Consider the following 143,670-nt stretch of genomic DNA (forward strand, 5'->3'; position numbering starts at 1 on the left):
TCTTGCTCTCATTGCTCCCAGCTGAGAGTTCAGATTTCTGGAATTCAGACCCATGTTGCCTTTCTGTTATTGAGGTATTCAAGGAGCAGTCATTTCCTGCCTTGTTATATTTTTATTCTTCAGTTCTGTTTATTTGTCTCTAGGCTGAAGAGGCTCTCAGAACAAGTTAGTGGCCGCTGGATTGCAATAATATTAGCTTATCTTCTTATATGTTTGATTTCCTTCTCATTTTAGTTGTACATATGCGGTGGCTTATTGACATGTTCAGAAAACCTAAGTAAAGTTCCTCGACCAATTCCTTGATGTGATTAATGGAGAAAAACCAAAGGAAGTAATCACCAGTGTTTCATTTTTCAAATGGTTTTAAATTACTCTTTGAGTTGAGGCAGCAGGTGCCCTGTTCCACTTTGCCCCTACTGTGCTCACTATCGGGCAATGATTTGGGTTGTGGAAAGGCTGTGTAGTGACTCAGGAAGTATTTTAAAGAGGAACTTCCATTATGCCAACTCCAGCTCTACCATTGCCACAAGCTGCCAGAACATGGCAGAGCCTCTGGCTGCAGTAATATATGAAAAGATCACATAGGTGTTCTTATCTCCAACACATCAGTACTCCACCATTGTGCCTGTGGTTGTAACTGAGAGCTGTTTGAGTGGATGGCAGGGCATATTTAATTACTACCAGCAAAGAATGACTAATGGCACTAAATCTCAGAGTAAGACTGTCCATTAGCGCTGTTGCAGCCAGCTTTGTTTTCAAAGACTAAAAATTTCCAGGGGTCCAATGTGTTTGGGATAAGGGATAACAAGTCGGGAAAACAGAGAGTATGATCACAGCAATCTTTCCTTAGGAAACTAGGCTATAGAATGAAAGACATGACTAGCGGCCAGATCTTGATGACTACTTTAATCAATGAGCTTTGATGGAAAGTTCAAAATTACAGAAGGGAGGCCTCAGTATGTGTGTTCCCCTACAAAAGCTAACGGGGGCTGCATGTGTGGCTTAACAGTGTTCAGGTGGCTTGTCTCTTGTTACTAGTAAAAGATTCAGCTGGATAAGTTCTGGTCATCCGCTGGGTATTCACACAGCCTTCAGCTCTCACTGGAGATGGCAGAGGCTGCATATGTTTCTCCAGTGTCCTCCATGCTTACCGATCCTGAATGGCAATGTTTCCTGCTATTTCAGCCCTGTTCTCCCTCCCACCCTGAGAAGGTATCCCAGGTGTAAGCTGCAATTAATCTCTCCATGCCACTTGCTTTCCTGAAATGTCTCTGGCCTCAGTTCTGCAGGCTGGCTTTTCTGATGTGTGTGGGGAAGTGCAATGCCTAGCTCTGTTGAGATTCAGTGAACTAGTTGGTCATTTGAACTAGTCATCCTTTGATTGTGATTTTGCAGAGTGGCAGATTTTTGCCTTTGAGGTCTGCTTTACCCAAGCCAAGCCCTTTTACCAAATACACCCCAGAAGCACAAAAGGAAGTTCAGAAAACTGTCAGGAGTCTGAGTCAAGTCCTCTCACTTGTAAGTAAATGTTCAGCACAAAACAGATAGGTATGCTCAGAGGCTAGTAACCCTACATATGTGAAACATACCTCTGTTGCTGGAAGGTCTTACAAAGTAGGTATATGCAGTGCTAAAACTTCTCTACGGTCCAGACTGTAGTACCTACAGCACTTCAAGCAAGAAAAGGCAATCCTGGCCTTGCTGACAGGTGGAAGAGCACTCTCTTCACTGCTGGGAATGCGGCTAGGGATGCTTGCATGGATTTTTCCTCATTGTGCACAGCACGAGCCTTTCTTTCTTCACAAACTATTTGCATCAGGCTTTTCCTCTGTCTTCTGGAATGGACTTGTCTGGGTGAAAATGTTCTTACTTTCACCTTTGAGGTTCTTGAAGGGAACTTCTCCTGAGGGGCTTCCTGTGGCAAACCACCCGGCCACATAGTAGCACTGAGCTCCTCATCAGCCTCAGGGTTATCTTGAGTCTTCTTCTCTGTAGTCTTCTGTTGTTTTCTCATTTCTGTGACTTCAGACGTGATCTTAGTGAAGATGAACTCCCCTTCTCCATATACATCCAAAGGGAATTTTATCTTAACAGGGTAATTCAGGGTTACTGCAGTTTTGTGGATGGTGCATTCATCTCACCATTAGGGGCTATGCTGTAGTGGCTAACTTTGAATCTTCAATCCTGGCATACACACTGAACTGCCAGTCATGGATATTAGCGAATGGGCATTCACAGGTACCAAAAGTAATCAAGAGTAAGAATAAGAGCATAACATGTAGCAGCCCTAATCCAAAAATGAGAATGCCACTGTGCTATGTATGGTAGAAATACCTCACAAAAATAATATATTTGCACAAAAAAAGTTTCCAGGAGAATGGGATTCTGCCCCTCTGCTCTCATGAGACACCACCTAGAGTACTGCACCCAGCTCTGGGGTTCCTAACATAAGAAGGACATGGACCTGTTGGAGCGAGTCCAGAGGAGGGTCATGAAGATGACCAGAGGGCTGGAGAACCTCTCCTATGAGGACAGGCTGAGAGAGCTGGGGTTGTTCAGCCTGGAGAAGGCTCCGGGGAGATGTTATAGCGGCCTTTCAGTACTTAAAGGGGGCCTACAGGAGAGATGGGGAGGGATTCTTTATCAGAGTCAAGCGATAGTACGAGGGAGAATGGTTTAAAACTGAGAGGTTAGATTTAGATTAGATATAGGGAAGAAATTCTTTACTGTGAGGGTGGTGAGACACTGGAAAAGGTTGCCCAGAGAAGCTGCGAATGCCCCATCCCTGGAGGTGTTCAAGGCCAGGCTGGATGGGGCTTTGAGCAACCTGGTCTCATGGGAGGTCTCCCTGCCCATGGCAGGGGGGGTGGAACACGATGATCTTTAAGGTCCCTTCCAACCCAAACCATTCTATGATGCTATGATTCTATGAATAACGGGTGGGGAAATTTCATTCCATATACCATAGGTGGCAGACAAAAAAAAAAAACAACAGGGTAGAAACCTCAGAGGAGCTTCAGGACTGTCCAGGTTTGGCCGCCATGGAGCCAAATCATTTTAAGCATCAATTTCCCTCTCAGCACACACGTGCTGTTAATGGCACCCGCTGGCCTTAAATCCAGGCTGCACACTTGTGCAGGTGACAGAGTGGCTCCAGCCCCGTCCTTTCTTTCCCATAGATATGGTGGAAGCAATATAAGATCCGAGCAACTAGGCCGCATCCGGGAGACCGGGGGCACGTGCTCCCCAGCAAACATTTCTCCTCAGGAAAGCCAGTGGGGTGGATGAAGTCATTCAACAGGCCGGCCTGGTACCAGCCTACCGGTTTTGTATGCTCATCAAACGCCCGTTATTTCAAAGAGCTTTTGCGATACGTGTGGGTGCGGGTGTGGGTGTGTAGAACCTAGAAGCACCCTGTGGCTTCGTAACGGGTCACCTGGCCGCAGCAGCCATGTCAGGGAAGGTGCCGAGTGCGCCGGCCGCACCGCTTCACCAGCGTTACTTCAACAAGCGATCAGCCATGGCTGGAAAGAGGCGGGAAACAGCTCTCTAAGCCCGGCCGCTCTCCGCGGGCGGCGACTCCTTTTCGGCCTAACACCCCAGGGCAGCACGGAAGGCGGAACCTAGCGTCCCGGGTCGCGTTGCCGCGGCGGAGGGGGCCGCTGTAGCGGGCGGACCGGGGCCCAGCCGGAAGCGGGGAGGCCGGGGCGGAGGCGGGGGTGGTGCCGGCCGCGGCCTGTGGGGAGGGAGGGGGATGGAGCGGCTCCGCAAGCTGTGGAGGGGCCGCACGATGACCTTCGGGGTCCCCCTGTTGGTGAGCAGCGCGGGGAGGGGGGGGGACGACGACGACGACGACACCGGCAGATGGATTCATGCTGGCAGGGAGGAGGGAGTGGGGGGGTTGTGTGAGGTGGTATCTCTGTGGGGGACTCTGGTGTGTGGCCGGAGGGGACACAGCTGAGGGGAGGGGAGGGGAGGTGAGGTGAGGTAAAGGAGGGAGCAGCCTCCCAGGGTCAGCGGCGGCCTCTGCAGGACAGGGAGAGGGTTGTGAAGCATATTCTTTAAGATATTCCTTACTAAGATCTGAGGAAAATGCGTCTCAGTGGTTTTTTTTTTCTTTGTTTAAAGCACCGCTTATGTGTTTTTCAGATTTTCTTCAGCTTTTCAGTGGATTTTAAACCGCAACGGCGGTGTTGGTCTGAGAATTTGTACACCTAAATAAGCGGAATTTGAGTTTAATGAGGTGATAGGTTATAGTTATGGTTGTGCTCGAAGTGATAGGTGAGACATAGCTATTTAGAGTGGTCAAGTTTAGAAATAACTCAATAAACTCAAAGGAGTAAAACACAATTATAGGACAGACGGCATAACAGGTTGCACTTGCCCAGCCTAAGGACCTGTGCGCATTAGAGGAAAAATTAAACAACTCAGATGTGCTTATGGATAAAAACTAAGGAAGGAAGACAAAAGCAGCAGCCAGAACAGTGTGATTTCTATTTATGCAATTCACATCTTATTTTCCATGTTTACATTTGGGTTTAAGTAAGATAAGCAAGTTTGTAGGTGGATAAACAGTAGGGCAAAGGATAATTCCAACATTTTTACAAAGCTGCTAGAGAAATTAGTGTCATCCTCCTCATATCTTCAGCATCGTGCCTCAAAAACATGGAGTGGTCCAAAGGACAGTGACATTTGTTAAGAGTTAAAAAAGTTTAAGGCCATGTATTTTAAAGTGACAATACAGAGGACTCTTAAGTGCAAATATTCATGCAGTTGAATACACTGAAGTATCTTTTATCAAAATATTGATGAAGACATTTGTAAGAAATGAAAACAGGTTTTTTTAAAAAACAAACAAACCAACAAACTAGTGTGATAATACCACGACTGTATGCATCACTGTCTTGAGTTGAGCGACACAGGACTAACTTCTAATGCTTGGGAAAACTGCACTCTTAGAAGACTCTAGTGTCTGAATTCATGAAAATATTTACTTTATAGCCAGCTAGGCTACATGGGTTTCAAGATCTCAGTGTTTTTGAGCCTTGCCAGGTGCAGGGATGAGGAGGAGTGAGGCCTGGGCACTTGACCCAGGCTGGCCAACAGGATTAGTTCTTACCATGAACGTCACATTCATTATAAATTAGAAAGTTTGCTGTATAGTTCTCTCTTTCCCTTGATGGCAGTGGTCGGTAGAACTCCTTGCCCAATGCCGGACCCCTGAGGCCTTCCCTTCCTGCCAAAGCCATAGCGCTCACAGTTTCTAACATTTGCTGTCCCCTACTGGGAGTGCACAGCTTCCTGCTGAGAGAATGGACTGTGTGTAATTCTTGTATATTTTATATTGACATTGGGATCGATACTGATTCTTTAGTATTATTGTTAATTATTTAGTCTTATCCTATTAAATCTATTTACATTTCAACGTTAGTGTTTCCTTGCTTTCCCCAGGTGGGGAGGGGTCCTTGGGTGATAGAATAGTTGTCTAAACAATGCTAAATTGTTATGGGTTTTCTCAGACCGTAACAGTCATTCACATCAGCAGCTCTGCTCCCTGATATCACAGATGATCTCCTCATGTAACACTTTTCATAAAGTGATCAAGCACAGCATTAGAGCTGTTTACATATCCTGTTGCGTGCATGTGTACCTAAAAGGCTGTCCAGAATTTTGCTGCTCTCATGCTTAAGCTGAATTTATTTTGCTTTCTAATTTTTTGTGTCATTTTTTTGAGTGCTCTGACATTATTCTTTAGCTTAATAACACTTCTTTTAGATTTTTAAGGTTGGATGTAGTTTTAGGTCACAGTCCTATTATTTATGTAATTATGTGAGGTTTGCAACTTCTCTTTCAAAATGAGGGGGACCCAGGAAGTTTAGTAGTCTCCAGCTCAATTTTAACTCCATAAAAAGTTTGGGGAAAATGTTATGTGATTACAGATACTTGTGGCTGGATGTCAGGTGGCTGGATGCCAGGTGCCCACCAAAGCCACTCTATCACTCCCCTCCTCAGCTGGACAGGGGAGAGAAAAAATAACAAAGGGCTTGTGAGTTAAGGAAGGGCGATCACTCAGCAATTACTGTCATGGACAAAACAGACTTGATTTGGGGAAAATTAATTTAATTTATTACCAGTCAAATCAGAGGAGGATAATGAGAAATCCAAATTTTAAAACACTTTTTCCCTACCCCTCCCTCTTCCAGGGCTCAACTTCACTCCCAGTTTTTCTCTACCTCCTCCCCCCGAGCGATGCAGGAGGATGGGGAATGGGGGTTGTGGTCAGTTCATAACATGTTGTTTATGCCGCTCCTTCCTCCTCAGGGGCAGGATTCCTCACACTCTTCCCCTGCTCCAGTGTGGGGCCCCTCCCACAGGAGAAAATTCTCCAGAAACTTCTCCAACGTGAATCCCTCTTGTGGGCCCCTTCGCTAACTGCTCCAGTATGGGTCCCTTCCACAGGCTGCAGTCCTTCAGGAACAGACTGCTCCAGCATGGGTCCTTCATGGGGCCACAGGTTCTGCCAGGAACCTGCTCCAGCATGGGCTTCCCACAGGGTCACAGCCTCCTTTGGCCATCCATCTGCTCCCATGTGAGGTCCTCCACAGGCTGCAGGTGGACATCTGCTCCACGGTTAACCTCCATGGGCTGCAGGGAGACAGCCTGCCTCACCATGGTCTTCACCATGGGCTGCACGGGAATCTCTGCTCTGGCACCTGGAGCACCTCCTCCCCCTCCTTCACTGACCTCGGTGTCTGCAGGGTTATTTCTCTCACATATTCTCTCTCCTCTCTCTGGCTGCAATTGCTGTTGCACAGTAACTCTTCCCCTTTCTTAAATATGCTAACCCAGAGGCGTCACCACCATCACTGATGGGCTTGACCTTGGCTAACTGTGGGTCCCCTCTTGGAGCCGGCTGGCATTGGCTCTGTTGGACATGGGGGAAGCTTCTAGCAGCTTCTTACAGAAGCCACCCGTGTAGTTTCTCCACTACCAAAATCTGGCCACACTAAGCCAATACAGTACTTAGAGGTGGTGACCTGGGGGAGAAAAAAGTCACCATAGCTTTTAAGTAATAAATATGTCAGATTTGATAGGCTAACTGGTATAGTAGGTAAGGAGATGCAACTGATACACAAGATCTTGAGTTTGATAAAGCTTTGTACATTACCTTCCCTGTGAGAGTTGCACAGTAGAGAAAGTATGGCAAAGATATGCTTCTTATCATTTGTGTTCTCAGGTTTGAAAAAATACTATAAAATGTAATTATCAGATGCAGTCCATATTGAAAGATATCTGAGGTGGTCTGGGTCCTGCAGAAATAATGTAGGGTATAATATTGTGAAAAAAGCAGAAATGTTATTTTAAGACACAGAAACTGGTCAAAAGTAAAGTAAAACATGGAAGAGGACTCTTGCAGTCTATTCAAAGTCCTCAGCTGGAGTAATTCCATAGCCTTGTGGTGCCATTGTAGAGATGATGAAGACAAACTGTAAAGCCTAGAGGAGAGTAACATAAAAGGTACAGCAGACATTCCACTGTTAAGGAACGCTTAAAGGAATTGACGTAGTTTATTTTTGAAAAGTCTGAGAAGTTTTGTACATCATATATTGAGAGTGGTGATTGCTTTTCATAACTTGGGAAAGAAGTACAAAAATAAATGAGCCTTAGATCAGCTGTTAGGAAAATGCTACCTTTTGTTAGGATAGGGCACTCCTGAGATATACTTACCATTTTTAAGGAGAGGTTAAACAACCATCTGGCAGCAATGGTGTAGATTTTCTCAGTTCTGCTTCAGTGCTGGAGGTAGGACTTCAGCTTCCCAGGCCAAAGTAGAGCTGTGATTGTCCTTTTGGCCCTCCTAGTGTTTTTCATGATTTGTCATAGCAGAAATTTCTGAGATGGGTTTCTCTGACTTTGTATTGCTTAATTTCATTCCATTTCTGTTAACTGCAGAGCTCTTTCCTCTAGAGACAATATTATATAGAGGAATATTCTATTATATTTCTTTCCAGGGTTTCATGTATCCCTGCCTTAAAATTATGCTCCCCTGTGAGTACTTCAGAATGTTTCTGTGTTGCTGCCCAAAGGCTTCCCAAGGAGTAACAAAAAAGAAAATTCATGCAATTCTTGTCAGTTCCCCAGCTGTCTGTTGAACTCTGAAGGCATCTCTGAAGCTGAACAGAATTGTGCTAAAAGATCAATTACAGCAAAAAGACACTGAATCTGTGGACAGAATCAGAAGGAGCATGCCTTTGTAACCCTTTAAATTCTGCTGAATTTGTTTATAATACTGAAACCAAAGGTTTCTATTAGATTCATGCATCCTGTACATTTTTTCTTTAGACAAGTACAGGTCTGGACTTTTTTCATCTGTACCATATTTGCTTTTTTTTTATAAAAAAAAAAATCAAATGGCTTTCATATCTTCCCTTCTTATACTGCATATTTGAATGAAAAATCCCCGTGCCCCTTTTTTTAAAGGCTCCAAGGTTAAGGAGATCATAATTCAAAGACAGGTGATTGTCTCATTATGCACATGCATGCACACATATATATAAAAAAATATTTCTTACTTTCCAGTGTAAATTATCTTGATCTTCTTTTCTTTGTTCTTTTGGGTTTGGGGCTGTTAGAACATTTCAGTGCAGAAGGAATTTTCTTGGTTGATCTTTAAACCTCAAACTGACAACAGCTTTCAGAGTAAGATGCGTAAATCACAGTTTTCAGTCATGCTTTCTCAGAAGATAAGAGTGTTTCTTTGTGAGTACCAACATGAGTGTAGGGGGTAGGAATTAAACCTTCCTGCAGGGAACCTTGATTTGTGAATTGTCCTTTAACTCTGTAAACTTCACAGATTAAGATTCCTCTGCATGGCATAAAAGAGCAAGCGTGCAGGAGAGAGTGATGTAACCTGGCATGGAATGTCTTAGCAGCTTGAGTGCCACAGGGTGAGTAGTCCTAAAGCACTGGTGAAGATGGTAACATCTGTGTTGATGTTGGGATGAACTCCGGTGAACTTAGAGATGTATCTGTAAAATCTGCTGTTACGATGAAGGGCTGTGCCACCTCTGTGGTAACTTAAACATCTTTGTCAGCTATATTGACATCTCCTTTTCCTATCATGATAATGGGAACTCTTTCCTTATCACATGAAGCTTAACTTCCAACTCTTCAGGATACTTGGTTCTATTTATTATAGAAGAAGAGTTTCAGTCACTACTGCTTTATATTCCACAATCAACTCTACCTGACCAAAAGGGATGTGTCTGTCAATGTCCTGTTGCTGCTGCGATGCTTCTGTAAGATCTTGAGAGAACAAGGCTCTTGGGTATTACAGCTTGTGCATCCAGTGTCGTTCCTTTCTTATCAAGCACTGAACATGTAAGGCTACTTCGCTAGTGCTGTTAGAATGTTTGAAGTTTGCTGGAAGCTGTTTTTTCAGACAAGTTTAAATGGTGATTCTAGATCATTGAGGAAACATGTTTGGATTTCAAAATTGCAAAGCAGTAGCAGTTTTAAAACATGTTAAGACAACATTATTTCATATGCTCACACCACTTTCCTAAACTTGTGTTTGTGGTTTTGTCTCTGTCCCATTCTAGACAAGGATCCTTCATACTGTCTAAGTTGCAAAATGAATGTTTAGATGCAGTTCCAGTTCTGCTGTCAACATGTTACAAGGGAAAAATGAAATTCTGAGGATCTGAAGTGGCATCTTAGCAGACAGAAACTGTAGTCTGTGGCTCATTTGGTGATTTTTACTGCACACGTATATTGCACTATATATGTAGTGCTGCAAGTTTCAAATTTGCAGTATGTTGAAACACTCTCCGTATCTATAGCTGTATATTTTGACTTTTCATTTTCCTGGTTTTTTTCCCTCATCCTGTAATGAATGTACTTTTACAAGTACTTTGCTTCTGCTTCTGGATGTTGTCTTTGGTGTTTTATGTGCTGTGCCTCATGTTGCCAAAAGAGAAGATGGGGTAACTTGGAACAGTGAAAGATTTTTCTGTGAATAAACGTGCTTCTAAAAATCTATTTCCGTCAGTGTTTATGCACACAGACTGTGCTACAATGCCATCTACATCACTGCCTCGAACAGTGCAAGTTTACTTTGATTAACACTTCATCAAGAGACGCCAAGAATGGATGTCATGTACAGGACAAGAAAAATGGTCAGATTAGAGAGAGTCCCCGACAGTGCTGCAGCAGTGTGGTCAGTGCTTCCAGGCACCTTTAGAGAAGGTCAGTGGCATCTCAGGCCCTTGTTAATGAACCAGTTGTCTCTTGAGCTTTTTGACAAAGCAAAACAAAAAAACCTTTCCCAGACATCAGGACATGAAATTTGATGTCCGTGGATTAGTTTTGTTCACTGGTGAAGTCAGGATCATCTAGAAGCTGTGACTGATGCTCAGAAATGTTTCGAAAATATTATGAAATGGTGTTTTATTGTGCTGTGAAAGTGAAAGCTTCACAGGGTTATCCTTTACATTTATTTAAATTTAAGTTTCCAAATATTTCTTGAAATTCAACATTTCTAATTATTTTCATAAAAAGCTGCTGCATTCTGTGTCCTGGGCTGTGCTGAATACAAGGCACATTTTTTCCCATGGATTCTGGAGGATCTGCCCATAAAAGATTATATGAACACTGAGAAATATAGAAAATTCTTCTTGGGAGTGGAGCAATCACGTTTCTGAGATCTATTGTTGCCATCAGTAACATGTAGAAACTGTTATTACATTATCTTCTGATATTTGAAAAACGATTTCTACAATCAGCATTTTTAACTTTTAGATATGTCGGTTTTATTGTTAACATCATTCACATTATTGCCTTGAACAATTCATAATATTGAATTGCAGGACTTTTATTAATATCTATTACTTCATCTAACCTTACAATAAAATTTGACATATGCAGAACAGTTGATTTAAATGTTAATATGCTTTTGAGATATGAATAGAAGTTAACATTTACCCATGAGAAGAGAGTTCTGACTTCTAATATTTGTAGATAAATTGTGATTGTCTGTAAAAGTCACAAGTATTACATGGTAGCCTAGAAAAGCAATAAATGCATAACTATTTCTAGAATTTTAAAATGGTTGCTCCCAATCAGCGAATCGGAGAGTGTTGCTTTTATGCTTCAATGACTTGTATTATAAATATTGGGTCTCTAAGCTTACGATGAGATACGTCTTCGACTTCCCCTGCGCTTCTGCTTTGCATCTCCTGTTCATCTGTGTGTGTTTGAATCCACAGCAGAGCGTGGAGCTGTTCCAGACAAAACTACCCCCTGGAACTGTTTGTGCCAGAGTGGAAGCCAGCATGTTCAAGCTGAATGGGCTTCTGTGGACTCCAGTTTGTGCAACCCGAATTAGCTGACTTCCACCTTTCAGTTGACTGTCAAGCCTTAATATTTCTGAGCTCATCTTTTGAATCAACACCTTAAACTTTTCTTTTGATTCTTAATCTTTGAGTACTATTTTCCAGATAAATGTTAGATGAACAAAGAGGCACTCTTTATTACTCCAGATTTCCCTTCTGTTTCTTTTTAAAACTGAAAGGATGTATTTGCACTGTTTAATGCTGTTCGAAGGGACTAACTTGGCATTCAGGGGAACAGGTTCTGTGTTGAGCCTCAGAACGGGAACCTAAGTACAGACTTGCCTGTTTTCACTTTGTGTGTTTAGTCCTGCTCTGAAGTCTCCACCTTCTTTGAGGGGAGGTAAGGGTAAAGATGTAAGATTAATATTTACTCTATAGTACATTTCATCTTCATCCGCTGTCCAGCATTACCAATAGGGAAGTATTACTTGACTAGTAGTGGTTTCTTTTTATGTTCTTTACTGCAAGTTTCAGTTTTTTGCTGTTTTGAGCTAGGCCTAACACATCACAGCAATACCAGCCTGCCATGAAGTATTAATAATTTTTTTGTTGTAGTGTACCTTGGCTAGATTTGAACCTGTGAGTAATGGAAATGATCATTTGAATAAGGAATCGAAATTCTGGCTTTTAGAAGCTTCCGAGGAAAGAGAAGGTGGTGTTCAGCAAGTACAGCTTGAGCACCATGGCAGACTTGGTTTTCAAACAGCTGCAGCTGCTGAGGGAAATTCCCTTGTCATCTGAGCAGCCCAAGCAATGTGTGTAATGCAAAATGACAAAGCTGTGGCTGAAAATGCCCTTTTTTGATAATGCTCATGCTGAGGAACATACGGGTTTCTGTCTCTTCTCTGTTGTTCTTAGATTGGTTTCTATTAAATTGCATTTTCTGTGCTTTCCAACCTGTTATGAAATGGGCATTTTAAGAAACAAAGGTTTTGTTTTCTTCCTATGACATAGAATAGTAGCATTGAAAGGATATGAACAGTTTTTGTTGTACTTTGGCTGTAGCCACTCGTATTTGCAATCTCCAAAATCACTGCTTTGAACTTACTCTATATGGAGCCAATTGCCTGATACCTTGGGTCAAGTTTAACACTCTGCAGGGAGTTCTACATGTTGTGCAAACTGCACTCCTCTGCTTTACCAGTCAGTTATGATTGGCTCCAGTTTATACCAGCTGCTGTCCCGGGCTGCCAGCATGGTATCCATGTGGTTGTCTACTGGCATATTTCACCCATTTTTGAATGTAATGCAGTTCAGCCTTTCTGCAATTTGTGAATTCTAGTATATGTATTAAGTCAATGCATTCTCCTGCTTTGTCATGCTTTTGAATGAAATAACTACTAAGGGATGTATAGCTTTGTTGGTTTTTTTTCCCCCCAAAGGAGGCCTCTGATCTGAACTAAGAATGATTTCCCTTTGTTGCGGACAAGAAGAAAAGGTAGACCCTCTTCCACTCCTGTCGAGGGCGGGGAGAGGATTTAGTAAGTTTCTGAAAAGCCTTTGCACTGGTTTTCCTCTTCTCAGTGTTACAGTCAAGTGCTGGAATGGCTGTAGGAAATAAAATCTTGAGAGTCAGAGCTGGCAGAGGGGGGCGCTTCAGGTTAAGATGACTTGCCTGGGTCTTTTCTGGGACTGGCAGTTTGCCCTGCTAATTTATTTAGGGAACAAAAAAGAGACTTCAGTCTTCTGGGCTGTCAAATTGCCATCTTTCACCAGTCTTGCACTGCACATACGACAGTTCTTTAAAAAGGAAACCCCAAAACCCTTTTTACTGTGATCACTGCAAACTAAAATAAAATAATTCACATGACAGTTCTAGTTTTGAAGCTCCTGATGAATAGCTGGAGGGTTTTGCAGCAGGAGTCTTGAAGAAGAGGTTAGAAAATCGCCATGTTCCTTCTCTAGTGATATGTATCATAACATTTTCCACCCCTGCGTAATCTATGTGGCCAGCACTAAATATTGTGATTTGGTTAATTCAGGGATTTATGACAAATGTAATTTTGTAGTCTGGCTTTCACAATTGGTACTAGAGCAGGAATGGCTTTCTCTAGCAACAGGGGCGCCTGTAATATGGCAAATTGCTGGTGCTGCCAGAGAAATGGTTTCTTGTTATTTTGTTAACCCAAGGAACTGAAGATAGCTCCTTTAGATTATGCAGGAAACTAAAAAAGTAGGGATATGTTGCAAATGCCAATTTCTTCTGCTGTTACGAGTCCTCGGTGACCATCTCGCTGTAGTTGGTGACAAATACAAGTATCTTAAGATGCGATTCAAGGGATCAATCTGATGCCATCCATAACTGATTGCGTAACATGCTTCCCAATGGAGAAGTGAACAAATAGAATTTTTAAAAGAATGTTATTAAAGAGAATTTTATGTCATTTTTTTGCATAAAACATTTATTGAGGTTGCTGAGTGTATGTGACAGATGGTGCTCTTATGTCACATCCTATCTTTCATTTTGTTTTGGAACATGCAAGTCTTCCATGCATGCCTAATTGCATTACAACATTGTAGGGGTTTTTTTTGTGTACTCAGTGAAACATAAAGGAAGAATCCAATATGAGGTCTTTAATGGGGGGTTGTGCTAGCAGCGCTGTTAAGTGGTTCGCTTTGGTGTTAAGTGCTGGCTGACTAGTATGTATTGCGATTTTTGCCTTCTTAAGGTAAACTTGAGGTGTAAAGAAAAAAGTGAGAAGTTGTTATTTCATCAATCTGCTGAATGCATTCAGGTAACTAGACAGATGATGTTCACTACATAATGTTTTTTGCTCCACATTCTGAAGCATATAAAATTAATAGTTCCCTCACAATGAAAGAATGCAGGTATATTTGAACTTCCCGGCTTGACTACTCTTCACATGCCAATGCCTTAACGTTTTATGATGTAAGTTAAGTGTCTGTATGATTCTAAAATTGGAATGAAGAAAAATATATCTTAATTTTTATTATATGTGGCATTACTTTTCCCCTTTCGGTTAACTGGAGAGTGAACTTGAGCCTGACTTGGTTGGAATGTTGCCAACCTAACTTTTATTTATATGGAATCCTGAATAGCTTCTGCTGTCTCTTTTATGTCTGGACTAGTGGATGGAACATACTGGACTTTGCTGTTGCCCTTGGCTTACATTGAGCAAATTTGTCCGTTGTAGTGCTTTTTTAACTGAAGAGCATTTTGCAAGGAATGTAGAGATTATCTCTGTTTTACGAATTAGGAACTAGAAATGTATGTGAGACATACAGAATATGCAATGCCATAAAGCTGATAATGTTTGAGTCTTATCCCACTTTTAATTATTTGACTTGATGCTTTGTTGTTGCTTGTATGGATCCATTCTTGTCTTTAAATACAGTGAACGTAAATGAAGGTAGTAAGGACAGCTTCCCTCAGAATGCACAAAAGAGAAAGGAAACACTTAAACCAAGACTAGTATTTCCACTCAATGCATTGTCAGTCACTGAGTCCTTTACTACCTTTAATGCTATTATAGTTGCATAAGTTCATTTATACCTTCTTTTCTTGGCTTTTGAACACAGTTTTCAAAAATCTAATTGACTGAATAGCTGTCCATTGCTGCTCTGGCTTGTGTAGTTCAAGGCAATTCCTGCTCAGGGCTGTCAGCTGACTGCATTGACGTGCTGTTGGTTGATTAAATAAGTGCTGAACGTGGCTAATTCTGGTCTGGTTTTGCAATGAGTGATGTCTTAGACATCATGTTTAGTTTTTTAGAACATTGGTCAAGTAAGCTTGTAAATATATTATTTATATTTTTGTGTGTATTCTGTGCGTTTGAAAATTATTTTATCTTAATCCTAACCTTCCAGCATTACACTGTGTAGTATTTCAGTGGCATTTTTAATTTCTTACACTGTGTAGTATTTCAGTGGCATTTTTAATTTCACAGAATCACAGAATCTTAGTGGTTGGAAGGGACCTTTGAGATCATCGAGTCCAACCACATTAAAAAAAAAAAAACCAAAAACACACAAACAAACAAAAAAACCACAACACAAAACCAAACAAACAACAACCCCCCCCAAAAAAAAAAAAAAAAAAAAAAAAAAAAAAAAAGCAGCATCCATCAACTAAACCCCACACACAACACCCCACCACAAACCAACAATCCCGGGCACTAGAGCATGCCCTGAAGAGCCACGTCTACACGTTTCTTAAATACCTCCAGGGATGGTGACTCCACCACCTCCCTGGGCAGGCTGTTCCAGTGCTTGACCACTCTCTCAGTAAAGTAATTCTTCCTAATATCTAATCTAAACCTCCCTTGCTGCAGCTTCATACCATTTCCTCTGGTCCTGTCGTTATTCCCTTGGGAGAAGAGGCCAACCCCCGCCTCTCTACAGTTTCCTTTCAGGTAGTTGTAGAGGGCAATGAGGTCTCCCCTCAGCCTCCTCTTCTCCAAACTAAACATGCCCAGTTCCCTCAGCCTCTCCTCATAGGACTTGTTCTCCAGACCCCTCACCAGCTTGGTGGCTCTCCTCTGGACACGCTCCAGCACTTCAATGTCTTTCCTGTAGTGAGGGGCCCAAAACTGAACACAGTACTCGAGATGAGGCCTCACCAGTGCCGAGTACAGAGGCACGATGACTTCCCTGCTCCTGCTGGCCACGCTATTCCTGATACAGGCCAGGATGCCGTTGGCCTTCTTGGCCGCCTGGGCACACTGCTGGCTCATGTTAAGCCGGCTGTCCACTAACACTCCCAGGTCCTTTTCTGCCAGGCAGCTTTCCAGCCACTCTTCCCCAAGCCTGTAGCGTTGCTTGGGGTTGTTGTGACCGAAATGCAGAACCCGGCACTTGGCCTTATTAAACCTCATCCCATTGGCCTTGGCCCACTGGTCCAACCTGTCCAGGTCCCTCTGTAGAGCCTGCCGACCCTCAAGCAGATCAACACTCCCACCTAGCTTGGTGTCATCCGCAAACTTACTGAGGGTGCACTCAATCCCCTTATCTAGATCATCAGTGAAGATATTGAACAAGACTGGCCCCAAAACTGAGCCCTGAGGGACACCACTGATGACCGGCCGCCAACCAGATTTTGCTCCATTAATCACAACTCGCTGAGCACGGCCATCCAGCCAGTTTTTTATCCAGCGGAGGGTACACTTATCTATGCCATGATTCTCCAGTTTCTCCAGGAGAATGCCGTGAGGGACGGTGTCAAAGGCCTTACCAAAGTCCAGGTAGACAACATCCACAGCCTTCCCCTCATCGAGAAAGCGGGTCACATGGTCATAGAAAGAGATCAAGTTGGTCAGGCAGGACCTCCCTCTCATAAACCCATGCTGGCTGGCCCTGATCCCTTGGCTGCCCTGCACATGCCTTGAGAGCTCACTCAGGATGATCCTCTCCATGATCTTTCCCGATTTCTTACACTGTGTAGTATTTCAGTGGCATTTTTAATTTCTTACAGCATCGATGTACTTTGACTCAGACGCAGCCTGACTGATGTTTTATTGTAAGATAAATCAGCCATTGTGGTACTAGAAGTGTAAAGGCCAACTGTACTGGTAATGCCTGATAAGCAAATTGTGCCAACTTGCCAGGCTAGTACGCTGCTTAGGCTGTATGAAGAGCAAAAGTTCATCAGAAACCAAGTGGGTTTTTTTTTCCTGTAGAAGTATAAAGGTAATGTGAGTAAAATTACAGTCTCAGGCCAAAACCTGTCTAAAGGAACTGAGAGGTGTGTTTGTATCAACTTCTTTATCGTGTGTATCGCTGCGAATGTAAAATGCACTGTATGGTTGCTCTCAAACAAGCGATAGGATGTGATCAGACAAAACAAGTAACACATGACTTATTTCATGCAGCAACCTTCTACTTGATTTCCTGTAGTTACGGTGTGCGTTATATAGTTTTACATGATGAAAGCTAAAGAATGTAGTATTTCTCTTTTAGCTTAGAGCATGGCTTTGTAAGCCACGGTGTACCTTTTCATTACGTTGAGTCATAGTTGGGTTATGGGGCACAGGCCAGCTAAAGGTCTTCCACTTGCTCATATTGCATCTCATAATGGTATATAATTCATGCAAGTTTGTTGTTGGGCAAACTAATTTTACTTGATGTCACAAGTAATTGCCACTTTTTGCCTGGTTTAACAACTGTGTACTGAACTGTATCTACTGCAGTTGCTTTTGTCCCGCTATGAGCACTCTTTGACGACATACTAATATACACAAAGGCCATAAGTTCTGGTTTGTAACAGCCATAAACTTCTCTATAGCACTTGTGATTTCTGCTCATTAGGACTCAAAGTTTCTTGAATTAACTCATGGGATATTAATTAACAATTCTTGTTAGGAGTTAAAGAAGATCAGCTAATGAAAATTTATGCTAAGGTGTCAACCATGCAATTATAGCCTGATCCTTGAGACTTTCAACATTATGTGTTGCCGTATTTTCAGCTAACAAATCTGCTTTGATTAAATAAATTTTGAATAATGTTCAGTTTCTTTTTAACCATTTTGAATACTTTATTTTCTGTTTCTTGTAATTCTTTCATACCAAAATACATGAGGGAGACCTTTTTTTTCAAATACCCTTTTTTCTATTATGTATTTTGATGATTCAGTATTTTCAAGAGCATCGTTAATTACTTGAACAGTTATGATACAACTATGGTGACATCCAGTTTCTTGGTGGGTCAAATTTCCAGTCATTAAAAGTTAACTTGCTACCACGTGATGATTTTCTGATTGGCTTTCTGGAGTGAGAGTTCCGTGGCCTGGCAGCTGGATGTTCCTATCGCAGATTTTGGTCTACTTGTTCCTAATTGACAGATAGATTCTTAGTCTTATCAAAAGGGCCAGGGCAGAAAGAGAATGTGGAGCCTGTAACTCGTGGCTATTGGTGAAGGGTTCCCTGTTCTGTGAACAGAGTGTATTATTTATAGTATATATTATATATAGTGTATATATATGCTATATATTATGAAATGGGTACCAGTCTGTAACTGACCAGCATCTAAGTGTGTGTAGGGAGTGTGTTCACATGATTGTGAGTAGTTTTACCTGCTTGATGTGAAGTCACATACTCCTGCAACTTTAGCAGGAATAATGTAGAAGGCGCTTTTTTTTTTTTTTTTAAACTTGAAATTGAGTGAGTATGGCTGTGTGGCCTCGGTGACCTGAACTTTGCATAGCATGCTTTTTGGAAAGAACATACGTTTTTGACTACCCGTGCAGCAGAATTATTACAATTCTTGGACATGGGCCGTTGCTGCAAACCTAATACGTGGCGAGAAATCAGCCAGTGTTGTGTAGAAAACAGTTACTGTGCAGCAACAGCCTGTAATGAAGGGCTGTAACAGCAATGTGGTGTGATAAAATAGGGTGGTGTTGGGCTTTGGTTTTTTTTTTTTCACTCAGGTCCTTAGAACTTCTTCATGCTTCCACCTTCCTTAGATATGCATCTTTAGATGTGAAGCCTTTTGGCCTCCTGTGCATCTGCCTTAACAGAGAACAGCAGATGGAGTTTGTCAGGTCAGAGCAGGAGCAATAGGCCTGATTCTTCCAGAGAGTAGCTAGATTTCTAAGCTAATTTTCAAGTCCTTAATGGCGTTTGTTAACAATACTTGATCTTTTGGTTGGTCTGTCCTTTTCTAATGGTAAAAATACATAGACAATTTTATGATATCCCTCTGTCTTAAGAAAGAATAATTTAACAATTTTTTTTATGTGGATATGAAGGTTTTCCCCCCCATTTCTCCCTTTACTGTTCTTATTCATAAGCTTCACAGGTGTGGAGGGAACTGCGAGACAGCTAAGAAAGCGATGATAAAAGTGCAGATGTGCTGGATTTGATTTTTTAGCCAATGTGACAATGTATCATTGAACCACAGCTCCAGTTGGCTGGTCCGTTCAAAAGCTTAATTAGATCTCTTACCCACAGACATCAGAATAAGTCAATGTGGCATTGTTACTTCCCCATAGAGCTTGGAAATTACGAGAGTAAATCCTGTGGTGGTGAGGTAAAGGTTCCTTTACTGCAGTTATGTCAGGAAGCCACATGGGGAGGGAAAAGAAGGGGTAAGAGGAGAGGAAGTCCCTAGAAAATGTGGCTCGTTAAAGCAGCTGTCTTTGTATGAAGGAGGAAATTTGTGAAAACCAGGCCCAGAGAGGGGAAGAAGATTTTGACTTTACGTACACTCCTTCTTCTCCTATACATATCTTCTAGTTGATTATTTTCTTCAGTTCCTGGTGTTTCTGTTGGAAGAAAAGTAGGGTCCCTTGGTAAATGAATTGCATCAGTATGCAAAGTGTTCTTTTCCTAACACGTCTGATTTCATTTTGTTGTTTTTCAGCTGTATCTTGTTGGAGGATCTTTTGGACTCCGTGAATTTGCTCAAATAAGATACGATGTCCACAAACTACATGGCAAGGTAGTTGAAATGGTTTTCTTTACTTTTCCTTTCCATCTCCTTTGGTGTATGTACTGTCTTCTAAAGGATTGCTAGGACAAGCAAACTATGGGTATTGGGGATTTGCCTCTTGCCACTGGGCCCTGGGGTACAGCTGATGCTCTTCGGCAGTGAGTACTGTAGGTAACAATAAAAGGCCTGACTGATGATGCATCCTTTTACTGACTGTGAAACGGATCAACGTAAATAATAGAAAAAATTTTGTTCCTTTGGTTGATTATAAGTGGCAATTCTGAATCCTGAGAAAGAAGTGTAGCACATCTAAGAAGGAGGTTATTACAAAGGTATTGTATCTGATTTAGACTAAGAAAATAGGTATTTTAACAGGTTCTGTTTTCAAACGGTACTTGGCATTGAGTATATAATGTTAGATGGTTTTTGGAACTTGGCTTTACGTTGACTAATACAACCAGATACCTTTAACATTGTGTTACATCTTGTTTTTTAAGCTCTGTGAAAGAAACAGCAGCTAGTCTTTACTCAGTATGTCAGAATGTACTATATGGAAGAAGCCTTTCTTTAAACAAACTGGAAACCTTCTGAATGAGGGAAATAGCTTGCTTACTGGCACTACTTAACCTCCAACTGTAACACTAGTTCCAGTTGTATATGAAGTTATCTGAAAGGAGCATGTCAGTTCAGCAGAAAGTAATACTGGCTTGCTTTTTCCTAACTTTGTAATGTGCAGGTCTGCCATTGCAGCGCAGAGAGACTTTCTGGTCTCAGTGCTGCTCACTTGCAGGTGGCATGAAGCTTTTTTAAAGACTATATTGCACTTTATATAAAGAATTTTGTGTAAGACTCTGGACAATGGGGCTTTCTACTGTGGTCTTTCTACTTGTTTTGTCTTAGACTCTTACTGTGAGCCATCTAAATTATTTTAATCCTTCCTTATTGTTCCTTGTGTTGCATAGCTGGCTGTGGCTGTTGAAGCACCATGTTGCCCATTCCTGCTCAGTTCCGTATTTGACATAGCCCATAGACAGGGGAGAGTAATCTTACAAATCTTTCTCCAGTGCTGTCTTCTGGGTAGTTATTTTCAATCAGTGCTGGGCTTTTAGGTCCAGTTGGAGCCTGTAAGTCTTTCTCCAACCAAATGGGGATCACAACAGGGGCAAGAATTTGCCTGTTGTGTTTCTGTCAGTTTTTTGGTCAGATTCATACTTAGTGAATTACATTTGAGCTGCATGAACTGCACTGTGACCGCAGCCCAGGAAAAAAAGTCAGTTATAGTTGTGCTCATTCAGATCTATGAGGCTCCTTGTCCCAGCGTTTATAATCAAGGGAAGCATCATTGAATTAGACAGTAGTACATGAAAGCTCTGAGGGGAAGCTACTACATCCTGGAGTTCTTAAGCTCTGAAAAGCTAAAAGAGGACATCTGGATTCTGCTCTAACCAGTATACTACTTAAGGCTGAAGCATCTATTTTGTGTTTTCTTTTCATTACAATTTTATTTAGGAATAGATGAAATTTAAATGAAGAACAATGCAGTATTGGCTGAGAACTAGCACACCAACTTTGGGCTCATTAGTAGACAGACAAATCAAAGTAATTTGTTCCAATAACTTCTGGTTTTATGTCCATAAAAATAGAGTTAAGAACTACTTTAATTCATTATATAAGACAGTAGAAGAGACTAGAATGTATTTTAACTGATAAAGCAAAACAAATCTAGTTTAAAATGGACATGAAACTCAGGAAAAGAACATTAAATAATTTAAAAACGCTATTAAAGATCCTGATGGTCATAACATCTGTTTAATTTGTCACTGGTTAAAATGTTTTTGTGTTGGAGTAGAATATGCTTTTCTTGTATAACACACTTGGACTTGCATAAGTCCTTATCAGAACAGGGATGAGCGCTCCTTTTGGGAGGTTGGGCAGTTATATGCGAATTGCAATAAGCAATAAAATAAATAGGATTATTTTGTTACAGTTGCTCCTTTGGAATAATAGCACTGTTTAATTAAATAACACTTTTCATACAAGGAGCTCAAAAGACTTTCACAGAATTTAAATGAATTAAGCTTCATAGCCTTACTGTCAGAAAGGGCAGGATTATTATTTCCATTTTACTGCTGAAAGTAAAGCAACCCATCCAAAAGTAGGCTGGGATTTGTAATACCTGAGTGCCTGTCTTTTTTGATCATGTTTTAAGGATGTGCAAACTATAATGTGCCCCCTTTTGTAAGCATGACTCCTAAACTTGTTTTCTCACTAATTCAGCTGCTAGATAGACAGAACTTCAGCAATTCTTTTGTGGTATATCTCTACTAAATTTCAAATGCTAAACTATGATCCCTTCCCTTCAAATGTATTTGTCCTTTTCCTTTTTCGGTCTAACCATTCTCATTGTGCTGAGAGGGAAACCACATTAATAGGCAAGTTCTCAATTGACAGGGATATTTCAAAGGAAGTGTAATAGTATAACTAGTTTCTGTGTTTCGGTGACTTAAGGGGTTAACTGCCACTTCCTCTCTGTGTTCTTGTGGCTTAATGAGCAAAAGTTGCATTAGTGATAATGCCTATGATATTAATGTCAAACTAACTTTTGAAGAAAGTTTCTTGACAAAGGAATTAAAATTCAAGAGAAAATGGTGGTTTGGACTTTTGAGGGAGTATGGTTAAGTGGTGATGCGTTGTGCTGGGGCAAGGATTAGGGGGGGGCAAGAGACAGAGCCTAGAGCTGGAGCCAGAGTGGGGCTGGGAAGCGACTGCAAAAGGAATTTTGTCTTGTTCATTTGGGCTGTGGCTTGGGACCTTGGGCTGAGGCTCAGCTGATGTGTGGGACTGAGAGACAGAGCGTAGAGCTGCAATTAAAGAGAGGCTAGTAGCATCTCAACAACAGATATTTAATCCATTTAGTATAGCATCTTTGAACATCAGGGCTTTGTATATGCCCGTCTCTTGCAAAAGCAAAAAAACATTTGGGGTGCACCTTAATTTACTCAGGATACCTAGCTCAGTCATATACCCTCAGCACACTGAATGTTCTGCATTTAAAGTGAACTTACGCTGAGACTCTTACTGATGTAAATGCCTGTTGATGCTAGTTAGAATTCTCCTGAAACTAATCAAGGATCTCTCCATTATCTATTGTTGCCAAAATGTCCATTAATGGAGAAATCATGAGGTTATGTAATTGTTTCTTTTCTGGGAAGAATTTATGCAAATCAAAATTGGTTCTAAAAAACCAGGTATGCTTACGGGAAAATCATGTGGAATTAATGGAGAAGAAACGAGTAGGTTTGTATAGGCAATGCTCCAAATGCCTTTATTCTCAAATGGAAAACTAAGCCCTTTCTTTGTCTTGCTTCTTGTTGTGTGTGTAATTGAATAGAGATGCTTATTCAAGGAGTTTTTTTACAGAAAATGTGACTTCTATTAACTATACAGAAAATGTTTCCTTTCAACTCCATAATAATAAATTATTTTTATTTGCTATAAGCCCATTGTTGTCATTCAAGCCATGGTAGAGACTTGCTGACTCAGATCTAATTTTGTATATAAGAATCTCAAACATTTGGAATGGTCTGTGCTATTGGCCGATAATTACTGTAGAGGGTTGAAGAGAAGCAGTATATTAACTACCTGGGAAAGTCTAGGCTTTCAGCCCATCAGCAAACCATTTAGACTAGTAAAATAGAGTTTGTAAGCTCCAAAACTGCTTTGTTGAAGAAGTATTATTGTGAGGCAGGTTCTCAGAGTATGGGGGGGGATAGGACTGAGCAAGTCCCTCCAGGGTAACATGCAGCAGAAGCACTTCTAGGAAAGCTAGAATCTCTAGGTCATTTTGTCAGGAGACAGAACATCAGTTAGCCTTTGAAGTCTGCAAATAGTCCCTGCTGTGGATTATGTATGACAGTGTTACTATGCTGACCTCTCTGCTGGTTGCAAACTATGTAGATCCTGTTCACTTTTCCTTTGTCCTTTGCAAAGTGAGTGCACCCCAGAAGTAGAATGCTAAGAAATTAGAATAATAATGTTTTCTGTCTTACTGAAGCACAAAGTAGAGGCAGTGGGGTCAAAATGACAGAAGTTCAATCTTTTCTCCTAGATGAGTTTCACCCTTGAATCAGCTGTTGTGCATTAAAATATGCATGACCATTGCATGGTATTCCAGGAGTTAAAATTCAAGTGAAAACGGAAATACCTGTCCTGTTCTTTCAGAGCACCATCTTCTATGAGCAATAAACTGTAAACCCAGAAAGAGTATCAAAGGAGGGATGGTGGTGGTGTGAAGCATACTCACTAGTAAGTGTGCTAGGAGCATCAAGGTTGCTTTATGCAGACTGAGTAGATTGTCTTTAAAATTTCTATAAAGAGAATAGCAGTGTTTTGAGCTCCTTAGCTAATCTTTGTGACCAAATGACTCACGTGTAATCATGTCTCACCCATGAGACATTGCTTATAGACACCTGCAAGGTGTTAGTATTGACATTGTCAATATTCATTTATTGCATTTACTTGATGTCTTGAAGTCCTCACTCATGAAATGATACACCTGTGAGGATCTCAGCTTTCATTTTATAACATAGACCTCGAAGTTGGGAAGAGGAGCACATATGGTGCATAGAGGATTATCCTGGAAGCCTTGCTTTCATTTGAAGAAGAAAAGAATGAGGAGTGGAAGAGAAAAGAAGGCTAATACAATCACTTATGACACTGACATTTTACTAGTTTACAGCTGTTCTCGTAATTAGGCTTGATAGTGATTTAAGTGTGTTGACTGTTCGGTTATACTCAGTATTACAGTCTTAGAATATTGTTAGTGGGTCCCTAGTGTTGTCCTTTAACGTTGCATCTTGAAGCTCATGAGTGGGTGTCAGGGGACCCACAGCAGCATGTGATTTACATAACTTACACTGATCTCATTGGAAATTTTATTTCCACCTTGTTCAGGTTCTTGCTTCAGTTCCCTCCTCTACCACAGAGTTCCTCTCTGTCTCTGAGCAAGACACTGAATTTTAGTGTGTCTCACTTTCTCAGTCTGTAAAAGGCAGATAATTAAAGCTGCTCTACTTTACGTAGGGAACAGGAAAGTTAATTAATTCAAATGGAAGGAATTATTTAAATTCAAATGAGTATTTAAAAAATATTTCCTCAGGTGATATCCATTAATTCAAGTGGTTTGGGGCACAGTGAAATAGTTCAGGAGGCAACAGGAGCAGAGAACTGACCAGTTTCCATGAGGCCTTTATATCTGAGGAGAACGTAACTGGTGTTTGTCTCAGGACGGTCCAGGAAATCAGTCCAGCATTTTCCCATTATTATAAGAGGATAGTTGAGAAGTAAGTGGTATCTGTCTATTACAATGCGTTTGTGTTGCAGTTGAAACATTACTCTAGTTCACAGACATACTGTGTTTTTTTTCAAACTGTTGAGATGGTGACAACTGCAGCAGCACAGTGCTTAAATGAGGTTGCAACATCCACCCAAAAAGGGTGTAAATTTGTGAGTGACTGGACAAGACTGTGCTGTGTTGCTGGCTGGCACATTCCTATTGCTGTCGTTATGTAAACTAGCTCAGGTGTGTCTACAGGAGTCACACACATCGACATACCCTGGATTATTACAACTAAAATTGTCTCTTGGTTATTGCTTCTATTTTACCTGCCTATGAACTCCAGCTGGATAGGATTTCTGTGCCCCAGCAGAAGTTGGGTTTGGTTTTTTTGGTTTGTTGTGGTTTTTTTTTTCCCAAAAAAGAAGCATTACAGAATTAAGCATTACGTTACAGCCTACCAATATCTGAAGGGAGCCTACAGGAGAGCCGGAGAGGGACTCTTTGTCAGGAAATGTAGTGACAGGACAAGGGGTAATGGTTTTAAATTAGAAGAGGGGAGATTTAGATTAGATATTAGGAAGAAATTCTTTACTGTGAGGGTGGTGAGGCACTGGAACAGGTTGCCCAGGGAGGCTGTGGATGCCCCATCCCTGGAAGTGTTTAAAGCCAGGCTGGATGGGGCTTTGAGGAACCTGCTCTAGTCGAGGTGTCCCTGCCCATGGCAGGGGGGTTGGAACTCTATGATCTTTAAGGTCCCTTCCAACTCTAACCATTCTCTGATTCTATAAATGTAATTTAAATGATTATTGTAAAGTTAGTATGGTTTCTGAACAATTTTTCATGTTTCTAAATGTCACATCAATTTCTTCCTTTAAATAATATATTTCATATGAGGTGAAGATTTGAAAAGAAAGTCACCTAAACATCTGATATGTCTGTACCATTTAAAATTACACAAATAATGCTGTTTTTTACTTATAATTGTGGAATGTCAGCAGATTGCCCCCATTGTTAAACATATTGTGAGCTACTAGTGCTAGATAGAGCTGCTTTACTGCAAACTGTCTTGTTTATCTTATTTGAGGACCTGCATCTGTGTTAGTTTTGCAAATAGAGCAAATACTGTTTTCTAACACAGATACTAAGATATTTCACTGAGATAGCAGACAGTATTGTAGCAGGATGCGAAAGTGTGTTTTTCCTTTTCTTCCCCCAAATTGCTCAATTGACTGAAAATTGCAAGGTGTTTCTATTGCAGTTCTTAATGGTTAAGCATCCATGCTTGAAATCCTATTACACCTTGGTGTTCCCAAAGATCGTAAGTCTGACCAAAACTTGACTGACTTCACCATTTTGAGGAGTAATTTGTATAGGCCCAGTCTTTGTGGTTGGACTGGACCGGCAAAGTCCATGGTGGTGTAGTTTGTTCTCATGACAACTAATGGACTTAATGCTATTGCTGCCAGCTCAGGTCGTTCCATGCACTTAGTTATCTTCTGTGTACGGCAGCCTTTCTGCTTGATTTTGTTCCAGATGGATTTAGACTCATCCTCTAGACTTCCCAGTGTGCCAACAGCCCCTACAAATGCTAAGGTCAAGTTAAATTAACAGTTAGTACTCAAAATGCTCTAAATGGTTTATTTGTATTATTAGAGTTAGGGAAGTGAAATTTAAACACTCGGTATCTGCTCAGCTAAATCTAAACATGTGTTTGTGGTGCTGTGCACTAACTCAGGGATTTGTCTTGGTCATGTTTCCATTTTCTTAAATGAAATGCCTAGTTTGAGATAACTATCCAGGCAACCCATAGAGATGGTTTGAGGGAGAAATGCCCCCATAATATGCTTCATTCAATTTTAAAAAAGATGCTTGAGAAATACGTTGTTCTCCTTTGACTGAAAAGTAGAGAGATTGAGCTCAACACTTTATTATTACCACGTTTCAGCAAGCTGTGTACTATCCTTAGTGTACAAATACATTTATATTTAATTTGACTAGTGAGTGGAGGGTGGGATAAACCTCTGCCTAACTCCAGGTGCAGACGAGTTAGGTTTTTGGACACATGTCTTAAAGTGGGATTTATTTTCTCTAGAAATGCCCATCTCTATTCAGGTGACTGCAGGAGGAGCCTAAGTAGGGACTTTATGCTTCAAGTCAAAAGTTTAGATGGATGAAATTAGGTGATCTGAAGCCCACCCTAAATATTCTTTCCCTGGAGCTTCATTGGCAAACTAGCAGATGGCTTGAAGGTAAAGGAACTCTTATTTAACCTGTTGTTTGTGTCTGAGATGTTCTGTGATTCTGGAGAGTTTCCTCCATGATTTCATAGGAGGTTGTATTAAAAACATCCTGTTTGATTTGAGTGTGAACGAAATTAGAGTATCTTTAATTGGTGTCTGGTGTAATTTTTTGGATGGGAAAGATATCCTTTCTAAACTTGTCAGCAAGGGAACGTGGAATCATTTTAGCATTTGTCACTGAACTTCGAAGAATAATTAAGTCTTCTCAGCTAGCATTTTAGCACTTATTTATTTATAAATGCATCTTCATACATTTAATTGGTTTCAGTAAGCTAATTACACAATCACAATGTGGCAAGGGATTGATGGTGGTGATTATTGTTTCCTTTTTTTATTTTTCCTTAAGCAGGTCAGGTTGGACTGAGTCTCAAGTCTAATGAAGACAAATTTTAGCTAATTTCCTTGTATAAGTAGATTTAGTTGATTTTCAAAGACTGAATTCATTAATGAGCTTGGCCTTAGGTCATGCAAAAGTTAAGAAAATAATACACTGAAATGTGTGGTGCTTTAGACAATGTACGAGGCATAGGTTTATGATTGCTTATAGGAGAAAAAGACAAATACTGACAAAGATCTTTTTTATGTAATGAAGTGCATTTTACTAAATGAAAGTGGGCCTTGCTTCCAGGCATGGCCTGCTTAGTGGAGGGTTTTAGAATGGGATGTTAAGAGAGGCAGCCTGGCTCCTGATTGATGGCTACGCAGGTGCCCTTACACTGTCTTTGTTTCTGTTGGCAAGGGGAATTTGGAACTTGTTACATCTTTTGACCATGGTTCAGAATCATCCAAGGTAGTAATTTCAGTCCTGCAATATGGCACAGAAATGAAAGGGTAGCAGAGCTTTCAAAACTCTGTATTGTGGTGGTACCAGATGTTCAGACGTCAGTTTTCTTTCTTGTTTCAGTTCAGTCCAGAGGGATTATATGGAAATGAGCTCTTTATCCATGCTATTCTTGAAGATTTTGAGGTTCAGCTGCTACTGTCGGGTTCATGTTTTTGCATTGATTTCAGCAAAAAACAATCCATTTTACTTGAACTCAGATGACTTCCCCACTTAGTCTCTAGACAGCTGCTTACTGAATTTGTTATGATACCAGAGGTATATGTTTTCATATTTCAGACATCTTTTCAGTTTAGCGTATTAAACACTGTTTTTCTGTAAAAGGCAAATGTGGAGTCAGTCTGGGATTCAGTAAGACTTTTTTTTTTTTTTTTCCCCATTCTGAGGCTGACACTGTGTGTATGCTTTTGAATGGTTTCCAGTGACTGCATCCACTACTTATTGTCACCACAAACAGCTTAAAGCACTGCAGGACAACCTGGAGATAAAGTATAGCCTGTACCTGCCCTTTCATACCATCTTGTATCAAGCTGAAAAAATGAGACCAAGGCCATCTATAGCCTGTTCTGATGAAGCCAGGACACCTGTCAATACCAGAAGACTTCTGTTAAAAACGTGAAACAGGTATGGTTGTTAAAAGTTGGGACGGTCTTATTAAATCTGGATGTCATTATGTTAATAATAATAATACAGAGATTATTTTGATAATACGTGTGTTCACTGATGAAAAATTAAAGCTGTACTAATTTTTAACTTTGAAATATCTGGTTTTTTAAGTGAATATTTAGTTTCAATCTTGTAATATTGTCCCAGCATAATTTTTTGGCAAGGAATGTGAAAATGTATCATTAATGATACTGAGTTTGGCCAGAGACCGTAAATAAATATTCAGAGTTTCCATGGTAAAGTGTTTCACTGAATCCTTGTCAAGCTTTCTTAGTAAGTTTTTTTTAATGCAGAAAAGCCCTTACCTATCAGTTTCCATGTATGCAGCGGTTACTACTACTCTAGAAATCACAGGGGTTTTCTGCTATTTATGCTAGGATGTCATGCTATATCCTGTGTGTAAGGGTATATTAATAAACATCATTGAATCAAAAATGGCATGACTCTGAGAGGCAGAGAAGTCCTGTGCCTTTTATAAAGTTTGGAAAAATTGGCTTAAAGTTTCAGGGACTTAATACCTGTCTGGATCTAAAGTTTTGATTCTTAAAACTTCCATTCTGTGGCTTCCTGGATGTGTATCGCTTTTGGACTGAAGATCCTGGATGTACCTAAAATTCTGCTTTTGGCCAAACTCTCTGGTACCATAGTTTTCATGGTGCTGCATAGCTTGGCATCTATTAAATATATAGAAAATCTGTTAGGCTCCATTAAATAGATGTTCCTCAATCTGTGTTAGCTGAGATGTGTGCGCTGCTGTTGAGTACAACTTGTGAGGCTTCACACAAAACAGAATTAGGGATGCGGCTCCCTGTGACCTACTGGTTCAGCCAGAGGGCAGGTACCCGGGATGTGAAGGAGAGTTCCAAGGCACATCTCCTTTCTCTGGGAAACATGCAGTAACCATTAACTTGTAGATTGCCTGGAGCTGCAGACATTAGCAGGTTTCCTTTTTAAAACTCATCTCTGTATGGAATAGTTAAGAAATCAGAAGAATGAGGGAGAAAATGAGATTGTGGCCTAGTGGTTATATTAAGCATCTAGATGCTGCCCCCCCCTTCCCCCCCTTTTGTCAGGGCATTGTTCTTTCTCTGAAATGAGGGATTTGTTCTTTTTCTTTAAAACAAACAAAGAAAACCTGGTCCACCTCACTCTCAGATGGCTAAAGACTATGAATCCTAACTGGAAAGAGGTGTCGTCTCGAATCTCAGGATAAGTTGGCTAGTACTTACAAACTCTCTTCAGCCTTTCCTCCTGTCAGTCTGTAGTTACTGCTGCTCTAATTGCTGCCCAGTGTGTATCCCCTTTCTAAGCATCTACTTTTCTTTTTTTTTTTTTAATTAAAGAAGCCTAATTCAGGCTGTGGATTTTGCTACACCACCAGGTGCTAGGTCCCTACAAATCTAATTGTGAATCTTCAGATGTATGTACTAACACATATGTGCCCATTGCTATTTACCTCTCTTGAACTAGTAAATCACCTTGGTGACCCTGTGTGTTGTTCCAGCTTTCTCATATGTGTATGCAAGTTGTGGATGCATTTAGAAGATTGCATTAGAGCGAGGGCTCTCATATTTATGTCCAGGAAATTCAGGACAGAATTTGGATCCTGTCTGGCATGTCTTACTTGGGAGTACTCAGTATAGGGATCATGCTAGGTGCTAGGTATGTTCTGCACACAAGGTGGCTCTTTGTTTGGATGCACAAAAGTCCTAGTTGAGTGTACACTGTCCAGGATTTCAAGCATCAAGCAGCCACATTGGAGCTACCACCTGACTGTGCTGCCCAGGATCTGGAAATTCCAGGCAAATGGCCAAACTTGTCTTTTTTTTTTTTTTTTTTTTTTTTTTGCCAGGACAGAATTTCTATGTGGAAAAAAGGGGCTGTGTCTGGAGAAGCCTGGACATCTGGCAGCTTTACCTCAGATTATTGAGCTTCTCTGTGACGAAATACAAAATAGAATGCAAGTATTAAGAGTTCCTTGTTCTAAACAGAAGCCATTTTTCCATTTCATAATTCTTGATGGTTTGATGGTGTTTCTGTTGTCAAGATTAGATTCAGATGAAGAGAAGGTTATTAACTGGAGGAACTTGTTCTGAGGCCATGGCAAGTGGAACTAATTTCAGTACATAAAGTGTTGACAGCTTTCAGATTTTTACATTTTATATACTACCAAGAATTCTGTTTGGTTGCTTTAAATCCTGTCACATTGCCACAATTAATTACTAGCATTTTTGCCTTGCAATTGAAGTGATTACAAGTGTATAATTTAGCTTCAGGCAGCTTTTAGCCAAAACATAATTTAATATCCAGCTGTTTTTCCCCTCACCTCTCTCAAGTGCCAGAAAACATCTAGCTTTCCAGGCTCATCTTGTGAAGCCAATAGCCATGGTGTCAGCAGATTGAAGCTCAAACAGAAGTACGGGGGTTCCAGTCCCAGATCAGGATTTTTTTCACTGCTGAACATGTAGATCACTACAGTTTTTACCAAGGAAGTGTTGAAAACCCTTTGCCCAGGAATGTTTCCATTTTGAGTGCAATCTCTGTCTAAATGGACTTTCCGTTTCTTCTCCTTTGTGTTTTGAGTCTAGAAAGACTCAAGTCAGTCGGTTCTGTTGCAAACCACAGCTATGCAGCAGTCTGAAAAAGCAGATCCCAAACTCTGATCTGGAGTACAATCACTAATGAGCGGGGAAAATGCATAATCTGTCTCTCTTCAAATATCTGTCACTGCAGAAAGCATTTATAGGTTTGCTTGTGATTCAGTAGGTGATACATTTTCCCCAGAGTCAGCTCTGAACAACCTCCTGTATGTTGTGTCAGGCAGTGCTTAACTGCCTTTTTTTGATGAGGCATAAAAATGAGACTTTGCCTTTAGAACCTTAATGAGTGCTGAAGTTAATGTTGTAGCTGGTACACCATTACGTCTTGCTTCCCTGGAGCGCAGCTCAAGGAGGGCAGAAGGGATCTGGGACTGTATGTTGTCCCTGGGTGAGTAGGACAGGCAGCTTGTGAGACCAAGAACTCAAAAGCTCTCCCTACCAGTCTCTCCACTTCTGCCCTCTCAAAGACTGTGTGTGCTGTTAATAAAGCCTACCAAGTGTAAGGGCTGGGATGATTCAGAGCAGGAGACTAATTTAGGTGTTCCCAGAGGAACATCTCTTTCTTCGTTGATTACAGAGAGAATGTAGGAATACAGGCTTTCTGGATACTGCACAGAGAAGAGAGATGACTTGTCTTATAAGTATCTAAAATGTATGAATTAAAGCATCTTGCATTCATAATTCCCACTGAATTTAGTAGAATTGTTTTGTCAGTGTTGCGTGTTTAGCCCTTATAAGTACATCTGGCATAATAGGAAAACAGTAACTTTGCTACTCATGTTTTAAATTTAATTACACTGGATCTTACCGTTATAACTGTCTCTAATGTACCCATCAGAATGTCTGAGCCTTTGGCAGGTAAATGTGTTACTTATTAAAAATAGTGGCAAAATATCTTTCAAAAGAAAATAGTGCATGATGTACAAATCCGTTGCAAATTCTAGTAATCTAAAATATAGGTAATTTGGAAGATGAAAAGCTTTATGTAGGTGCAAAGTATTAGAATAGGCTTTTTCTTCTTACTTTAAAACTTCACTAGATGTCAGTGTGGAAAGTATTTTTACTTAAATGCTATGTGGACTCTAGAGTGAGAAGTGTTAATTTCTTTAACACATGCAGATTTAGGATGGCAGTTACTAGAATTTGGTAGTTGGGGGTTTTCTCAATACGTAACTTATTTGTAGAAATGCCATTTCAGAACAAGGAAAGCAATTTAGATAAGTTCACACTGAATTCTGAAAAATGTTTCTGTTCAAATAGACAAAGTCAAAATTTGTTTCAGTACTTACAGAAAGTTTTGAGATTTGTATTATAAATCAAAATGACATTTTAAAACATATTTAAAAACAATTTCTATGGTTAAAAGAGGCAGACTTTTTGGGTTTGTTTTATATTGTTGATTATTTTGACTCAGCAAAAATTTTAATGTGTATTTTCTTGCTGTTGGTTTGTGAAAACTGGACTTGTTTGTATGAAGGTAGCAGGTATATTTTCACATGGCTCAAGACAGGCTTAGACATCAACCTGCACATTTAGAAAAGAAAAAAATGTATATATATATTTATATATGTTTAAATTTGATTAAGGAAAGCATTCCTAAGCAGTAAATTCGCTTCTGCATTCTTTTAACTGTATTGTGTGTTTATATGACATATGAAGAATCAGACTATTTCAGTTCCTACATGAGAAGGTTTGAGGTTTTGGGGCATTTTTTGTTGGTTTATTGAAGCTTCAGTGCTTTTATTGAAGCTTTAAGGATTGGACTCCTGTGAGATAGTTAGACTTTTCCCTTTAAATGAATTCTTTTGTCTTTCTGAATTGATAGACCAAGCTGATACCACCTGATACCACCAGAAGATAGTGGTTTAGATATTGTATGGTGCCTTCGGTTTTGCTATATTGTTAAAGCCACTACCAGGACTAGTTTACCAGGAGGAGCCTAACTGAACAGTCCGTGAACACCTGAATACAGGTATTTTTGCTGAAGTGCAGAACTAAAGAGGACACCCTCTCCAGTCCTGTTCTGTATGGTGAGAGGAACACGGACTGCTTGTGTGCTGGCTTCAACTGCCAACTCACAATTTCTCTCTTGAGGTTACTTGCTTGTAACAGAAACTTAAGTGACCTTTCTGTTTTTTGGAGTTACCACAAAGAGGTTGATTCTGTCCAGAATTAGGAGCAATAACGAAAAGCTTGAACTGTATTTGCACTAATTTTCCAGCTTTAACTTGCATAGTAGGTACATAGTCACTAGAACACAATCTTTTTAAAATATGATAAAAAATGTTGACTCTGCAGGAGTTGCATCCAAATATTGTATTTCATCTTTATTATTTCTAGCTATTAACTGTCTTCCATTTAGAGGCAAAAGGGTATTTTTTGCCTAAATACTGGTGTCACAAACTCGCACTTTATGTGAGTCCTTATATATACCTTAGGTGTGTTTTCCGTAGCATATCCATTACTTTCAGAAAGTTGGTGCAGATGAACCAATTAATCCTATAATTTGGATACAGCAAATCCTTCCTTAGCAAATATTCAAGAACTCTTATTAAAGTTCCTTTTGTATTTGTGCAACTTTTATTCAAAGTGAAAGCTTTTGCTTTTTCCAATAAAGATCACATGATTCTGAACACGGTTCAACATTTTTCATATTAGACTTTCCTTTTAAATACACTGGTTAATGCTGTATTAATAGTAACTAAATAACATGGTTATGGGTTCACTGAAATATGCAGAAAATGCATTTGAAAATGTAAATGACATTAACAACGGGTGCATTATAAGGAATTTTGAGAGGTTTGCTAAAACATTGCAAAGAGCTTGCATGCAAGTTAAGATACAATGAAACCAATATTTAAGAACTTAAAATCTTTTGGTTGATTTTATTAGTTTTTCATAAATAATTACCACATATTGAGGTGAAGGATTTTTTTTTTAATACAGACTTAGGTAACATTTCCTTTTTTTTGAATGAATACCTTAAGGGTGTTTAGTTTATGTCCTGTACTTCATGATGATTAAGTGGCTGTAGCAGGACAGGTATAGCATACTGAAGAGACTTTACAAAGGCATCTTGAAAACTAGTCTGTTCGTGTTTTTAAAAATAGGTGACTTACTCCTCTTACTGTTTTCTCTGTCAATGTTTTGTGATGGCTGACTCAGCAAATTCTGCAACTCTTGGTCTAGGCTAAGAATCTTTTTTTGTGACCAGTGGTCCACAATTTGGCCCGCAGAAAAGAACGTGCTATTGCCTTACTTGTCACCCCTTTCTGTGATGATAAATAAATGCATTAAATCCTCTGGTAGTAAATCAGGCTGAACTGCTCTTGCCTTTCTTGCATAGTTTACACCATGGATCTTCAGCATGTTCTATCCATTTCACCTGGGCGGTCTTATACTTTTGTTTCTTGTTTGGAAAAAAGTAAAAGGGAAATTTAGGAAAAACTGCACAGAATACTTAGCAAGTCCCTCCTTTTGTACTGTTGGATTGCAGAGAAACCAAGATATGTAGCAAAGGCCAAGAATTCCAGCTTTGAGATTCTGTACTGGAGAGCTCTGCCATTCTGACTTTAAGGTGAGAGGTGTGATTTGGTCTTACTTAGAACTGGTTCATCTTTATGTATGCAGCAAAATTTGCTTTTCCTTGCAGAGACCTTTCAAAACCACAAAGGGTCTTGCTGTTAGTTCTGGACTTGTGGGGTTTTTCTGCTATTGGAATATTTTATTTTATACTGGAAGGAACAGTTTTTGCACTGAAATTTACTGAGAAATGAAATTTATTCTTGCATATGCTTGCCAAGGTTTAAGGCACTAATTTATGTTTTATAAATCAAATAAATAAATGTCCTCCTGCAATCAAGCTGGATGCAAAAGCATACAAATCATTGATTAAAAACTTGAGTACTTTCTTCTTGGAACTGAAAGCTATAGAACCCTTGTTAGTTTTGATGACCTTATATACGAGAAATCTAGTTATGCTTAAGTGCTTGCTGAAGTATGGGATGGTTTCGTCAGCATATTAGCCTTTAACTTAATTTCATTTCCCATGGCATTATCATGTGAAAATGTATGGTCCAGAGATTGGGATTGTAGGTCTGGTTTTGATCCATCTGGAAGCAAGTAGATTTGGATTTTGAGAGATCGCTGGTGCACCTTGTACTGTAACTCTGGGAACTGCTGCTGTAATAAGATTTTATATGGCTTCTTTGGAAATGTCTGCATTGATTTCTGTCAGAGGCTGGATGAATTACTTTTTCGTTTAACTGTCTGTATTCTATGCAGATCTTAGGAAAGAGTGAAAGGACACAAAGCCAGGTTTTGCATCTAGTCTTAGCTGTCTCCCCAGTGTTCAGAAGTATTCCTATCCAAGTATATGCAGTAGCCTTACCTAAGTGTTTTTCATGTATTAAATATTACAAATAATGTAGTTAAAGGATGTTGTGAACCAAGTTGCACAAAATGTTGTTTTGCCTTGCCCTTTTCTGTTACCAAAGACTATGTGCCAAAGAGTTTGGCGTAAATACAACCTTTATTGTACTTTACAACCTTTACAAGCTTTGTTCCTTTAATTCCTTAAGTAGAACGGCACTCGGCTTGGCCACAGTTTACGCTGCGCTTCCTGGGATTTATCCTCTCTTGTCTACAGCTTCTCACTCTGCTCATAAACCACAATTTGGAATATTTATGACACAGACTTTTGTAACAATTTATGGGAGTCTTTTATTCTCCAGGAAGATTAAAGTTGACTGATCCATGCAGGATTGCTGATTTTCCATGTAGAATAGTTAAGCATATGATAAGTGTTTTCAAAAAAGAAATTTTATTGGGAGAGCCAGATCTGGTGGTTCTGGTTTACTCTAAGTTTAAAAAATGGGTGGGGAGAACAAAATGAAGAACTTCATACGCACAGTCATTTTGTGGCCTCTGTGTTGTGGATACTGCAGGAGAGTTGTGTCCTATCTATTTATGCTGGTGTGAGCAGAAAAAATCAAAAAAACCCAACTTAATTCATGTTCATTACATTCGAGCCATCGTCCTTCCCCATTTCCAAAGTAAAAGCTGAAATCTTTCTCAGTGGGATATTATTTTGTGGAGGATAAGGTAGGAAAGGATACTCATGTTTTAGTAAAAATAACTATCTAGTTTTAGGTTAGAAACATCTGCTGCTGCCTTCTGGAAATGCTTGCTAAAGGGAAAGTTTTGTAAGACTTCAGCATACAAATATTTGGGCAGTGCGTGCCAGTCTCTAGACCCGAGTATACAACTCACTGCACTGATTTATGTGAGAGGAGACTGTTAAAAGCACAGTCCTCTCCTCACAGCATGGTTGTCTCCTGACAGTTTCCGTGTGTAGTAATTGAACCCTTAATTTTAGAAGATGTAATATATTCAAGACTTGGTTTGCGCTAAAACCCATGGCCACAAATAGTAAGTGGACAAGTAAATAATAATGGTTATAGCTGAGAGAGAGACAGCTTGTGAAAGTAGGCTATTTTAAATACAGATCTGGGCATGTGTGTATTGTGGATGACTGGGATGCTGGGATGCCCTGAAAATTAGAACGTGAATCAACTTGCTCCTTCTCTCTCAGTACTGAACAAGAGTGACACTGTTAATCTGCTTTGTATTCCTGTGTTTCATAGAATCATAGAATGGTTTGGGTTGGAAGGGACCTTTAAAGGTCATCTAGTCCCCCTGCAATGACCAGGGTCATCTTCAACCACATCAGGTTGTTCAGAGCCCTGTCCAACCTGACCTTGAATGTTTCCCTAGATGGGGCATCTACCATCTCTCTGAGCAACCTGTTCCAGTGTTTCACCACACTTTTTATAAAATTTTCCTCCTTATATTTAGTCTAAATCTACCCTCTTGCAGTTTAAAGCCATTAGGCCTTGTCCTATGCCAACAGGCCCTGTTAAAAAGTTTGTCCCCATCTCTCCTGTAGCCCCCTTTAGGTACTGGAAGGCTGCTATAAGGTCTCCCTGGAGCCTTCTTTTTTCCAGGCTGAACAACCCCAGCTCTCTCAGCCTGTCTTCGCTGGAGAGGTCTTCCATCCCTCTGAACATCAAAAGGGGATAGTGATGGTGTTCTTTGGGTTCCTTTGTGGAAGAGCTGTCCTTTCCGTATCCTGGAGGTAAACTTAGTGACATTGACACATTTCACAGTTGCTTTCTGTCTATTATTTGCTCCTGGACCGAAGTGAACTTTGGTCACTGAGGATCAGTGCAAAATCATTAGGTAGAGACTTGGTTTTTTTAGTAGCGGCACATTTAGGTTTATAACCGTACCAGAAATACTTGTGTCACAAACAAAAATTTCCCTTTACTGCAAAGAGTGTGGAGAGGCCGGCAGTTTATCGCAGTGCGCTGCGGGAGCCCCTGGTTTGGTAGAGGCTGCAAGCAGCAGGTACTCCTGCTTTGCTCTGAAGTGGTGCCCCTTGTCTGCACCCCGAGGTGCACCTTTTTTTTGCACCCAGAAATTCTCTCCAGGTTCTAATTGAAAAACTGAAATGTCAACCTTGAAAAGAAAAGTGGCGGCCTGATTTTAAAAGGATTTTAGGTACTTACAGCCTCAGATAGCTACCTACGAAGATGTCTAAGAATAATTTTCTGCTTAACCCCTTTTACTTTTAGCCACCTAAGAATAGTTTCTAAGTCTTTATCTTTGGGAACCTTTTGAAGTTTAGTAAGGGTAAATCTGAAGGAACGGTGGAGTGTGAAACGGGACAAAATTCTGATTTGAAAACTTTGCTTTTAAAGCTTTTTTGAGGTTTGTCTATATACGTCCCCTTGCACTTTGAATTCATGTAATATGCAATAAGCCTGTATAGTGCAAAATACTCTGAGAATGATTCATTCATTTTTGCTGCAAGTACTACATAGGAAAAAAAAAAAAACGACACCCAGAATAAAAAATAGTAAAGCCTTGAAAAATTATATTTACAGTATTGGTTTTGAAGCCTTGTAGACAGCTTCTCATGAAAGCTGTCTGGATACTCGCATCAAATATTTCAATAGTTTTTCAGTAAGAATTTAATGTGAAGTTATGCTGTAATTAGAAGTCCACACATCTTTGAATGCCATGTTTAGAGACAAAGCTTGAATTTAAATGGAGCTTAAATCTGAGATTTTGCCTGACAAGAAGGAGTCCTCTAGTGTAAAGGAATATTGTCTTCTCTTCCTTCCTGCCTCCTAAATAATGGTGCAGAGGACACTGCCAAGCTGTTACAACGTTTGGGCTTTGTCTGCTTCCCCCATCATATTTACTAATAGGGATTTGTATTCATAATTTAGCTGATGATTCATTTGCCAGTACAGAGCTGAATACTTTTAGCTCATTTGGCAGTATGTGTGTTGGCATCACAGTCATCGTGGAAGCGAAATGTATGTGTTTGTATTTGGATCTTGTGGCAGATGTGTAATATAAAGGAACTTTGGCAAGGCCACTTTCCTGGCTCTGCCCGCATTTTGAGTGTTCCCTGGTTATGATCTGTGATTGTGGCTCACACCGATGTTTATCTGCCTTTTCAGAATGAAAGTAGCATGTTCTGGTTTTGGGGGTTTTTTTTGTTCTTGTGATGTTGCAAAGATAGTGCAGCATGGTACAAACGCTGTGGAAACAGAACTTTACAATATACTTTCTTCTCAACTGCCATATTGGTTCTGAAAACAATTTGTAACCTGTCTGTTTCCATTTGGCAACTGAAAAAGCACAGGTTTGCGATGGAAGGTTTTAGAAAGTGCAGATGTATTCTGTGTGTAGTCAAGTATGTTTAAATTATTCTACGTGGGTTAGTGTGTAGGGAACAAAAAAAGGAAAGAGATGATGAAATACAAACTTGCTCCCTTTTTTGTGTGTGTAACTTTGAGCAAAATAATGCGCTCAGCAGAGTGGACTTAAGTCTTTTGTGTACCTGTATGTTAAATATTAAGAGCTTGCCAGGAGGTGTGTATAGTTTGCTCTCAAAACAGGGTTTAAGTGGTCTTTTTTGGTTAAGTTAATTTGCTGAATAAAATTCCTGCCTATAAAGAAGGGGGAGTTTATATTGGTTTTGCATGGCAGGGTTTCAGTAGCTGAGAAAATGCAGGGATGGCTTCTGTGAGAAGCTGCTAGAAGCTTCCCCCATGTCCAACAGAGCCAATGCCAGCCGGCTCCAAGAGGGACCCACCAGTGGCCAAGGCCAAGCTCATCAGTGATGGTGGTAGCACCTCTGTGAGAACATATTTAAGAAGAAGGGAAAGTTGCCACGCCACAGCAATTGCAGTGGAAGAGAGGAGTGAGAATATGTGAGAGAAACAACTCTGCAGACAGAAACATCAGTGAAGAAGGAGGGGCAGGAGGTGCTCCGGGTGTTGGAGCAGAGATTCCTCTGCAGCCCATGGTGAAGACCATGGTGAGGCAGGCTGTCCCCCTGCAGCCATCGAGGTTAATGGAGGAGAAGGTATCCACCCGCAGCCCGTGGAGGACCCCATCCTGGAGCAGGTGGATGCCCAAAGGAGGCTGTTGACCCCATGGGAAGCCCGCACCGGAGCAGGCTTCTGGCAGGACCCATGGCCCCATGGAGAGAGAGCCCACGCTGGAGCAGGTTTGCTGGCAGGACTTGTGACCCCATGGAAGGGACCCATGCTGGAAGAGAATGAATACACGAGGAAGTCTGAAGACAGAAGGACCTGAAAGTGGGGAGAAGAAGCAGTAACTTCACTGCTTGTTTCCCTTTACCTTACACAATTGTGGCCATGCAAACACCACACATTAAAAAGAACACACGGAAAATTGCTAAAATAAAACTTGGTACTGGGGATATTGAGCTGTCTTTGTAAGTTAAATTCTGGCTGTGTTAACTAAGTAAGAATGCTGCTCCAACCATGTTATCCTGGGTCCCTTCTTACTAAATGAAGGGAAGCATAGGAGGAAATAAAACTTTCTTGCTTCTTTACTTGCTGGAGCATTTATTTCCCCTTGTCCATACATGTATTGCAAGAACGCCAAGCGTAACAAATAATGTTTGTGTTTAGTTCTGAATATAGTGAGGTCCGTGATCACTCTTATCTCTGTGAAAGCGAGCTCCAAAGCCTGTCTGGCTGCCCAAAGAGTTTGCATTTCTGCACGTGTGATGGATGGGTTTGTTGTTCTAATGAAGCATGGCTGGTTTTGGAGGTCATGGTCACAGAAGGAGAGAGGCAATCCATCTTTAATGAGGGGCAGTCCTATGGAGGCCTTGAATGCCAAGGCAGAGATGTAGCATTTCATTTATTATTTGATGTAGAGGGCCAGTGCAGAGACAGTACCTTGTTTTACAAGGGTTTTTTTCATTAAAAAAAAGGTGGGAGCTGTATCCTGTACAAACTTTAAGCATTTAGATATTTTGGCTCAGTTCCCAAGTGTAATGAGTCTGGAGGTCGCAAATGTATGAATTTCTACGGCCAGACCTGTAATCAGATAGGGAAATCTGGCCATGCACAGATGGTGTTAGACTTGCCTGTCTGAGCATACTCAGGAACTGAGGTCTCACTGGTTGCATACTGACTAGCAGGCAGTGCCTGTAATCAAAGGGAACGCTATGGCCTAGGGAAATTCTTCAGAGCAATTCCCATCAATACAGATAGTAGGTGTGTATTTTAAGTCCCTCTGAGACTCGGGAGCTTGTGTTGGGGCAGAGTCTGATGGTGGATCTTCTCATCGACCAGGCAAATTCTATAATGAGTGTTCCCTCCTTTTTCTTTTCTAGAGTGCTTATAGACATTTGAGGTTGGTTGTGACGAGGGTAACCGATCCCTTTTCATTCAGATCAAGAAGCAGAAAATTAAAAATAAGAACTTTTCTTCACTGAACTAGTCATATTTGGACTAGTGTACCATGGATGTAGAACTAAACACATCACCAGTCTCCTTATGCGTCTTTTTAACGCTGGTTGTATTTAAGATCTAAAAATGAGAATGTTTTCTCATGGTAGATTTATTTGAGATTTTAATTGTTTAGCCTAAAGACTGTGTCTGAATACTGCATATGTGGCTGATGTCTTTTTGAGGAGAACATAAAACACTTTCTCTAAGCATGAAGAATGCTAATTACCTTTTTCCCCTTTGCTTCTACTTAGGCCTGTGGGAGACAGATGCAAAGGGAGGGATGAACATAACTTCTTCTGGGCTCAGAAGTTAAAACGTGCAATGCATCTGCTGTTGTTCATGGACATTTCTGTTCTTAGAATTGTTCTTGGAACAAATGTCTCTGAAAGGTGGCAGAAGTCACTAGCATTGTCAGTACAGAATCAAAACTAGGAAGGAGCTGTGTTCACCAGAAAATTGAAAGTTTGACTTGCCCTTAGACTTTGAAAACCAGAATATATTGTATACCTATTCACTGAACCCAACATTCAGCAATGAAATATGCAATGTGATCTCAAAAACTTCTCTTTCTTGGTCTTTCTTGTTTCATTTGTTTAAAGCTTTGTTTAGTTTGACAGTTTCAAACTAAACTGTTACAGATTTAAATATCTAAGGCAATGCAAGTGCAGGGGTAGTTACAAATGTGCTTCCTTTTTGATTTGAAAAGTTTGGCTGTTACCTGTCTCTTTTCAGCCCAATTCTTGTATTGTGTTCATCATCCTGGTATCTGAACAAACAGCATATAAACTCATTTAGAGGAGAGGAGGGTTTGCGTGTACCAATATTTAGTCTATGTGAGGTTAAGATTTCTTTAAAAAAAAAATTCTTAAAAGTAAACATTTTTGCTGTATTTTTGTTTCTCTTACAGGTTGATCCAGCTTTGAAAGAAAAGTTAAAACAGAACACTGTGACACTGGAATCTGAATATGAGGTAAAGTAAATTTGTTGCTTGGGGCTCATAACCTTGGCTACCCTGGGTTACCCTGGCCGCTGGTGGGTTGTATCTGTCCCTAACTGAAATTAGACCAGCCATCTGCCTTTGACTCGTTGATGTCCAATAAAAACAAGGTTTTATGTAAAAATAGGGTTTTGAACATAGAGTGCTTCTTTCTGAACACAGCTTTACTTTGATGTCCAGGTGCCAAGTACAGCGGTATGAGTAAATTCTGCTGTTTCTGTGGTTAACCGAGTCTATAAATGTAGAGCTGATGTTGGCCTTAAACAGAATGTGTCTATGTATCTGTCAACGCTTCTACTGTGTGAGTTTTGATGATCTTTAGACCAAAGTACAGAACAATGTGCTTGACGTGCTTTCTGTTATTTCTTGCTTCTGAAACTGAGGTGTATCTTTCAAACAACTGCTGTTTCCTTTTTGCTATTTCAGAAAATTTTATAGGGGAAATATTTCACTCTTTCCTCAACAATGCATTTTCTTCAAACATTACTGAGCTCCAAAATGGCTATTCTGGCCAGTTTAATATTCAGAGTTTCGTAAATCTTCAGTCTTGCAAAAAGCCACGTTAGGAAAGCTGAAAAAAGCCTTCCTGTATCCAGAAACAAACGATAAAGCTATTTAAGAGAATTTTCAGTGTTTTAAAATTACTTGGATCAAAGGTCCAGCTAACACTTTATCCACCTCTATGGTCTTTATGCTGAACACAGGTTTTCTTTCTCGTCCCATACCATGTTCCTGTCACAACAAGCCTTTGAGGAGCTTGAATTGTACCCATAGCTCAGATACTTAGGTGTTCAAATGGCAGTACATGGTCTTGCTAATAAAAACTTTCTGTTATAGTACTCTTTTGTGATTTGTCTGAAATAAAAATAAAACTTACCTTTGGCATTTTTACATGCCTAATTTCGCAGAACATCTGCCTACCTGCCAGGTTTTGTGGTAGTGTTGTACCATTATTGCAAACAGTTTTGAGCCGTCCTCCTTCTACAAAGAACTGTGTTTTTTGGTGTAAGGCATGAAAAGATTTGATCCCTGAGTACATATGGAAAGCTCCAATGGAAACTCAAAACATGCAAATCCATTAAGTTCTGATTGCCTCTGGGATTATTGTGTCTCTCACTTTCCACAGAATATACTGTAAGGCTGCTCTGATTTATTTATGTGGAAGAGCCACAAGCAGTACAAGGAACCACATCTCTCTGTTTGCCTCACTACCTAACCGCAAAATTGACTGATCTGTATTCAGATATGCCTTGCTTTCTCTCCAGAAGATAAGTAAATAGTTGAAGGATAATATTTAAATGGCCATATTTGCATTAGCTTTATGGATAAATCAATGGTAATAAAATACAACTGGCAAAACAACGTATTACAAGTCTACTTGGGTAATGAGGCTTCTTCCTGATGGACAGAAATGACAGAAGCAATCTTATTTTTTTCTTAATCTAAATTGCAGAGAGTTCCCAGGCCAAAATTCTTCCAAATTAGTGTTTGGGTGTTATAGAGGGCAGACCAGTTCAACAAAACAAATGGATATGCATTTCCACGTAATGAGAATAGATTCAGATTATTGTTTCGAACTCTGATCTCAATGTATACTTTACTGCGGGCACCAACTTGTAAGCACTGGGCGTATTCATTTCTTGCTTCAGTGAAACTTGTGGGACTGCCAGCAGGCCTGCATATACTTCACAGGCTCCACACTGAGTGTGTGACAATTTTAGTCAATGCTACCCCTATATCCTGGTGGACAAAATCTAACCAGTGAGTTACAGCTAACATTTAGGACAGTAGTTTTCTGTGGGCCCTGTGTGTTCCAGGCTGGGAGATTTTGGGAGGTTTTTTTCCCTCTTTCTTTATTTTTTCACTTGTCCAAAATACAGCTCTTAATACCATCTTTATATGTAGGTCACATTGGAGGAATACACTGGTGGCTGTTACTAAATATGATAAGAGATCAAGGGCAGTTAAAAAAAAAAGTTGCTGTTTTGATATGTAAAGCCTTATTTTACAATATTATTAGCATTATATCTGCAGCTGTTCCTGAGAATACCAAGCCAGCTCTTTTGAAGCATGGTTGCCTGATGCATGCAAATGTCATTGACCCTCCCTAAGACTTTTAAAAATACCTTATTGTCCTTACAGAAATGTACGTATTGAATACATACTGAATTCTTTTAAAATGTTGTAATTTCTGCTATAAGCATACATCTTTATAGGCATATTGCAAACAGTAAAGACATATTTGATATTTCAGACGTGTTGAAGTGTGCATTTTGTCTCCAATGTTGTGATGGTGATGATAAAAGTTGTCATCATGGGTTTAATCTATTTACTGTGAGGAAATGAACATAAAGACATTTTCTCACCTTATAATTTACTAAATTAGATCTTCTCAAACTATACAAAATTTACTTTATTTTGTACAGGAGTATTTCTGGCCAGGATACTATTTTGAGGAAGAAAGAATTTGCATGTGTAATTCGTACTGCATTTCTTATGTCTCAGATCTGTTAATAATGCCATTTATCTTGTGCTTTGGGATGTGGCAGAGGAGCAAGCTACCTTTGCGTGCGTTCACCGTTGTTTATGCATTCCTCTCACACACTGATGTGTCCTCATATGGCCAATTAGTCCTTGCTGCTCCCCTTTGCCTAATACATCATTGCTCTGTCCACTAGTGACACTGGTACTAATGTGAATGTAGTTCTGCTGCTGAGCTGGGCCTTGTAGAACACACTGTAAAAAATGTCAAGTGTTTGACCTGTGACAAAAGCCTGGAGTATTTTATTTGAAAGCACAGAAATATTGCTTGAAAGAGGGGGATAAAAAACTGATTAATGTGATGAGTGAAAAACATTCTCGTGGCTGTTTAACAATCAGAGTACATTCCTTTTCAGTGGTTTAAATGCAACCTCAAAATAACATTCCTTATTCTAGCACTTGGTTTCTGTACTTCTGTGAAATTAATGATCTAGTACACACTAAAAAATCTGGCCTCAGTCAGTTACATTAGACTCCACAATAAAGAATTGTTGTTTAGGGTTTTTCAAGCAAATAAAAATATCTTTAAGAAGAATTTATTAACATTTTACAATGAAAAAATAGTTAAATTTGAGTCAAATAAGTTATATCCATGGGAGCCATTGGCATTTGAAGGCAGAGGAAAAACATATCACAATAAATAAAAAATGTGAAGGATTGCTATGGAAACTGTAAATGAGAAGTTATAAAGCAGAGAAGATTGATAAAATGCTAAGGACATCAGAGAGTTGTCGGATAAGTAAGCTGACAAGGATGTGGGTAAGAGGATGGTGTTGCAGCAAACTAAGAATAAAGTAATGAGCACATAAAATCACAACTAACTGCATTGGCAAAGTAGCAACATTCAAAAAATATATTTTTATTTCTTTTAGAGAAAAAAGTCCCTTGTATTCAAATCAGAAGAGACAAGGGATGTACTTCTAAACCTCTTAATAACCAAGCAAGATCTAACTTAACGTCTATTAGGCTCTGATGATTTATAGCCAAGTTCCAAGAAAAAGCTTGGAAGACTTCAATGGCTGCTGAAAATCTCGATCTGGGAATGATGGTTCTCTGGGAATCATCACTGGGCAGGAAGGTGATATTTTCAGGTGTCCTGTGAGACTTGGGACATCTCAAAGTCTTGTGTGCCATAGCTCAAAATGTGAACAGAGAAACAAGAAGGTGGGATTTGGTGATGGGTATGGCACAGGAAGAGTTCTGGTGGAAAAGCCTTCTTGCAGTGAGAAAGGCACTTAGCCTCCAGAGGAAAGTCCAGAGACTCACTTTTTACTGGTCTTATTTCTGGGATTCGTCTCGATTAAATAGTCCTATAAATTCTTTCCTGGTTACGTTTATAACATATCTCTTTGCCCAGGATTTTCCTTAGCTGTGAGGTGTTTCTTTCATGTATGCGCATTTGCACTTTTCGTATCCCATAAGAAGACACTGCTTTCTCATAGATGGAAAAGGAAGTGAGACAGACAACAGTGCAGTCAGACAGCAAACATGGTCAGGACATACAAATGCCTGTTATAAATAATCTCTTCTCCTCACCCTTTCTCCTCTCTTCAAAAGAGAATCCTTAGTACCTGCTTGTGCTCCCTGTACACACTTTTTTTCAATTCCCAGAGGAACTGATCAACTCTTACCACATTAGGGCCAACACTGTTGTGTTGTGTCACCAAAAAAAAGTTTGAGCAGGGAAAGTGGCATCCATACAAGGTGGCTGAATTTTTCTTTTATTGTCCTAAAGGATGCTGCTGCCAGGCAGTACTGGGAACATTTCCTTATGCAGCTGACTTAGTGGAAATGTTAAGCACTTCTGTCATACTAATGAGCGCCCAGTGGGGAATTGCTAGATCTTTGGTATGAAATATCTCTGAAGTAACTTTAGTATAGTGTATGGGAATTCAGCTACACAGCTGAGGCTGTGTACCTTCCTTTCATTGACTACCTCTGAAGAGGATACAGCAAAACAGATAGTTTTGAAAGAGGCTCTTGTCTCAGCAACCAGGCAAATTGGCTTTTTGCAAGAATATCCTCCTGTTTATTTTGCTTAGCTTTTTTCCTTTTTTTTGGCCAATTTCGTAGACACTATGTGGAATATTTTGTGACTGGCAGTGTACTTTCAGATGGATGCCCACATAGACACTCAGACGAAATTTGAAATACTTTCAGGTATTGTTGTACAATTCTCGCATGTTCTTTGATTCTCAAATTATTGTTTCCCATCTATATTTGATGCTGAAACTATACTGTACAAATGTACTCTGCAGTAGAAAGTTACTGTCAGAGAGTGGGTCACTGCCTGTAGATTTATTCGCAAGTTATTTGTTTACTGTACATTCAGCAGCATTGCTGAGAAGTTACTGTCATTGGCAATATAGCGGTGGACTAACACCCATACTACCATCCTCATCAAATAGATGGGGTGTGAGCCACAGAGAAGAAACAGGAAGATTTTTTTTCTTTCCCTATGAGAAATTTGCCCAGCAGTACAAATCAAACAGTAGCCATGGATGTCACCGAGAAAACTATTTATAGCTGAAGTGATTGAAGTTGCTCTGCTAACATTTAGCCAAAATGATAATTTCTACACGGGGAAAAGCATTCTGTTCAGCATATAAATTGACAAGCAGGGTCTGGAAGAGAGATGAGTGGAAAATCAGCAGGGAAGTGTAGATAAGAAGTGAAAGTCCTTAACTACACTAACTCTGTGTGAATGTTACCTGAACTAACTGAGGCCAGGATAGAGACAGTAGCATGTGACAGGCAGAAGATTTAACTCACCAATTCAGAAGAATCAACTACTTAATAAGGTAGACTGCTGATTTGAAGGGGAATGGTTACTTTAAGGTAGTTATTTAATGGCCTGGATTTGGGTTTAATTTTACATTATTGTTATAATTTTCTTACTACACACTTCTGTTAGTAGTTTCAAGGTGGCAACCGATAATTTCTTGTTGTAATCTCGTAGCCCTTCACAGTGATATTCATCACAGGTTTTTCCTCTCATAAGAAACCTGTAAAAGCATATTTTTCAGATCTCTTCAGAGGAAAAACATCACGTGTGAGTCCTAGGTCTATTATATTTTGATCCTCATACACGGCTTTTTAATTTTTTTATTAGAGTATATTTTTATTATTATTAGAAGGACATATTGTGCCAAATTTAATATACACAAAGTGAAAAAGTTGTCCAGCTTCCAAGTATTCACAGTCCCAGCAAGGTGTCTGAAATAAACCTTCTCTGTGGTGTCAGCAGGCTTTTGTGGGCTCCAGACAGGAACACACTGTGGAAATCCATATGCTTTTCCTGCTAGCCACAAAACTCATTTTTTGCTCTTACTACCCTCCTGCATTGTAATATATCACATATCCCCTTCAGCTGAGTTCACTTTTATATAGTTGAAAAAGAGCCAGCAAACATCCCAAAAGTCTGTCTCTGGCTGCTCCTCTTTTAGAGGGTTCTGCTGTAGTAACTAGTAACCTTTACAAAGTTTAATGTGATACAAAATTGGCAAGATAAGCACTCAGAATTGGGCAATTCCTTGGTCCTGTTAACTTGGCTGTATCTCCCAATCTGTAAATTCAGAGATAAACCCTAATAAGCAGCACATTAACCATAGTTTGATGAAACTTCCATATACAAGGGAAATGAGAACCATCCTTAATGTACGTCATTGCTTAATTAAAAGTGAAACTTGCTGAATTTTGGGTGTTTGATCTTGAAGGTGCACTACTGCAGTCATGCTATTCTTTATATGTTGGCTTTTTCAGAGTTTCTTTTTTGCTCAAGAAAAGAAGATAAGCTGAAAGCAAATGACCCATGCATGAGTTCTCTTGACTTTACCCACAAAGCTTGTGAATCCTTTGGAATGAGAAGTCCATCCTGAGTGATCTGCAGGTATCACGCGTAAATGGCACTCTGAGATTTAATCCAGTTTTTAAGACATTCTTCATTTTAAGAACGGGTGCTGCTTGTCAGTTAGGAGGAAGTCATGGCAAACCCTAATTCCTAGATGAAAATCTATCTGCCTAATGTTATTTTCTGTTACTTTAAAAATTCAAGGCATTGTAACCATGTAGCCTTAACTGAGAGCTATAGTGGTTTTATTTACTGAGTAATTTGTATCACTGTAGCATCTTCACACAAAACAGTGAGAGCACTCTGCAAACATTAATTGAACTCTCTGGCACCTCTGAGATGGAGGCAAGTCTTGTTCTCATTCTTCAAATTGGGAAAATTGGTGGTGCAGTTCCTTAATACACGTCTTTTATAACGTGGCCACCTAAAGATGTCTCTGTTCTCTCTCTGCATGATGATTCCTTCAGCTGTGCCAGTTCAAGTGTTTGCATAGTCTTATCATAGAATCATAGGATGGTTTGGGTTGGAAGGGACCCTAAAGACCATTGAGTTCCACCCCCCCTGCCATGGGCAGGGACACCTCCCACTAGAGCAGGTTGCTCAAAGCCCCATCCAGCCTGGCCTTGAGCACCTTCAGGGATGGGGCACCCACAGCTTCTCTGGGCAGCCTGTTCCAGTCTCGCACCACCCTCACAGTAAAGAATTTCTTTCTAGTATTTAATCTAAATCTCCCCTCTTTCAATTTAAAACCATTATCCCTTGTCCTATCGCTACACTCCCTGATAAAGACCCCCTCCCCATCTCTCCTGTAGCCCCCTTCAGGTGCTGGAAGGCTTTATGCTGAAAGTAGTTATGCTGAAATAGAATTCATTCATAAACAGTATGTATTTATTTTCCATCTATTTCATTTTTCTGATTGGGGGTCAGCCCCACAGTGTGATGAGTTGGCATGATTAAAGGAAAAATAACCTATGGGGAAAGAGTCTCTTAAACCAGTTTAGCATAGGTTAATTATTGTGCCACAGATGGAAGGTATTGGGTCCCACTGAAGTAGGCAACAAACCCTCTGTTGGTTACATCATTGGCAAAAAACCAAAAAACATGCAGTCTTCAGCAAAGCCCAAAAGAGAAGCAGATCTCTGGATGCTTACATGCAAAAAAAAACCCTATTTCTTCCCTTAATGAACAAAAAACCTTATTCTGGCCATAGCATGCTGCTCGCTGACATGTTTGTGTACTAATAACATAAAACCTAAACATTCTCTAGTTGGAAAAAGTACTTCTTTTTAATCTGAGGATTTAATCACTGATCACAGGCTGTTAAATTATGCATTGTTAAATAACTAATCACAGATATTAAATTATGTCACATCCTAAACAAAGTAAGTAACACTAAGTTTATATTAAGAAAATGAGATGTCAAAAAGGTGGCTGTGGGAAGGAGTTGTAAAAAACCCAATATGGCCAAATCAGTGTGATGATAAAGTTAAGATTTTCAGTCATGCACAAGGCAGCAGATTCAGTGTTAGCCTTAATTCTGTACCTCTGCATCTATACGTCGTCATAGAGTTCCTTAGTAAATCTTTTACGGTCTTCAAGCTGTTTTGACACCCTTGCAAAACCAGACTGGTTTAATGCATTTCTTTCACTGCATCTTTCAGCCATGAGGATATTTTTCTCTGGGTCATCTTTTATCTGCAGATGCGTTTGCTTACTATAATGACAGAAAATAATTATTTCTCTGAATTAGAGTGATTTCTTTCTGTGGTGCTCATCAAAGAAAGAAATTCAAAAAGTAAAGTAAATGTAAATAAGGAAGTAAATAAAAATAAACAAATTAGTGTAAAGTAAGTAAATAAATAAAGTAAGTAAATTTACTTTAAATCAAACTGTAAAGTAAATAGGATTTTCTTATCCCTCCTTTCACATGTGGGAAACAGAGACTAAAGCCAAACCTTTTTTTGCAAGTGACCACCTTGAATTAACTCGGCCAGAGCACCGGTAGCTCTAAATGAATTTCTGCAGATTTCAGTTTGTTTATTGTGGCATAAAGACTGTCCTGCAGGGGTAGGCTAACAGAGCATTATGGCTTTTACTTAATATCAAGCCAGGCATTTGAACCAGCAATTAAGAAGTAAAAGTCTCTCTACATCCTTATTGATACCTTTGTGCCAGGCAAACTGTGTAACAGAAGTCTTAAAAGTCAAGTGTATGGCAAACAGTTGAACTTTTTTTTTTCCTGTTTGCTTTGCCTCTCTGCATAGCTGCATTTTTTTCTTGAATTTACAGCTTCTGTCAGTCCCATACTTTTAAGAGGCAGTTTAGCTGATTTAGGAAGTGAATCAGTAGGTTTAATGGACTACACTGATCTTACTTTAAACAGCTAATTTTCAATATCCTTTGGGCTATTTGAGACAAGCAGGAATAGTGGTGCTGGTCTGATCTGATTACATTTCATTCTAGTCTCCAATGACTGACTATTTAGTACATTTAAATTGGGAGAAAAAGCATTTTGGTTTTTAGACTGCCGGTTCATATGGATTTCAATTTAGTAAAAGCTGGAAGTAGTTACCATCTTTATGTGGTATCTCTGTGAAGTTAGGTGGGCAGAGTCAAGGTAGCCAAAAAGAAAAAAAAAGAAATAAAATAAGAAATTAAAAAGACACAGTCCATTAGAAAGAAAGAAGTTGACTTCATCCGAGGGCAGAACTAGCTGCTTGCCTGAATTCTCGCTGTACAGCCCAGGCAACCTGAAGGAGCTGCGTAACTTGTGCTGCCCCTCATCGGTAGAAGAACTGTCAGTTTGGTCTTATTCTGAGCACTAAGATTAATTTAAAATGTAGCACTAAGATTAATTTAAAAAATAATTTAAAATTAAATTAAAATGTACCTGTCTTTGGCCTAGTCTAATCTTTGGCCTACATCTAATGTAGCCATCTATTCTGGGGTGATACTGTTGTAAGAACTGCCATGTCAGTGAAGAAGCAAAAGGGCTAGGTTTTGTTTAGTTATATGTAAGGTGGTGTCATGGTTTAACCCCAGCCAGCAACTAAGCACTGCGCAGCCACTCGCTCACTCTTCCCGGTAGGATGGGGGACAGAATCAGAAGGGTAAGAGTGAGAAAACTTGTGGGTTGAGATAAAGATGGTTTAATTAGTAAAGCAAAAGCTGCACATGCAAGCAAAGCAAAAAAGTGAATTAATTCACTGCTTCCCATGGGCAGGCAGGTGTTCAGCCATCTCCAGGAAAGCAGGGCTTCATCACATTTAACAGTTACTTGGGAAGACAAACACCATCACTCCAAACATCTTCCCCTTCCTCGTTCTTCCTCCAGCTTTATATTGCTGAGCATGACATCACATGGCATGGAATATCCCTGTGGTCAGCTGTCCCGGCTGTGTCCCCTCACAACTTCTTGTGTACCCCCATCCTGCTCGCTGGCGGGGGGGGTGTGAGGAGCAGAAAAGGCCTTGACTCTGTGTAAGCAATAACGAAAACACCCTGTATTATCAACACTGTTCTCAGCACAAAGCCAAAACACAGCCCCATACTAGCTACTGTGAAGAAAATTTACTCTCCCCCAGCCAAAACCAGCACAGGCAGATCCATGTGAAAATAACTACACAGTAGGAAGGCATCACAGAGCAGATTTTCAGGTCCCCTTTCACCAGTGATACTACTTCTTATGCTTATCCACATGCAACAGGGATCCTCTATTCTTCCAAAACTTGACAGCATCAGTTTAAAAAATTGGATTGCAAAATGATGCTGCCTTCCTGTCCCATAAACTACTAATTTTTGCGGATACTGTCATGTGCCCTAAGGAAGGTGCGTCCTTCTTGAATTGCAGCAGGATATTGAACTCAATCTGTATACGTGATACAAAATATGAATAATATCTATAAATATAATGAGAATAAAAAATAAAAATACAGTCTATCTCTCTGTATTCATTAGAATCTTTAATTCTTTATATTTTAATTGACAAAAATTAACTCTGTCAATAGATCTCATCTGTTCTGTAGTTTGAGGCAATGCTGTTTACTGTACATAATCCGTGATTGTTTTATTCTGTCAGTAGATCACAATGTGTTTTCCAGGTACCTTTATGCTTTCCATTGGAAACTGACAACATACTTTCTTGTCCTTTGTTTAGATTGTATAGTTTTGAAATATTTCCTGTTTTGGACAAACATCCTCTCTGAAAAGCCTTTGTGAAATTTCAGGAGCAGATGAATATGAACTTTTGGTAAAGATGTGCAGTGTGCATGTCTCTCTTGATAGACTTCTTTATATAGCCTATCTTTAGACACTACAAGTTTTGTTGTATATATTTTAAATATTGATTCTTGTTCAGACTTCAGGAGCTGAGCAGCTTTGGGAAGAGTTTAGATCCTCACAGCTGTGTCGTAACAAAAGCTGTGTTTGTGTTTAACAAAATCAGCATGCTTCTTTTCTGTTAAAGCACAAGGTTATTTTCAATGTAGTTTCCTTGAAGCTTCCGTTAGAATCAGATGTTAGATTCTGAATTTGCAGTCAGAGTGGATAGTCGCTGCAGGATGATGGGTACCTTCCGTCCTTGTCCTTCCTTCCACGTCAGCTCAGATCCCTTCCAGTTGAAATGACGTACCAGCTGATCATAAGATGTATTAAGTACTGAAGACAATTCTTCAGAAAGACCTATGCCAATGCCACTGTATAAAAAATTCAGTTGCTTCTACCTTGTGAAAGTCTGCTGTGTTTGTGCATGTGTTCTCATATATCTTCTGTTGAATGTTGTCTAATTTCTTTTGATATCTGACTAACCTCATTGCAATTTCCTCCATTGTGGAAGTGGCAGAAAACTTTTACATAACATGAGCTAATAGCAGCAGGTCTGTTCTGTTCTCACTGTTGAATTATTCTGCGACTATTATTCAGGTCCCTCAGTATTTGCCATTTATTTGGATGATTGATGACAGGCAAATTAGACCACAGGCTCAGGGCAGGGTTAAGTATTTTCTAGTGTATTTTTACAGCATTTGCTGAGATGAGGTCCTGATCACAAATCAGAGTTTTATATCCCACAGCGGTACGTATCATTAATGGTATGCAGTATTGCCCTCTGCAGTAGCATGTAGGATCACCCCTCCTCGGTCTCCTGCTGGCAAAGCCCCTTCATGTCTGATGTACTGTTCCAGACTAGTATGTGGGACTTGAGGTCTGGTTCTGGTGGGAGCAGACTTATATGTCTCTGCCAGTTGGACTGTGAAGATGCAGTATATGTTTGTCTTCAACTGCAGCACTTCATAGATGAGGTGAGGAGGGCGCCTGTTCTTCATTTCTGTGCACCTCTAAGGCTCAATAAATACTGCAGTCATTGGCATTTCTGAGTGGGGATGATAGGAATAGGCAAGGAGGTAATTACATTCTAGATAGTTTTAACGTATCTGACAGTTCAGCCTGTTAGCATATCTCATGTATGACTTAGTGAGAGACCTGTCTGTGACATCTGGGTGCCATGAGAAACTAGGCAGCAGAAGGATCGCATACCTCTCTCAAGTTAAAAACCCATGGATTGAAGGGGATTGCACTGTTGCTGTCTCTCTCTGTGTGCTAGATATCTTTTCCAGTATGCTTCGTATCTGTGCTGACAGGATACTTCAGGTCACTAATTACTAATCTTCTGTTTGAGCTCTAACAATGCTTATCACTCCTACTACTTCAGTACTTGGCAGACTTGCAGTTGAAGAACATCTGGAAAACAAGGTGAGAGAAGAAAGAAAAAGTGAATACAAGATATCTTCAGTCATGTTGAGATGCTATTGTGCTTCCTGTCCTTACGTGTTATTTATCTGTTGCTAAGCAGATTTAGTAATGCCCACCCTAGTCATTTATGTAGCTATATGGGTAACTCCCAAATATTTTTTTCCTTGTTGAAATTCTCTTGAGGGTAGATTAAAGTTATCAACCCAGTAGTGATACGGAGTTTCCTGTGTTAAAAGAAAAAAACTAAGACTAATACATACTTTAAATCATGGGGCTGCCAAGGTGACACTGTGATTTTTGCTGTTTATCTGCAGAAGCTGGAGAAGTCTGACTTGGATAACTGGGAGAACATCAGAGGACCCCGCCTGTGGGAAGATTCCAGGACTGTTCAGAAGCAGCAGCGGGAGGCTCTCCGTCTCAAGACAGAGTGATTGAGCAAGCCTACTTCAGTGCCTCTGAAAAAAAAAAAGTCTCAGGCTGGATTGTCTTATTTTTTAATCCGGTGTCAGGAACAGACATGGGAGGGGGAGGTTGCACTGAGCGATTCTTGCCAATGTATATATAAGTAACTGTGAGATCAATCCAAAAGGCACTGTATTTTATAAAGTTCTTTGTTTGTATTCATTTGCACAGAGTTCCACAGGCTGTATATATGAATTCTCAATTAAAAAAAAATAGCTGATTATTCTACCAAGAATATCCCTATCATTCAAAAGTGAGGTGCTTCTGCAAAGAATAACGTTTTAAGAGTCACTTGTCAGTACCAGAAGTTGTCATCCTAATGAGAACAACAGTGCTGTCATCTGGATGTGTGTGACCAGATAAATGCTGCTTCAGGGAGCCCCTGCCTGACTTCAGGCTCTTAAGCTTGGAAGGCATTGCACAGGCATATGAGCTGTTCAGAACAATGAGTCCGTTTTTGGCTAAATAATATTCTTGTGTTTTATTTCCAGGATCTGTACTGTACAGAGGCATGTGCAGAATGTCAGCTGCTGATTGGTCAAATAACATTGGCTTAGCTGTGGTCAGATTTTTGTGATTAGTTAATGATACCTTCGTGCAGGCAGGACCTTTGCACTGGAACTTCTCAGTTTAAGTTGGAAGAATTCTTCCTCACTAAGGACTGTGCTGTTTCTCTGTGAGAAAGTGTTGTAGCAGAATCTTCTTGAAACACTTTATAGCGGCAGAGCTCATCTTACACATATTAATACATGTGTGTTTGCGCACGTGCACAGAAATCTTTTATCTTTTGATGAATTCTTCTGGAATGCTCATCTTTTTATATTTGTTGTTGTGTGCTAAATGTTTGCTGTTAGAGGAAAACATGCTAACATTCAGAACCCTTCTGCTGAGACAGTTCAATGAAGAAGCATCTAGTCCGTTTTTAAAGTTAAATTAAGCTTTTGATAAGGTGTTACAAAAGACTTGTAAAATTCCTCATCAGAGGAATGGAGTAGTAGAGCACAGATTAACAGTAGATTCTAGTTTCAAAGCATTCAGTGACACCTATATGTAAATCCTTTTGGAACTGTCTTTGGAAGATGTGTGGTCTTACTGCTCTCTGCAAGATGTGTCAAATGCAATCTAAATACCCTTTTGGACACTTTACTTAGGGTAGCCTTCATGTGCTCATGTAAATCTTTCCTTAGCATTTAGTTTTCTTCAGTCTCTCAGTGCTGAGGTCCAGACTTTCTCTCAGGATGTAGAATCAACTTTGGTTTTAGAGAGTTGTCGAGCAATTCAGGAAGCATTACATGAAATATCTTAGCCATGTTCTGTGCATGTTTTCTTCTCATAGAGTTGCGAAGCCCATCAGAAAGTGTTGCATGTTATCTGGAACAAGGTTGGGGCCATGTGTTTTTGTGTTTCCCTGTTCAATATCATACATATCTTTGATTTTAAATAAATGTAATAACAAATTAAACCAAACAGGAACAAGAGGAGCAATACAAGAGTGAGGTATTCGTAAATGTAACAACTGAAAAACTAGAATATGGAGTCATTAAGCTGTGCTAGACCTGGACAAGAAGGAAATTGGTTTAATTTTTTTGTCATTAGTTTTACATAAAAGATAAAGCGATAGTAGGCAAATAAGGTATAAAATAGCACAAAAAAGGAGTAATTACAACTGTGTTGTAATTAAGCATTTTTTCAACTCTTAAATTCAAATTCTGGTGCAGTTCCACTAGCAGCAGCAAGATTGATTGCTGAAAGGACATCAGTGCATTGACTACACTGACAGAGTGTTCTCCGAGGTAGGACTTCTGCAGCATCGCTGCTGCTTTTATGGTGCGAGCTGGACTACTGGAAATGTTTCCTTACATACCACTGTATAGACCCTTCTTGTGTGGACTCTGCAAATTCACTGTGTCTTTTCCAGAGGATACACATCTTCTTTGTCCCAGCCTTGATTGGAGGAAGCGGGGAGTTGCCATTTCTTTGCTTATGGAGAGGCATGATCAGCTCCCAGTCTTGCAACGTGGGCTCACAACATGGACCAACGCTACTGCTTGCGCTGGTTGCTTGCTGGTTGTGGGGTCCCCCCCACCCCTTCCTTTTTCATAGGCACTGAATTTCCTGCAGTTTCTGAGGGCTTATTTGTAACTACCTTTGAAGTGGTATCTCTGGAAAGTGATGGATTTATCTTACCATCTCTGAGAAACACTGACACGCACTTGGAAAACTGTCCAACTTGCCCTTTTCTTCAATTATGCTATGCTTTCCTTAGCCACTGAATTGGAAATAATACTTACGAAAGGCTTGTTGAGAGTCAATTAAAGTCTCTTAAGTTGTCATGCATCCTAAAGTAGAAGGCACTCCGGAAATGTAGAGAATTATAGCTCACAACAGTAGCAAGAGAGGCAAACTTCAGTTGGTTCAGGACTCAGGCTTAGCTTGGCTGCTTATTGGAACTGTCCTCTTGAAAGCCATGTTAGAGCCCTTCTGGTTATCTCTGAGGCACCTGGGGACAACCTTGTTGAATTCCTGAATTGTTATTGTAAGCACCTGTGGCTGGGGAGGTCAGAGGTAATGAAATGCAGTTGTCAGTCTGAGACAGTGATTGATATTTTGGCATTCTCTTTGGTAACTGACATATACCGGTCTGAGGGGAATGAAAACAAGGCTTTAGTGAGAGGTGTGAAGTATTAAAGGGGTAAAAGAGAAGACTGAAGAAGTCAGATCTAGTCGGTGTTGCTGAAATTAGAAATAAAAGGGGAAATTCTGGGTAGGTGTCTGTGTGTATGTGGACTGAAAAATCAGTATCAAAATCCCTATTTTGACAGTAAAGGAGAAAGTGTTTATCTCTCAAAGAAACTGTGGCAAGGTTGGTCTCTGGGATCTTCCATAACACGAAAAGCAGTAGGACATAGAAGTGGAGGGAATCTGGGGCACCGGTCTCCAGGGATAGGCAGCACCAGTGGGTGTCTGGCCAGATGGTTCCCAGCAGCAGCTATCTGCAGCCCAAAATGCTCACCAGATCTTTGAATGAGATCAGCCCTGTGGATCCTGCTTATTGAGTGTGTTTCTCCTGTAACGTTTTGAATGTGCATACTCATGGGTGACCCAAAAGAGAAAATGCTCAATATCTTAGTTCAGGTGTAACACAGATCAAGGAGAGGCTTAGTGAAAGCTGTAGCTGTGATCCAAAAAAGGTTTCAAAACCTGCTTAATAGTATAGCAGTTGAATTTGAAAGCTGCTAAAGACATGTGGGTGAGCATCTGGGTGCTAAAAACTTTTAGAATCAAGATGCAGAGAACGGCAGTTTGCCAATAATGATCCTCCAAGGTCTTGGAAATGGCTCCAGCTACCCAAAAAAAAAAGGTAGGTTATGGCATAATAAGAGATGAGTGATGGGAATTTTAGACCAGAATATAGAATGCAGAAACTTCTGAAAAACAACTTAAACATACCCCATCATCAGCTGGGGACCAGTCCCAAAAAGCAGAGGGAAAAATCCATTTCTTCAGAGAGAAGCAGCAACCTGGAGTGATTTAAAGGTCACTGCTCATTGGATGTTTTATATGGACACTTTGTGTTTAACTGTATGTGCATGAGTAGAGGTGGAACTTAAAGCAGTAGGTTTCGCCTTCTGAAATAACTACATAGACCCTTGTACTTCTTGATGATCTTGCATTTGCTCTGAGTCGCTGTATTTGAATTTCCAGAAGTCCAGGACAAGTTTCATTTTTGTATCTTTTATTTTCCAGAGACTTTTCTTTCTGCAAGAAATTGGAAAGCCTAATATAATCCTTTGCTACTTACTACTTTATGTCCAGCGGAAGAAAATGAGAATAAAGAAACAGAGAAAAGAAGGGAATGATCTGAAGTCTTAGGGAAAGCAGAATAACTATTTTTACATGAAGATGGTCAAAGAATTTTCCATAAAGTTTTATGGTTAGAAAGGCTGCTTTTGTCAGTGTTTTCAGCGGAAAGCCTCTTTTCATCCTTCAGTGGAGTAGGGTTCGGAAAAAAATTTCCACACTATTTTAGACTAGCTAACTAGAAGGTTTTAATTAAAGGGAGGTAATTGCTTACTGTTGGGCCTTCTTTTCCTACTGACTTGCAGCCAGACTCAGCCAACACACAAACAGTCTCTAGACTTAGAAACAAAAACTCCATGCAGATGTTTTTCTTAAACTTGTCCTTACCTCAGGAGCCCAAAGCAATCTTTCATACCACTGGAATCAGACCGACCATATTTTCTTGTTGAACATGTGCTTTAACTGCATGTTTAACTTTCTTGCTTAACACAGACAGGCAATTAAAGTTTCACCCTCACCATCTCCGTGCTGCTTGGGAGGTGTGTTAAAATTAGATTCAACCAAAGCAGCAGCTGGTCGTGCTGCAGAAAGGACGTGTAAAATATAGTTATACGTTGCAAATGTGAAAAGAAAAGCAGTGTATGTGTCATATTCACAGGTCATTAGAAAAAAAAATATATAGATCCAAAAACCAGAAACGGGAGTACTGTGTATTGCCAGCACCTCTGTAGAAGAAATCTATGCTCTTTCACCCAGCATATTGGGGTCTGGCTCGATGTGCTTCAGTTGATGGTGAAAATGGCCATACTTATTTAGCATGTCTGTTTCAAGGTAGTTGATGGGATTCTTAATGTTCAATACTGACTCTGTGGTGGGTGTTCGGTACCAAATCTGTTATGGTATCTACCTCAAGGAGGCCCAGGGGCTCCCAGGAGTACAGCTTAATCCCAGGAAAGGTCAGGGGTAAACCCATCTCTCTGCCCTACAGATCTGTTCTCCCTCCTCTTTCTGTCCTGTCTTCCAGTGTTTCTCCTAAAAACTAAGAGCTCAGTCTCTGAGCTGCTCTTTTCTAATGGAGCTGGCTGTCAAACATCACCCTCTTTTTTTTTAAAGTTCTTTGTCTACCAAGAATTGAATAATAGTGGTTTCTAAATTAATTTGAAGATGTCCTGTGAAATGTAAGCTCAGAAACACAGACCGGTATTATATCCCCTTAAGTATGGCACCCAGCATACGCTGGGGCTCTTTTTATCTTTAGATACACAATGCTGTGCTCTCTATTTTATGTACAAAGGAAATTAAATGTACTTTTTTCTTTAAAAGATGAGATCTTCATCCATCACCAGCTGTCAGTTCCTAATAACGTTGCCCAGAGAAGTGTTATCTGTGATTTAGTGGCTTTAGTGGACTACCTTTTGTTGAACGGAGGACAGTAGAATAAAATTTCAGCTTAATATAGCTCTTTTCATACTCCTTCTGAATAAACAGAAGAAAAGAGGGAAGCAAGAGCAAAGAATCTTGGGTTCCAGGCTCGAGTTTCTTCTGGTTTGCAATAGATAGGGCATTTTAAGAAAGAAAAGGAAGGGAAACAAAAGTGAAAAAAAGGAAAGAAGAGAAAAGAAGAAATGTGGAAAGAAAAAAGCTTAGGGACAGAAATAGTAATAGAAAACAGAGTGTTCTTTCTGACTGGTCCCTCTGGATAGAGTAGGAAGGAAAATTGTTTCTGTCTCAGGAAAAACTTTTGAGCTCAAAAAATACTCGTCTCAAGTCAGAGTGAAAAGTAAAGTATAATATTTTGCAAGCTAGTGGTTTTAGAAATGCTTTTATTTGGGTGAACTGCAATGTGTTATTTTGCTTTTCATGTTTTTCCATTCTTGATTCTTTTTCCTCAGGTAGCTTAACTCTGGAAGTGAAAAACCACCGCTGACCTTAAAAGCGTGTTTTTCACTTAAAAGACTGTCAGCACAAAATATTTCAGCAGTTTCCAAGACTTCTCACAAAAAGTGTTCTCAATAAGAGTAACAATCTATTGAAATAGATCCCTCTCAATGAGCAGGTTGCAAAATGTCAACCAGATTAAGAAAAAAAAAAAAAAAGTAAAAGATCTTTTAATCAGCTGTACCAGTCAGTTCCTTCGTTAATTGATGAGCACTGACCATGCATCCCTCTGTGGCTGCCTGCGCCAGCATTCTCCCCTCCAGATGTTCACACCTGCATTGGGGAAGTTGCACGCTTGCAATTTGACAGAGGATTTTGCTATTCAGTAACCCATAAGAAAAGACCGATCCCTTACTCTATCCAATATTCTGCCATCCCAGGTAGTGACATTGTAACTTTCACGCAAAATGATAAAGTTGCCCCTAAAAACTAGTTCCTCTTCCTCCCTGCTTTCGCTAATACTACAACCTAAATTAATTTCTATGTAGTTAATCTTAAATAATGCCATTTTTTTATTAGATATTCAAACAGAATGCTCACGTCATAATATAATAAGAAGAAACCCAACATTTTTCCCAGTCTACAAAAAGGCTTTGCCCCTGTTTAAGTGCTAGGTCTATGGTTTCCATCATTTTAAGTTACCTGTCTAGCAACAAATTGGCAAAGACAGACAGACTCCAGTCCTACTCACGTTCATATATATTTGAAGTGACTATAGTCCATCCAATTTTGGAGTCATGTGTTACCATTATTTGGCTATCCAACCCATTGCAGATACATTTTTATGCCTTACAAAGATCTTGACAGGGCTGTAGATGTGATTAAATGCATATTTTCAGTACAAAAGTCTGAGATTGCACATTTCTTGTAAGGGACCTTTTGGGCTGTGAGCTGCCTGCGAAGTGCAAACGTCCTTATCGGCTGTGCTGGAGTAATAGGCAGCAAAATCGTATGTTTTATTTTTATCATCCTTTAAATCAAGATGAAGTTGAATGCAGTTTGATCAAATTTTTAAAAGTTCACCCTGGCCCTGATATGGGGTTGTTTTTTTTTTTTTTGGAAGGTTTATGAGTGAATTACGACAGACAGTGTTTTGCAACTTGACTTGGGGAAGTCATTGCAAGAGGAACAGCTGGGAATATTTGTGGTATGTTTCAGTTTAGCTAAAAAACTCTATATTTTAAATAATCAGAAATTTAGTTTTCTAAAATGCTTATCTGTATGTCTATTTTAGTGTATCTTCCATGACCAGCATAGAACATGTCCTTTTTCGTAAAGTGGACTGAGGTTTCTGACTAATCCAGGTTATTCAGGCTTTGCAAGAAAAAGCTGGATATGGGAACCTGTGCTTTCTATGGCCAGACCCAGTTGGCTGGTCAGGGATTCTGAATATGAATAGGAGACCTTTATCTCTTATCTTTCATCTATTCAAGAAGATTTCTTACCCCTGTAATGAATTATTCACAACAGAAATTAAAAATTGAGCAGTCTTTGTCCCTTGAAGCTACACAGGGTTGTGCAATGTTATCTGACAGGTCCATTTTTCTAACACATAGTGCACACGATCTTAAAAGTGCAGATAAAATTTCCTGGCAAAGCCAGATTTGCACATTACTACCTTAGATTAACCTCACTAGCTTGATAGTATCCTCTGCATGTATCATATCATACATAGATCTCCCAGTTATTTATCTCTGAGGTGTCGCACTGGTATTTTAGATAGAAATTGCAATCCTAGCATTGACTGCTACAGAGTAATGTATCTAAGGTACCTTTCTGAGGAGGGGAATCGTGGCACAGAAAAGGGTAAGTCATACTATTGGCTTTCTTGGGCAGGACTGAATGCAGTTTTGTCTGCTGGATGAAATAAGCCAAGGGAGCACATCTTCCCTACTTCAGAAGCAAAGCTTTGCTTAGACCATCCTTCAGCCAGAGCTCATGTTGTATGGGCAATAAGGTCAGAGGATCCATAGCCTCCTCCAAGTCTACAGGGAGCAATAAAAAGATATTTTCTGCCATTAAAGATAACCTTGTGTACAGCAAGGGCATGAGCAGTGTGTCAGCAAACTAGCCCTGGAAGTCTGCTTTATTGATGCTGCTTCAGGTTTCTTGTAACATGCAAAACAGCATTATTATTATTATAGTCAAGAACTGGCACAGACCTTTCAGGATTACGTATTAAGAGCAGCAAGTCAAATACCATCTGCCTAATGTGATAAATTCTAAGCATTATTCCAAAGAGGTTTGCCTGAATCTCCTCTGCAGAGCGCACAGAGGCAGCTGCCAGTCACTTTCATCCTCAGTCCCCTTCCCCTTATCGCTTCTTGGCCTCTTGGTGAAGATCAAGTGTAGTATCAGTTGAAGTCTTGGCGTGTCCTCTCTTTGGGGACTCTGTCCTGACCTGGTAGCAGGCTAGGCTCAGTGACCTCCTAGCTCTTTTCCATCTGTAACTACTATCATTCCTGCTCTTTAAGAGACCTGGCAGCTTTTAGAAGTCAAGTCCTCCTTAACATGCCTTGCAATTACAGCTGAAATGCATTGGCCTGAATTACTTCTGTTTCAAAAGGCAGGTGGTCCTCTGCTTTTTAAAGTGGGAGGAATGGCAATGTAGCTGGAGGGTTTAGTTCCCTTCTGTTGAAGGCCAACAACAACAGAAAATATTAATGTTTATCTGTAACAGGGGATTTTTTCCTTTTTTAAAATTACTTTAATGCTTAGAGGAAATATAAACTAAAAATTTTTGGAGGAAGACAACACAGGTAAGTCCTCGGAGAACTTTACACCCTTGCATCAATGCAGTTCTGGGACCAGGCAACAAACATCTCTTACATAGGAAGAGCATAAAATACTGTGGTGACTGTACAGTCATAATATGTCCATATTTTTCTAGTTTCGGTAGTTGTAAGCTCCCTAAATCCAAAGCTAAGGGGCACTATAATTGCCAGCCAGATTTGGTGCCTAAAGAACTTACCTAATCCTGGCTTTTCACTGAATTTCACTGAATTTTTTTAGAGTTGGAAGGGACCATATAGATCATCTAGTCCAACTCCCCTGCTGAAGCAGGATTGCTTAGAGAATGCTACTGGGGACTGCATCCAGGCGGGTCTTGAAAATCTCCAAAGAAGGGGACTCCACAACCTCCCCGGGCAGCCTGTTCCAGGGCTCTGTCACCCTCACCGTGAAGAAATTCTTTCTCATATTCGAGTGGAACCTCCTATGTTCCAACTTGTGCCCGTTGCCCCTTGTCCTGTCACTGGGAACCACTGAAAAGAGTCTGGCTCCCTCCTCCTTCAGCCCACCCTTGAGATACTTATAGGCATTAATAAGGTCTCCCCTCAGCCTTCTCTTCTCCAGACTAAAGAGTCCCAGCTCTCTCAGCCTTTCTTCATAAGGGAGGTGCTCCAATCCCTTAATCATCTTTGTTGCCCTTCGCTGGACTCTTTCCAGTAGTTCCCTATCCCTCTTGAATTGGGGAGCCCAGAACTGGATGCAATACTCCAGTTGTGGCCTCACCAGTGCAGAGTAGAGGGGGAGAATGACTTCCCTCGACCTACTAGCCACACTCTTCCCTATGCAGCCCAGGATTCCGTTGGCCTTCCTGGCCACAAGAGCACATTGCTTGCTCACTGTCATTTTACTGTCTACCAGGACTCCCAGATCTTTCTCTTCGGAGCTTGGCTCCAGCAGGTCCACGCCTAACCTGTATTGGTGCCTGACATTCTTCTTGCCCAGGTGTAGCACCTTACACTTTTCCCTGTTGAACCTCATGAGGTTCTTCCTTGCCATATAAAGATTATTTCATTTGTGATGAAAAAGAGTTTGTTGGGCACTCGGAATGGGGGGAAGATGCTGATGTCCCAGATAAAAACCTTTGGATGCTATTTTAGCTGGGATTTTGTTGGGACACTGTGTTTTTTCATGGCCTGTCTTCCTGAGCTGTGACAGGAGTTGGGTGCCTCTCGTAGAGCCTGTGGTATAATGCAGGTGGCATGTCCCTTCCTTCCCTGGTTGGTTTTCATCCTGATGCATCTGCAGCAGTCTAAGCTCTGAGTGAGGAGTGCTCCACTGGCAGATTTTGGCCAGAGATCTGTGCACGTTTTTCAGGAAAATTCTTCTCAGAGCAGTCCCTGCTTTGCTTTCTGTGGTGGGCCTACCTCAGGGATTATATAGTTGCATCAGTGTAATTACATGATGTGGGGGGGGTTTGTGGTTTGTGGTGGTTTTTTTTTTTCTTTGCTTAAGGCACTCACGGAACAGGAAATCATATATATTATCTCTGGAAGAGTCCATAAAAAGAAATAGCAGAACCTTGTGTGTAACTCAAAGGAATTTCACTCCAGCATTCCTACATCAAACCCAGTAACTTTGGGGTATCTTCCAGTCTTTGTGTTGTGGGAGATCTTTAAAATACTCCACCCTTGTCTCTGCAGCTACCCTGTGTAGAGAAGGTACGTGGATGATGTTGTGAATTTGCCTTCCACCTTGGAAGGGCTGGCCAAGTACACTCCAAAACCACTTCTGGGGAAGCACCAACCAGCCCTACGTCCCTTGGCATAGGGAGGGATGTAAGAGACTTCTCTTGCAGGAAACCTCTGGCTGGCTTCTGTGGGAAGGCAGCAATGTCTTCCAGAGCCTTAAGTCTCCCAGCTGATTTTGTCTCGAAGATCTGTCTGGTCTAGTGACACAAGTTGTGGGAGGCCAGGTTTTGTTCACTGTCTCTTGCTGCTATTTTCAGGATGTGTTTTTTCTATTTTGGTTGGCTGGGCGTGGAGGGAGTGTTGCTATGCTTTAGGGAACACTGCAATTAGATGCACTCAAAACAATCATGATTAATAATTATGACTGTTTTGTTACTAAAAAAGGAAAAGGTAGAAATAAATAATAAACCACGGTTACTTTGAAGGCAATCTCTGCCTCTCTCTGTGTCTCTTTGAAGAGCTTTGAACAGACCTAGGAGCATTTGGGCTGTCCTTAGGGGACGGCAAAGTCCTCATTTCCATACGTGGCAGTGAGCCTTGCTCCAGCGTAAGCAATCTGATGAGCTCTCTGACAGAGGAACCGCATTTACCAGTTGGTGACTCTTGTTTGGTAAATCCCAGATAACTGCAGCAGCTGGGCAAATCTCAACTGCGTTCCAAATAATTAGCAAAAGTATTTGAATCAATAATGGCAGGGAAGCTACTGAAACAGCTTTCCTGAAACAAATCAGTGAATAAACACTGCAAGTTTTCAGTCCAAGTGAAATCTATTTACTGAGGGTAGCTTCTTTCTCCCTGTGAGTACACGGCCTCAGGCCTGCGATGTCTGACAGAACCCGTCACTACCTGAAATGGCACTTCATTATCCCATTAGGAGCTGAACCAGAGAAGTGTCACGCTAGCTGCTGGCCCCCGTTTGCCAGCCTCTTGCTCCTCCTGATGTCGCAGTCAGGGGATGTCTTGGTGTCCGGAAATAGTGCCGACCTGGGAAGCCGCTGCTTTGCACGACTGTCCGGCTGCGGAGCTGCAGATGGGCTGGGATGAGGAGCAGCGGAGAGAGCGGGGACACAGCACGGAGCGCTGCTGGGAGGGCAGGGCACCACTGGCTGCGCAGCTGAAGAAAAACATCTGTTTTCTTCCAGGTTTCTGTAGAAATGGAATATGCCGTGCGGTGAGGGCCTGGCAGCGTTGCCGCCAGTCTCCCACAGGCGCCGCAGCTCGGTGCCTGGGTCCTGGCAGAGCTCCTTCGCCATGGACAGGCAGCCCGTTCAGGGGGCAGAGGGGGTGCGGGCTGGGCCCTCCTTGTGGCAGCAGTGCTGCAGAATGCCTTTGGAATGTCTTTTTGAAACTCTCAGTATTTATTTATATACACACCCAACCACGTGTGTGTATTTATTTATTTATTTATTTATTCAGTTCACTTTAGACTTTTTTTCCATAGAAGCTGAACAACTGTTTCAGTTGGTCCAAGCATATGCAAAAGTGTGTTTAATTTAAAGTTATCTCTTAAAAAGTAATGAATTCTTACATCCTGTAATCAGAAACAGAAGGTCATCTTCCCTCTGCTTAATTTTTCTGGAGAGGTAACTCCTGTTTCTGAGTTTACTAAGGAACTCGCTTCTACGTTCCCAAAGGAGTAATTCATTAGCCCTTAATACAAATCTTACCCTTAAACGATCTCTGTTCAGTAGCTAGACCATAAAGTGAGTATGCTGGTTTTGTAAGTAAAGATGTCCTCTTCGTCTAACCTTGTGATGAAGTTGTTACGAGGTTTGCGTGCTGCTGCAAAACATCCACCTCAAAGGGTTTTCTGATGTGTAAGAGTAAATGTCTGATTTTAAGCAAATAAAAAATCTGGGGACCACAAGAGATGTGGTTAAAATGCTTTTAGTTGTCAATTTCTTCTATGGCATTTTGAAAGAAAATTTTGGAGTGCTTATTAAAAGCAGTATCTTTCAGTAGTCCCTCACTTGTGTGTGTACAAATCAGAGGCATAAGGGCATTTCTCTTTTGAAAGAACAATGAAAAAGCCAGTGTCAGTCCCTGAGTTCTGGGACACTGACAATGATCCTGAGTAGAAATGTTTGTATTTTTTTTTAATCTTCCTAATAGAGAAGTGTTTCATAGAATCTGTTGCTTGAGGTAAAATTCTCCCTCAAACAACTGAGGTCTTGTACCAGACTAATGTGTCCTGGGTTTAGATAAAAACAACCATGTTCCTGGGTTTTCTTCCCTTTTGATCGTCTGCTGTTGAGATTTATTCCCTGCCATTTATAGCATTTGCAACTTGCAATTAAGGCTTCTATTTTGAATACCTAACACATAAGCAGGAATTACTGTAGCTTAGTATTTGGATATGTCTTTCAAACCATAGCAGAAAATGTTTCAGATATGAGGTTTAAAGGTCTTCTAGCATTTAAAGCTAGAGGAAGTTTATAGTGACCTAATGTTATATGAATAAACTGTAGTTTATTAAAATACTTTCTCATCAGTTTGAAGAGCTCTGTTGCATAAAGTCTGTCTGATATCAATCATAGCCTGATTTTTATTTATTTTTTTTTAAGCAGAATTACAAGTACATTGAGCATTTGGAGCAAGAAAAGTTTAACATTTGTATAGTTAACTCTTTGTTATCTTAAACCCCCTGATTTTAAACACTAAGATGGCTTTGTGAACCAGAGACTGATTGGACACTCATCTTGGGTCTGGAATGAGTATTGGAGCACCTGAGCATGGAGCATCCATGAGTTGTATTCCCTGGAAGGACAACTTGCCCAGCCTGTGCATGGGTTCCCAGTCCCCTCTCTCCCCAGGGCCACCCAGGAATGGTAGGCAGTTGGCAGGGCTTTTGTGGTGCCTCTCCACTGGGAGGCTTGTGTTCTGGGGGAGCATCTAGCTGCTGCCTGTGTAATGAACCCCAGCTCTGTTTGTCTGCTGTGTACTCAGTCTTATGGCAAGGAAAGGGCTGTGAGGGCTTCAGGGAGTAGCTAAGGTGACCAACAGCATGGGAAATTTGTACACTAATGGGCTAGGCCTTTAATGATGCTGAAGAGCTGGCACATTGAAGGATGGGCAGGAAAAAGGCTCTTTTCCCTTTGGCTGGGCTGAGAAGAGGGTAACTGATGGTCATCCGAAGAACTAGACTGGACTATAAGTCTGAGCCTTGGTTGTTAGTGTTGTGTAAAGGAAGGAAATAATGAGAAGAAAGAAACGCTCTTGTCCCCTCCAGATGCCTTTCAGATTAAATCACTGTTTGTTGGCTAATAGGAAAGATGGAAGTTCTGTTCCACCAGAGACCCGGGAGTGGAATGAAAGCCCACGTGTATTTTTAGCATCCCTTGTAATCATGTCACCTTTTGAAATGAAAGCATCAGTGCATTAGAGCGGAGGAACTGGGGAGAGGACATGTTCTACCAAGAGAAATGTCATGTTCAGGGTGGATTGACGGAGTCACCCATTGACGAAGTGATATTGGTGCTGGCCAGGGCAGACCCATCTCCTCCCTGCTGCGCGCTTCCTCCCCGTCCCACCTCCTCTGTTTCATTTGGCTTCCTCCTTCATGCATCTCTGCTGGCTGTCTCCTCACACGCCTCTTCCCAGGTGATTCTACCCTCCAAACTCTATCCAGGCGGAATAAAACCTGGCACGTGTAAGATGCTTTGGGATGTTCACCCAGAGTCCTGCCCAGAGGGTAGGCAGCCCTGGCAAGGTGACATCATATGCCTTAATGGAAGCTGCTTAGCAAAGCCTGTTTTCTTTTATCTTTTTGCCTAAGAAGAAAGCAGATATAACACAAGGAAGAGAGGAGGAGGGCATCTGTTCAACAATGAATATTTATTTGCTGTTCACCTCTGAAATGCCAATGAGCATTTGTGCTGTCTAGTTTGAACTGACTATTGGCCTTGGAGAAATTACCGATGCTGCTCTTGAAAGAAATTGTCCTTTACTTTCTAAGGAGGTAGAAAAGGTCTGTCACAGTCTCCCTCTGTAATCATGGATAGATCATGCCCTTGCTCTGCTACATCCAGGAAAAGGGAGTAATTTATTCCCACCTTTTGCCTAGCCTTCATAGGCTGATAAGAAGGCAAAAACTGCCTTCTGCACAGTGTGGGCTGTTTTCATCCCTGGGAGGTAGAGAAGCAGGAGGAATACAATTGTTTGAGGAGGGTTGACTGTGGCGCACCAGCCCGTTCACTGCGTCTCTCTGTGCCTTGGTGGAGGTGCTGTCTGTGGCTGAGGTGACCTTCCTTACAAGCAAGGCAGATCTGCAATTAGTGCTGTAATCTTTTAAACAGGTCCTGTTGTCCAGGAACCTCCTTTACGTGCCTGAGACTGGTGGACAACCCTCTGCTTCTTCCCTTGAAGAAGTCCATTCTCCACTGTAGTGGCACCAGCAGAAGTGTGATGTTTCTTTGCTCTCATGTTCATGCTACCTCCTGCTGCATGACAGCCACCCATAAGGTTAATTAAGCCATGGTGCTGGCTTTCCCCTCTGTCTTGTGTATCTTCACTTGATGCACAGCTTTGTGACTTGACTGAAGGCAGAAATGGAAAACATCACACTCGGAGTATGGGGGTTCCCTCTGAGAGCAGCAAGCCCGCATGGGCAGCAAGTAAATATCAGTGGAGGAAGCTGAGCTGGGCTGGAAGGCAGCGTGGTCCCACAGCCACTGTGCTGCCCCTGGAGCTCCTGAGACAAGATGTGTGGTCTGTTCCTGTCTCCCAGGGCCAGGTGATGCTGCTTTAGCACCTGGGGAGGGGTGCAGGTTCAGAGGCAGCCACGGGGCTGCCTGCCCAGCATTGCTTGCTACTTTTTTTTTTTCTTTTTTAAAAGCCTGATCAGAGATGAGGAAATTTTTCAAAGAGTAAGTGTGGCTTTAATAGACTACCTTTTATTCCGCATGCCCCTCCCCCCCCGGCAACAGACCCATCAAAAGGCTCAGCATAGAGCTCTTCCCCCCCATTTCTTTTTTTCATTTTACCTGGCTGTTAATGATGACAGTTTCTATTTGCACAGCACTCACCTAAGGATCTCCAGATATTTTTTTTTTTTTCTAAAGGTGGATGTCTATTTTTAACCGAACTTTATAGATGGTGAAACTAAGGAGTAGACAGGTTTGTGCAACAAACTCCTTGCAGCACAGCTGTGCCGGGGTGAGAGGAGGTGAGCTGGCTGCCTGCTGGAGCCGGGCTGGCAGATGGAGAGGTGCAGAGTTGCTGGGGAGGCTTTAGGGCTGCCCGCTGCGGTGTGTGGATGAGGCCGGGCAGCCCTCCTCAGCCCGCATCTGTCCGCCCCCCCAACTATCTTTCTTCTAGTAAAAGTGGGTTATTCTCATCCAGAGTTGTGCTCTCAGTGACCTGGGATTGTTGTACAAATCTGGGGCACGGCTTTGTCATCCACTTGTGTGCACACCGGTGTGGTACCCTGCTGAAGCATCCACAGTGCCACCCAAGCAAAGCCTCTCCACCTCCCCAGCGATCCTTGGCCAAGTTAGAGAGCAGCCCTGCATACACATAAGCATTTGTTTTAGGGACTTACCCATCAGTTAAAGTGGAATTACATGCTTAACTTACTAAATTACTGTAGGCTTTGCTTAAGTATGTAATTAAGAATTATGTACTCAAAGATAACCATTTGTAGGGCTGGGGCTTGTTGTCCTGCTTCCATTTCTCTAAAAACACAGGCAAATTACTTGTGCTCTTGTCTTTTTCTGCCCGGGTGATGTTTCTGGCCACTGGGATCAGAGGATAACAGAGACAGGAGGAGAGACAGAGCACACGGACCTGCAGAAATACCTCGTTGCTCTGGGAAGCCATCTCAAAACATGAGAGCATTTCAGAGGTCCAAGTATAGCTGGAGAAGCTTACTTAAATGTTGCACAGGGCCAAATCCTGGCTGTCCTTCAACCTCCAGCCTTTCTTCAGGAGATCTTTCCCTCCATGGGTAGGTTGTCCTCAGCCAGCCGTTGGCAGGGCTGTGTCCCAGAATCACCACCTGGCCAAGGACCACATGATGTTTAGCAAGCTCAATTTTGCAGACCAAAGGCCTCGCGTATCTCCCGTGCCAGTGGTTTCTCCAAATTGCTATCAGTGTCCCAGGGATAAAACACTGGGGTGATGCAAGCTACCCCTCCCTTATGGTTATACCAGTATTGAAGACTATGAAAGAAGAGGGTTGACAGGCCACTGTGACTACAGCCTCCCACCGGAGACAGCCATCTGCAGAATGAGGCCAGGAAGATCCTTTTACTCAGATATCCAGAATGTGGCAGGCAGGGAGCTCCTGAGCTCCTGATAACAGCAGCAGGTGATGTCCCGTGTCCATCAGCTCCTAGATGTTGGTGTCTCCCAAACAGCCCTTTTCAGAGGGAGAGGTCACCTTGTCTCCGTGTGATTTTTGGCAAGCTTTGGCCACGGCATGAGAGCAGCCAGAGGAAAGATGGATTGCCCCCTAAGGAAGGGTGTGCTGGGTAACTAGCACACTGGGGACGCCTGCTGCTGTCCTTTCTTGTCACCTCTTTGGTCTTTCTCACTATGTCTACATGACCAATACTTGAAAAAATGGGGAATGCAGGTTAAGGACCTAAAATCCTTGTGATTTTTAAGTACAAGAGGCAGGTTTGGGGACAGTATAATTTTCTTGTATGAAATATATTCTTGTATGAATATATTTATTATACTTTCTTATTTCTTATAATTTTCTTCTAGTGATTCACACTGCCTTTTCAGGGGCAATTTGCCAAAGCTCAGAGAAGGCAATTTCACTTTTTCATGTGCTTGCCCTTTTTTTGGTTTTGTTTTTTTTTTGTTTTTGATTTTATAGATCTATTTGCTCTGTGCTCTTTTCTCCCTTGCCCTAAGGGGCCCTGGCCCTTTGTGGTGCCTCTTGTACCACCATCTCCCCTTTTGGGCTCAGTGAGCTGTTATTGCAGGTGGGATGTGGTGGTGGGCCAGAACCACTGCCTGGACCCACCCCTGTGGGCAGTTCCTCTGCCCACATTGCAAGGACAGAACTATATGCAGGTACCTGAGCAGAGATGTAAGAGGTGGCTTCTTGTGCAAACAAACCATGGGGGTTAGTCAGGAGTCCTCTCTCCAGACATGAGCATCGTCACAAAATCTTGGAAAAGAGCTAGACTTCCTCCAGGCTAGACTTCCTCCAGGCTATCTTCTTGCACAAGCCATGCTAGCTAAACTCATTGAGTATTCCCTGCCTCAGGCCCAAAACTTCTGCTTGAGATAGAGCAGATCAGTTAAAAAACATTAGATATTAATTTTAAAATCTGAAGTTACCCAAAGCTAGCCATGTTCCAGAACACGTTGTACCAGTGACTGACTGGTTGCTCCCACAACTCAGTGTTTGAGGCCTGACTCTATCCAGTTCTTGGTTCTTAAAAAATTTCACTTGTCTGTGTGGGTACTTCCAGTTCTAAAATCCCACAGTGCCCTAGGAGCCTTCTAGCCAAGTCCAGTGATGGGCACTTCCCTTTATCTGCAGAAACATATCCCCGAGTGCTATTTGGATGTTGTCTTCATCAGCTCCTGTCCTAAACCGGGTGGCACGGTTATGGCTAATGCGATCTTTGCTGTGCTCCTCCAGGCTGCTTGATTTCAGTGGTGGATGGGGTGACTCTGGGTGTTTTGTGTAGTTTTGCAAAGATTTCTTTTTTTTTTTTTTTTATCTTTGGGAGAAGATGAACCGCACCGTGGCTGGTATGTACCCTTGCTTTCTGTGGCATCGAGCAGGGCTTGGTGTGTTCCCAGTTTATTTTCTCTTTAGTAATGCATGAACCAGCTTGGACAAGAATCTCATGGTGTCACCTACGTTATGAGTAGTCTTTAAGAAGAACCAAACCACTTATCTGAAAAGATGCCTTTGGAGCAGGCACTTGCTCTAGCCTGCACTGGAATGGAAGATCCCTGGCCCACAAAACGTGTGCTGTGTTCAGTGCCCTTGGGCTAATCTGGCTCTCGGAGTAAGCCTAAAAATGCTGGTTCCACTATTCAAACAGAGGATCGCCTGCCCACACCAACTAATTTCTGCCTTTTTTTTTTTTTTTCCACTCCATAGATCCCAGTGACAAAGTCTGTGTCACTTCAGTGTTATTGTTCAATTCATCTTGTACATTCAGTTCAGTTTTATGCAGCTTTTAGCGGCTCTGTTGTTCGAACACAGCTTCATCCCACTTCTCTGTCCTGTGTAATTCCTCTCTCTGGAACAATCCTGGGAAAGGCAGGTTTGTGTGTGTCTCTTAGGGAGAAGCAGCTCTTTCCAAATTCCTGCCCATCACGCGGTTGTTCAGCAGCTGAACCCTCCACTGCAGCCATTCGTTCTTTTTTTTTTTCCAGAGGCGCCTCCTCGTCTCTGATCTTCTGATAGCAAATGTCTCCTTTCATGTCCTACATCAAGGCTGCTGCTTTGGCCTCCTATCCCATTTGCTCCTCTTCTTAATGCTGTGCCAAGCTTATTAATGTCAGGCAGTGCTGCCCTGGACCCCTTGGTGTAACTCCAAATGTGAAACCCTTTCCCTTCAACCACCCGGCCAGGGCTTTGCTGGGTCGGCTCCTTCCTGGTACCATGTGCAAGCCATGATGGTGGCACCATCTGGACCATGGCAGTGTATTGTCCCATTTATTGTTCTCTGGGATCCAGAAGGCTGGACTGACTTCTGGCCCTGCTGCGTCCATCTCTAAATGCATTCTGCTGCCCTCTACTGGGAACTGCCCGTGATCCAGGCCTGGCATTTCGGACCAGAAGGAGAAGGAAGGGGGCCAATGGAGTCAAATACCTGCGGTGCGTTATCAGAGGCTGGCGATGGAGGACCTGCTGCTGACCACAGTGCTCAGCTCCTTTGGGAGCACAGGCCACCTCCTCCTCCAGGCTTTGGTGGGTACTGGTCTGCTGCTTCCAATTCACATGTGCACACGTAAGCTTTATCCTTAGTCTAAATATACTGCAAAGCCATTGAAAATCAGGAGCGTGCTGACAGGGAGACAGACAGGCTATAAAGGCAGTGGAGGAGAGTGGGGGAAGGCGCAAGTTATTTGACAGGTGATTATAATTAAGGATTTTCTTCCTATTTATCCTGGTGTAGCTGCATGCAAGCGGGTTGGACTGCTCTGTACATCCCCTGGTGTAACTGAATTTTGCTGTGGCCTTAGTGTAAATGTCACCCCCTTGCAATAGAGAGGGAGAGACTCCTCATCGTCCAGGCCTCTAGTGCACGGGAGGGGTTCATGCAGCCTGACCGACCCCCTGCAACGTGCCGTTGGTGCCCAGGTTAATAAGGCAGGGGAGGATCCAGTCACTGTGTTACTGACAGCCCCCCCTGGGCAGCTGGAATGCTGCACAGTGTGACAGCTCTGCTGGCTCCGGCTTAGCTGGAGATGAGTCACCTTGGGTGCCTGGCTTCTTGATAAATCCTGGAAAAAACAGGGCAGTTAAATGTCAGATAATGGGGAAAATTTTCAGCTGGGGTAAGTTAAAGTAGCTCTGCAGCTGTCAGGGACACTTGGCCACCAACCACCCACCTGCAGACCTGGCTGGTTCAATAGCACTCACCTGCAATGAATTTACTGGGGTGAGGCTAGTGAGATGGTCCATGGTTTTTAAGCAAAGCCTGAGGTGCTGGCACTGTTTTCTCCCTCCTGAGGCCTCAGGGTTTGTTTTATTGCTGGGGCCAGATAGGTAAAGAAAGGGGCTCTGTCTTCCCCTGCTTCTCAGGAATTATGGTGAAGAAGCACCTGAGAAAATGCCTCAATTTCTGCCTAATCTATGGTACTTTCCAGCTCCTCAGCTGTCTCTTTAGTCACTTTAAAAGCTGATAGGAGCTATTGATCTCATTTACGTTCTGTATATCTTGACTGAGTCTTTATTTGGAGACCAGAGTCTTGAGGTGCAGAGGAAAAGCAAAGCTCATCTCATGGGCTGGAACAAAAATGTGCTTTAGCGTATCTGAAATCTATAAGGTAGCTTTGTGTTTCCATGGGTTGTGCTGAAATACCAAGTCCCTGGCAGGGAGGGGACCATGACTCACGTCTGTGCTGTGGAGAGGACTCTGGCCTTCTGGTCCTCTTGCAAGAGTCTCTTTTGCTACCACCTTTGTGGTGGCATGCACCCTTGTGTGCATTTCTTCAGCTTACCTGAACTCACAGCCCCGGGGAACAGCAGTTCCTGCTCAGGAGGAAAGCTGCAGCTGGCATTTCTGCCTCTGCCCGGGCAGCTTCTGCCCTCCAGGGCAGGTCATGATGTTCCTGACTGAGGTGTAAGAGACAGACCTACCTCTTCATTTCCAGTTAGCATCGCACAAGCTTTCCTCAGAGCTGCGTCTCTCATTTTAGGTCTTATAAGTGTGTTTGATGGTTAGCCCTAAGAGCATTGAGGGAAATCTCAGCTCAGTAAAGAATGTGGTTGACTCTTTAACCCTAGGACTAGTGAGAGCCAGCTTTTCCAACAGCTGTGCTCAATTGCGAGAGAAGTTTCAAATGACCCACCTACAGGAAAGAAAATAAAAATAAAAATAAATTCTTAATTCTGGACACTTCTTGACCTACTTCCTAGCCATGTTCCTTCCCCACAACCACCCATTGCTAGCTAGAGCACAAGTTTTGCAAGGAAAATTGCTGTGTGACTGTTAATAGTTAAATGCAATTTTGTTTATTGGATGTTTTAGAAAACACAAAAAAACAGCTAAGTGCACAGACAGACTGTTGCACCCAAATGATTTACTGCTTTGCCTTTTACAGCTCTTGATTACATCAGGTTGCTGCATCAATATCTTGTCTGTTACAGTCCAGTCTGATGGGCCAGCAAGGCAAGGAATATTATTGCTGGGTGGCTTTCCAGGTGGTGTGGCAATTAAAATAGCTTTCCAGGGGGGTGTAGTGCAGATTCTGCAAAGCTGGAAAGCAGTTTAAACTCATGCATGTTCAGATGCTTGTCCAACCGGTAGTTCTAAAATAAAAGTACACTGTTTTCATAAAATATCCAGGGTATTTTGCTTAGGGCTGGCTGTACTTGAGCAAAAACCTTGCCTGAGTATTTCACTGCATCTGACTTGGATCCAGGCTGTAACCTAAAAGTGCAAATAGCTGTCTGCAGGAAGAGATGGGTGAGGACTGTGAACCAGGGTCTGGACTCCAAAACCTCTAGGATATGGAGTTGTTTGAGTCCAGTTCAGAGAGAGGCATGAGTAGCAATGCCTTTCTCCAGGCTGGGATTCACAGGCTTCATCTCCTTCAAAACATCAGCAGGGTCAAATCCAGGACTTAGTGCCCCAGTGCCACATCAGGGCTGGCTTTGCACCCACAAGTCTTGTCATCCTTCTGGAAGAGTGTCCTCCTGCCTGCCTAACGCCTGAGGAAGCATGTGATGGGATTTGGCTTTGAGGACCCAAAAAGCCCACAACAGGAATGGATTCCCAGCTCATAGCTCCTGCAAGGCCAGATCTGAACCCAAAGGAGATTTCACTATGTATCAGAAAATTTACCCCTGCCCTGTTGTGGTCCTCCTTCCTTCTCCATCCCATTTAGCCAGCAAACCAGCTTTTCCTGTAGAATGCAGAAGGAGGCATAGTGAAGGTAACTAAGGTTGTGTGCTCAGTGTATTACCTCTGCCATGGCACAGAGCAGCTGGGACAGGGAGGAAGGGAGAGGGGAAGGGGCTCCGTGCACAGTGAAAGAGCTTTCTTCACAGTAGACAGAAAAAGTGGGGTAGAAAAGCAAGTATTTAAACAGTTAATTGATGTCTTGGTGAAAGAGGCAATAGTTGGGATATTAAGTCCCGGCCAACACAGAACGGAGGAGGCTAGGAGAGGAGAAGGAGGCTCCCTGGTGAAAACTGTTTTCATCAACACTTCAATTTCCTACTGTAGTCAGAACTTGTGCCTCTTTCATGTACATCTCCAAATCAGATATACTTCATACTCCTGTTCTTCGGCTGCACGCTAGACACAAGTGATGGCAGGAAATTGAACGCAGGACCGCATGGCTGTGGCTGCAGGAAATGTGATGGCATTAGCAATCTGACCAAGTGTCTCTTTCTGGTGGCTCCAGAACTCACTGAAATATGGTATAGAGCCTCGGATCCAATTTCCTGCTCTCCTTTATCCTGAGTGTACACATCAGTCAGAGCAACTGCCCATCATTATCAGGTGATCCATCATATTAAAACAAGGGGGAAGGAAAAACCACAGCAAAAAGGAAAATTAATGCTTTGCAGTCTTTGAAGTACTTCCCCTTTCATCCTAGCCCATAAAACTTTGATTTAATTTTGTATGCTGGCTCAAGGGTATCTCTCTGTCCCAGTGCTCTGAGCTGCTCGGTCCAGTTTGGACACTAGTGGAAGCCAAGCAATGCAAGAATCCACACGCGCTAACCTGGCCCACGCTGGCCTTCTCTTCTGGATGGGGTCAAGGCAGGTGCCTTGCAGGACTGTCACTTCACCCATGCTGGCTAACACCATCCCATGCCAGGGAAGTAGGAGAATTGTTGCTGCCCCAGGTAATCCCCTTCCCAACCAGCTTCATTAAATAATAAATAGAGTGTAATGCCAGAGTGGCCTGTGACCTTGGACTGGGCTGATGTGTGAAGGAGGAGGTCCTACAGTGCATCAAAGGGGGTGCAGGCTGTGTCAGGAGGTCTCTGTGCATGTTGCACTCTTCTCTTTGAGCGGCTAAGACAGTGCCACTGGGACTGTAATAGCTTCCAGTCCAGTTCAAGGTCAGGAGCAAACCGATGACCTGTTTGTCTGTGATCTTGCCTTTTAGTAGCACACATCAGCTCAGCAGTTGTCATTAAAGGTCTGTTATGCTCCGCATGGGGGCTGGTGGCTGTGATGCTCTGGTCAGAGTCCAAATTTGATTCTGCTTCTGCGAATTCCCCTTGGAAGGTGTTGGACACAGCACACTTCGCTTCCTGCCCTCTGCTGCCCTGCACTGCTCCTCCAGGCTCTTCAGTGGCTTCCATGGTGTAATGTGGACTATAGAGCTCACAGTGACAATGTTCCTGCTAATTTCCATGGGATCAGGAGTTGGCTTTATCTCATCATAATCTGTACTCTGCTAAAGTGACTGGAAACCCTCTGCATCGGCCCCCATGCACTGCAGTAATGTTGGGCTGGTCAGGACCTTGTTGCACTTGTCTATGTAAATGTGTTGGGTGAAGGAGAAGTCCCACATTGGCACCTGTGGATGGGGGTGAAAGATTAAGTGTCCTTAGATTTTTCCAACAGCTCAGAGAAAGGACCAATTTATGAACTTTGGACATCTATGAGATGTGGAGACCCTTGTCCTGGACAAGAGCAGTGCAGTGCTCGGACAGTTAAGACAGTGTCTGCTTGATGCTTCACAGCCAGGGTACCTGGGCTCAGAGCTCTGCCCTTGCTGCTGCTGAGAGGTGCAAGAGCCTTTTCCAGGCAGCAGGGCCCTGGAGGAAGTGTGTACGTGTCTTATTTACTATGTGCTGGTGAGAAATCTGTGAAGGGAACTTCCCCTGCTCAGTGTCTCAGCATCCTGGGAGGTTTCTGTAGCAAGGACTGTCACTCATCTGCGTGTTTCCATCAAAGAAAAGAGGTGACCTGGTTTGGAGCGTTTTGTCCCATTGTTTTCCCCAGTGGCACCTGGGGTAAGAGAGGTGACTCAGTAGCTGAGAGTGAACCTGCAGCTGCAAACACATTCAGGAGAGAAAGGTTTCATGTCCCTACCTTCTGTGATGAAAATCGCAGTCATAAAATTAATCGCTGATTTCATACTTCCTGATACACTATGAAAATGATTAGACACAGCAGCAGCTGGGGGAAGCGATGGGACCTATTGAGGCTTTGCTCCTTCTAATAATATTTTTGTTCTCTTTTTTTTTTTTTCCTTTTTTTGAAAATGCATTCATTGTTTGTGGAAGCTGGGAAAGGACTTAAAAATCTCAATGTATGCACCAAACAAGTCCAACAAGAGAGCTGCTCTTGCAGCCTGTCCCCTGACCACATGGCAGCACCTCTCTGTGTCAAGAAGGCAGTAAACCATGAAACCACTAATAAAGAAATGAGGACAAAAATGTGTCTATGCAGAGCCTAGATAAAAAGTGTTACCTGGTTTCTGTCTTTCTGAAGGCATTTAACTTCATGGCTCTATTGTATGCTCTTGTCGCTGCACACCGTTACAGGATGGGATTAAAGCCCTTAGAGCGTGGTGGTGGGGGAACTGTGCCTATCACTTCCCCTGGGAGCCTACAGCAGAGCCAGGGACTTGCTGCCAGGCTTCTGAGTGCAGTAGCTGACAGAGAGCAGCTTGGATGCTTGGAGGTACGCTGATCCGCAGGATAATGTTGGGCAGAGGGGATAACGCTCCACCAGCCAGTGGAGAAGAGAGGACCCTTTTTCTTTTCCCCAGGGGCGGCTGTGGCAGCTGATGGCTTGGCTATTCCTAGTCCCCTGGCAGCTGTCACAGCGCTCTGCCTGTGTCCTGCGGGACATGGAGCCATTCCTCCACTCTCCTTCTCAGTAACAAGAAAGTACTTGAAGAGGCACTAGAAAGATGTTAAGTGGAATACCGTAGGTCTAGATGCGGCTGAAACCAGTGAGATGATGGCAGTAGGGACAGCAGCTAAAGGGGGAACGCAGTGGTTCAGAGCAGAACCAGCTGAAAGGGAATCCAAGCACCGCAGGCTGCTTTTGCAGTGAGAGCAAAACCACGTGATGCTAGGGAAGGAGGCTGCTTTGAGATGCTGCTGCTCCTGGGATGCCAGTTCCCTGGTCTAGTAAATACTAACTTCTGTAATGAGCCACATAATGAGTGTGCTGAACCACACCTTCACCCTTTGGAGGGCATTGCAACCAAGTGTCAGGCAATTAGCTCTTGCAGCAGCCTTGGGAGATGAGTAATGCCCCATTGTATTCGAGGAGTTGCCTGGTGCTGCTGAAGCTCCTGAACTAAGCTACAGCAGGTCTCCTGGGTCCTGGTCAAGTGCCTTGGTCTGCACGCTGCTGGGACTCAGGAGCCTGTTCTGCTTCATGGGTGGTGGGAAATGCACCTGGAAATTGCTTTGGGTGTTGTCAGTACCTTTGACTTCCAGTTCGGGAGTAAATCTAGGCCCTTCTGAGGACCTTGGATGCAGGAGATGTGAGCCGAGTGCAGGCTGGGGCAGGGAACAGCACGTGGAGGCAGCGGCTGGAGGGCTTATGTAGGTTCTCAGATGCTCCCTATTCCCAGGAGGAGGGAGCTGGTGGCAGGACAGGGGTGAGAGCTCTGCCACCCCAGAAGGACTCCTGCGGGACACTCCTAGGGCATGGTAAAGGCCATGCCTTGGGCCTGGTTCCAAACCAGAACCTGCTCCCTGGCATCACTCGTTGCCCTCCACAGAGGCAGCACGCTCCCGGAAGGGGGGGGCTAGACCCCACCTGCAGCTTGTCACCACCCTGCTCCCACCCTGCAGGACAGCCTGCTCTGAGCACGCACCCACTCGCTGCACAGGTGAGCTGGGCCTCCCTGAGCACCACAAAGCTGCTTCTCCAGCTCCTGCCCATGCTGCAGGAAGCGCGGTTCTGCCTCCAGCTCTTGCCTGCCACCAGCCATTGGGGCTTGTTTTCCTCTGAGCTCTGGTGTTTGTATGAGGTTCTGCTGCTCTTCCCATCAAGGTAAATGGCATTTTCTCATGGTTTTAGCCTTTGTAAAGGGGTTGTGGCACTTAATCTGCATGTGTGATACCTGCTGAGAGCCCTCATTTTGACTTCTGTCCTGGGCTTCTGAGGCAAGGAAGCTGTGTAGTCTGCCTTTGCCAGCAGGTACCTATCTGTGCTTGTCTGGTGGTCCCTCACGCGGCTCTGGGACCTGCTAGCCCACTGGGGAAATTTGGTAGTTGGATATCAGTTCCCAAAATCTTAATTTTCCAGTTGGGAGAAATAAGGCAGATGTGGGGGGAGAGGAAGGAGAGGCTTGGGATGCCTGGGTGGAGGGGAGCACCCAGCCTGTTGGGGCTCTACAGCAGGAAACTGAGTGTTGCCAGCTGGATCTCGTCTGCCCAGCTGTGCTGAGTGATGTCTGGCTGCTCTGTCAAACGTGGTTCTGGTGGCTGCTGCAGCTGTGAACCTTGACAAATCTCCTACCAGTATGTGGAGACCTGATGTTTCTGCTTGTGACCCTTGGGGTGAGGTTGGTGTATTTGGATAGCAGTTCTCTGAGCAGCGCTGTGTGACTGGGACCCCTGGAAGTGGGAGATATTTCTCTGTAGCTGCAAGGTGGCCAGCAGTGCAAAAATGAATGTGAAAAACCACACAGACCAGAGGCTGCGTGAAATGGCCACAGCCGCCCTCTGCCAGGAGCACTAGGAGGGGTGCTGAGGGTGGGAGGTGGGCAGCCTGAGACTCTTCAGAGCAAATCTTTTCCTGCACATTATGGGACGTAAATTAGTTATCATGGAGAGAAAGACAGAGCTACTCCAAGCTCACAGTTTATGTAATGTGTTGTCAAAAAGCAACAGCTAAACCCACGACCCCACAGCAACACCATGAATGGTGGTTTAAAGAGCACGTGTGCCAAGAGGTACGAGCAGGTTGGAGATGGTGTACAGAAAGTGGCAGAAGAGAGGGTAGAGTCTGAAGGTAGGACTGTGTACAAAGTACAGAACAAAATATGTATTGTGTGGAAAAGAAACGCCTGTAGAAAGAAAAGCCGGGCTATGAAAGACCACCCTGTCTTTTGTGCACGTGTCTGAGTGTGCTTTTCTCCTCCACAAATTAACTTCCTTCCATCTGGATCCTTTTGACTGCTCTGAGGGTGGTATCGTGTTGTCGGAGCAATACTGTGGGGCTGCTTCAGGCTGTGATGGTGCATCTAGGACACGCAGGTTGTGTTCATCAGGATCTAAGCATATATAGGTATATGTTGCATGAGCCAATGTCCTTTTGTGGTTGTACATTTTTTTTAAACATTGAAACGAAGGATAATTCTCTCGTGAATTCAACTTTTAGGAGAACTTGAATCAACTAATACTTTAAGGGATAACCAGTGTTTCATCACCCGCTTAATCAAAAAACGTAACACATATTAGAAGGACAGTTCGGCAACGTAACTAGAGACCTAAAGTCAAGGCTTTGGTTCTGAGGGTGGTGGCAAACCTTGTGTGGAGTCCCGATGGCATGTCTCTTCCCAGGGAGACTGTCTCTGCTCTCCCACCGTCACCGGGGTGGTCTGGGGCCAGACCCTGCACCAGGAGAGCTTGTCCCAAATGTGTTTCCTGGGTCCTGCCAGAGCTGGACAGAGGCCATGTGTATCCTAGAGATAAATGCATCTCTCCAATTTCTCCATGCACAAGCTGCTCACTCCTTTAATTAAACTGTTAACTTTCATTAACAGCTGATGTTAATTTACTTTATAGTTCCTTTTCCCTCCTGATTTTTATAAACCAGGATTGGAGTCTCCTGGAGGGAAGAACGGCTTTCTTCTAGCTGCTCAGGGGAAGAGACAATCTGGCACTCTTCACTTTGTCCCAGATTTTTAAAGGAAGAGACACTATTGCAAAGGAGAATTTTGTTACTTTTTTTTTTTTTTTAGTAGGTCTCAGCTGTTTTGCTAAGAAAATTCTTACATTGACCTTAGGGGAATAGTAAAATCGTATTCTATCTTTATCCAGCATTTATTGTTATCCCCACTGGACTGTGCTATTAAGGTCTGTAGTTGTGCTGTCTGGTAACATCCCCTGAGGTTGGGGGCCTTCAGCTCTGGCATCTTGCATGCTGGAAGTGGAGACAAACACAAACCATAGCGTGAAACCTTGTTTGCAGCCCCTACGGAAACTGCCGTGAGGTGAAGGGCAGGGGCACCCACAGCCACACCAGATTTATCACGCCCGTGAGCTGAGCACCCACAGCCCCAAGCCGGGCACTGCTAGTGTAGGCAGGGGGCTGCAGGGTGGCTGTGGGTCCATTGGCCCCATTGGGCTGCAAAACGGGTGGGAGAGTTCGAATTGCCGATGCTGTTGGAAGACCCTTAGGAACTGGAAGCCAATACAGGGGACAAGATGCTCCTGCTACCTATATGCTATCTGCCTAACCTTTTTTATTGCCAATAGCAGCACAATTTAGCCTGGTAGCAAGCCTGCTGGCCATGGAGTAGCTTACCCAGAATTTGAAGGTACAGGCACAAGATAACGGGGGAAGAGTTTGAGAGAGGCATGATAAAGCCAGCCTGTCCATGGCGCTTGGCCGAAGCACCAGCTGCTGCTCTGGAACTGCTGTGAATCCTCCTCTCCATGAAGAGCTGGCTTAGTTTTAGAAACGTAGAATTTTTTTCATGTTACTAGCCAGCATGTGGTGCAGGAAACGGAGGAAAAAAAAAATATCTTTGTGCCAGCGTTTAACAGGAAAACCAGAGTAGTAGAGGTACAATCGATTTTTGTCTTTGTTGGGTTTCAAAATCAATGAAATATGAGCTTTTCCCATTGATTTTTGGAATTCAAAATGATTTTGGGAAGCTGTTAAATAAATTGACAACTTTGGAAGCCAATTCCTCTTCTGGGGTTTTGTAAGACATGTATGAGAACCCATCAGAATGTGCTGATGTGCTTGCAGGCTTCTCACCATGCTAATATCTGTTGCTGTCGTCTGTCATGCCAGGCCTCCTCCTCTGAAGTCAGGCTTCTTGGTGCTCAGTGAGAGTGGGGAAAGGAGCAGATCTAGTCCACGGCTGTAACCTGAGCCTTGTGTACTTGTTCTGCAGCTGAGAAAATGAGCGTATTGCCAGCAGTGTTGGTAGTGGTTGCTAATTACTACTCACTGCAGTTGAAAGGGACCTTCTGGATCTGCTTGTGACCTCCGTCCTGGTGCATACCCTGATGCTGTAAGCAAAAGAGTCCCATTGGTCCTTGCTGGAAATAACTTCTGTTATAAAATGCCTCCAAAACCATATACCCTAGTTTGTAACAGTTGCTATTGAGCTATTGTTCTAAGATGCCAACAAAGAAGGAAAGACTCAGTGCTCCACATCCTGAGAAGGTTCCCTTAACACCACCTGTGTTTGGCATTTAAAATGATAGAACCCCCCACTTTGAATGTGTGCCTGTTTCCTGCCCCAGGATGCACTGGCTTGTCAGGCCTCGTCCTGGGTTGTTTGTCCTGAGAGGGTATGCTCCACCACAGGTGTCCGCTTTCCCTGCACCAGTCAATCTAGGGATCAACAGTTTCTGAAGCCAATGCTAAAATGAAATACTTTGGAAATAACATGTATCCTGGATTCCACCATGATCAAAATCTGGTTGAGGTGTGCCCTCACTCTCCATTGTAAGGTGGACTCTTTGGAAGATGTCACTTCTCATCAAAAGTTTTCAAGGGTTTGAGTTGCCTTGGACGTCCCAATGATTAACTGCTCTCTTTAGTTAGGGTTTTTTTAATATTTTTTTGGAAGAGGGTTGTAGATGCTGTCTGAATGCTGTGTTAATTGTCTTTAGGTCCGTGTTCACTTACACAGAACACCCTTGGCAAGCCCAGATCAGGACATGTTTGTGGTATCAGTCACATACACATTGCTCTGCACTCAGTTGCAATGGTGGAGATGATCACACAAAGGACTGCCCTTCCTTCTGAGTCAGACCTGAGGAACATGGCCTCTGACAACAGTCTAAACTTGCAATGAGTCTAGAGGATCTTATCACAACCTACACCTGTCACAGCCACATCTGTGGGTCAGAGAGATTAAACCCGTGTTTCACTTCTTCCTGATCAGTGCACAGAGAATGAGCAATGCTTTGTCCTTCCTTGTGCATCTGTGCCAGAAACCTGTTTGCTAGGACCAGTGGAGGAATTGCTCAACGGTCATGGGATGTGCCACGAAGAGAGCATGGACTGTCTAAGGTGTCCCATGCGTTGTCCGACAGGATCTCGTGCACTGTTGAGGATGTGTGTGTAAAGCCCAGCTTGGCTCTCAGAGCCTCAGTCATGTTTACAAAGCAGACTTTTATGGGGGAAAAAATAAAGCACAGAATTTTACATTTAAACTGGGTTCATTTGCTCCGTAATCATGGATAGCCTTGAAGCTGCCTCCTACGTGGTGGCTCCTTTCCGCTTTCCCCTAGAAAGCAATTTTTTTTCTCAGATTTGGAATTTCATTTCAAGGCTCTGCAGATGCATCATACTAATAAATGTCACATTATCCCATCACTTCTGACATGAACGTGAGCTGGCACCTGATGAAAGCTGATGAGGGAGGAAAAGCAAAGCTATGAAAAAAATAACCTGACACATAACCCGGGTTCATCAAGAACAAATCTTGAATGAGAAAAGGGGGCTGTTGCGGGCCCTTAAATACAAACTTTGGGGCAGGAGCGGTCAGGCTGCTTGTATTCAAGCAACAAGGGCAAATGTAGATAGTGCTTGTGGCCATTCTTCGGTCATTGAGCCAAGGGCTGAAAGATCAGAGGACAGCAAGATGGTGGAAGCAATTCCTATGGCCTTGCCCAGCTAGAAATTTTCCAAAGAGGAGACAAACCTGCAGCTTGTGGTGCCTGCCATAATGTAGTAGTAATATGGCCATATCCATCTGAAATTTTGGATGGCAACTGGGTGAAATTCTTACCTGTATGTGCTAAGCACACAGTTGGCAGATGAAGGGGAAGGAATTGCTCCTTTCTGACTCAGTTAACACGCTCCCAGAGTTTCTTCTGGAACTTGTAAGACACTGGCAGGTTTTTTATGTCGATAGATGACGTTGGCCTGGCAGAGCAAGTCGATGCCTGTTACGCACATTGTCTTTATCGACAGTGCTACCGTTGCTACGTTCTGCTGTCAGCATCTTTATTATCAGCACGGTTGCCAGCACAAGACTGAAGCTGTGGGATGTTGAAACCATGGATTAAGTTAAACAAATCTTCTCTAGTCTTAGGTAGACAAGGAAACAAAGAGCAAAGCCTGCATTTCTTGTTCCACCCTAAATCTCAAGAGCTTGGAGACAGGTTTGAGAGTGGTAGTAAGGTCCTGATTGCTCGTGGGAAAAGTGCCCAACAGATGCCTTTCGGGTTCATGAGAGACATTGCCTACCTGTGGTTTCTGTTTCAGGTGATCATAGAGGAGTCTGGATGGGAATGGATTTTGCTTTACAAATGTGGTTCATTTTTGGGTGTTTTTGTTTGGGTGGTTTGTTGGGTTTTTTTTGGTGCTGCATGATGTAATTATTAATTATGCTTGTCATTCACAGAGAGTGAGAAAAGCTTTTATGAAAGAAGTGGTGTGTGTTCCTTCAATGTATTAGTGTTTTATAGTCTTCCGGTGGTTTTGGTTTAGGTGAGGTAACACTTGAAACATCAAATGATCTTGGTATTCATTAAAAACCGACATCTGGGTTTGTTTACTGAGATTGTGCTAAGCAGCACAGGAGTTTGAAATCCCTGTATGCTAACATAAACAAGTGCGTTTATTTTTTAAAAATTTTTATAGTATTATTCTATAAAGGGTTTGGATGCTTTCATCTCAAGGTAGTACCTTGCAAGCTCACCTTTAAGACTAAGGAGATAAAAAATTTCATATACTCCCTCTTGTGATGAACAATTTCTGCCTGAACTGAGCAACGGAAGAGCAGGCCCATACGGAAGGGAAAGAAACAGAGAAGTGTCTGGGAGCATTTCTTAAACGTATTAGACATGATTTTATGTACTGAGTTGAGGAGATGAGGTGAAATAAAACATCTGTGCTCAATAAAGAGCTCTGTCTGTCCTAAGTTATTGTCAGCTGCAAATTTGTGTGTCACCCCCAGGGCTTGTTCCTGCCGATGAGCAGTTTGTACCACCATTCCTCGACTCCAGACCCGTTCTTGCTGAGCCTTAAACACAAGCGGTTGTTTGGAACTGCCTGATGACAAGCAGTGGGTTGGGAGAGTTCCCCTGTGCCGGCCGGGGCCATTTCCTTCCCTCGGTGTTGGAGGGGACTGGAGAGCTGCCATCCTCGGGGTCTGTTGCCCCCGGCAGGGGTGTGAGATTTGGAGGTGGCCACCTGGAGATCAGGTGACATGGGCTAGCACCATGGTCGTTGCATCCACCCAGTCTTGGTTTCCAGCCACTGATGCTGCGCTGTTGATTTTATGTGTCAATGCTAACAAGGGCTCTTCCACAGCTCCGATGAGACTGCTGGGCATGTTCATGCCTTGGTCCACACACGGGCATGTGCCTGTGTGCTCCCAGGTGCTGGGAAGCCCTTCCCCTCCTTGAAGTCACAGAGAAGCATCATCCAGGTTCTGTGTGGGCCTGTCCGGCACCCCAAGCTCAGGCACCTTGGCACATGCTAGATCTCACCTTGTCCCCTGGCCTGCATGCATCCCACGCCACGTTCCCACCAGGTACGCTGCCTTACTAGGGCTATTTGGGGACAGCAGGAGTGGCAAATGTAACTTGGGGAGATACAGTACTGAATGCATGACCCACAGGATGTTCTGCAGTCTTCTGTGCTGCCATCTCCTACTCGTTCACCCCACCTGGCAGCACCCGTGTTCCCTCATGTCCTCCTCTGGCTGCCTCTCTGTCTCTGTGTTTCTATGCTCTGCTCTAACTAATAACTGTAAGTAGTCAGACCGGAATGGGTAACGGCTCTTCCAGGTCTCTAGATCCCTCCTGTGCTGAGGTGTGGGGCCAGGGGCTGCACTGCAGAGCCGTAACCACAACTCACCAGCTGACTTTCAGGGACTTGGTGGCCTATGCTTTCCTGCAGGGCACCACAGCCCGTTTGCAGCTTTCCTTACCCATTTTTGGCACCATGAAGTAGATGCAACTATATCACGTCACCCTCCCACTAATTGTTTTGTTGTCCTTTCCCCTTCCGTCTTTGGACATCTCCTGCTTGTGCATGGCTGAGGTAAAAGCTGTTGCCCAGTGTAGGACCCGGGCTCAGGTTTCTCACGGCAGTTTACACAGCTGCTTTTGACAGGGACGGTTTGCACTTCTGCATGTGCTGAATTCTCACCAGGAAACTTCTGCTCCCTTATATCATGGGGTAAGGAGAGTCACTGGGGACAACGGAATGGGGACAGATTCTCTCTGGAAGATCAAACAGCCCATCCTTTGGCACAATGGCCCTGCATCAGGAATCATCGCCTTATGGCAATGTATGTGGGCTTGCTGGTTCTTTAAATAAGTGAGAAACCATGCCAGAAGGTAAATCTTCTGGAGGGACACGTCTGCCCGTAACTGCTGTGGCAAAAACAGAGGGGATCACAAGGAGAGACAAACCTGTGTGCAAACACCATGATGTGTCCTCTGCAAGGAATAGAACTACTGTCCTGTTCCATGGCCCTGGAAACCAGCCCCCAGTCATCTACTGCCAAAGTCAAATAGTAGCTTTGGAGGCATCATGTATTTTTTACCTTAAAATGACTTGCTGTCTCACAACTTGTTATTTGACTTTGGTTAAAAAATCCCGACTGGGTGATTTCTGCAAGCCCAAACCAACGCAGGCAGCTTCAAATGGATACCAGGACCAACTCTGCCTGTGTAATTACATTGCCTATATTTAATCTCACAGAAGTGTTTGGCAGATGCTTTAAATTTCACATATGCAATCAATATCTTCTGCTCTGAGGCTCAACTACCGTGTTCTTCCCCTCCCTTGCCTGAAATACACAAAGTCAAGTCAATATACTTGGAGCATACAGGAGTGATCGCTGCTCAGTAAGTGTATATCTCTATCTATATATACCCATGGAGATCTCATAGGGATGTGTGTGTGTGTCAGTGTGCGCACGTTACATGCCTTTATTTATTTTGGAAAGGCTTTGCTCTGGTTTCGTCGTGCCTTGCTTTAAACGATCTGAAAATCCCCCCCCCACCGGATTGAGAAGAATAAATATGCATGGCTTGTAATTCTGTTGCAGCTCTGGCTCCCAGCTGATAGGGTGACGTGGAGTTTGGAGGCTCGCAGATTGGCTTTTTGATTTGGCTTCTTGCTGCAGTTGTGCAAACCTCGCTGGCTCCCAGAAGCCGGGCTCAGCGCTTTGCCGGCCGCCGTAACGCTGGGAAGCCTGGACCGAGCCCCGACGGTGTGAGCGCGGGAGCGGGGGAAGCCCAGCAGATTCAGTGGCAATCTGGGGTACAATCCGCTTTCTCTTCCCGCCCTCCCTCGACCCCCATTCATCTCCGTCCTCCTCCCCCTCCGCCGGATCTCCCTTCCCTCCCCGAACTCCACCGCTCCACGGAGCTGAAGATCGAGGCTGGTGGATTTATCAACATTTTACCTCCACCCCCCACCCCCTTTTCCAGATGCACCTCCCCGCTCACCCTGACAGCTGCAAAAGGGAGCACAGGTTTTGTAGCGAGCGAGGCAACTCGGACTGACATGCAAAGGCGAACCCCCCCCGTACCCGCACACACCGTCGGTGAATCACCGGGAGATGCGATGAGCTCCCTTTAGGAACCGGAAGGATTTGTACTGGGGAGCCAGCGGAGCCTTCCCCCCCCGACCCCCCCAGCACCCCCCGCCCGACTCTCCAAAAAAAAAAAAAAAAAAAAAGTCAGGAAAGCAACCAGAAGGGGTAAGTAAGAGGGTGCTACCCCCTGCTCCGTAGGAGACGCAAGGCTGGCGGTTAAGTTTCCTGCTATCATGTGGGGCTTCATGCCTTGCATGCGAATGGCCGCGGAGCCGGGGGTGCTGGGGGGGGGGGGCCGGGGGGGGGGGGCTCTTTGCAGGCTCGCCTGCCGGGCTTGGGGGGGGTGGGGTGGCGGGGAGGGGAGGGGGGAAGAAGGGGATTTAACGTTGCCCAGGCGCTGGGAGCTGGCTTCATTGGTGCTGTTTTGGCGGCTCCCTGTGTGTATGTGCGTGTGTGTATGTGTGTGGGTGCGTGTGTGTGCGCTGCGGGGGGAGGGCTTTGCATACGGCGCGGAGCGGGCGCTGCGGGATGGATGCGCGGCGGGGAGGGGGCGCCGGGCCGGGCCGGGCGCTGCGGGGCCCGGGGCCTTGGCGGAGGCAGGGAAGGAGCGGTGGGAAGCGGGGGGGGCCCGGCGGGGAGCAGCCCGAGCCCGCGGCACCGTGCGCGGCGGCACCGGGATCCCTCTCGCCGCCGGGCGGGGGTGCCCCGGCTCGGCACGGCTCGGTGCGGCGCGGCCCGCAGGGATGCCGGGGAGCCCGGGGCCGGGGCGGGGGGGGCGGGCGGCTCTGCCCGGGGCTGCCGGGCGGGGGAAGCGCCTCTCATGCAGTGCTATAAATTTCCTTTTTTTTTTTTTTAATTTCCTTTTTCCCCAAATTTTTTTTTTTTTTTTCTCCGGGGGGAGGCCGGGCCGGGCCAGCCCCGGCTCCGGGCCGCCGTCCTGGGCAGCTGTCGCTCTCCGTCCGCCGGGGCCGGCTTGTTTACCCCCGGTGTCAAATATAGCTGCTGCGCCAGGCTCTGCCCTAAATAGGGCACGGGGCTGCTGGCGGGGCCCCCGCAGCCCCCGGCTGGTACCGGGAGAGAAATGATACACACACACACACACACACGCACGCATACGAGCTGACCTAAATGTTGGGTAATTTCATGCTCTCCCTTCCTCCCAGCCTTTCTTTTTCACCTGTGTCTAAAGTATCTGTCACCCTGGGTGGGAGATGAAACCCTTGCAACTGTTTTGAGTGGTTTTTTTTACAGTTATTCTAAAATGTGAGGCTATGGCCGTTTCCCCTGCCTCCCCCACAAGTGGAGCTGTAGTGTAATGGTTGGGTTCCTGGCTCCTCGGTTTGTTCTGGGGGTTTCACCCTAAAAATCTGTTTCAGATTTAAGGTGAGACACAGGAGGAACAGTGGGGGTGAGAATGGGTGCCTTATGCACATCCCCTTCTCGTGCTTGTATGTGTGGTCCTTTAATTCCTCACGTCTCTTTGTAGAGCAAAAGGGTGATTTTGTTCAGCTGATTTTTGTTTCTGGAGAGGACAGGGCTGGAAGACTTAGGTAACAGCGGCATCTTCCCATTCAAGAGTGCTCATCGCTCTCTGGGAGCCTGGCGGGAGGCGCGGGAGAGCAGAGCCGGCTTTGGGGGGCTTCCAAGACACAGAGGCCTTGAAGGTGCTCTGTAGGTTTGGTGTAGCGGGGAGAGGCACCGCTCCCCTGTGGCACAAGCATTTCTAGGGAGTCCCTAATTCTGCCCCCTCCACTGCTGTTGCAGGCGTTTGTTTGCCCTGATCATGGTTTAGCTAAGAAAGTCAGTCGTCTTTGGTGCTTACATTCAGGCTTCTGTGGTCAACTGGAACAAGACTTGTTCCCTGAGCAGAAGTAGTGATGTTAGAAAAGGGCACGTCCAGCTACTGCTGAGGGCTGGCAGGGGAGGAGTGAGAGCAGCCTGGGAGCCCTCAGTGCTGGCGCTCGCATGCAGCGTGATGGCCGTCAAATCGGTTGCCCCCTCCTGTAAATCAAGGGGCGTAATATCAGCTGGGGTGGGGACTGAATGGGAATAGATAGAGAGCCCTAGGTAAAAGGTGCAGAACAGTAGTTGGGGACTTTTTTTTTTTACCCAAGCCAAATATGAGTCCTGTTCTAGTAAGTTGGTGGTTCAAGCATTTCTCAAATGCCCACGGTACGACAGATTGTGGTAATCCTGCTGCTGAGGTCCTGTGTGAGGGCAGTAGAAATGCAGGTAGGCTCCTGGCCTCTGGCAAGTTTCCAGCGTGCTGCTGGGCAGCTCGTTTCATCTCCCTGGGTCTCATTCATATCACCAGTAACATTTTTCTGCCTGTGTGGGGATTTGGTGAGGACATGGTTGCAATAGCTAGTGGGTGACAGGGAAGGCGGACGTGTAGCCATCCTAAAGCCACTCTGGGTAGCGCTTGTTCCTTGCAGAGAGATTGCCCCCTTCCTCTGCAAAGCTGCCACCTGAGAGGATGGCAGCGGGGACTGCAGATGTCGTCACCAGGTGAGATAGTCCTTTCCATTGCCCCAGGCAGCACGGGAAGCACTCTCAGCACTGTCTTGGACACCAGCAACCAGGACGGGAGAGCGGAGCAGGATATCAGGCATGGCCTGGGTCCTGCACCACACTGTGCTCCAAAGACTCTCGCTGGGCTGCTGTGAGGGTGGGAGCTGCCCGGTCTGACCAGAGCAGACTTTGATGTTGGGAATTGTGGGCAGTTGTTCTTTATGGTGGTCGCAGGGCACTCAGGGCGCTGCTCCTTGTCTTGGCTGGCTTGTAGGAAGGAAAGGAGGTGCTCAGGGATGAATCCAGCCTCCCCGCTTCCTCTGCCTTCCTCCGGAGCTGGTGGGGCTGAAGTCAGATGAGGCTGGTCTGAGTGTGGAAAATCCTATGGTGTTGCTGACAGGACAGGAAAGGGTTTTTCTGAGGTCCTGGGCTGACCTGCTGCCATGTCATGCCTGATCCCGCACCCATCCCTCGGTTTCAGAGGGTCCTTCCTGTGATAGGCATCCTCCACCCCAAGGCAGGGAAGTACCATAATGGAGTGTGTCAGCACTTTTTGTTAAAAAACAAGTTAAGATGTATTCCCTCCGCCAATATTTTCAGGTGAAGCACTATACAGATAAATGGTTTTTCTGTCAGGTTTTTGTTTGCTTGTTTTAAACAAACAGCATCAGTCTCCTCCCCTAAGCTTCCCCAATGACCAAGTGGCGTTGACAAATAGTTCCTTGTTCTTTGTTGCTGTCGTGTTTCAGATGCCTTTCATGTGTTTCAACAGTTAAAAAGATGGCTTTGATTGCCAGCCAAATTTCTTTTCTTTTTTTTTTTTTTTTAAATCAGGTAGTAATATCTAATTCTATATTAAAAAAAAATAATTGAAGTTAAGTGAAATTAAATTACACAGACAAAAACATCTTCTTAATAGGGTAAAAAAAATTTCTAAAGCCAGGAAATTGATTATTGTGATGCTCTGTCTACCATCACCCACTGCGTTTAGGTTTTGTGGCATAGATTAATACTATTGTTGATTTACTGTTTAGATAATGGTAACTCCTAAAGGCATCAGCCCAGTTGGGGGCCCATGTTTTGAAGTGCCATACAAACGTCTAATAAATTATAGTCTTTGTCCTGAAGAGTTTCATGCATTGGAGATACACGAGATCATAAGCTCGTTTTGGGACACCTTTAAAACACCTTGTGTGCTGCTGAGCTCGTGGCCCCACACTTGCTGATTTCAGTGACGTGGGGCTGTGGGGTTTGGGGCTGAAGACGAGCTTGCTCTCCCTGCTCGCCTCCAGAGTGAAATCCAGGAACTACCTCGAGTCTCCTGCAGCTTCAGTGGGCTGCTGGGACTCTTGGGGACTAACGTATAGACAGTAGTTGGCTTCCCTCCTTCCTCTCTGCTCCCTCTGTCTTAATGCTTTAAACTGCAAGCTCTGGCTGAGGGCCGTCATGGATGTGTGTGCGCAAAGTTAAGCACAATGGCCTCCCAGTCTCTCCTCTAGGCATTTCTGTCACAGGGGTTTGCAGGAATAGCAAGGCATTGGGTGGCAGGGATGTGTCATGCCATTCTGAAGGTACCACCACCGCCCCATCTTGCCAGTGTTGCGATGAGAAGACCCAGGTGCCGTTGTTCCCGTGGTACAGCATTGTAAAGTAATTAGTTCACCCCATAAGATGCATTTATAAACAGGTGATGATCATGCCCCCATGCTCCTTCAACTCTCAATTTTCTGGTAATTGTGTCTTAAAATCCGCTTGCTGGAGCCTTTGATCACACAGCTGAGCTGTCGTTGATGTCTCTGACAGTTGACATCATGGGAGAGAGGGGAGCTTAGGGCTCTTAACGTTTCTTTTATGATGGCTTGTTTTCTAACGAAACACTCCAATGAGGATTTTCCATCATAATAAAACAGGGAGCTTTTCCCAAGCACTCAGATTTAGGGGGAAGCTTCTGTTTGCATTCAGCATTTCCATTCACTAGCAGATTATTTCAAGGCTGCAAAACTGGACTTGCTCTGTTTGCTGCCTTCTTCTGCTCTGCTGTCTTTTTACCTAAGCCTCCTAACTCAGGACAGCAGCAGAGACAGCCAGGTCAAGAGCAATCAGAAATCCTAAATATCCTATGCTGCTTGGCATGTTTTGCAACTGGGGAGGTGTCAAAGAGTTCTAGAAACTATAGACGTGTGAGACTGCATCGCCACTGCTTTCATCATCACCCTCTCCTGGGCTGGTACTTGGAGGCCATCTCAAAGCAAACGGCAGCGCTCTCCAGCAGCAACGCAGAATATGGTTTTAATCAAAAGAAATGGAGCGATGCAGGGATGTACCAGTGAGAGGGCACTTAGGTCTGACTGCTGAGGTGGTGTTGAAGGTGACACGTCCAGGAGTGAACGGGGGCCTTCAGTGCAAGGTGCCCTGCCAGTATCTTCATATGCTCTCTGCTGGGGAAGGTTGGTTTCCTTCCCTGGGCCAAAGCAGGGGCAAAAGGGCTGCCGTTCACTCTGGATGTGTCCTGCCTCCCCTCAGTGTGAGTCGTGGTAGGAGAGGGTCTGTCACAAGGGTCCAGACAGGCTGTGAAACCTACCTCTGCCCCGGCGCCACAGCTCCCCACAGCCACACTGGGGAAGGCAACGCTGCCTCTGCTGGTCCACACCAGCTGGTGACAGATGCGGACTTGGAGTAATGCTCTGGGTGAATGTCACCCCCCGTTCTTTGGGCCACGATCCAGGTATTGTCAGGGGGTGATCGATTACCGGCTGTTTCCAAGTGATAGGGGACGCAGGAACCAGTTGTGCTGAGGGGTTGCCATAACCTTCCGGTCCATTGTCCTTTGTGGTCTTTCCTGTTTTATGTTGGGTTATTGCGTGGCTGAGGTGGGGGGAAATTGTGCCAAGCACCAAGTGGCCTAAGGGAGAGGGGGTTGCACCACTACAGTGAAGAAGCTGTCCTTTTGCCCTCCATACCGTTTGCTTTTTGGGGCATTAAGGCCTGGATGTCTTGGTTTACCACCTTGAGGTGGACCTTCCGTGGTAGGAAGTAATATTGTGATGTTGAACTTAATTTTCACCTTAATAGCACCTTTATCCTCTTCTGTGGTTTTGGTTGGGATTACTCAGTGACCCTTGAACACGCATGTTGGGTGGGAAAAATGGAAGTGGAGAAGCGGGATGAGGCTGTTAAATGGTCCAGGAGGTGTTGCAGGATTTAATGCTGCAAGAGGCAAACCTGCCTCTGCCCATACAGCTATATGCTTGTCATTTGTACCTTGGTTTCTACAGCCTTTCCACCCTGGCTGATTGTTCCTGCTCCTGTCCCGCCGCCTGCAGGATACTGGCACAGTGGCATGTGTGGCCAGGTGGTGGGTCCAGCTTAAGATCAATTCCTGGTCCTTATTCATGGCATAGCCATTCAAACAGTTATGCCAACAAAAAAAGGAGAGCTAGTGCAGAGTGGTAACAAGCGACCAGAGGTGGAAAATGTTTAGGTTGGCTTAAGAAGCCCTGCTTCCGCCTGTAAAGCTGCTGCCTGAATTGCCTGCAGCAGTTAAGGCTTGAAGTTGGTTCAGCCTTGAAGTCTGCTCTTGAGACAGACAGTCCTGAATGTAAATTAGTTGCAAAGAACCTAAGAGTGATGGGGTCTGCAAAGCACTTCTTAAGCTATTAAGAGGCACAAGAATCAGCAGGGAAAAAAAAAAAAAACAAAATGAGTTTTAATAGAAAATCTTCCCACGAATATGTACAGGGGTTGATCTTGATTAAAAAAAAAATAATAAATAAACAGAGAGTCTAGGCCAAGCTATTTCTTAGATGCAACATGCCAAATGGACTCAGGTTCTTCAAGAAGAGAATAAAACGAGAACTTCCCCTCTACTCTTAATTCTCTCAAGTCACTTGAAAGCTTCACACTAGCACTCAGCACTTCATCAACGACAGTCTCTCCATGTTGAAGCCTCCAGACTGCATTCCCTGGCACTGCAAGTGGGAGCGGTGCCAACTGTTTTATTAGGTTTGCACCCACGAAGCCCACTAGCAGGCAAGGACCTGACTCCTTGTCCTCACGAGACCGTGGCGGGCTAAGTTTGTGCTGCTGCCCTGTGCTCGCTGAGGGTGCTGCGCTTGTCCAGTATGTGAGTCCTGGGTGAGCTGCCTGCCTCGGGGCTAAGTGGGGGGCCCTGTGTGAAGACCTGAGGTCCAGGGTGAGGTGGAGGTCTCCGTGTTGTTGTCTTCAAGGTGCAAGGCAAGGTGGGTCTCTCTGTGTGTGCTTTTCCATGGTGAAGGTTTCTGATGAGGGATAGTGACGTGCTGCTGTTTTTGTTTTGGACAGGACAAGAATGAGCCTTTCAAAGCTTGGGTTATAGGAGGCAAGCAGAGTTAGACGTGATGGGGTATTCTCCTGTCTGAGCATCTTGGAGATGGGTGCACTAGACGTTGCCCTCACATAAATTACCACCTGCTCCGACTCTTTAAGCATCGTTTTTTCCTTCCATTTTAACCTTCCAGAGTAGTTTCAGGTTCACTTCTTCTAGTAAATGTTTCCTTTTCTCCAACTTAAATAATCCATCTCCCCAAAGCTGACCTGACAGATGTTTCCCCTGCAGTGACCCTGCGCACACGGCTCACTTCATGAAACCCTGGCTTCCGTGGGGAAATGCAGCACCAGCAGTGACCCTGCTAGTGTCCCAGCTAAAAATAAAGCCTGTCCCTCCTGGCAGTGTTGGGGTTTGCTTTTAAGTAGGTAGGCAGTTTTACCCATTGGCTGCACTGTGCTCTTGTGCCAGGCAGAAGGCACAGCTTAACCTTCAGAGCACGATGGAGCTGCCTCCCCTCTGGGGAATCGCACCGGGAGACTGAAGGTGAGGAGATGCTCAGCTGCACTTGGTGCACCTACGTCACTCCCAAAAAACTGCCAGCTTGCCTGTTGCCTGCCTAGATCCATCTCCTTCCTGCTTCATGCGTCCCAGTGAGTCACAGCCACCCTTCCTTTCCCCAGCTCTGGCCTTTTTCCTCCTCTGCTTTTCCTTAAATATATCGATTACTTCATGGTTCTCCAGTAACTGCCCCAACTCCCCACTTCCCTCAACAGCTCCTTGCCCTCTAGCTTCCCAGTCTTTTAGCAGCATCCCTCACATGTTCAACCCCACATTGTCCTCTGTGTGTGGCTTTCTGCCTGTCTCCCAGGTCCATATGGACTTGGCTGCTGGAACGTAGCAAGAGGTTGGCCCAGTCAGGAAGCAGGTGCTCAGTTAAGAAGAGCCTTTGCAGCTTTCACTGTGCATGCACGTGAGCGAGTTTCACAAAAACTGGTAAGGTTGAAATATTCTCTGGAGCAAGAGGAGGGACGGATCCTGGCTGGTGAATCTATGGATATTTTGAGTGTTTCCATGCACATCTATTTTTCCTTTGGGTCTTCCAGTACCTGTTTTATTTCCTATGGCATTGAGTTCCACAGATTGCACAAATGCACAGCATAGAATTTAAAACATTTCCAATGCTCACTAGATAAAATACCCTGAGTCTGGGAGTTTTCTGTTGGTGTTAGCCTTGAGCTTCTTTTGGCCTGGTCGACCAGCTCTGTCCTTCTGACCAAAGCTGATTTCCAGGAGAAGGCTGAGGAAGGGGACATGGGATTTGTGAAAGGGGACGTGGGAGTTGTGCTTGGTTGTGTGGGATTCCAGAAACCTCATCTACTTCACGTTGCAAAGAAAGCATGAAGAGGTGGCATGGTTGTAACTTGCAATTATCTCTATGGGAGCCAACAGCTATCAGGCACGGTGGGCTGGCAGCAGTCGTCTCAGACAAAAGGGTGGTGGTTTCTCAGGTGTCATGTTCTTACGCACTTCATGAAAGATGCACCAGTGGTACTGGTGGCTTGCTGACTGGCTGGCCAGCACAGGGGGGCTCAGAAGGGGATGCATTACGGGGCCTGCTTGGCTGCTAGCTGGGTACGGGGAGGAAAACAGGGGTGCTGCTGTGGGAGAGAGGGTCAGGGGAAGGAACATGGAAGCATTTGTGAAGAATGGGCAGAGGAAGGGTTACTGCAGAGTGGAGGGTTGTTGGGATACAGGGCTCGAATTCTTTGGAAACCCGTTTTTATTCATTTATCTGCAAAATAGATTAATTTCAAGGCTTTGCTTGCCTTTAAAAGTGACCATCCTTTTGTTGAAGACCTTTTGTGCTTGTTCTTTTACCCATTTGTGTCACTGACCTGAATGAAATAGTAATGGTGGCTCTGCCCCGGGTGATGCTCTCCTTGTTCCACTGCTGCTCACCCACTGGTGTTTGGGGACTGTTGCTCCTGTTCTGGGCAACGTGTTTTTCCATCACTTGTGACAGGTTTCCCAGATGACAGGAGTTACTGTCATCAGCGATGGCAGAAAGAACTGGTTCAGGACACGACCACAGAAGTAGGTATGGGCAGGAGAGGTTTTCTGGGCTGAGGGAGTAGGGGATGGGGGCTGAGTGTGGAGTAAGAGCGTGAGAATAGGCTGTTCATTCCTGCCTTAGCTGTTGCTCGAGTCAGTCGTCCACTGAAACTCCCAGTGAGAGAGAGACCCTGCAATTTTCTTGCCTTAGCCTTGTCTTAGGAGAGATTTGGACTTCAAAGCAAGTAGAGCACATCTCAGTTTTAATCTTATCTTTGCAGTAATGGATGGAAAGATAATTTCTGCAGTGCCTGAAGGGGACTCAAGCTCCTCAGTAAAACTGGTGGAGATGTGGGACTACTAGCATCCATAATGGAGGCTGTGCCCCTCAGTGGTAGGATAGGAGGCTGTTCTCTCTCTTAGCCTCAGTGTCTTAAATAAACCATACAGCGGCTGGCTGCATGGGATGGCCACGTTATCCAAGCACCTACATTAAGCCAGTGACTCTTGTCATTGTACCTCCAGGACCAGGCACTTCAGGATGCTCATCCAAGGTGACACTGGGCATGGGTGGAGAAGAGAGACTCCAGGCCTTGTTTGCTGGGGTCTGGTGGTGTGGAGGGAAGGAGGATTTTCTCTTTCCCTTGCCTCGTTTCAGTGCATTTGGCTGGTGTGGTCACCTCCCATGACTCAGCTGCTCCTGTTGGCAGGACTAGTTGTAGCAAACCTGGGGCCAGCATGGAGCACTGGGAGGAGGGAGGGACCAGGGCGGGATGGACAGGAATACAGTGGGTATGGAGGAAGCAGGAAGATGCCCCCAAGCTGATATGTGTGACGTGAGTTACAAAAAGGAAATAGATGAAGCTTTCCTTTTGGAGGTTTATGTTATATGAAATGTTGCCAAAGCTCCTCAGGCAGCTCTTCCAGTAGAATAAGCTGGCTCGGCTGACTTGGGCTCATTGGACCTATGCTGATTTATGCCAGAGGAAATCTGGTCCTAAGGACCCTCTCTCTCTTCTCCCTTGCCAGCCTTCAGCTGATGGTATGCAAGCTGACTGGGCTTGAAAAGATAGTCCTCATTTTTAAGATGACTTTGTGTAAAAGGAGGCTTTTGGAGGGGAGGCTCGGAAGCTGGTGTAAGTAGTGCTCTGAACACAACGAAAATGCTATTTCTTCCACTTTGGAGATAAACAACAGTGTGATTATGATGTATTTTGCTAGGAAATTCTTCCAATATATGACACCCTACATCCAGTTTTCAAACGTTCCTCACTGGTATCTAAGACTTGGGGAATTAGGAGACTATCATTGCAGGCATGTTAGAAATGGCAAGGGAGGAGCCTCATCCTTTTCAGACAAGGTGCTTTGTTGTATGCACTGCACCCAAGCTGGCATACACATATAGGTAATCTGGATATTTTGACCCTATGGGACATGCGCAGTGCTCTTCGCAGGAACCAAGAAATACACCTCATGTCTGTCTTTGGAGAAGACAGCAGTGGCCTCTCATAGTCATTTGTTTGGTTTTCTGCTGGAATTTTAAATCATGTTTAGGTGTCCAGTGGAAAATCTGTGATTTCAATGGGGCCAAGGTGTCCAAGTGGGTTAAAGAGCTGCTCCATTAAGTTTCTAACCACCCTGTGAAATCTGGTCCTTTGCGACTCCCTTGGTGAAATATCTGAGGCACATTGAGACCATGGATGGAGCAGAGGAGGAAGTTAGTGCTGTTGTAACAGTGAGGGAGAAATTGTGGGTATTGAGAGTGACTAGCTCCAGACAATATTTTGGATTACCCATCCTTGACAGGACAGAGTGGGGCGGCCAGCCAGAGAGAGCAGACCTGCAGCTGAAACATAGACTGAAAGGAAAAAGGTGAATGATCCTGTCTGGCAATGCCCTAGTGAAGAACAAATCTCTGCCTGCCTGTGCTATGGAGATCAGAGTGGCATATGGCTTTATACAGCCCACAAGGAAAGCCATGGGGGGGGGGAAGAAATGAAGGTGGGGCAGCAGATAGCCTGGAGACTGCTGCCACTTACTCTAACTGCCCTGGCAGCTCAGCTTCCACTGTTTGTTGTCCATGTCATCTCTGCAATTACCATATGGTAAATATGACTTGAGTCTCTAGCAAATAACAGAACTAATATTAAGAGAGAATCTGTAAACAGCTAGTGCATAAATTAACAAAGAGCAATAAACAGCCTGGACTTATGAAGAATGAATTAATGATGGTAATGCAAGGGTTTATTTTTTTAAAGCAGTTGCAGAATTAGCAGCTGAAAAAACACTGAAGGATTAAGATATCTCTGTCAATATGAGGTATGTGGGGATATGTGTCAGTAAAGGGTGAGAGTGCTGTGTGAAATCTTATTTGGTAACTGTATTCAAATGGGTGAATTTACAGGTTTTGGCACCTTCCAAGTGAAGTGGGAGGTATTTTGAGGATAACCTATAGCTCAGTGTATTTTTTATGCCTCCTGCTGTGCTCAGATCTGCAGAAGCAGTGAGCGTGTTACAGTGTATTTCCCTCCTCTCAGCTGGAGACTTTGACTTTTTGGTTGAAACTCTGGAAATCTCTCGCCTGTCCTTCTACAATGCCAGTCAGCATGGTGCTCCTCACGCAAGCCCCACCACGCTGGGGACGCAGCAAACGGGCGGAGAGACCTTCGAAAGTGAGCAACAGAGCGAGCTTGAGTATAGCAATCTAGATTTAATCTTTGCAGCAGTCCAGTACCTCATGAAAACTTGTTGTACGGCAGAGCTGATGGGTGAGACTTTGCTGCTGCCCAGGCTTGGCTTGTATGCTCCAAGAAGAGCAGATCTGCTGCTGGTTTTGACAGGAACCGGCACTGTGGTATGTTGCTCGCAGATACCCAGCTGCTTCTGGCCGCCTTGAAGATGGAGAACCAAGAGGAGATGAAGATAAATGATTAAAGGGCAGCCTGGGCTAATTTATAAAGATTAAAATAAATTTGTGTGCTTTGGCCAAAGAATAACTGTGGAGGAGAACAGCTATTTACAAGTATCTGAAGCATGTAAATCTCAGGCAGGGAGGAGAATGGCTGAGAGTGCTCCAAGGACAGGATAATGAGAACTAGCAGCATAAATTTTCTTAATTTCATCCTAAATATAAGGAAGACGGCTAAAACCTCTGAGATAAATTACATCGTGGCAGAGTCTCTATGGGAAGTTGTGGAAGTGCCGTCACTTGGGTAATTTAAAACTCGGCTGGACAAAGTGGTAGGAAATAATGTTCACAAGGGGCACAATGCAGCGGCGGCCCCTGAGGCATGGACCAGACAACTCTTCTGGCTCTGGTCTGACTAATTCTGTGAAACCTGTGCTAATTGGGCTAAGCGAGAGCCTTTCCTGTCTACTCCCTTTCTCTGCCCATCGCACAGAGGACGTAGAAGTCTTCAGTCTAACATGACAAATGACAAGCCACTTGTTTTCCGTTGCAGTGGTGAAGATAATTTCTGAAGCGCAGCCTTCTCCTCCTCCTCTCCCCTCCCTGTTTTCTGCCCAGTTTCCCAGTGCCCTGTTTGTGCTGCTCCTGCCTCCATTCATTTTTAAAATATTTTCTTTCTCACCAAGCCAGGAGTGGGCCCGTCTGTATAGACTTGTGAAGGACTCATGATTTCTGTTGTGTGTGATGTGGCATTTTTGGTAAAAACATATTTTTTGCCGTATTCGGACAAAAAAAAAAAATCAGAAATTTTCTTTTTCCTTGGAGGACAAGTTAAGAAAGAAACAGACCTGTTTCTGGAGGATCAGAGCAGCATGTGCCCCAGCTGCCAGGGTTAGTACCCAGCATGGCTGGCTGGTGGCTGCTCCAGGAGCCGATGAGCTGGCAGGGGAAGGGCTCTCTGCCTGGCTACTTGGTGCATCAAATCCCACACATCATATGGTTTGTTTTGTTTGCCTCAAATGAGTGTTTTCTGTCAGAAAACTTGTATTTTTCTTAACTAATTCTGGATGACTGCAACACTTTTCCCCCTCTTATTTACCACTTAGCCTGCCTCTGTGTACAAGTAACTACTGGCTCTGCAGCACAAATGCACTGTTGACAACAAATCCTAGGGTCTTCAATTGTAGCTGTTGCAGACCTGTCACCAGAGTGCTAAAGAAACGTCATGAGTTTCTGCTGTCATCTTTCCTCTAGGATGCTGTGAGTCACTAGGTGATAAGTTGCACTCTGATGGTGGCACCTGAACCAGCAGTATAATATGTCCATGAAGCAGCAGCAGTAAATAACACACCCTGTGTGCTGCCACAGGCAGTACATAAAATGTCTTTTACTGACAAGAAGTTTTCCTCACACTGCTGGAATAATTTTTTTTCCCTTCCCCCCCCCTCTTCCCAAATGGTCTTTGCCGCTCTTTATAAACCAGCAAGACAGAGAGTGATGAAAACCAATGCCTTGAAGGCTGCAGCAGAGGAGTCAGCACCTATTGCAACCCCACGCGTTGTTGGGTGGCTGCTCCGGGTTGTCTCCATCAGCTGCAGTCTTTGGAACAGGCAGGGGGGGCCACCAAGGGGGTGACCCAGTAACTCCACCACTTTATTTCCCTCAGCCTCCTAAACCTCAAAGCAAGGACTTTCAGCCTCTTCACTAGGCCCTTTCACATCATAGGAATAAAATCAAGGGTCTGAAGAAGGCGCTTGAAAGTATCTGTCCTCTCAATTTGGGGCCGTTGACTATTGTTTTCAGACGTGCAATGCTATTCAAGCACCAAAAGGCTTTAATTATGTTTAGAAATACCTCTAAACACAATAAAAGGACTGATGTTTGAAGATCTGCCCCTACGTGTGCAATGGAGGCTTTCCAGCGACTTCCGAAAGGTCAGGACAGTGACTTTCCCAAATGTGCGTGTGGTTGCCACTGAAGCACTACAGTGAGCTCCCGGTGCAATTTGTACCGAGTGCCCTGAGAGCACCAACACTGGATGTGATTGTCATGATCAGGCTTGGACTCCATACCTGCACTTTTTTACTGTGAGGGTAACTGGCACAGGTTGCCCAGAGAGGCTGTGGAGGCTCCATCCTTCGTCCTTGAATATCCTTTCAATATTTAGAAGTCAACTGGACATGGTCCTGGGCAACTGGCTCTATTTGGCTCTGCTTGAGCAGGAGGGTTGGACCAGATGGCCTTTGGAGGTCCCTTGTATCTCCTGTGTGAACCGGCCACTCAAAGTACTGCAAAACAGAAAAACAACAGTGAGATTGTGTAATATTAATGAAAAGAAAAAGAGCCATCTCTATCAGGGCAGATAATATGCCTTTTAAGCAGGAGGATGGCCGCTACTAATCTATATGTCAGCCTAAATACCAGGTTTTGTTTTCTGAATGTAAAAAAGGCTACAGTTCTAGGGGAAAAAATGAAAAGGGTAACACCCGCTGTCCCTTAGCCTGAGGAATCTGAGACATATGGACGTGTATGAGGAATGGAAGAGCAAGCGTGCCATGGCTCCCAAGGAGGCAGCACTAACCCACACCATAAATAAGGACGGCTCTCAGGAGCGTGGCGGTGTTTCCTTCAGTGTCTGCCTCTTCCTCCTTTGCGTATCTGTGCACAGAATGTAAACCGCAGCTCCTATATCCATATATATTAATCTACACTGTACAAATGTTCTTCAGCTGGGGTGAGAGTGAGGATGTAAAATGCCCGGCCAGTCAAGTGCGGCTGGCGCAGTGTTGGAAGGGGACAATAAAGTATGGGCGTCTTTATGGGTTGGCTATTTATGGCACTGCTTCTCCAGGAGCATCATGGATACTAAAATACAGAGAAACCATCATGGACCGGTTCCCCAGGGCAAGTTGAGTGTTGGGAGGTTGCTCTTAGCCGTAAACAGACTTGTGCTCTTTTTGGGTCAGCCTTTGGGATCATTGAATATAACTGCATCCCCTCACTGCAGCATTTCTATAAGGAATTAGTAGACTTGAGTCATTGTGTCAATTAACACCCATGTACGGTGCAAGAATGGTAGGAACTACTCAAATTAGTAGAGCTTGTAAATATTAAAAGACTTGCTACGAGAGCTGGGTTTTTTATGGTAGCTTTTTGCATGATCTTGAGAGAAATAAAAGGCTGCTTTTGACACATAGTGAGGGGGTTACTCTGTAGGCCGCTAATTCTGGGTTTTGGCATGTTTACTGTGAAGTGCAAAGCAACAAGCACCTACAGCTCCCTGCCATAACTTTTCCATAGAGCTGAACTGTGGGGATCTGTTACAGCCTAAGCACGAGTTATGTTGGTTTTTTCCTCATAAAACCTGGCTGGTGTGGTAGTAGGGAGCTAAACTGCCTATTGCTGAGCAACAACCTATGTAAAATCAGCTTGGGGTCCATGGCTGTGCTCGTATCAGATAGGTATGTGCCATCAGTGTCATGATTTAAGGACTGGTCTGTGCTTGGAAATTTGCATTTGTCTGGCAAAATGGATCTAATTACACTGCTCAGGCTTTTGGCTTGCAGGTAAATCTTAGCTTGCTCCCTGGGTACTCTTGTAGCGATGAGTGAAGGGCTCAATAGTTAGTCTTTGAATGGAGATGATTGAAAAATATGCTTTGTTTTGTATTAAATGTTTTGTTATGCTTTTATTCTGGGGGAGGGAGGAGTGTAAATTAGGTATAATAACTCTTCTGTTAAAACTCAGTTATTTGTGTTCTTTGGCAGAAAAGCTATAATTTCAATTTTTGCTGAGGCTTATCAAAAAACCCATGTGCTCAATCAAAAAGCTTTTATGTGTCTTGGAGCTGAGGAATGTGGGGCCCTGTTATTAAGCTCAACCTCATTTCTGTCTCCTCCGGCTTCGGAGCTGGGCTCTAAGACGACACTAATAGCAGCACTGTATCCGCTCTGTTCTGGGAGAGATGCTTGCCGAGTAGACGAAACCCTTGATGTGGAGATGTCTCTGTCTGGCCCCCGTACAGCGCCCACGCATGAGCAGGGCTCACCCCACACTCGGATCTAATCAGCAGCCTTTTCTGGCCAGGCTGGAGTCGGGGGAGAGAGAGGAGATACGGCCACAGATGTACTCCGTGTGTCTGATTTATTTGGGGAGTAGGAGGGAGAGGGGAAGGAGAGGGGGGTGCCAGACCACCTAATCTTATTTTCAGGTCAAATCCAAAGGTTTTTATGATGGTTTAAGGGGAATTTTGCCTAAATAAGAAATTAATAGGGACTAAGAGGTTTGCCTTTGGTTCTGTATTTACTGAGCAGTGATTTTGGGAACTTGGTTATGTGTTAGCAGCCATCACTGTGTTATGTTGCCTCTTGATTTTACTTCTTGTTGTGAATGCTTCCTTTTGCAAATATCCTTGCCTTTAGAGTCATGTGAGCAGCTGTATACAAAAAGATAGATTATAAGGAATAAGTATAGCCTTCCCAGCTTTCTGCCTCGCTATAGGTCCACGGCAGACAAACCATCACTCTTCTGAAACTCAGCTAAGAGTATGTAAAAGATGAAAGGAGCTTGATAGTTGTCTAAAAGTCATTTTCTATTGCAGGCTTAATTGTGACAAGCATGGTCCGTGCTTCTTTCTGGACTGCCTCCAGAAGTATTTCAAGAACTGTTCTTCTTATTTATGGGTTCTATTTATGGATTTATGGATCATGTGGCCATTGTCAACTCTTGCAGAAGAAGGAGTTCCCCCTGCTAAAATAACTGTTATGCATCTTCCCACTAGCTCATTCTGTTGCATGGATGCTTTCAGCTGTTTGTCTCTCTTTTGCATTGAGTGTATGCTTTGAACTTACCCTACCAGATAGGGGACACTTCACTCAGTACCACTGCCCTTATTTGCGTGCATTCAATGGCATGGCAGTAGCGGGGCAGAGACCTGTAGGAGGAAATGATGTCTGGTAGCAAAGAGGTAGTGGAAATTATGATCCTCATGGTATAAAGCCAAAGATCACCCAATGCCAACTGACTTCCACTGTTGCTGCAGCATCCTGTTTGCATCCCACAGGGCCAGGGCAGTGACGTTTCTGGAATGACACCTCTCTGCGCCAGATGTGGATGTGTTTTGTCGCACTGGCATCGGAGGAGTGACACTGTAATGCCCTCTGAGTGACTAGCAGTGACTCAGGACTGTGCTGCAAGCCCGCCTGGAGGCTCAGTCCTCAGAGCAGGACTCATGCTAAAGGGTGGCTCTTGTCACAGCCCTGCTGAGATCAATACTGCTGCTTAGGGGAGGGGTAGGGGACATGTCTACATCACTCTGGGCAGGCCAGAGCTACGTAAGTCCCCGCCAGTGATTTCTGGACTGAGTTTAGAAGATATATCTGAGGGCAGATTGGTGCCTTGTATAAGCAACCTTGCTGACCTAGAGCTACAGAGTGAGTTTTAACTCTTCTGTCCTCTGTCATCTGACTGTTAAAACTGTTACCTCAATGTTTTATTAACAGAAGTTTTAAAATTTAATAGTTTTATTCTATGTCATAAAGCACTTTTGCACCAGTTCCCACGTGGGGGATGACAGTAAGAATGCTTCGCTGTGTTTTTCAGATTGGTTAGGTTAATGCTTTTCATGTTAATGAACACATATTAAGATCTTATTAGATGGTGTGTCTGTGGGCAAAGTTCCTGTTGATCCCACTGGGGAGTTTTATCTGTGTCAAAGAATTGCAGGATCGGGTCATTGTATCATTTTAGAAAATGATTGTGACCTCTGCTTAACATTAAAATGTTTGTCAAAGCAAGTGAAAACCGGTGAAGAAAAGTATTTGCAAATTCTGAGATTTTAGTCTACAACCCGCAGCCTGAGTTTGGAGGTCCTAACTCATAAAGAGAGGCTACACTTGTAGAGGTTGTTTTTGAAATATTATACAGTTAGTTTGAGGAATAATAACAAAATTGTCCTCTGTTTAAAATAAAATTAAAAATTTAAGAAGGACTGGCAAGGTCCTGGAGTGTGTTGAGGAATGGCTAGCAATAGAAACCATCTTGATGTTGCAGAAGGTAGACAGATAGTGTTAATTACAGAGGCTGGTTGTCCCACAGAGAGGGAGGTTGGTGGGTAGCAGTGATTTATTTCAGAGGGCAGTTTAGTCATTGTACTATTCCTAGACAAGGCTCCGAATTTAAGTGATACTTAGACTCTTAAGTAATTTTTGAAACCAAATTTAGGTTCTTGAGTCACGTAGATGTTTTTGAAATTACTCCTGTCTTTCTGTCAGCCGTTTCTACGTGGCTGATCTTGGAAGACACAGCACCTACTGGCTGCTGTACAGTTAAGTAGGAGCTGGGAGCTGGAAGTGTCAAGAGGTGGGTGGATACCTGCCAGCAATTGCAGTACAGAGAAGGACGATCTGATGTGCCCGGGGTGTTTTTGGAGCTGCTGTGCGTGTGCAGTTGGTCTCTGTGTGCACCTCGAGTCAGAGGCACCTGGAATGTTGTCATCCTTACTGTGCATGTGCACACATCTACCTTGCAGCCCAGAGATCTTGGGCTTGCTGCTCACAGTCCCTCTGCACATGTTCACTGGCCCTTTCTCAGGGATTTCCCAACATCCTGCAGCCAGGAATCTGATAAAATACCATGTGGAGTGGGAGGGAAGACACAATGGAGTGTCAAACCGAACCCAAGCTGTGTGTGCTGGGTAGCTCAGTCTTCCCTGTGACCCTGAGCTATGCAGGCGACGAGGCCTTTTAACGAGACTTTGAGGCTGGGGCTAGGGCTGGGGCTGGCTAACAGCCCTCCCTGGGTTTGAGGTCCCCCTGATCCCTGGGGGCTTGGTCAGGCAGCAGGGCTAGGGTAGACAGGCAGATAAGTAGACTTTGGAGAGAGAAGATAAATAAGCTAATGTGGGAGAATCTCTCTCTTCTGAATTAGTCCAGGTAGCGTGAAGAAGTATATTGTTTTTTCATATCAAGGGTGTCAGATATGGATTTGTGATTCTGATGCTGCATAATCGATTCTCTCCCCTCTGCTGTGCTTTGTCAGGAGCGGTTTTGTTCATTTGCAGTCCTTGTTCACGCTTTCCTTCCTGTTTCGCTTGTCTTAATAGATTTTTATCTGAAAGTTGAAAACATTTTTGTTGATATCAGGAAGATTGCACCTGCTTTTGAAAAGAGCGAGCGACACAACATGATGATAAAATATCCATTCAAGATTCATTTGTTAATGCTGATAACATTAAAATGTTTCCTGTAATATTTACAGAGCAAGGGGGAGGGGACAGACTTCCTCAAGTGCTTAGGTAGGGGTCAGTTCATATCTTCTAACTGCTGCCTTCTGAAGGTTGGGCATCTGCTCTAAATTGGCTGTCTGGGCACCCTCTCGAGACCACGGAGAGAGATGGAAAACGACAAAATCCCTTCTAAAGATGTGTGTCTTAAGTACATCTTTTGGTCAGAACAGAGGTGGGACAGGAAGGATTGTCCCCTGGAAGCCACTGTCTCTTTCCTCTAACTACAAAGGAAGCCTAAGTGACTTAATTTAACTTACTGCCCAAGATTTAGAGAGCTATGGTAGGGGAAATTAATCCCAGCCCTACTGATTTGGCAGTAGAAACCTCAATGAAACTTAGTGGGAGTTAAGGCTCTTGAACCTTCCAAGTGCTGTAGATAATGCTGCTATTAAGTTTGATGCTTCCTGTGAGATACTTGGCTGTGTCTGGACTCACAAACGTGATTTGTCAGCTGAGCCTGAGATCAAATTCTTCCAGAGGCACGATATAAAGTAAGGAGAATAGTGTGGTCCATGGCAATGTGAAGAGTTCAGAATCCAATTTTAAGTGGTGCAAGCCCCCGAGCAATGTAGTCCATAAGTAACAGAAGGCATTATTCAGCAGCTATATGCAAAATCTGCGACACGTGGATCAGCTCCTTTGGTTTTGCCTGGTATTTAGGTTAGAGATTACTTTCGTATTAGGGGGTATTTGAAAATAAATCAATTTCTTAGGGATGCAGAGGGAATATTGGTGGGTACATCTGTTTTTCTGTATTCTCTGGGTTCATGAGCACAGTTTTTTCTGACTCTGGTGGTTCTATAGGTTTCTGTGACCATTTAAAAGTAGGATTATTGAAGTAAAATGTAATCCTCCAGATCACAATGGAAAGGCTAGTGAGAAATGGCCTTTGGTGCTTTGCCAAGCACACGAGTCCTTTGCCCTATTTCTGGGCTGACGTAGTTACCTCCTAACATGGAGGCCCTGTGCCTCAGAAGGTTAGGGGAGCCCTAGGACCCTTCTGTAGACTCTGCAGCCTTTTAGGAGGGGCTGGCTGTGGTGACAGTTTGGCCACCAAGGTAATTCATAATTTGTAACTGAATTATGTCCAACAAATGCATTTCATTTGGAGGTTGCTCACTGGCCTTAAATAGTGCTTCTTGTATTGCTAGTGATTCCTTGGCTTGTCTTATCCCCTGGGTAGTGAGACAGGGGAGCATTTTGGTTGGTTTCCCATGCTGAGTTGAAATGCTATGTGCTGGTGAACACCATGGCATCATTAGGTGAGCGGCAGCTGAGCACTCAGTACTCCTATTGCACATATTGTAGGTCAAGAATGGGCTATTATTTATATACACTTTTCCTCTGAGTTACTTTTCTAGCAGTTGATCTTCATCTGCTGGGCATGTAAATGCTGCAGTTTGCTAGAGTCCCTGCTAAATACCTTCTTCAAAGTGACAGAGAGACAACCCTGCATCTCTACCAGTACTCTTCAGTGGTGAGATACTGAAGTGCGTTTGGGTAAATGTTGCATCTTCCTTTTCTCTCATGCTTCCCTCCCCCCTCTCTGTTTTGTTTGTTTCAGGTTCTCGGCCTTTTTGGATCTACACAGTGGAAGTTGCATCTTGTGTATGGCGTGGTTAAGCTTGCAGCCTGTCACCTCGGCCTTCCTCCATTTTGGGCTGGTTACTTTTGTGCTGTTTTTGCATGGTTTGCAGGTGGATGCTGGCCTGACGGGAGACTCAACCAGTTCAGTACAAAACAGCTCGTGTTCAGGATCTTTTGACTGCAAGGAAGGTGTTATCCTGCCAATATGGTACCCAGAAAACCCATCCCTTGGGGACAAAATTGCCCGTGTTATCGTATACTTTGTAGCACTGATCTACATGTTCCTTGGAGTCTCCATCATTGCAGATCGTTTCATGGCATCTATAGAGGTCATTACATCGCAAGAGAAAGAAATCACGATTAAGAAACCCAATGGAGAGACCACGACGACCACCATTCGAATTTGGAATGAAACTGTTTCCAACTTGACTCTCATGGCTCTGGGCTCCTCTGCTCCTGAGATCCTTCTGTCTCTGATAGAAGTGTGTGGGCATGGATTCATAGCTGGAGACCTGGGGCCATCTACAATTGTTGGCAGCGCTGCTTTCAATATGTTTATCATCATTGCCATCTGTGTCTATGTGATCCCTGATGGGGAAACCAGAAAGATAAAACACCTGAGGGTTTTCTTTGTCACAGCTGCATGGAGCATCTTTGCTTACATCTGGTTGTACATGATCCTTGCTGTCTTCTCTCCAGGTGTGGTTCAGGTCTGGGAAGGTCTGCTCACACTTTTCTTCTTTCCACTTTGTGTCCTTCTGGCTTGGATAGCAGATCGACGTCTGCTTTTCTATAAGTATATGCACAAAAAGTACCGTACTGACAAGCACAGGGGCATTATCATAGAATCAGAAGGTGATCACCCTAAGGGAATTGAGATGGATGGCAAGATGATGAACTCCCACTTTCTGGATGGAAACTTAGTGACTGTGGAGGGGAAGGAGGTAGATGAATCTCGCAAAGAGATGATCCGGATCCTTAAGGACCTGAAGCAAAAGCACCCAGAAAAGGACTTGGACCAGCTGGTAGAAATGGCTAACTACTATGCCTTGTCTCATCAGCAAAAGAGCAGAGCTTTTTATCGCATTCAGGCTACCAGAATGATGACGGGAGCTGGAAATATTCTGAAGAAGCATGCAGCTGAGCAAGCCAAGAAGAGCACCAGCTTGCATGAGGTGCGGCCAGATGAACCTGAGGAATTCATCTCCAAAATTTATTTTGACCCATGCTCCTACCAGTGTCTTGAGAACTGTGGTGCTGTTCTCCTGACAGTGGTGCGGAAAGGAGGGGACATGTCGAAAACCATCTATGTGGACTATAAAACAGAGGATGGCTCTGCCAATGCTGGTGCTGACTATGAGTTCACAGAGGGGACTGTTGTCTTGAAATCAGGGGAGACCCAGAAGGAGTTTTCAGTGGGAATTATTGATGATGACATCTTTGAGGAAGATGAGCATTTCTTTGTGCGGCTCAGTAACCTCCGTGTGGTGGAGAGTGAGGAACCTCCAGAGCTCAGTAACTCCCCGTATCCAAAGGCCATATTGGCTTCTCCTTGTGTGGCCACAGTGACTATACTGGATGATGACCATGCTGGCATTTTCACATTTGAGTGTGATGTTATACATGTCAGTGAAAGCATTGGTGTGATGGAAGTCAAAGTCCTAAGGACATCAGGTGCTCGGGGTACAGTCATAGTGCCATTTAGGACAGTAGAAGGGACAGCGAAAGGAGGTGGAGAAGACTTCGAAGACACTTATGGGGAGTTGGAGTTCAAGAATGATGAAACTGTGTAAGTACCCAATTAATTTCTCTTCCTGGGTCTAGTTTTGGTGTTTAACCCCACATTTTGGCTCCATTACAGGTGAATGCTGACAAGGGACAGGCTTCTTTCTTCAGCTTTCCTTCAGTTTCCCTACTTACCTCTTTCAGGCAAGAACCGACAGCAGGATTTAAGAGCTCAAAGCTCTTTCCCTTCCCTCTTGGGAATGACAAAGTGAGGCTCAGAAATACTGCAGAGGTGGGGTGGTGGGAAGGAAAATACATCATTCTCTGACATCCTGCACTAAAGCTAAGGGTTAATGGAGAGTTAAGGTAGAAAGAGAAGAAAAAGGGCAAGCTTTTACCTGGCTGAGCAAATTCGGGAAAGCCTCTTTTTGAACACCAAACATAGAGGGCACGGGAGTTTATTGCTATCCCTAGATTAAAAGTTTACAACAGTTATTCCCAGGCAAGCCAGAGCTGCTCGGTAGATGTGGGGCTTTATTTTCACAGGAGCAACACATCGTACCTCTGTCCCTAGGCTGCCTGTGCAACTTGCAGATCCATGTGGCAGCTAATTCACAGCGTAGGCACCGCTGCAGGCTGTTCTGCTGGACTTGGGAAATCCTTCCAGCTTCTTTGTCCTCATGGCCTACCCATATTCCCCACGTCACATTCTCTATGATCTCCCTATGTCTGTTCTTTTACTACCTGTGGTTTTTCCCCTTGTAAAATACCATGGCAATTGGCAATAATGGTCTAAAGCACTGTAGCTCACAGCCTGTCCGTGTGGCTCCATGACCCAGTGTTTTCATACAGAATAAAGAAGGGAAGCAAAATAGTCTGTACCAGTCCTGTTAATTCAGCTCTTTTATTGTGTACAAAGCAGCTGATAGGAAGCTAGGAAGTAATAAAGACCAGAGAGGCGATAATGTCTAATTGCTTTAAGTACCTGCTGTTAACATTAGTGGGGAATGAGAAAAATCCTTCAGCTGAGTAGGGAGAGGGAGGGGGGTGTGAACCTGGTGCTAAAACTCCCTAGCCTTAAGTGCCTAGGTTCCTCTTGTTAACGCCTAATCACTTGAGCCATCAAAGGAAGAATTGCGCAGACTTGCAACTATCATCAGAGAAAGGAAGTCTTTGTACCAAGCTTCCCAATACAGTACCCAAAAGGATGTTAATATATTAAATGCTGTAGAGTAGGGATGTCCTAATTCAATAGCACCTTCTGCTTTGGCCCACTAAAGCATTTAATCCAGCTAATATCCACGGTCCTGATGCTTGATTATAAGTACATGTTCTTCCCTATTAAGGGAAGAGAAGCTCCTGGTTGGCTGGGTTCAGCCACTATCAGAGATGGAAAAGGATCAGCTGTCCTCATCTGGCCTTGTCAGGGAGATGGGCCGTGCAGGTTAGTCTCCTTAATTGAGCCACAAGCTGATTTCTGTAGAGAAAGTGAAGAAGAATGTCAGCTGTGTGGTTACACTAATCTCCTGTGAGTAGACTACCTAAAATATAATGGGTGCTACCTTGCTTCAGCCAGGTTGTGAAGAAAAGAGACTTGCTTGAAAAACACACATCAGTGAAAGGCCAGCAGATTTGGGGTACTGGGTAGAGAAAAAGCCCATGAGCCATCTTACTTGAAACACTCCCTTTCTTTCGTCTTCCAGCTGATGGAAGGCCTCTTTTTGTCTTTGAAAAGTGTGACAGAAGGTCAGAGCATACCCATGTAGTTGCTTCACTTGGGTTAAAATAAGTCACGTTCAGCAGAACCATATGCAGCCTTGAGGGAGAGACTAATGAAAATGAAGGTAGTCCAGAAAACAAGTATGTGTAGGTTGCTTAACACTGTGGTTTGTGACCCAGAGAAGATGCCCTAGAGCACAGATGAGACCTTTGTGGTGTACTTAAAGCTGTGCCCACACCTAATGCATTAATGTGGCTCTCAGTTCTGAATCAGAAGACTGCTGGGAACAAAGCCTGCTAGCCACGGTGTCTATGGAGACCATGTGGCTAGCAGAGATTAATTTCTTTTGAAGCTAGAATTAATATGGCTGGCTTAACATAGCACTTAATCAAACTAACAAGCCTAACAAGGAGGGAGATCGTGTCAGCCAGCAGGCTGCCTTTATTCACTCCTGAGTTTAATTTTAAATCTCCAGGTCTTCTGGGAATAGAGTTTTGGGCTGGAAACATGTGAAGGTAGTTTTCAGTGGTCAGCCCTTGGCCTTTAAATTCAGTGAACACAGGTCAGTTGCTCTACTTTGCCAGCTCTTCTCTGAGGTGCAGGTGGAAGCAGCTATAGGAACCTGGAAGCAATAATGGGTTGGTTTAATCTCTTCCTTTTTTTTGCTTTCTAAATCTTAATACAGAAGAAAGAATTGAGCAAATATTTAGGCTGGAGACAAACTTGAGGTAATTCAGGTCTGAATTTGAAGTTCAGACGTGTAATATTACTATTCCAACAAGCACTATCTAGTTTTGGTCAGCCAAGCTAGTTTGGGTAGATGGGTGGATAGGGTGTTTGGGACAGTTTTGCTGACCAGTGCTGGTCAGTGTAGGAGTGACTAGCCATGGTATTGCTTGGTATAGGACTGTATGAAGACACTGGGTCACCAACAGAGCCACGAGGTTGCCTGGCTGAACGTTTCAGGCCCTGCCTCTTAAACGCCTTGCCGCTGAGGGGAACCCACCGTGAGGTAGTGATGTCCCCTATGTGCTGAAAGGGGGGACCGAGGGTCCACAAAGCCCGGTGCAGAACAGAGGGCAAAGCAGGAAGATTAAGATGGTTGGTAGATGTTGTCAAAGATGGGGTCAGAAAGCAGTGAGAAGTTATGTGCTTCCCGCTTCAGCCTAATCATTAGGCTCTTGCTTAGGAAAGGTGAAACTTGGGCTCTGGTTTCCACACTGGTGTATGAGCTGCTCCTGCTTTTACACAAACACGAGATGGAGTCCTGCCTCCCTCACTGCTTTAGCCTTGTCATTCTCCTCGTGGAGTCACTTTGAAGAGATTTTTGACTCGTGGAGGAAGCAAATGAATTAACAGCATCTTGCAAACACGTAAGACAGTGCTATGCTTTTCTGTGGCTATGTGTGTATGCTCAGGATCTGCAGAACTGCAGCAACAAAGAAGCACTGATCAGTGTAAATCAGAGAGTAAAAGCTTCAGTTCATGCTCTCAGCTTGCTCTCTGACACACAGATTAAACAAACTTCAGCTTGCGTTCTGCAGGTCATCTGTAAGTAGTTGGTAAGCATAGCAATGGCTAGATTAATTTAAGGGGCACTGGATTACACAGCATCCTGGAGATTAAACTATAGGAGATGCACTGCTGTCTACCAAATCCCTAGGGCCAAGGATAAGCACTTTGCTTGAAAACTAAATGGAGAAGGGGTCTTCACTTAAATATAACAAGATAAACTAAACTATCTCAAGGTTGTTTTTAAGAGGCTTTCCCTAAGGTATGTGGGACTAAAAAAAGATGAGTTGATGCAAATTACAGAACGAGAGGGAAAAGGATCCTGTCACCGGCTCTTGCTTACTGCTTCTGTGATTCTTTCTAGACTAACACGGTCAAAGTTTCCTTACTCACGTTTGGGTGGGAGCACAAGAGAGAGCAGGCTCAGATGAGAAGACTTGAAACAAAGCTATTATTACTGAAATATGGTGCCATGAAATGTGTGTGTGTGTGTATGGATGTGTATGGGTGTTGGATAGGTATAAATCTAGCCATATAATATTGCTGTCATCTGTTGAGAAAGGAATTGATCTGGTCCCAAATATTTGATTATGCTGCCTCTTTTTCAATACATTTGTTATTTCCGAACTTTTGCTCCAGGGAGGGTCAGAAACAACTTAAGAGGCTGAAGCAGAATTCTAGTTCTCTTGTTGGCTAAAAGGAAACTCTCAAGGAATCAAGCCCAAAGCTTAGTGGTTTGTTTTGGTGGGGTTCTTTTTGGGGGTGGGGAGGGTGGAATTTGCTGGTGTGGGTTTTTTTTCAAGATGACTGAACACTTTTCTGTTAAATGATTTTGTATGGAAATAAATGTTAGGTTCTTGGAGCCATGAAAATGTAGAAGAATGATTGACCCAGCTGCTTTATCATGTCCAAGCAATAAAGAAATCATTAAGAACCAGCAGCAAGAAGTGAATTGGGTTTTAAAGGATTTTCTTTTTGCATAATAAAGGGAACTCCCAGCAAGTCATTAAATTTAATTTAAATTTTCTCTGTTTAAAACTGTTTAAATTCATATGGAAATTTGTCTAGGTCTTGCTTTAGAAAGTTTAGGAAGATTCACAAGTTACCAGTAGCTAATTGATACGCTGGCTAGAAGGTAAAGTGACAAGTTGTGCTGGGGCTGTCAAACTTGCAGTAGCTCTACCGAGTTAAGGGTTAGACCAAGAGACCTACTTTGTGGCTGGCTGCTCAGTTGCTTGCAGGACCTGAAGGCTACTAGAGGCGTAACCATCTGCCCGGACTCCGTAGTTCCCACAGTATTGCCTGCGGCTCAGGAAGGAACTGGATGCTGAGAGATACCATGGTGTTAAAGGGGTATTAGGTGGCCTGCAAACCTCTTTGCAGAGTCAGCATAGCTGAACTTGAGTAATACGTGGAAACCTACAGTCACTTATCTATATGCGTGTTAGGCAGAACTCTTATTAACCAAAGGGCTGTCTCCTCCATTCGTACGGAGACTGTTGAAGACAAAACACATTAACCCTGCCTCAATAAGCAGCGAGACTATTTTTGCCTTTAGGATTTGGGCAGGACATTGTTAGCAAGTTGCACGTTGCCTCTCCTTGTCTGCTTCTTCCCAGAGAAGCCCCCAGTCTTCTCCGGGGAGTCAGCATGAGTCTTGGGCTGTCTCTGAGTGCATGCTTAGCTCAGTGGGGCTGGTCCTTCAAAGTGCTGCTACAACACCAAGCAGTAGAAAGCCACATGCATTTCTTCCTACTGGGGGCTTCAGGCATGTTCTGGCAGGGTGGCTGATGGATCATGTGTGTATGTATGTATGTGAAGGCCAGAGCTGTGCCAGAGGTGGTCCTGTCTCGGTCAAGCTCAGGTTCTTGCTGTGCCCCAAGGCTGGTGGTTAAAAATTGTCCCAGCCAGCCCACCATGTGCTGCTGCTGCCACCGGCCTCTCTCCTGGGTGTTGTGCCACCCTTGTTTTGTGGGAAGGTCAGCATCCCTTCCTCTTCCTCTCCAGTTCACCCATGCTTGGATGCAGAGATACTTGGTCCCTAACCCCTTGCTTGTAGTCCTGCCGTGGTGACTGTTAGCTTCCCCCAGCAGATCTGGGGAAGGTGACAGTGGAGAAAGGTGAATGGCAGTTGTCTGTTTGAAGGACGTCATACTGAGGTTTGTTTTAATTAACTGTCCTTCCCTATTGCCATTCAGTGCTTGAGGAAACTGTCAACTTAATTTTTTAATTTGATCACCTACACAGTCATGGTTGTGGCATTTTGAGGGGAATGCTATTAATGATGCTTAGCTCTTTTGCTTGGTGTTTTGTCAGTAGATCTCGTAGCACTTTGCAAAGGAGATTGAGGGATGTTATTTGCATTTTGTAGGTGGTGGTGGTGGGGGAAATGCAGAGAAAGTGACTTCTTTTCCCTCCAGGTTACCCAGCAGATCAGAGACAGAAATAAAACTGATCTCCCTGAACTGCTGGTCTGTGCTTCATCCAGAGGAAGGTCTGTGTACATCGAGCTTGTAATTTCCTGTTACTCAGGACTGCAGTGAACTTATGCAGATTCACTGACCTCTCCCCAGCTATCACAAATCAGATTGGTACAGGTATAGGCAGTAGCTGCGATATCTCACTATTCCCCCAAGCTGCCAACAGTAACTGCAGGTTTTGGTGCTTGTTTTCCTAAATTAAATTTTGGTCACATGCCATGGAGGTGTGCTGCATCTACAGGCCTTGGTTTATCTATATCAGCTGTGATGACTCCAATTAATGACCAAGGTCATAACAAAATTATTTTGGTAATCTAGTCTGAATTCTTGTTCAATAGCTTTCATAGACCATGTGCTGATCATAAGGCTCTGGGATCTGGTAAGAACAGCACTCAAAAAATTAAGACTAATTAGTGGGACTCCAGGCAATGAGAATTTGTTGCGTGAGGCTGATGCTTTCCCTCTCTCAGGACATGCTTCCTTCCTGCTAGAGCCTTCTTGAGATTGAATCCTCCGAACCCTTCTCAAGGTTGTTTCCATCAGTGGGTAGGCTTCTTCTGGCTTTCTCTTCCTACGCCTTCACATAAATTAGAAGTTCTTGATTCCTATTTTAATTCATATTAAGGGGAAACAGTAGCAGCTGTCCTCCAGCTGTCCTGTTAAAAAATACTTTCCCCCGCTATGTTGCCAGTGTTGAAAGGCTGTCGTATTTGCTTCTTGCTGTGAAATTCTCATGTTGGTGTTCTTAACAGTACCAGTTTCTAATTTAACTGAAGTCCTTTACTCACAAAGGCATACACACGTTCTGGGTTTCTGCTGTAGTCCTGCTGTGAGGTCTGGGTGGTGTGACCTGCAGGGGATTAGTGTGAGGTATCAGGGGACTGTTCCTGGAGCATATGTAAAATCAGCCTGCAGTAATGTAAGACCATGGAACCATCCTGGGAAGAAGAGAAGCCCCGAGCTGACCTTTACCTTCCCAGATAGCCATGTTGGCAGGTGTCTGGGAGGACATACTTGTCATCTGTCCATGAAGAAGGACAAACAACATCCTGTGTCGGAGGCTGTGACTTCTTGCCCATCAAAGGAGGTATTTGTAGGAGTTTATGTGACAGCATTAAACAGGGGAGGCTTGGAACCCCAGCTGAAAAGAGACATGTGTGGTAGAGATCAGTTCTTCAGAGCTGGTGCATGCTCTAGTAGAGAAGCCCCTAGGAACCTCATGGGTTCCTGAAGTAGGAGGCCCTTGGAAGGCATGTTCTGGAAGGTATCAGAGAGGGCAGTGATATTGCTAGTTTAGAGCAAATGCAGGGAAATTCACCCTGCCAAATGGCACGACCAACAGACCGGAACTGATTCAAGATAAAACAAGTCTACTGTGGCTTGGGTGAGCTTTGCCTCCTTTGTTCATACTGACTCGTGCATTATTGTGTGGAGCACCTTTGCAAATGAGCGGCTTAGACACCATGCCCTTTACACACAGGTTTGCAGAAGCACAGGTCGTATTTGTTTCCCACAGTTTGAATGATGTAGCTTCAGGGGATAAGAAGAGATGCTGGCAGTGAGGCTTTGATAGACCGTCTTTCACTCCAAGTATGTGCTGGTTTGTTTTTTTAACCCACAGTGGGAATGTTACTTACAGCATCGTTGTAATGTGTCTGTGACTTCTAACATATCGGTGTGCCAGCAAAGTTTCTGAATTAAATATGGGCTTATCCTTTTCTAAATGAGATGAGGAGAACAGCAGTCTAAAATCTCCCCAGCATGTTTTGTGGCTAAATAGAAGCAGCTGATCCTGGTGGAAGGTGGCAGCTGTTTCAAATAAGAGATGATTTACCTGTTGCTAGCATTGTGGCTTGTTTCTTATTTACCTCATGTCAGGATAAAAGGTGATAAGAGAATTTGCTATGCTAGCTGATAGAAGCACTGGGAACCAGGCTCATCCTCCGTTTAGCTTCAGTGAAAACAGCAGATTTAAAGCTGGGAGGAATGTGGACTGGTACATATTTACAGCTGTCTTAGCAGATGGGCCGTTGACAGATGAGGCCCCTCAAGTCTCTGCCTGGGTGCCAGCACGTACCGCTGTGAGCGTTGCAGCTGAAGCCAGTCCTGGTGTTGAGCAGGCCCTGGCTGCTCAGCATGTCGGGCCCTTTGGGAGTGTTCCGCTGGAAGGGCAGCGGGGTGGAAGTCTGAACATCGCTTCTTCCTGCCAGGGTTTGCAGGACCTGTCCTTAGGAGGCTGCTGGAGATGTCTGCCAGGCTGCCTTGAAGCCTGAGCAGCCTCACGTGGAGCGTGGCACAGCCCCAGAGCTGGACTGTAGTGCCTGGAAACCCTCCTCTGGACATCAGATCCCTCACAGCCTCTGCTGTGTCCTGCTGCTCTTCTTCCAGGTGCTGGCGTGGAGCCCTTCTGGGTATAAAGGGCTTGATGTTCTACAACTTGTGAGCAAAAGCCATGGCTGTGATCTCCTGGTTCTTCGGTTAGATGGTGGAAGATGTCCTTTGGTGTTTTTAGGGGCTGGGGATGAAAGAGGCTTTTTCTCTCTCCCCTGTTTGCCTCTCCAAACGGAGTTTCCAGGAGTGGTTGCTCCTGCCTGTGCTACGGCTGTTGTGCTAAGTGTGTTGTAGATGGTTTAGCTGCTGCTGTGCCTCTTTGGTGCTCCATGTAAAAGTATGTTGTTAAAATGAAATGGGGTAGGAATTACCTTTTGTGCCTTTTTTTCTTTCCATGAGATAAGCAAGCCAAATGGGTCCTACCCTCCTAAAAATACCCACCTGAGCACCGTGCTGCTCTGCTTTTATCCTTTAGAGAAAAAAGCACGATAAAGCTATCAATATTTTATGTAGAGCTTCTGCTCCACTTATCTCTGCTTTACCTGTCTTCCCTCCTGGGCTGGTGTCTCCTTTACCTCATCTGCTTGAGAGTTTTGGCTTAATGCTGCTATCTCCACCTCCCTTAGTAAAGGCAACCGGCCCACAATGCTGTTTAGGTGGGATGTGCCAGGACCAGTGTATTGACTGTGCAAGACTAAATAAGCCCCAAGCGCTCTGTTTTCTAAGACATCAGAAGTGCTTCTTTATTTTGGGGTGGTTTGGGGTTAGCTTGGATAGCTCACAGTAGTTTTCTCTTTCTGTAGTGGAGCTGGGGAGAGGGAACGCGTGAATTGGCAGTTTTTCCCAGAGGTGTCCTGTTAGCTGACACCACCGGAGGTGGGCAGAGCTGTGAATAATGCAAAAGCACAGCAAACGGACTGTGTGTGAGCAATAACTGCTTGCCTAGCAGCCGGGCTCCCAGGGTTTGATCAGCTGTGTCCTGCAGAGCAATACCTGAAAGCTGTAGCAGGGTGGAGCGTATCAGATGCCCGGCTACTGCTGACGTGCGAGGCTGCAGCACGGTGGAAGCCTGAGGAGCTGCGTGCGCTTTATCTCAGCGGCGACCGTGGTGCTTGTCCTACAGAAAGGTCTTCACTTTCTATAATTAGCAAGTTCTTGGCATAACTATCTTTCTTGCTCTTTTTGCGGCCTGACAAGTGGAGCGGAGCTAGACGCGATCTGTGGGAGTCCGAGCTGACGGCAGCTTCAGTAGGTCATTAGACTTTGTGGTGGGCAGCTGGTGCTGGCTTTCCCTTGAGGTGACTTAAAAAAAAAAAAAAAAAAAAAAAAAAAAAAGGCTCTGGGGCCTGATTATCCCATCCTTTGTTATGGTGTAGAGCAGCAGAAAAAGGCATAACAGATGTGACATCTCCCCTGGCGTGACAGTAAGTTGTAGGCAGCAGTGGCAGAGCAGGAGAGAAGTGCAGGGTGGTTTCCTTGGTGCACGGCCCCCAAGAGGAGAGAGTAAAGAGCAAAGGAGCGGTTGCCTTTGGTGCTTGGGAGAGCATCAGTAAGTGGACAAGTGGATTTTTTTCTTCTCTGAGCGTGCAGTGCTTCTGGCCAGCTGGGAACCTGATGAGGTGAGGTGAAATGGTACCGGTCCCCAGCGAGCTGCTGGCAGGCAGGCTGGGCTGGGACAGCGGGGCAGCTGATTTTGCAAGCCTGGTGCTGCAGCTCCCCTGGGAAGATCTGGTTCATGAGGGAAAAAACTGAACGAGTCTGGACTAAAACGGAGAGCAAAATCAAAGGGTTGAAGTAGGCCCCTGGGAGCATAGCTTTGGGTGCCTAAGTGATGGAAGCATGTCTAACCTTGTGGGAGCAAGCTGCCTTGTCCCAAGGTCACTCCAACTGTCTCCAAGGGACGAGGATAGTTGTTTGCAGCTCTGGAGTGTATGAAGGCAGGACAAACGGATGGGCAGGCTGAGGGGGGAACCTCGCCAGTGTGCACTGTAATGACTGGAGGCCTGTTTGGCCTCAAGCTATTAATGTCCTGCCTTTGGGGACTGCTTCTCAGTACCTCTTCTAAGGAGGCTTAGATCTCCCTTGTACCTCTAGCCTGGCACATGATGCCTTGTGTGGTGCCGTATCTCCTGACTGTGCTGGGAAGGGAGCCCAGCAGCCACCCAGGCAGGGGACAGTGACTGCTGCCAGGGAGGGATTTTTCCCTTGGGGTGCAGGGCTGTCCCGGGTGCCAGGATGGGGATTTTCACGGGGCTCCAAGCTTGCAGAGAAGAGGCCCAAGGAACAAGTATGTAGCAACAACAAACTTCTGCTAAGCACACCTCTGTTCCAGTTTTGGGGGGAGATGATTTTTTTTTTTTTTTTTTTTTTTTTCCCCAAGTGAATTGCTGCATAGAGTAACGGCCTGCTCCCTGGAGGGTACATCTAATGGAATTAAAGGGTATCTCTATCTTGTTCTGGGCGGTGAGAGCTTCCTCGAACTGCTGCCCAGAATACTTGTGAGACACCCTATAATTCAATTAGAAGTACCCTCCAGGGAACATATAATTATATCATATCTATGAAACGTAATGACAGCCCCCTCATATCACATGGTGAGCAACTCTCTGCTGCTGCCCAGAACCTTTCACCGGTAAGGAACTAATCTGCTTAGCGCAGATTGAACTCGGCGGTGTACAGCACTTACCCAAATGCTTCTGAAGGGAATCCCTGCCAGCGGAATAAACCTGTTAGCAGCACGTGAACATCACCTCCCCTGCATCCCTCTTACCAACCCTCTGACCACTCCGACCACGGCTACTAGCCTCTACCATCACCATCCTCTCTGAAGCTTTCTGGGAATTCTGAAGTGTGGGAAGTTTTCTTTAACCCTTTAAACTTGTATTTTTGCCCCTTGTTGGGTAGTAATAGCCTGTGATACAGAATGTGCTGAAGGGGTTGAGTTCCATAATAGGCAGTGTCCTACCTTACTGCTGATACCCTGTAAAACTTTGATACGAGTTGGGATGTTCTGAAGAGAGAAATGATTGTAGTGCCAGTTGAAATGTAGCCGCCTCCAGTGTGAATCGCAGCATCACAGCATCTGAAACAGTTTAAGGCTGGAAGTGGGGATCACCAAAGCTGACCACCATGTAGGGGACTTCCGTGAGATACTGCAATTCCAATTAACTCTCACCAGAAGCATCATCTTAAATTAATCTGCAGCAAAACAGAGAGGGGAGGGCAGGGTGGGACCTTGGGGTGACTTTTGAGTACCTGAAGAAATCACGTGGAGGAATTTCCCTCCCCACAGTACAAGTCTGCTGAGAAACAACATTAGCTGCCTCATGATGAAAGGATACCCCTAGTTCTATACAGGTCTATCGATGCACTGCTGAGACTGTACTGCCCCCAACCCTCCTGCATTTCAGCAGCTTCAGACGGCTCTCCCAGAAAGTTTGTCCACCCGCACAAATAATTAAGCCCATCTATCTGTCGTGAGATTGTAGTTGTTGTGAGTGCTGTTGCGTCGCTGGCTGTCAGCCCCAAAGTGTCTCTTTGGCCTCAAATCCCAGAGCTCTGAGCTGGACACCTCTGGAATATGAAATGGAAGCAAGGAAGAGAGCAGGGAAAGGACCTCTGAGAGATGTCGGAGGCAGCAGACGAGCAAGGTTTGCTCCTGTTGGGAGGCAGGAGACTGTTGTGCTGCCCTTGAAGGCAATGGATCTGAATCCCAATGCGTGTCCTTGACTGGTGTTTTGGCTGTGAATCACCAAGGGTGGGGCAGAGGTGTGTTTGGATGGCGTTGTTCTCTCCTTGGGGACAATTACACAGGGAATCACTAGTGGGGGTATGTCCAAAGCCCAAAGGAGCTTAGCTGTGAAATTAAGTACTCTGGAAAAAGGCAGATAGAGAACAATGTGATTTGAATGAGAAAAAGAAATTATGTGAGTTACCTGCTGAGAACCAGGGGGCCTTGGTCTTCTCCCCTAATGTGGGTCTGGGGCTCAGTTTCTTGCTGCAAGGCCAGTACTTCAGTCAGGGCGGATGTCTTGGCGGTGGGTTGAAATTTATCTCATAGTTCCTCCTCCACGAACAGGTAGCAAAAGAAACATTCAGCTTCACTGCGACAATCCATGGGAAGGAGCAACTGTCTTCTGCTTCCTGCTCTTTCCCTGCTGCTGTCTCTACTCTGGCCCTGCCCCTCTCCCCTCCTCCCCGCCTTCCCCCCCAAAAAAACATAGCACCTTGGAGCCTACCTCCTCCCACTACCTATTTCCAGTGAATGCTTCAGGTCACACTGGGAATCCATCTGATCTTTTTCAGGCAGTACTGCCTTTAATTGAGTATGGCTTGGGGCAAAGAGAGAAGTAGTATTCTTCCCCATGCACATCTTCCCTCTTGGCATCTAGGTATCTGTAATAATGATCCCCAACCCCAAACATTGCAGCAAAGCAAGAGATTTGGCATGAAAGAGAATGTTGGACCATTGTGTACATCCTGGTGGCTCTCAAGCACCATATCCTTGTCTAGAGCAGGAAAGAGACTTAGGCAAACAGTTGTGGTGGGCGCTTCCCTTGGCTGCATTAGGGTTTCGTTTTCACCACAACTCTTGCATTTGCACAAGGAAATGGTTATGGGGTAACACCTTGGTTTTCAATTTCAAGGGAAACCCTTTTTACCAGCTGCCTTGTGCTTCACTTGGCCTTAGAAACAATTACATGCTTTTCTTGTGGCAAGGTGGTGGTACAGTAGCACGCCCAAGGTTATCTGACCTCCTGTAGACAGAGCAGGGAGAGTGCCTGAGGAATATTGAGGTAATACTATTTGGTTACCTCAGGCAGTTTTTTGTATCAATTAAAGGTATTTTGTGTTTATATTTCCGCTTTCATATGGCGGGATCCCAAATTGCTCAACAAATTGGGCAGGAGGATTGTTTTATCTACCAAGCAAAAGCAAGTGCTTGTAGGCATGCTGTGTTTGGCAGCCTGTAGCCCTGTGAGATATTGTAGGGCAGGGGATGATCAAGGTGAGGGGATGCCCATTTTGAGCAGGTTTGGGGCTGGCATGGAGGGTTGTGCCGCTCTTGGGGAGTGTGCAGTGACTGAGGTGTGAGTGCCCGGGCGCTGAGCATCGTCAGTGCTGGAATGGTGATCAGAGAGAGAGTTTGTGTGGTGCTCTGTTGAAAACACAGGCTCTGGAGAGCAGGGTGGTCAGCACAGCTGGGATGCAGGGACTCAAAATGCACACTTTTCTTCAGCAAGAGCACAGCTGCTGCAGAAATCACAGCCTGCCTTCCTGCACAGCCACCGAGTAGCACCAGGCACTGGGGACAAAGCCTCCCTGGGGTGGCCGGTCCAGGGTCACCTCTGAGATGCTTCCAGTCACTGTGCCCAGACGGGGCATGTTGATGCTCTTTGGGAGCAGAGATAGGTTGGTGGGCTCTGCGTCATGCTGTGGCACGGCTGCCCCCACCACCCCCAGCTCCCACAGCCCTCTTCAAGGAGCCTGCTTGGATCTGAATGTCAGCTATTGCTGCGGGGCTCCTGCAGGGATGTGGTGTCTCACCAGTGCCCTGCCATTTAAAGCATCAACCTCTTGCTAACCCCTTAGCAGCTGTGGAAATATTGACCTGTTTTACCTGTTTGTGGCAGCTGGGCACACTATCCCCTGTCACACACACCCCATTTATGCTGTGTGCAGGTAAAGTGGTGGTGCCACTGTCTGCTCCACTCATGCTGCCTGTACTGTCCCCAGTAAGGACCTGTTCCCAAACCCTGGTGAGTACCTCTGTGAACTGTGGAGACTGAAGTACCATCTGTAAAGGTGGCAAGGGCTTGCTCACAGCCTTCTCGTTAGCTGACATCAGGGTGTGTGACGTGGGTATGTGCCCATCTTAACTTGTGTAACAAGCCCTTACTCACCCAAATCTCTCTCCAGAGACCATGAGGGTCCCTTAGCAACTTTAAATTGCTTTTAGCCTTGACCAGCTTGAGAACCTACAAGGAAAAGCTGTTTTACAGTGAAGGACAACCAATTTGGAGTGGATATATGTTAGATTGTGCTATTTCTAGGTGCAGGAAGGTGACTGGGAACAGTCAGCATGAGTTTACCATAGCAGATTGTGCCTGACTAACCCAATTGCTTTCTGTGATGAGATGCCCAAGTCAGTGGCCATGGAGAGAGCAGTGGATGTCACTTACCTTGGCTTTCATTTTTTTGACGTGTTCTCTCATAGCATCCTTATAGCCAGACTGCGGAGATACGGCCTTGATAGGTGACTACAAGATGGCTTAAAAATCTGTCTGGTCTGTCAGGCTGAAGAAGTAGCGGTCAGTGATTTAAGGTTTATTGGTAGCCAGTTCCTAATCACAACCTCGAGGAGTCAACACAAGGCAGCATCTTCATCTGGACCAGAGATGACAGGATGGCATGCAGCTCTGCCCCAGCAAGCCCATGGGGACCATGGTCTGAGGGGAAGCTTGGTACACTGGAGTGTGGCTTGCTGGCTGGAGGGGCCTCAGCGTGCAGCAGAAACGGGCCAAGAGGGGCCTTGGTAAGCTGGACAAGTGAAAGGCAGGTCCAGTGCCTGGGACGGTGTCAGCTGCTGCCCTGGTACAGGCTGGTGGCCAGCTGGCTGGGAGCAGCGCTGCGGGGAAGAAGCTGTGCTGCAGGGAAAAACTGCTTGGTTAGTGCAGTTTAAACCAAATCAGGGTTGAAGCGGTGCATTGATTTATCAGCAATGTGTAATTAACCAGCAATCAGTGAACTCTATAAGGAGGGTCAATACCAGTGATACAGTGGAGAAACCACAGTGCTGGACACCTACGCGATGCTGACATTCAACTACAAATTTCTAAGCGCCCTTTTGTAACTGATCCCCAAAAGTTATGCTCACGCATGTGGTTACGTACCCCCATGGTGTTCCAGTCCCAGTGGCTGGTGCAGCCTAGGGTGGGCCCCATGAGACCCTGTGGACCTGGTCGTCCCCGTGGATGTGAATCAGCAGCAGAGCACATCTTAAATGTTAGTCCAGTAAGTCACTGCTACTGACCTGGGTTTTTGCAGGCAGTGGCAGAGGTTTATTCTCTATAAAGATGGAAGCAGCTCTGGCCCTTGCTAGCATGTCAAGGGAAGGTCTTCCTAGGCTGCCTGCCTTCTCCCCTGCTCTGGGGTTGTCCAGGCAAAGGTGGTGAGCTGGTATTTGCCATCTAATCTCCATTTTGGGCTTTTTTTCAATCTAGGACAGGCAAGTGCTCTTAGATGCTGAGCAGTTGAGGTGTTGGTTATTAGACACATAGCAGAGCTCCTGGGGAGAGCACAGCCCTGGGGTAGCAGCTTCTATCCCAGTCCTGCAAGCGTCCTTCTTGCTGAACCCCCTGGGTGGCATTAGAGCATGTCCCTTTGCATGATGGCTACATGTGAGACGTATTCACCATGTAGTGTTGATTCTCCATCTGCACAGCTGTACGCATGCTGGAAATGTTGGCTGCTGGAAATGGCCAAGGATGTGCAGCAACAGTCTCTCCTGGTGATCTATTGCTTTAACCTTTGGGTGGTATTTCTAAATTTTAAGAGGCCAGCACTGAGGTTGTGGGGGCAGAAGCAAGTGCCACCAGGCTATGCCGTTGTGTGAAACTAGCTGGGGCCCAGCAGTGGTGGCCCCAGAGCAGGTTTCTCTTCCAGACACCAGTGTTGTAGCAGATTTGGCAGAAAGGGAGAAAAAGCAGGAGACTAATTCCCAAAATACTAGTCAAAAAAAGTGCTAATGATAAGGAAGGGAGAAGCACTATCTTCTTGAGATCTCGGATATCATGTATTTCATGTGGAGTAACACAACAGCCATCCTGGCTGTCTTTCAACTCTGATGTCTGGTGGAATTTCTTCTCTTTTCTGTTAACATTCCATTTTAAATACAGTAGTCCTCTGAGGGCCTGAGCTGAAGCCTGTTACATGTGACAGAAAGACTTGCAGTTAGAGTAGGTGGAGGGAGTTGAATTAATCATCTCTTTGCTAATATTTACTGATTTGTTGGCAAAATTCTTTTGATGTCAATTTAACTTGCTCGGTTGGAAGAACAGAAGCCATGCAGTCATGCCAGCTTATTTAAAGCTTCCCTTCTCAGGCAGTCCAGGTGTCTCTAGATGGCCATGTGCCATGAGGACATATTGGTAAATAGCCATGAAACTGGGCTATTTACATGAAATTTTAACCAAGGTCTGCCAGGACTGGAGTGCAAATAAGCACTGAAATATTTAAGTCTTGTATGGAGTGGAAGGACTTTTTTTCCTAGCTAAGAGAGGAGTGGAGATTCCACAGGCCCACAAGATGAACATGTGAAATATTCTTTAGGAATGTCAGGTTTTTTGGTGGTCTTTCTTTGTGAAAAATGGAATTAAAGGGCTGATTAGACTCCTTTGGCTGCATGGCATTTTTGTGACTTGGAAGCAATGAGAAGGTGCAGTGAATAGTAATCCCTACCATTAGGGGCCTTTCCTGCAATTGTTCCTTCTCTCCCTGAGTTTCAGTGGGAGTAGGAATTTGGCTTTTCCGTTGGCTTGCTTTGCTTGGATGTATATCAGGAAGTTTCCTCAAGCAGCTGTGGACTTCAGTCATCAGAGGGGTTAAATCTCAGTGATCAGGGTTGGAAATGTGACATAGGAGATTAGATCTAGAATCACATTTTGCTGGTGCACTGGTAACAGGATCTTATCAGCCTGCCACTCTTACTTGATTACTAACACTTGCTGCTGTAGAAACTGAGAGGGATAGATGGGAAGTGGCTATTGATTTGCAATCAATAGGGATGGAGGTGCTTTCATCAGCACCAGGGAAGGGGGCACATTTCACCTGCTAATTGCAGCCTGCAAATCCCAGAGAGGATGCTCCCCAGAGCACACAGAGGTGCTGGGTATTGGCATGGCAGCTTGTTGTGCTACCAGACCAATGCTAGAAGAGATCAGTCTTGAAATTAGTGCTTTTGGCACTGGCCCTGTGTAAGCTGTGCCATCCGGTGACAGAGCCACCCGCACTCCAGGCTAAGGTTAGCAGCATTGACTGAATTCATCCAACATGCCCTGGGAGGATGGAGAACAACTGGGTATTGTACAGTGGGGCTGATTGTGCTCACTGTTTGAATACTGATTCTTCATTAAACAATAGGGGCTTGTGCAGTTGGGAATAGGATCAAGCCTCCATTTTTCTTGAAAGAAGCCAGATGGAATTTCATATTCCTTTTTTTTTTTTTTTCTCTGCATATACTCCTATATGCATCTTTTATCTCCTATCCTCTAGCCCTCCTTCATTTCTCAATTTGCTTGTGCTTTTGCCTCCAAGCGCATCTCTGTTTCATATGCTTTAAAAGTCCTTGGAGAAAGGAGCCAGGATTGGCAAGTAATGCAAATATAAGAAAAGCTGAGGAACATCATACATAATGTCAGTGTCACCTCCAGTAAGTGGGTTTTAGGAGATTAGAAAGGGCAGTCTCTTGTACAGCCCCTTGCATTCAGCATGCTGTGGTGGATACAGACTGGGTGCAGATGGTCCCTAGGTTCCTGTTTACTGGAAACCTGAGTACTGTGGGTAGACCATCACATTCCCTTCTGCTCTTTCCTGAATTAGACTTGATGCTAGGCAGAGCCAAGCTACCTCCTGCCATCGCTAGTTAGCTGTGCAGAGCACAGAGTGGTGCACCCCGCCGCAGGACCATTAGTGGCAAATTGGGACATCACTGGGCCTAGCTAAATAGTGTTTAATGCTCAGTACGTGTAAGCAGGACAGACATTTGATGGCACTTTTGGCATCAGGCAGGAAACATAGCTTTGTTCTGCACTAGCAGTTGCTGAACTGTGTTCAGCCATGGGAACCGCATGAAACGGAGACTTTGGACACAGCTAGGTTTCTGATATAGACGTTCATGAACATCATGTGTTGCAGCCCTTCTGCTTTGCTTCTCCTTAGCCTGGCTTCCCACTGTTAGGATGTATTGGGTTTGCGTGGCAATGTTTTGGTAGTGGGGGACTACAGGGGTGGCTTGGGTGAGAAGCTGCTAGAAGCTTCCCCGATGTCCAACAGAGCCAATGCCAGCTGGCTCCAAGAGGGACCCACTGTTAGCCAAGGCCGAGCCCATCAGTGATGGTGGTAATGCCTCTGCGATAACATAGTTAAGAAGGGGAAAAAGTTACTGCACAACAGCAATTGCAGCCGGAGAGAGGAGTGAGAATGTGTGAGAGAAACAACTCTGCAGACACCAGGTCAGTGAAGAAGGAGGGGGCAGGAGGTGCTCCAGGTGCTGGAGCGGAGGTGCCCCTGCAGCCCGTGGAGGTTAACGGTGCAGCAGATATCCCCTTGCAGCCCGTGGAGAACCCCACGCTAGAGCAGGTGAGTGCCCAGAGGAGGCTGTGACCCTGTGATAAGCCCACATTGGAGCAGGTTTTCTGGCAAGACTTGTGACCCTATGGAAGGAACCCACACTGGAGCAGTTTGTGAAGAACTGCAGACCATGGGAAGGTCTCACATTGGAGAATTTCATGGAGGACTGTCTCCTGTGGGAGCGACCCCACACTGGAGCAAGGGAAGAGTGTGAGGAGTCCTGCCCCTGAGGAAGAAGGAGTGGCAGAGACAATGTGTGATGAACTGACCACAACCCCCATTCCCTGTCCTCCTGCACCGCTTGGGGGGAGGAGGTAGAGAAAAATCGGGAGTGAAGTTAAGCTCTGGAAGAAGGTGTTTTAAGATTTGGTTTTATTCCTCATTACCCTGGTCTGGTTTGATTGGTAATAAATTAAATTAATTTTCCCCAAGTTGAGTCTGTTTTGCTTATGATGGTAATTGCTGAGTGATCTCCCTTTCCTTATGCCAGCCCATGAGCCTTTTGTTATATTTTGTCTCCCCTGTCCAGCTGAGGAGGGGAGTGATAGAGCAGCTTTGGTGGGCACCTGGTGTCCAGCCAGGGTCAACCCACCACAAAGGATTACTTCTTTTCTGTAGTAAACTGCGTGTGGCTGAGTGTGGCCACACTGTGCATCAGTAGCCCATGCCTGTGCTGGCTGCCTGACGCTGGGGAGGATGCTGGCTAAGGGCATCTGCAGGGGTGCACCTCTGTCCTGTGGCCTCCTGAATCGAGTTGCTTGGGGCGAGCATGTGACACGTCCAACGGAGGGTGTTTTTGTGCAAAATCCTTCTCTGGGATGGAGAGCCATCTGTCTTCTCTTGCATTCTCCATTTAAACCCAAGAGAGGCTATTTTAAAAAAAAGTCTCGTTAAGAGAATGTTCCATTTGCATGATTAAGTCCTAGAAGTCAATAATGCCAAGCAGAACATTAATTCTGCCCCCAGTGTGTATAGTTATAAAATGATATTTAATTACACAATTACAAAGTGTTTAACTGATAATCAAATGTACTCTCAGTGTCTTCTACATGCAGAGCTTCATATGTTGAAACATCTTGTCAGATTTTTGTAGTCCGCTGTACTCTCACCAATTTAATTATCCTGATCCTGCCACGTGCAGCTGAATTGACCTATGCCTAATTCTCTCTTAATTTCTACCAAAATGGTATAAATTAGAAGACGCCCCCTTCACATTAAGAGAGTTACACTGGTGTAAACCAGGCAAAATAAAATAGGGAGTTTGTCCCTTGTATAGGGATTGTCAGCCTTTCTCAATTTGTGGCACTTTCAAAATATTCTAGGGGAGATATATGACCCCCTTTGAAACGTCTGACTTTGTTTTGTAGTGTATAGCAATCTTGTTTTTTGCAGTAACCTTTCGTGAATCCCTCAGGAGCAGTCCGCAGTCTGCCATCAAAATGGCAGGCTGAAAGCCGCTGCTCTAAGCCTTTTAGGCAAAAATTCCCTTCCAAGTCAATGGCTGCGTATTATGCCATTCACTGTCCATTAGCACTCTGCTTTGGAGGGTGAAACAGTTAAATTTGGAGCAATTTTAGCTGCAAAACTTAGGTGGCCTAAATATGCCTGCAGCAGTTCTCTCTTATTATGTGCTGTTATATTTATTTTCTAGTATGTTGTGTAAGAGCAGTGTGCTAAACTCTTTTCTCATGAATGACTCAAGTTCTGTCTGTAATACATGAAGAGATTCACTGTACTGAGAGGTATTGCGCTTACTGATATAATGTGGCTTTGTGGTATTTAAATAACAAGACGTGTTTATGTTGTTGATGTCTACACCATGTGTAAAGAGAAAGAATTACATTTGGGTAAGCATATCTGTTATGCCATGGGACAAAATTAATTCTGCCATCATAGTGTTCTCCTTGATATTGCCCCTTAATTTGGTTGATGTAGTACGTGTGCCAGAACACTAAGAGCTGAGCTAAGAATGCAAACTCGAATTCCGCTCTCCATAGCAAAATCAAATCATGCTTTTTAGTGGGGATCTTACTTCTTTTTTTTTTTTTTTTTTTTCGAAATGACTACTGCAAACGTCTTTCTCTTGATCTACTATTGCAATCAAGAAACAAGCGCTTACCTTAGCCCAACAAAATAATAAAATTGTATCCAAATGACAGTGATAGGCTTGCATGTGGAAATGTTCTCAGCTGACCAGAGCTGGCGGGGTAGAGCATGGCCACAGTGGTTCATAGCTATTTAAACACCCTGTAGCTGTCTCACTAGCAACTGTGTGTTTGGAGTGGTTGAGTCCAGGCTATGGCCATGGTGCTCTCCAGGAAGCTCATGGTGGCTCTAGCCTCTGCCGTGATGATGGATGTGAAGTTTCTGGTAGTTGTTAAAGTATTTGGCTCTTAGCGTAGAGATGATAATGAAAAGGAAAAAGAAAAAAATTCCTTGAAAAAGGAACAAAACCGGAGCATGGTGTCAGTGCTGTCTAGGTTGGTGGCTGTGCACTGAGCACAGTCAGACTCGAATCTCTCAAAACCAGGCTGGGCCAGTTGTATTTTTATTGACTAAGGGATTGTCTGCAGGTGTTAGTTAAAGTCTGTTAAATCCTTATGTGGATGAGCTCATTCCTGGGGCCTTACTCTCTAGCCTAATTGCCTTTGCAGGAAGATTAAGCTGAACAGAACCGAGGTCGTGTTACTTCAGAGCGTGAGCGTCCACACAGGGCTTTCTCATGCCATGACTTCCCACTCCTAATTAATTCAGCTTAATTTTCTGGAGAGTCCCCAGACAAATGAGCCCTTGCCAGTGTTGCTGGATTGCAGTTTTCTTATGGGATGTCTGAAGCACGTGTCCTTCCTCCTGCTAAACCTAGAAGATGAGGGGAGCAGACAGGCTGTCGTAAGTCTACAGTCCTTCAAAGAAACGGGCAAACATCACTTGGAACTGCCGCCTGGGACTGTGCAGTTGTACCAGGGCACCCAGGAGACCCCCCCCGAGCTCTGGCAGTAGCAGAACTCCTCAGCAGTTCTAGCCATGGAGCATCTGGGACAGGCGCAGCTTTGATTTTAGCCTGACACGGGTCTGTTGTGCTGCCCTCCCAGCAGCTACCAGGGCAAAATCCAAAACCGCCAGAGCAGCTGCAGGCAGGAAAATCTGTTTAAATCTATGCTAACATGCCTGTGGCTACTGCAGACCTGCCTGCCTGGTTCCCTTTTCCAGCCATTGCTTTGTAGCCTGTAAGGTGGAGGAAGCTGGCTGCTGCTTCTGGACCTGCCTCAGGTTTGCTGTGCAGCCGTGGGGAAGCCACATCACTGCTCTGTGCCTCAGTTTCCCCACATGCAAAATGGGGGTAACGTAGCAGCCGTTACCTCTTCTAATGATGTGTGTATCATGGGAAGTCTCTTGCCCTGGGTCTTGTCCCTGGTCACTGCTTGTTGCACCGCTCTGTTCCAGGGAGGCTCAGAACTGAGCATCTTCGCCCTATTAAGGGACATGTAGCAAGAGCCAGAGTGATTTTGAATATGACTGGAAGTGAGTCAGAAGAGACTGCTGCCTTAGCAGCCTGCCCATCTGCAGGTAGGGATGAAGCTGAAGCTATCTGTCCTGCATTTGGTGCCAGTAGGGCAGGGCACCGGCTTCAGCAGAGCTCCGTGTAGGATCAGGTCCTTGCACATATCCAGTGGCATAGGCTGAGATTAGGAGAATGCATAATCCAAAATTTATGTAAAGCAGGACATCTTCAGTGTCATAGTCCACACAGGACTGAGCATCTCTTCCTTCTGGGTACCAAATAGCTTTTTCAAGTACATGCATTGAACTACACACTAGCTCACAGCTTAGCATCTTTCATTAGAAATGCAGAAAACTATCACTTGGTGTGGACTGAATGGAGTGAAATTACCTGCTGCATTACACCCCTGGGTCTAATGTTTTTATTTATATGTTAAACGTGGAAGAACACTTTCTTTCAGATGGAAGGAAAGATCTTTTAAATTTTACTTTTAGGGCATTGCCAATTTAACAATCTCCATACTGTGTTTCTTAAAGAAAGAACTGTTTGAACAACTATCTAAATGTTTCTACCTGTGTTATAAATCTCTCTGTGTGTAATTAAAACAGATAATTTTTGAAATCTGAGCTACTTCTCGTCACTTGCATAAAGTTGTGTGGTACTGTGAGGACCTGTACTTTCCCCACTCTCCTGTTATGGATACTGCCTAGTGTGGTCATGTCCACAGGCGTGAGGTGTCTCTTGATAACTGGAGTAAAGTTAATGGGCTTGTTCAAAGAGGTAAGGGGAGAAGAATAGTCTTTTCTTCAGATGAAAGCTTGATCAATAGGAGCATTCATTTGCTGAAGGACTGCATTTGTGCTTGGTTTAAAATAGACAGCTGGACAGAGTAAGCAGAGACTAATGTGGCAACTTGAAGCCTTATGAAAATCCCTGTACAGTTTGGTATGAATTTTCCCCTCGCAGATAGATGTCCTGCTCCAGCCTGCTGCAAAGGGCACAGTCCCTGAGATCTGCCCCTTCCCCACTTGGTGCTGGTGCTGGAAGAGTGGTGGGGAGTGGTGCCATGGCTCCTCCAGGCTCGCTGGCTGGCTTTCCCACCGTGGTGCTGGGATGCTGCTAGAGGTGGGCTCAGTGGCTGTGGGAGAGCTGTGGACACAGCGTTGACTACATGCCATGGTGTACTTCCCTAGCTGGGCTGCACCCAGAGCCACAGGAGACACGATGGGTACAAGACTTAAAATAGTTATCCTTTCCCTTTCTCCACCAAGTTCTCAGCTTTAATGTTATCCAAGGCCTGGTCTCTCTGCGTGAATCACCTCTGTTTGCGCAGGCAGCATGGGTAAGCTATTCTCAGTCTTCCGCAAAGAGAATAGCTATGGAAAAATGGACTGAGATGCCTTCTGGCTTGTCTATCAGCACCAGACTTTCCTGTATTATCAGAAGGCCTTTGTTACTGGGGAAAGCAGACAAGGCCTTGTCTGACTCTCAGATCCTAGGCTGAGCTTGCAGAAGTGGCAGTTAAAAATAAAGAAATCTTTTAAAATAAATAAAAATAAATAAATCTTTTAACTTGAAAACTGAGCCTACTTCATATGGGAACCCATGGAGAAGGGGGAGGAGGGAGGGTAACACCCAAACCAAAAACCCAGCAATGACAAAACCCCCCAAATTAGAGTTCTTCAAACATTAACCATACTCTGGGGAGCTAAATATGTCTCCTACTAACATTTAAAGCATCTAATTAGCAAAGCCGGGCAGTCACGAAGGAGACGACCAGCCATCTCCGAGCTAGACACGTGTGACTTGCTGGCAGTGTTTGCAAGGTCACCCCTTTCCTGTCTTTCCCACCCCCAAAACTGGCATAGCAGGGAGTATCTGCCGTCCATTTCCCCCCGCCAGGGAGTGACAGTAAAGGTGCACTGGGAAGATGAGAAGCATGACTGATGGCAGCGTAGCTGTACTGAATTATTGCCTCTTGCATGGGGAGCGGAGATTTGCTTTTGGGATGCTGGACTCCAAATCATCCGTCTCTTCCTTTTAAAGGTGAACTGAAGAGCTTTGCATGGGGGAAAGAATTAACCAATTATTTAAGAGCACAGTAAACTTTGAGCACAGATACATTTACTTATTGAAAATGACAACCAAAAGTTACTTCCTCCTTTATTTGTTCCTTACCTGTTTTTCGGTAGTTGCTTTTGTCTAGTCAGCAGTACCAAGTAAAGTGGTGTTGGAAGGGGTTACTGTATTTTAGTGCTGTGCTTTTCAAAGAACCCTGTGTCCCCTTCTGTTCTCTTGAAATGCAGCAGTCCTGGAGCGAAGCTGCTGTTGTATCTTAAACTTTGAAATGGGACAGGGGGCTGGTCAGCACAATCCCAGTGTAGACCCTTAGGCCCACTTTATCTAGAGTCATCGAGGGGGTACTGGTTGGTTACATGCAGGCGTAAGTCCTGTTTCTGTGTTATCAGAAAATGGAGGTGTGAATGCACATATGCATCTGAGGCAAGAACTGGGGTACAGAATAGCTTTTAACTGAGATCTGCTTGTTGCCTTACCATGTGGAAATCCAGGCTTGAGTTAGAAGTATTTTCAGGGTAACTGGTGGCTAATCTCAGGGAAGATCTGTTTCTGTGGGTGTGAAAATCCCAAGCAGTAAAAGGAGTCTGAGTATCCTAGCCCCAATGGGACGCCCGGCCGTGGAGCCACCCGGTGTGTGTTGGGAGGCAGCAGGGCAGGGACTCTACTGCAGGCAGGGAGGGAGCCTGCCTTGCAGCCTGTGTAAGAGCAGCAACTTTGCTCTTCTGTGGCACCTTCTAGCATCCCTTGCAGATCTAACACCCGCTTTTGCAGATGAAACTAAGCCAAGGAGGCAGTTTTGTGAGGTTAAAGCTCTGCAAGGGGAAGTAACAGGACCTCCAGGGTCTCCAGGGCTTTTCTCTGCCACAAAACTCCCTCCTTCCTCTTGAAGGAACACATTTTCTCTTTCCTGCTTTCTTTCTCAGGGTTAGAGGGTTTCTTTCCTTTCTCCTTAGATGCAAAAGCACAACCCTTGCCATGACATTACACTGCACATGGCATCTGTCCAGAGAGAAGGTTGGTGAGTGCCAGCCTGGCCATGAGGAGCCAGTCTGGGTGCTGAGGGTGATGGAGCAGGGATTGTGTTTCCCAGGGAATTTCAGGCTGCCTGTGGGAGGTCCCAGTGGTGGGAGTGTGTGAACCTGCAAGGGCTTTGTGAAGGGAGGCAAGGAACTGCAAGCTCTGCATGGTGCCTGTCCGAAGCCAGGGAGACCTGATCTCATGTCCCATCTACCTAAGGGCCTCAGTAAGGGACCTTGGGGGCTGGGAAGGAGGGACTGCAGTTCCTCCTCCAATAAAACTGGAGTTTTATTGACTGTCCCTCTGGCCAGGTAGGAGCAGAGGTAAGTAAAAGGCTCCCACAGAGGAGTTTCCTTGTTATCTCCACCTGCAGCAGTGCAAGGCACATGGTGACGTCGGAACTCTTCAGCCCCTCAAAGCCACCCTGTCCCCGGAGAGTGAAGTGCCTTGGCAGGACTTCGTGAAGTTTTTGGACCAGAGCAATGGTTATCACCGTGGCCTGGGCCTGAGATGCAGTGATGGGAGGAGGAAGGTGGAAGTGCTTTTGCATGGCTGCCTCTTGGATCCCCTACTTGAGCATCTATCTCCCTTCCCATCTGGTTGCTTTTCCACTCGGGGGCTTTAAAAACCCATAGCCCGATACTCTCTCCTGTTTGAATTCTCTCTCCTGCCCTCCCACTGGGGTATCACATGAGCGTGGGCTGATATTTCCCCTTCCAGCGGATTAATTGCTTGCTGACGTTTGGTGTGGTGTCTCCCGGAGATCAGCATCCCCCCCAAGAGCCTGCTTGGGCTTTATTGAAGCACTGCCTGCCTTGGAGACTCCCCCGGATCTTTTCTTCTCTTTTGTTTTTATTGCTGTAATAAATCTTCCCAGATCTCTCTAGCTGGAAGGGTGGGAGGGATGGAGAGGGCAGGTTTCCTGCCTAGTGCATTGCAGGCTTTTATTGACTGCCAGAAGTAGCAGTAAATCTGAAACTGGAGGTGGGCTGGCATTGGTGAGCAGAGTGCCGAGTTCCTGAGGATCCAGCCCCATCCCCGGGGGATCACTGCTGCTCCATGAACCCACCAGCAGACAGAGCTCAGCTTCAAGACCGAGCTGGACTTACAGCCATGGTGCAGCCAAGCGAGACGGGTCATCTGCTTCTCCAGGGCCCGGGTCAGGGTGTCTTTGCAGATCTTCAGCAATCTGGGAGCAATATAAATTTGACAGCAGAAAAACCTACCCTGAAATGTCCTGGCTGGCACAGATGCGATGCTTGGCCGCCTGGCTTTCAGGGCGTTTCCAGCTAGCTGCTTTGTTTTAGCCAATATTTTATTTATTTTTTTTTTTAAATCCACAGCCCCAAAGCCCAAACTGTCTTTGTTATTAGGCTTACTAATTTTTTCCTGTTGGGAGATTTTCCTCTGTGTTTCAAAAGCAGTGTATGTAATCAGTGGGGCTGGTGCGTGGCATTTTCACTGCAGCCTAGCAGGGCTGGCCCCAGCAGCCCCAAGTGCCTCAGCACATGGCGGCATCTAATTAGAGGTGATAGCAGTGCCGTGATAGTGATGAAACCTCCGTCCTTCCGCTGCTTCCGTTGGGGTGTTTAAACTCCAGAGTGGATATCCTGCAGGGCTTCTGCAGTCTCTATTGTTGGAAGATTTAAAAAAATAGATTAGATGGCTGGCTGTCAAGGAGTGGCACAGGTAAAATTCATGTTGTCTGGAGGAGGTGGCTGCTAGTACTGGTGAGGGGCTCTCCCTAATTTTTTTCCATGAGATTCCTGCCCTTTGGCAGCAGTGCTTCCTGCACTGTGGAGAAGCGACTGTCACGGCCGGAGCAAAGGCTTCCGGTTGTGTTTCGTGGAAGGACATGGATCAGTGGCTTTGAGAGCGCTCCAGAGTTGGGCTGCAAGGTCCAGCCTGGGCAGCTGGAGGGGTGGAAGAGAGGGGACGCAGTTATGTGTAGCGCTGCATCGTGCCTTTCCTCCTACACCATGGCTGGAGCACAGGCCCTGGATATCTTTTCAGAAAGCATTTATGCAGTCAAACCTCAGGGTCATCGCATGGGTATCAGCTCTGAGCACAGCTGTCAACAGTCCTTCCCAGCAGCATTCAGAAACAGTACACTGTATGATTTTGTAGTAAATAAGTACTTAATACCCACCAAAACATTTTAAGTAGTATTCAAAATACTTATGAATAGCATTTTATTTTTTTTTTTAAAATCTATTAGGCAGTAAATCTACCGGGGTTCTCTGTGCAGATCTTCCCACTTTGTCACATTTAAATGCGAGGCTGCAGTGTAACATTTGAACTTCCAAATTTTAGCACACACATATACAGCTACATCCCCTTCTAATTTTCTTTGAGATGCTTTCTTGGGCTTCTCGGTAAGCAATGATGATAGGGAATGTGTGTCACCTGGATTTCTCCAGGCTGGCAAGAATGACAATGTCTCATCTTTTTTTTTTTTTTTTTTTGCCATGGCCCATCAGACTGTGTCAACAGGGTGAAGTCCAGGGACCTCTACAGCTAGCACCATCCTGCTGTTAGGGTAAGGCTAGAGTGCTGTTCTCAGTTGCTGGTAAATCATAAAACCTCTAGCCTGCAGCCCAGGTCAGACAAATAATAGAGAGGTCTGCCTGTAAGAGATCCTTTCCTTGAATTTCTCAATGAATGTCATTTCCCAGCCACTCCACCCCCTTAGGTCCAGGAGGTTTGATAAGAATCTCCATCTCTTGGCTTCTGTGAGCTCTTGCCTGCTCTCTTTTAAAGAGAGCACAAATCCTAGCTCTGTGTGATGACAGAAGTGGTTGTGGCCCCTGTAGCAATGACAGTCACTTCTTCGTCTGCTGTCATTCAAATGAGCAATAGAGGCAAAATGTTAGTCTAGCAAAGAGACTCTCTAGCGCGTAAACTAGAAAGCCCAGCTTTTATAACTTGTGGCATGAAAAGTATTGATGTGGCTTGTGTCTCATCCTTTGGGCTTTAATTCCCCTTAATTACCACTTTAGGGAACCTGGCTCTGCACCCGTAACAAAGCATCCTTGCAGTCTGATCCCCATCCTTGGACAGGAGAGACCCACACAGAGGTCTGTGTCCCCTCTCCATGCTCCTCTCATTTGTTCGCCCCCATAGAGAAATGCTGGACTATGAAGCCTGTATGCAGGCTCCGCACCTAGAAGGGACATTCCTGTCTCTCTTGTGAAATTTGAATACTTCTTATAGTAATTCAGCTAGAAGCAAGAATATCTTTTCAAATTAGATTTCAGCACACTGACTGCATTCCTGGCCAGGACCTGGCAGTTTGTTGGCAAGAGAAAATGAAAAGAAATAGGGGAGAAATGTAAAAACCGTCAGATTCTTAATGATGTTCTAAAACTGGAGATGCTACAAAAATGGACACGGATTTCAGCTCTGTGAAACTAATTCTCACATCCTTAATTCATAGCCTGTCTCACCTGAACAGTGGGGCCAAACGTCTTGGCAGGGGAGGTGACTGACAGCATCTTTACCACAGTGCACTCAGTGTAGTGCTCTGGCTTTTTGAGGTCAAGCCAGGTAAGCAAAGGGCTTTTTCTTCTCCAAACAAACCAGCTCCCAAATTAGCCTTGTTTCTCATCCTCTGTTGGCTGTGGTATTTATAGAGGAGAATGCCGCTACTCTGCTGTTATAGTTTACCATCAACAGTCACCATTAATGCCTGCTTTAGCTTGGAAGGGATTTCTCACTTCCCTGGTGCCGGCCTGCCTCCCAACAACCATAGTCAATGCAGTGCTCTGTCTTACAGGGAAGGGCAGGCAGGCAAGGAGACGGCTCTTGGTGAATTACCTGTGGAGAAAAAGCTCAGTTTGTGGACGCCGATAGTCTACAAAGTTCAAGAGATGATCTATCTGAACAGAGGAATATCCCCCTTTTGCTGGCCCAAGCTAAGCACAGTGACTGTTGCTTGCTTATCTGGGAAACATGGGCATAACGTGGCCATCTGAAAGATGCACCATGCAACATCGTCTCAGCTTAAGGCAGATCCACTTGCACCTATGTAATTTCTGACATTTTTTTCCAGCCTGTTCTTGAAGATCTTTGATGCAGAGGCATCTACATTATCCCTAGGCAATCTCTTGTAGGTCTTCAGTATCCTAACTCATTAGAAAGACATCTCTAATTTCTAAGCTAAGTTGACATTGCTTCACCTCCAGCCTCATATTGTTTATTCTAATCACTGGGGACATGGAAAATACATTTTTCCCAGATCCCTTCTTCCCTTGGTTCTTCCTAAATAAGCCTTTTACATCCTTGAATGCTGTGCCTGAAAGTTGCACTCCCCCTCCCATATTCTCCTCTCTGTAGGGTAATCCCACTTCTTTTTAACCTTTCTTCAAATAAGCCAGCCCTGCTCACCCTCTGGTTGTTGTCTTTGTTATTCTGTGGACTTCTTCCGTTTGGTCCATGTCTCTCTTGAGGTGCAGCACCCCGAACTGGACCCTGAACTCCAGCTGAGGCCTTTCCAGTTCTAGGTAGTATGGAGAGATGGATTTGGTCCCAGGACCGCTGGTTCATGACTGTCTCTGCCACCTTGTCTAGGTCCTGTCAGTCCATGCTGGTAGATCATTCTTTCCAGCCTGTATTTCTGCCTCCTTTCCTAGGCAGTTAAGTGGGTCTCATCTGTCTTTGTAATTAGTGCAATTAGGTCTGCAAAACTTTCCCTGTTTGATGAGGCTGAGGGTATGTATACGTGCTGTGGCTATTCTTCTTGCTCTCACCCCTTCCTATCAGCTTTATCCCACCACAAGTCCTCCTGGTCCTCTCTTCTGGCCTCTCTCTATGTTCTCCAGCACATCTGCTTTCTTGCATCCGCCAGGGTGCGCTGGGTGCTGAGCACAAACCTTCAAGTCCAAGGACTATTCACTTCACACCTGCCTATGAGAAGGTGATTGGTTATTCTACTTTATAATACACGCTCTATTATGAAGCTGTTGGAGATCCCTCTGTCCTGATATACCTGAATTCAGACTTAACCAGCTGCTGCAAATGAGCCCGAAGCCTTCCTCCTCCTGTTGTATCTGAGGTGTCTTTGTCACCCCTCTGGCTGCAGGATGAAGGACTTTCCTAATGCCTGTAGAGCTCTCTAAATTTATTGAAGAACTGTGAAGTCTGTAACATGCTAAAAATAGCTTTTTCCATACCCAGATAATATTTTGAAATATACTACTGGTCTGGGGCAGACATCTTAATCCTATTTTTGGAAGATCATTTGTCTAGTTAGGAAACCTCCTGGTGTGTCTGAGGGGGACATTGTATTCCTACTGAGCCTTGGTTTGAAGATGGGGTAAGGAGAGAGGTATGTTTTTCCCTGGATGGAGGACAAGGGGGAGATTATCAACAGGGCATGTCCTCCACTGCTGTCACATACGCCGTCTTGGCACTCAGTCCCCTTACAGACCCAGGAGACCTCAGGGCTGGGATTTGCACGTTCACAACATGCTTCTCCCCAGCTGCAAATGGCAGGGGTGACGGGAGGCACTGTGGTGCCCTGTGTGTTTGCAGAGCTGTTGGTGGCTCCTCATGCAGGGGTGATGCTGGTACATCACACAGCCATGCTGACAGGGGTTGGCAGGGTGCGTCCCCTGGTAATGCCTTGCCTTGCTGGGGATCTCCTCCATCCATACACGATGGGCTCGTGACTGAGTCAACAGCTCATGGAATCACAGGAGTTCATCCCCATGCTGGTGGTGCTCCATAGAGAGGGGTGCCTGTCAGGCCAGGCCACCATCACCTGTCTTCTCTTTTTTCCTGTGTCTTGCCTCCCAGTGTAACATAAGCCTGGAAAAGTAGTGATGCTCCCTTCAGGGAACAGCACAAGGCAACCCCCTAAATTCTCCTGGATCTCAGCCCTCCTCCCACTTTTCCTCTCACTCTCTGTCTCACTCTTTCTTATCTGTGTCCACGAAGGTATTGGAAGTATCTTGGAGGAGGTGGCTAAATTGCCACCTCTGGTTTAGCTGTGCTGCTGACATAGCCTGGATTTAGCTGTGTAGGTCTTCTGAGAACTCAGATAGGGATGCCATCCCTTAACCACGTCCTCCATCCCCCAAAAGCTGCATGCAGAGTACCTGAGGCACTGGGTATGACTAATCTGTTCTGAAAATCCCCTGAGCTGCCGAGAGTCACTCCTGGGGTAAGTAAAGGATGTGTGAACAACTCCTCAGAGATCCTATAAGGAAAGGAGTGAGAGTTTTTTGTTTTCTCCTGCGGTCACCTAAGCAAGGTGGTAGGGCTGGCTATTTCTTGGAGGAGTCTTTAGGTGCCAAATCTGGCTTTGCTATTGTGCAACATCAATAATCAAACAGTTGAAGAGATACTGAGACAGTTGGGAAGAGACTGGAGAGAGCATCGGGGCTTTTAGGAGAGGAGTTGGGAAGAAGAGATTTTCTTTCTCAGACCGAATGGGTTAGATTGGTCTGTGGATCTCTCTAGAGATAGCCCAAGGAAAGGTACTAGTGAAAAAGGATAGGGGGATGGAATAGGTGGATGTGGTCTGGCAGATAATGGCATCAGGGTAGCAAAGTCATGACAGGGAGGAGAGGGTGAGCTCTGCTGCAACCCTGTATTTGGTAGGAGCTTCTCCAGTGCAGAAGGCCTTTTGCTCTTGTTTATGAAGAAAATTTTGTATGAATTAGACATTTCTCTGAATAAGAATAGCATCAGCAGTTGTACAAATTAGGATGGAAGGGAGTCCTCAGGCTTCAAGATAGGAGCTGAATACCAGCCAGTGCCAGGAGAAAGCAAAGACTCTTTAGA

The 143,670-nt window shown here is 44.3% G+C and overlaps 2 protein-coding genes across 8 annotated transcripts in view; both read left to right on the forward strand.

Moving 5' to 3' along the window:
• The first annotated feature begins 3,703 nt into the window (after positions 1-3,703).
• COX16 (cytochrome c oxidase assembly factor COX16) lies at positions 3,704-55,744 on the forward strand. The gene is made up of 4 exons (XM_074148663.1): positions 3,704-3,814; positions 19,714-19,791; positions 42,283-42,345; positions 54,826-55,744. Exons 1-4 carry the CDS (start codon positions 3,755-3,757, stop codon positions 54,940-54,942), a joined length of 318 nt encoding a protein of 105 aa, XP_074004764.1. The 5' UTR covers positions 3,704-3,754; the 3' UTR covers positions 54,943-55,744.
• Positions 55,745-110,191: 54,447 nt separating this feature from the next.
• The window catches only part of SLC8A3 (solute carrier family 8 member A3), a 93,503-nt gene continuing 60,024 nt past the window's right edge, over positions 110,192-143,670 (forward strand). For 6 of the 7 annotated variants that reach the window (XM_074148820.1, XM_074148818.1, XM_074148821.1 and 3 more), the window contains exon 1: positions 110,192-111,957. In XM_074148820.1, coding sequence (XP_074004921.1) covers positions 110,192-111,957 — 1,766 coding nt within the window. The remainder of the gene's footprint in view (positions 111,958-143,670) is intronic. The other variant, XM_074148824.1, reaches the window with a different exon arrangement.

This window comes from Numenius arquata, chromosome 6, assembly GCF_964106895.1.
Source record: "Numenius arquata chromosome 6, bNumArq3.hap1.1, whole genome shotgun sequence".
Lineage (NCBI taxonomy): Eukaryota > Metazoa > Chordata > Aves > Charadriiformes > Scolopacidae > Numenius > Numenius arquata.

Excerpts from the sequence above, each read along its gene's own strand:
- COX16 (XM_074148663.1), top strand. The coding sequence starts at position 3,755 with ATGGAGCGGCTCCGCAAGCTGTGGAGGGGCCGCACGATGACCTTCGGG. Across the intron at positions 3,815-19,713 it reads CCTTCGGGGTCCCCCTGTTG|CTGTATCTTGTTGGAGGATC; the intron begins GTGAGCAGCGCG and ends GTTGTTTTTCAG. Across the intron at positions 19,792-42,282 it reads TCCACAAACTACATGGCAAG|GTTGATCCAGCTTTGAAAGA; the intron begins GTAGTTGAAATG and ends TTTCTCTTACAG.